The sequence below is a fragment of the Rhinolophus sinicus genome, chromosome 2 (genome assembly GCF_057876585.1).
Source record: "Rhinolophus sinicus isolate RSI-liver-muscle chromosome 2, RSI-T2T, whole genome shotgun sequence".
Lineage (NCBI taxonomy): Eukaryota > Metazoa > Chordata > Mammalia > Chiroptera > Rhinolophidae > Rhinolophus > Rhinolophus sinicus.
In genome coordinates, this window is record NC_142502.1 from 184,847,278 (window position 1) to 184,990,826 (window position 143,549).

A 143,549-nucleotide genomic window follows, 5' to 3' on the forward strand; every position below is an offset into this window, starting at 1 on the left:
TGCCATGTGTGTACACATCCGTGCACAGAACATTTCTGCAAGTACTGACAAACAGCAGGAGAATGATGCCCAAGGAGGAGGGTGCAGACCGACTTCATGTGCGCTTGAAGGCATTACTGACTTAACGGAATTTAAAAACACGCCTCCAGGTGAGGAAAGGTTCAGAGGTTAAGTCCTGATGTCAGATGACTCCCGTGTCCCCTTGGTGCTTTTCCTAGCTCACGAACGTGCTGCTAAACCTGTGCCAGTGGGCTAGGTCAGGGACCTGGGTGGGATTGGCCAAGACCTGCTCATGAGCTGTATAGGGCCCCTGGGCTGGCTCATGCCACCCAGCTCATGAGGCTCCCACTGGAACCAAGGGCAAGAACATTCATGCACTCTGGAATTGTGGCAGGTCAACCCCTAGCTCCCCAAAAGGTGGGGCTTTCTGCCCTGTCAGGAGTCACCTGGGGTCAGGGGCAGACCCTGAGTGCTGGGGCTCCCAGCTATCTGCACTGCCCCTCGTGGACTAGTCTGCACCAAGGGGTGGGCCAGAGGCTACAGACAGACCACCGTCCATGCCTTTGGCCGCACTCTCCCCTCCTGGCTAACCATCCTTTGTGCCACCTTGCAGTTGGGACCCACTGGCCTACCCAGGCCTCACTCAGCTTGCTTTATAGTCATGCGCTCCCATGCCCCTCACAATGACATGCATTTGTCACTGCATTTCTATGCAAATCCCCTATGATGGTGACCTTGCATTTCTATGCAAATTCCGTCCTTATTAAGTGTTCTTAGGTTATTCCCTTGCTGGTTGGCTGGTCACCTCATAGGGACCAGCAAGGGGCCTTTCCTGGCTGTAATCCCATACTTTCTTCAGTGTGGGCCGTCCAGTACTTGGAGCCATCTCGGCCCTGCTGGAGGACTGACTACCCCTGGAGGTGACATCAGCATTTTTAAATCAAAGGTCTCAAGGAGCTTTGACACCTGGGGGTGATCGGCAGAGTTCAAGGAAGGGCCCTGCCCTCTGTTTCACCCAGTTTGACGAATCAGGTTTCAAGGTCAGATGTCATTTGAAGCAGGTCTTTGCTGAGTTCTCCCAGCTTCTTTTTTAAGAAATGGATAAAGCCCAGACAGGCTAAGTGACTCGTGCAAGGTGAGCCAGCCAGTTAGGAGGACCTTAGAATGAATAGGCCTCCAGCTTCCCTGGCTGGCCTCTGCTCCTGGCCACTTAACAAAGGAAAAGAAGCCTGACAAGAATGAGCCTCCTTCTCTGTCCCCCCAAGGGCGGGGACACAGCTCCTGGTCTTTGCTCTCTCCCAGCCTCACTCCCTGCCCTGGGAGGCAACAGAGGGTGTCCCCGAGCACCTGAGGCTCCGAGCCCTGCAGAGGTTGGCACTGTGAGCTGCAGTCATGCACGAGTCATGACCTGACCCGGGTGAACCCCGACCTGCTAGGGTCTGGGGCCCCCACCCCTTCGTTCTCCTCAAAGTGCCTATCCTGCAGGGTTGTTGAGGCAGAATTGGGGAAGCTCAGAATTGCGTGCACTGAGTAAAAACACCTGGAGATCCTTGCTGCTATTTTGGGGAGTAGGCGGATTCAACCCATCCTTATTGTTGACTCTAGAATGAGGAGGGTCAGGTCATGACAGGACATGCTCTGCCTCTGGTCACAGGGGCTACTGATGTAGAGCTTTCGTATATGGGTGACTTTCCTCAGGCTGTGGTCTTGGCGAGGGCTGAGCCGGAGCGCTGAGGGCCAGGCTGGGCTGAGGATAAGATTTTGAGCATGAGGGGTAGTTCCACCAGGAGGGCCATGGGCTCTTGCCTGGGGAGGGGCCTGTGAGGCAGCCTGCCCCCTCCAGCTTCTGAGCTGCCCCAGGGCCTGAGCAAGCTCAGCTTCATGGCTTGACAGGTAGGGTTGCCAGATACAGCAAATCAAAATATAAAATATTGGGGCGGCCGGTTAGCTCAGTTGGTTAGAGCCCTATCATGCGGGGACTCTAGTCCCGCTCCCCGCACAAGAACGCAGGATATGGTGAGGCCAAAAAGGAACATGAACGGAGCCATGGATGGGGGGTTCATACCACTATTTCTCGCCGGCGGCTGATCGAGACACAGGAAGCAGGAGCCACACAACCCGCAATCTGCCGTCCGCTTCTCTGCCAACCAACCAACCAACAAACCCACCCCACTTACTAGCTGCAATCCGTCCTTGCTAGCTTAGCCACGGCAGTTATATCAGTGGCCAATGGCTAACTGGTTACAGCTGATGGCCAACTAGTCACAGCTGATGGCCATCTACTACCTGAGCCAGCACCTTTCTACATGAGGCCGAGAGCCTAGCAACTGCTCTCTGGGACTCTGTCCCCACAAGCCCAGTGTTCTTAACAAGGTTGCAGGTTCGATCCCTACATGGGCCATTGTGAGCAGCGCCCTCCACGACTAGATTGAAACAACTACTTGACTTGGAGCTGATGGGTCCTGGAAAAACACACATAAATAAAAGATTTTTTTAAAAATAAAATATTGCATGAGACATATGAATACTAAAAGATTATTTGTTGTTTATCTGAAATTCGTACTTAACTGGGCACCCTATGGACAGGGTAGCAGGTAACCAAGGTAACCGAGTTACCAGGAGCCCAGCTTCAGCTTCTGTGTGCTTGTGGCTCAAAGAAAATCAGGTGCTCCTGCGGCCTCGGTCTCTTCATCTGTCGAGTGGGACAGGGACAGAAGACTCCTAATGTATAAAACAAGCCCACGCTGCTCCAAAACCAGGCTCTGGGAGGCCTGGAGGATCCGCACAACTGAGCCCGGGATGGCCTTCCCCGCCACAGCCACCAAGGGGCAGCAGCACCTAGAGCTTGAGGCTTCTCTGTGGGTCAGGTGCCATGACCAAGTTGTCAATCACTTAATCCCTCAGCAAACGCTGACAGAGCCAATTGTGACCGAAGGCTTGTGGGGTTAGGCGTGTGGCCAGGCTCAGAGGGAGATCCAGGGCCAGCCACATCGAGGTATCCAGGGCTCTGAGAAAGGGGCTCCAGGCAGCCTTGTCCAAAACCAGGTTGCTCCCACCAAAGCTCTTTCTGAGCCCCTCCTGGTGAAGCTCACCTCCCAGCCCAGCCCTGGCCCTCCGGCCTCATTCCCAGTGAACAGCTGGTGGGTCCCAGCAGCCTGTGTTCTTGCTGCCCCCTGCCTGTTGGGAGTGGGTAGCGCACTGCCTAGCCACCTCCTAAGGTACCCACACCACACCTGGCACCCACCCGCCACCACTTCAGCCCAGGACGCTGCTTACAGCCTGCCCCCTACCCCCGGGCTATTTGGGCAGACTTGGCCTCCCCACTGAAGCGCGAGTGCTGTGGGAAGCAGAGGGTGCTCCCCGTCTATCCTCCACCCACTAAGCCAGCCTTGAGGCCAGGGCTCAGGTCCCACTTATCTCCGAATATCAAGACCAGTGTTGCCCCATCTTTGCTCAGACCTCGGGTCTGTGCTCTTCGCACCTCAGGGCTCCCCGAGGGTACCTGGTATCTAGAGAAGCCCGGGGCCACTCGCAGCCCTCGTTCTGAGCCAGAGTCAGGAGGGCAGACCCTAGCCCATAGGGGGGCTTTGCACTCCCCTAAAGCCCCACACCCCCTGCTGCCAGCTGACAGCACCTGCTCTCTAGGCCCCATATTACCCATGGGATAAGGAGAGCCTAGTCCAGAGTCACTTGGCCAAACTGGGACTTGTGTGTCCAGGGCCCATGCAGGAGCAGTTCCAGACAGCAGGCGTGGCCACACGCTGACGCGTTCATTCGTTCACTCACTCGTTGCCCAGCTCCTCATTCTAAGCCAGGCCTGGCCCTGGCTCTGGGGGTGAAGGAGACCAGAAGTGAACGGACGAGGTCAATATGAGGGGAAACTCCATGAGTGAGGGGCGCATGGGGAGTGTAGGGAAGAGTGGGGACAGCTTTTGAAGGACGGGACATTTACAGTCTTAGGAATGGCCTGGTGTAGGGGTGAGATGAAGTTCAAGGAGGCCGCTGTCAACCCGTTAGGCCAGGAGCAGGGTGGGTGCTGCACAGCAGGAGCAGAGCTGGCCCGGCTGACAGCCAGGGCCAGGCCAGCGCCAGGGCGGGCTTGGGTTCCCCCACCTGCCCACCTGGACTGAGCTACCAGGGCTGCCACTCAACACAGCCTCACACATGTCTCCAGGAGCTGCCAACCTGTCAACAGAGGCACAAGCTAGATGCTCCAGACCCTCGATACTGAGCTGTACACAGGACGTGCCTGGGTCTCCATCTGCGACCCTTCACACGGGACACACTCCAAACTGGACCCATCCCACAGAGCCACGTGTGCAGATCAGCCAGTCATATCACCTGTCCGTCCTCAAACATACAGACACAGAGACCACACACACACACACACACACACACACACACACACACACACTCACACACACATATACACACCAGTAAAGGGGTGGTGTCTGGGGCCAGATGATCTGGCTAGTTCTGATTTTGCCACTGATGTCCTGGGACCCGAGTTAGCCCTGAGGGGTCTGGCCGGTTGCTAGTGGAGTCTGGGAGTTGGCGATGGGTCTGTGGAGCAGGCCCCTCCCCTTCCCTGGCCTGTTTCCTTGTCACCTGCAGGTGGAGCAGCCGCACCGTGATGGCCCTTGTAAACTGTAAAGTGCGGTAAGAGCAAGACAGTGATGCTGGGGAATGTGTGTGCTCGCGTTGTGGGCACAGCCAGCTCACAGGCAGGAGAAAATGGCCTCCTCTGGACCTGGCCAGGATGGGATCAAACGTACCCTTTCAGGATGCAGGAGGGCAGCTGGCAGGCCCTGGAGAGGGCCCCCTTCAGGTCTTGGCCTCAGGGAGGCCCACCCCCAGCTCATTCCCAGAAGCTGCCAGAAAGAGCCCATAGGCAATGGAGGGGAAAGCCCCGTTCTTTGCCTTTCCTCCCCTGGCCACACACTCACGCCATGGCTCCTCTGGCCCCTGGCAGTGCCCAGCTTGGCCACACCCCAGGCTCATCCTCCAGAAGGTTTGCTCCATAAACACCCCTCGCTGCAGGCCAAGGCTCACAAGCTCCCTCACCTGTGTCTCCAATATCCAATATCCCCTGTAGACAGAGCCCGTTGCTTCTGCTTCTCTGGAGAACCCTACCACAGTGGTCATTCTCCTCTGTGCCCGCTAGACAATGTCCCCCGTTTGTAGCACTGCAACCTCCCCAGCAAGCGCTACTGATTTAACCTTTGCCAGTTCCAGTTCCATTTTTGTAAAATTCCAGCCCCTCCGTGGGAAGGGAGATTCCTTCAGGCTAGGCAGAATGGTCAAAGGTGCCATCTTGCCTCTTTGTAGCAAGTTGGATCCACCCCCAGGCCACCTGGCCTCACCCTCCCACCCCACCCGATGGCTCTGCCCGTGGCTGTGGGCACCTCCAGAGCTTCACCATGAACCAGCCCCTGGTGGTGCCACTGGCTTGGAAAACAGTTGCAGATGGGCTCATTGCTTCTATTCAGAGGCATGTCTTAAAAGATATTGATTACTAAAATCAACAAAATAGCCACAGTCCCTGACAGCCTGCCATGAGTCAGGCTCCAAGCTACAAGCTCTGCACACTTAACTTGATCACCTGCCTCCCCTCATTGCATCCCTTCTACACGTGAGGCTCAGAGAGGTCCCCTGACAGGTGGGCAGGTGTGACAGACACTGTTGGCACCCACCTTGGAAACAGAACCGCACTTTTGTTCACCCTTCCTGGTGCCATGCCCTTTGGGGGAGGCGGGCCTCCTCAGCCAAGGGCGCATCTTGACTGGCCAGTCACGACCACCTCATGGTCCTGGCCAAGGCCTGGCCTGGGTATTGGCCAATGAGAAGTCAGGCTCATGGGGAGGGAGAATTCTAGAAAGTTTTCCTTCTCAAAGAGCAGAAGACAGGGTGGCTTCTCTTCCTGCCTATGGAATGCTCCCTGTCAGCTGTACCACCCAGAACGGCAACAGCCCTGTGGGGACCCTGAGAAGACAACTGGAGGACAAAAGCTGGCTGTGAGGCTGGATGGGGGCGGGGTGGGGGGGAGCGGTGGAAGGAACCTGGGGGTTCCTCAATGGTTCTCTCAGCTGCTGAACCAGCCCCGTCTACAGCGTGCTGCCTCTGGACTTCAGGGCCGGTGAGACAAGCATCCCCATGGCTGGAGCACCTTTTGCTGGGTTTTCTGCTGCTGGGAAAACCAGAAGTATCTCAATGGCCACAGGCTGAGAAACCATGTCTGCCCCCAGGGTCCATGCTGACATCCCTGGTCCCCACTCTGTCCTCACTGGGTATGTGCTGACATGCTGCCTTGCTGATTAGACCACAGGGTGGAGGGAGGGAGGGAGGGAGGGAGGGAGGGAGGGAGGGAGGGAGGGAGGGAAGGAGGGAGGAAGGGAGGGAGGGAGGGAGGTAAGGAGGGAGGAAGTGTCACAGTCAAACCTGCCAAGAACAGCCATCTTTTACTTCCACACATATTTCCTGGCATTAGGCTGACATTGAAGTACGGGCTGCACAAGATTTATAGACACAGTGAAAACTACAGGGACACAGGAGGGGCTGAGTTTACAAACAGCATCTCCACCCGCTGAATGCACCTTCACCGAGAGCGCTGAGGGCCACAGGAAGCAGAATGGGGCTCTCACAGGCCAACACAAAACTCAGAGAATTCTGTTTATTTGATCATTTTAATACAGGAAATGCCAGACCAATCAACAGGAGGACAAACCTTACACAGACACCTGCGGTCACCATGTGGATGGGAGGGTCTCCACGGCAATGGGCACGCATGCATTTCCTTTTGAAACGGGCAAATTGAGTGCATAAATACCACAAAATAACCAGGCTCGGAAGGGTCACAGGCCACAAGGGAACCACGCTTCAGAGGCAATCGAGGCATTAAATACGGAACCTACACGTGACATTTCACTTCACCATACGCATAATTTATACATTAAAAGAAAGGCGACCACAGTATATATACGTGCGAGCGGCTTTGGTCAGAGAACATGAACGAGCTAGGTGGTGCCATGCACGGGGAGGGCTTGCCGTCTACTCTCCCTCCATCTTGTTCCCACCTTACCCGCAGTCACCTGCAATCACAAAATAAATTAGCTGGCCTTAGCGCCATCTTAGGAAGTCCCACCAGTGTCCTCGGTGGTGTCCTCTGGGCTCCCTGTGGGCAGGGACGTGCCCTGGAAGCGAGAACACTGAGCCCTGCGTGTAAACATCCCCAGGAGTCACCCTGGATGGGACTGGGGCGGGGGTGGGAGAAGGCAGGTGGAGGAGGGAGGTGCAGCCACAGGGCCAGGCAGGTGCCACGCGTCACCTGGCCTGGCCCGGGAGAGCAGGAATGATTGAAGAGGCATCCACTTTTGCAAGCAAAGCTTAAACGGCGAGACAAGCCTGTGTTTCTCTGTAACTGTCCAGACGCCGGATCCTTAGAACTGGCTTGCGCTGCTGGGGTCACACTGTAACAATCGGACGATGGAGGGGTCGCTCTTGGCACCTTTAATGAATTCTTCCAGGGACAGTTTGCCTGTGGGAGGGAGGATGGGAGATGGGAGTTAGTCAGTGCTCGCCGTTCTTCACCTTCACCTTCGCAGAGCACGGGGACAGCACCCACGTCAGGGCCGCCCGCTCTGGCTCTAGCCTTAAGCTTTCCTGAGGCTGGACACTGTCCAGGCGCCACTCTCTTCGAGGGTATTTCTGGAAAACCCCATTTTGCTTTCACTGCTCACTGCAGAGCACCAGGCAACTCAAGGACACACCCAGTACGATGGTAGCCACTGGGGTAATTTAAATCCTTTTAGAAATTACCCCATGCATTACTAAAGAAAGGTGTGCCTTTCCAGAAAGAGCATGGCCTCTGCCTCTAATCCATAACTGATCCAGGGCTGAAGGAGCCCAGGGTCCTCAGGGTCACTGCCCGGGGTGTGATTCCTTGTCGGTCCAGCTCAGCTGTACACTGGAGGCAGCATGAGCCTGCTGCTCAGGCTGGGAGAATCGCTTTCTGCTTCTGTAGCATCTGCCTCTTGGGGTAGGTGGAGGTCTAGAGAAAGAGTGTCCAGGCTGAGGGTCCAGCTGGTACATCCCTCATCCTGGGTGCCTCTCTCCTGCCCCACAGACTGTTACTTCTAGGATCCGGAGAGAGAAAAGAGGTTTTTAAACTAAAGTGCTGTAGAAACATGAGTTCCAGAGGAACTGATGCTAGTGACAAACACATGCTCTCCCCCGGGGTCCCTCTCCCAGGGCATAGCTCTGGGACAAGACCTAGGTTTGAAGCAGACTCTGTATTCGGGTGGCTTGTGCCCTGGAGCCTGCTTCTCGCCTCTGCTGAGGGGTTCTGCAGCTGTGAAGGGGAGTAGTGACGTTCACCCGGGGGACAGATGTAAAGGGAACCCAGGAGCTCGGGGTCCATGCCCAGCACATTGGAGGAGGAGCGGGCATGAAGCATGGGAAGGGCTCTGGGTCTGCCACCATGGGCCAGTTGCTGACCTTCCCACGTCTCAGCACTTCATGTGCAGAGCGGGACCATAGGAATATCCGTCTCAAAGGGCCACAGGGTACATTAACGGGGAAGATGCCTGTGAGGGCTTCAGTCCAGGCCTGGCCTGGAGGACACACTCAGTTAGGAAGCTGTTGTCAGGAAAGCAGGAGCAGGCAGCAGATGACGGATACGGCTGATTATTAGGGGCCTCCCGCCTGCCCACGCAGAGAGGAACACCCCTTCCTGTGTGTCCCCAGCCGGGGGGCAGGCAGGCTGGCCCCACAAAGACTAAGCAACAATGCCCAGGCTAAGGGGAAGATAGGGGAGGGGACAGCCACCCGCCCCAGGGGAAAGGGTCTCCAGATCCAGCACTGATGCAGAGTGGTGCTTGGACTTTGCTTTTCTCCACGCCTCGGTGGAACTTTTACAGGCCACTCCTCAACCCCTCAGCGGGAATGATTCTGAAGGCATCGCCCCTTCCTCCAGGGCCCGGACAGAGCCATGAGGACAGAGCCAGGATGCAGGCTCAGGGCTCCCTGACTGAATCCTGGCTCTTCCGTCAGCACAGACATACCGGCTGGGCGAGCCAGGGGTGGGCGGGCGGGCTAGGGAAGGCCTGAAAGCTGCGGAGGGTCAGGCAAGTGTCCCAAACACATCTCTGCTCCTAGTAGTGTCCCACAGATGCACGTGAACCCAGCACCTTACCATCATTGTTGGTGTCCATCTGCCTGAAGATCTTGTCTGTCCGTTTCTCTGGAGTGGACTCGTCCTCGGGCATCTTCATCACAGAGGACACCATTTTGTAAATAGCCTGCAAAGGGGCACATGGAAGTGTGTGCTCAGAGATTCTGGAACATTCCGGGGTGACTGGGGCAGGTGTGAGCTTCCACCCAGCCTACATCACAGTACAGAGAGGTCGGGATGCTCACCGGCCTTCAGGTCCCCTCCCCGGCCACAAGAATGTCCCCTGCCACTCCCAGTGACGTGGGTAAATATCACAGATGGCAGTTGGGCAAAGGAAGCCAGACACATTTCTGTGAAGTTAAAAGGCAGGCAAAACGACTCCACTATGACGGTTGGAAGACGGGGGGGTGCCGTCTGGGGAGGGGAGGTGGCAAGTGCTGGGCTGGTCACGCTTCAGGCCACTTGCTGCTGGTCTAGGAGCTCATGGGGTTGACACCCTTTGCTCAGACTTAGCCCTGACACTCCTTACAGGTAGAGAACACCTCTTCTGAGGAATTCTAGACCTGAACCCCCCCAGGCTCCAGGAGTGGGGGCACTGGGGGGGCTCCAGGGAGCAGTAGCTCAATGGTCCGCTGCTCCCCATCATATACCGAGGCACCTGGGAAAGTGAACACAATTCGGTTTCTTTCTGGAAAACAGCCTCACCCGCCAGAGCTGTTGATAGGTGTGCAGGTGAAGAGAGAGGTCTCATAAAGTGGTGTTCTTCCTGTGCCAGAGCTCATTCTGTGATCACTAATGTTCCCGTTTTACTTTATAATCGCACGTGCCTGGGGACATTACAAGCTGTTTGTTGCATTCTCAAACATGGGGACTCACAAAGGTCTTGGCAGGTGCCTTCAGCAAGTGTCAAGGGTAATTTTCTCGATTACTGTAATTTTCAGCTCTGTTATTTCTTAGGAAATCGCCTCTGAGCCTCAGATTTTGTGAAACGCAGAGAATAACCCCCACACAGGGTTGTGGAACCCAAATCTGATCAAAGTGCTTAGGCCAGACCTGATGTAGAGCAAGCAGCTCTTGTCATCACTACTGGCAAGGACCCGCCCCATCAGGTGACAACGTGCACGGGAGAGGGACAGGCAGCGACCTGGCCAAGAATGAGCGAACGCCGAGGTGAACACAGACAGCACAGTCTGGGAGTGGGCCTGGCGCGCGGTGGGACCCGCGGGCCCCTAGCTCCCCTCCTGGGAGCCATTCGTACCTGCACGATCTCCAGCATCTCGCTGCGGCTGATGTAGCCGTTGCCGTCCAGGTCGTACATGCTGAAGGCCCACTTGAGCTTCTGCTCCAGCTTGCCCCGGGAGGTGACGCTCAGCGCGATGATGAACTCCCGGAAGTCGATGGTGCCGTCGCCGTTGGTGTCGAAGGTGCGGAAGACGTGCTCGGCGAACTTGGAGGCGTCGCCGTAGGGGAAGAAGTTGGCGTAGATCTTCTTGAACTCGTCCACCGTCAGGTGGCCGGTGGGGCAGTCCTTGAGGAAGCCCTTGTACCACTCCTGCAGCTCGTGGTCCGTGAACTCGGTGTTCTCACGCAGGTCCTGCAGCACCTCGGGCCGCAGCTTGCTGTTCTGCTTGCCCATGGTGGCCGCTGGCTACCCCTGCAAGACAGGGGGTCAGCTGGGGACATCGGGCAGGGGGCAGGGTCTGGCTCCCCATCACCTACAGACACGGGGTGGGCTGAAAACTGTCCCTGGGGTATCGTGCGCCCAGGGCAGGAGGCCGCATCGGCCCATCACCAAGCACAGCTGTGTGAGCCCATCCAGGACCCCCTGCGGGAAGGAGGGCGGAGACGCTGGACCTGCGCACTACAGGACACAGTCGGACTTCGAGAATGTGGAAATGTGAGAAAAAATGCACCTTAAAATCAATGGGATGAGGTGTATCAGGTGACCACTGGAAGTTGTACAAGATTTAAGGATTAACCCCTCACTCTCATCACCCTCGTCAGCCCCAGGCAGAGTTGCAGCCCAGAACTTGTGTCCTGGGCAGTTCTCTCTTTTGGGCACCTCGTCTGTTTTTATCCCTCAGACAGGGGTAAAAACATCAGGCCCCTGTTGGGGTGCGGTTCCCATCAGCCTGGATATGACTGGTCCTGGGAAGAGATCACTACTACACATTAATACACCTTTTATCCGACTTTCTGTCTCTAACAGTAACAGTAAATGTGGTTTAATCATTCTGGAAGCATATAAAAGACTAGACAATAAAAAAATGTTTCCTGCCCTAGTCCCAGAGGTAACCACTTTGAACTGCTTCTACACTTATGAATTCTAAGTACCAGATCCATTCCGAGAGGTAGTGAGTGTAGCTCACCGATTCTCCCTGGCACTTGCTCTTTCTTCTTTGCCCCCTCCCAGGGTTTATTACTTTTATACGTACACATCATTGTTTTTACTTATCTTTATAACTTTAAATTACACTTAAAGTTCCTTTCCTAACCTCTGGGTAGGGCAGTTGGCAATACCTTCCAAAGTTACAAACACATGCACTTTGGCCCAGCAAGCACACTCCAACGACCACTTCTGAAGACCCTCCCACCTGTGCAAATAACCTGATGCACGGCCACTTTCTGTGTCATCCATAATTATAGACCACCCCGGCGCCCACCATTATGTACTGATATGAAATCATCTTCAAGATGTATTTTTAAGTGAAAAGAGAAATGTGCAGAATAGCATAGTTTGTAACCATTAGCAAAAAAAAAAGAAAAGAGAGAGAAAACAACATATATGTGCATGTTTGTGTATCTGGAAGAACTTATTAGGAAATGATAACATTGGCTAGAGAAAGAGATGGGTGATGGATAAGGGTCAAAAGGGGATTTTTTTACTGTAAATCCTTTTGCAATTTAAAAATGTTGAACTCTGTGTATGTATTATCTATTCAAAAAATAAATACACAAAAATAAAAATAACCAAACCTCTATTTCTTGATCAACTTGAGATGGAATCTCTCGATTCCCTCTGTGTAAGAGCAAGCTATTCTGCTCTCCCCCTTCACCCCTCCGCTTTCCTTCCACATCAGCTTCTGCCATTGGGAACCGTGGCTTTTACATTGTCAGGGTTTACAATCTCAACTTTCTGCTTTACTTATAGGTTGATCCTGAAAAGTGGATACCAGCAAATAAATCTCCACGTAACTTGGCTGTCCGTTTCCTCGTGAGGGATCAGTGAGTGAAGGAGCCAGCACTTGAACCAGGTCTGTCTGGCCTGGTCCCTCGTGTTGCTGCAGGCAGCCAGGGAGACGCTGGTCCAGAGCAGGGCAACGTGGTTCCGAACAGTGCCTTCAGTGGACCACCTTTGACAGTCAATGGAACATCCTTGCCTTTAATTAGCATTCCTGCACTTTTCATCATGGATACAAGCTACTTTCTGTGCAGTTCTGGCCTCGGAGAGCTCAGGATCGGTCCTCTTAGAATCCACTTGCCTCACTGAAAACCAAACTGCCACTCAGAATGACGGTATCAATTTGCTTCAGAGCACTAGCGGGTGCTCTGCTCCCCACAAGCCCAAGCCTAGAAGCGCAGGCCGACCTCGACACGGCATGACCTCAGGGCCAGGTGCTAGCTGGGTGCTTGGTGGGAGCTCAGCACATTCCAGTCTATGGCTTCGAAGTGCCTGGGGATGTAGGTCCTGGTTCTCAGGGCTCCGGGCTGCTTATGGCACAGGTCCACACGCATGGGCATAAAAAGTGACACGAAGCGTGGGCTCCAAAGAGGAATCATTCATTCCCATGCGGGCCTAGGCAGTTTGCCCTGGAAGGCAGCATGTGGGATCAAAAGTGAATGAGAAGGACTTCAAAGTCCTCGGGAGGTTCAACCCCCATAGGCCACCTCTAAGGATCACATGCCAGATTCCAGGAACTGGGAAGGTAGGAGTCACACTGGCCAGGCTGGCAGGACGCAACGTCACCTCCATCTTAGAAACAAAGAACTCTGGCTTCTGTGGGGCACCTGCTTGTCTGCACAGGTGGGCTGTGACCTTTCCCACGCCTTGCCAGGCCCAGGTCCATGGGCAGCCTGAAGGCCACCAAAGTGCTCCCAGCCTGTGTCCATCTCTGCTCCCTCTCCATTACTTGTTCACCAGGACAGTTGCACAAGATGGCCTCCCCGCTGTGACTTCCATGGAGCCACGAAGTGGAGCCCCTGAATGTCAAGTACAGCCCCACACACACTCCCAGTCACACACTGGGCCAGCCTATGTGTACCCGCCAAAGGCTCGGATGAAATCGTTAAGAACCTCCTTTCAGCTCTCTCCTGGGGGCTCTCGGCCCGAAGCAGGCAGCCTCACCAGGGATGGCGACAGTGGGGTGCTGCATGTGTGGTGACCCCTGTTATTAATTAAGCCAATGAACCGACCTTATTGACCATTGGCTGGCTAGAGAGACGGCTGACTAAAAGCAAACCATTGTGCAAAGACAAAGCCACCACTCCTATTTCCCAACAGAAATGGCCCCCTGGCCCTGGCCATTAGGCAAACACCGCAGCCTGCATTTACCAGAAAACCTTACTTTCATCTCCAGTGAAAGATGGGTGTGCCGGGGGAGGGCGATGCATCAGGGTCAGAGCCATCTCTTACTTGGCTTAAAAGTTTCACCACCAAGCAGGGCTTGGATCAGACAAGTAACAGCCTTCTGAGAGCGTCAAGGACGACACTAATTCACAGTAATGGGAAAAGGGGGAAGGAGTTCATGTAGCGCTTACATCTATTTCTCTGATTCTCAGTTATGCTGTTGTTCTGAACATGCTAAATTGTAAAAAAAAAGAAAAAGAAAAAGTAAACACATGTAGTTGGGGAGCCCTATGGAAATATTTAACCCAAAGTCGGCACTGCTTGCAAATTAAGCCTTTTTAATGGCACAGTTTTATCAGCAGCTCAGGGAGGCCCCAAGTGCTCGAATGTCCCTTTATAACAGCTCAACGCTGGCGGATGGCGTGGGTCCACGTTTCATCCCATTGCTCTAAAACACTCTCATCGAGTCAGAGCTCTAAAGCTCGCTGGGCCAACCAGACTTAGAAGTACTTGGAGGAAAGATGACGGGAGAGGTGGGGGGAACTAGTTCCTTACCAAATGCCAAAGCTCAGGATGAGGCCAGAGGGGTGTCTGCCGTGAATATGAATTTCAAGGGACCAGAGGGCTCATTTGAGATGAGCACTGTTCTGTCTGGGGTAGAACAGGGCAGTGAGGGCAGAGGGGTGGTTGGTGCTGTTTCTCAAGCAGTACCAGACCCTCTACCTTCTCCTGGTGACCTTCTGGGGGCTGAACCCTGTCCTAGGGAGAGAAGGGGCTGGCTGCATTTGTGTCCTGCTTTCTTCTAAGTAAGCAGGTAAGAGGCAAGCCTCCTGCAGCCTTAGCTTTTAGTGCAGCTGCTCCAAGCAGGAACCAGTCGGGTCCCAGAATGGGGTCTGTGACAGCGGCCAGAACCCAGCGCGCTGGGCGGACGCTAGAGGGAGCTGTGGGGCAGGCTCCCCAGGTCCTGAGCTGGAGACCCCGCCTCCCAGCTACTGACCCCATCCATCCCTGCCACGCCTCTTCCACCCTGAGGATGCCTCGTTTCTCCACCTATAAGCTAGATGTGTCCAATAGAGTCATATAGCTATTGAGCACTTAAAATGTGGCTGGTCTTAATTCAGATACGTGCCCTAAAAGTAAAATACACATTGGATTTTGACGGCTTAATGTGGGAAAAAGAATGTAAAATACCTCAATATTTTTTCTATCCTGATTACATGTGAAATGATAAATTACACCACGTGAGATATAGTGGGTTAAATTAAGCATGTTAGGCACATTAATCTCATCTCTTTGTTTTTACTTTTTAAAAATGTGGTTACTAGAAACGTTAAAACTGCACATGTCTGTGGCATTGTATTTCTAGTGGCTGCTTGGCCCTGGTACATCCCTGGGACACTGGATATGGGGCCACCAAACAGGAGCCTTCAAGTTCATTAGCACCCCGTTTACAGGCCCAGTGCTAACTGTAACCCAGCTGGGAGAGGTGTCCTTTGTTTATCTCACTCATTGGTGTTCTTGAGTGAAAAAGAATGGTGTTTAAGCTTCTATTTTCAGCAGCTTCAAGAACTTTGCCAGAGACCAGCTGCTATGAAGACTTAGGTCTGGTCCCCAGTAAAGTGTAGGCTGAGGGTGAGGGGCTGCAGAAAGGGGGGTGTTCCGCCCCCCCACCCCCTTCCTGAAGGAGAACAGACAAAGCCCCTGAGTGAGCTCCGGAGGGAGGAGGTTAGAACACCTCCAGAGCTGACAGTTAGTGGGTGTGCCTAGATCTAAATTCAGCCGCTGACTTCCAGGAGCTCATTTCCATAGGGCTTCCTGAAAACCTGTTGCATCACAGGTTTACTATCTGGATGGGCTCCAGACCTGTGGTTGAGAAATTCAACAGAAAACCCACCTGACTTCTGTGCCCATCCCCAGCAGCTAAAAATCCCCACGACTCCCCAAAGCTTAAAAAACAAAAAAATAAAAGGAGAGAGGGAGGAAGGGATGCAGGCCAAGCAATGCACAGAAATTCCTTCCCCATCTTCAGCCATCCTCCATTTCCACTCTCCCGAGGTTGAAGTACCCTAAATGAGGCTGTGGGAAAGGAAGAGGTAGAGAAAAGGAAAGAAGAATCCCCAGAAGAATGTTCTTTCCCTTGCAGAAATGGCTAATGCAACAGGGAGAGGATTTGTGGGTGACTCTTCCCACACACCTTGTGCCTCTCAAAACAGTGGTTCATCCATGTGGCTACTGGCCTCAGCCACCCAGCAAACTCCTACTCATCCAGCAAAACCCAATTCAAATGTCACCTCCTCAGCAATTCCCAGCCCCTCTACAAGGGCTCTTCCCTTTGCATTCCAAATTTCTTTTTACCTATTTCTATTAGGACCCCAACTTTTGTTACATCATTTACTTGTGTTTTCACCTCATTCAAAGGTGAGCTCCTTGAGGAAAGAAAGTACCTCATCCGTAAGAGAACCTGCCAGTAGGAGACTCTGCTAAGCATATTCTAGCCTCAAGACTTTTGCACTTGCAGCTCTCTCCACCTGGCCTGCTCTTCCTTCACCTGAGGGTCTCCCTCCACATTCAGGTCTTGGCGAGTCTTGTTGGGGACACCTCCTCTGAGGAAGCATCCCCAATAGCACCTGCCCTCACGCCCCAGTTCCTTACTGTAGGGAAGATGTTGAAGAAAATTTGCCTTCATTGGTTGATATGAGCTTTTGTCTATTAGCTTTTATCTGTTCCTGCATGTGAGGTGATTTCTGTACTGTGATCAAGGATTGAGTAAATTCCCCCTTTGGTCTCATTCTCCCGAGCAGGGGAGACATGAGATAAGGTTTTCTGTTTGGTCTCATTCTCTTGAGTAGGGGAGATGTGAGATGACATTTGTTGTTCTGTCCGTGTTGTGACGTGATGGTTAGCTTAGGGTTAAAGAAATTCTTGATCAGGGGTTGAGAGAGTTCCCTCTTTGTTCTGTCTGTTTCACCCACATCAGCAGATGAAGTGAAGAAGCAGCTAAGTTATATCAGGACGACGTGACAGGCACGTTGCCAGGCTTTGGAAGACCTTGGGCTGATGGTCCCGAGCAAGAACAGTAGATACTGCTTATCTGGATGAATTGGCCCTTTGGCCGGATGGGCAGCATTCATATCAGTAACTGCCGGACCCTCCCGGAACTGGCCATTCCCGGAGGGGGAGGCAGGAACAGGAAACTTGGCTCTAAGGTACATCTGAGAAAGTATATAAGACAGACGTCAGTCAGCAGTGTTATTAATCATTATTATTTCATCATGTGGTCATTTTGTCATTGGTGATTTCTCATCATTCTAACATTTTGAAGACTCCCAGCAACAAGCAGCTTACACCAGGGGATGTCCTGACTTGCAGCCGCGAACCTGGTGAGGGCTGGCCGGTTCCCGGCCTCTCCAGTGTTGTTCCCCACGGTTAGCCTTCTTGAGAATTTATTAGCATCTAGAAAACTTTGTATGTAGCTTTCAGCTTACAACATCAGAAGACGCCTTGACTTCTAACAACAACAACAACAACAGCGCCAACAGCGGCAACATTCTTGGGAACTAGCAAGCCGCTGTGTGGGAGACGCCTGAGTTTCTCTCAGCTGCAGACCTGGCAAGGTTTTGATTTATGACTTTTCCAGTGCTGTTCTCCCCTAGTTTGGTGAGCTTTTGACATCTACTGTAATAGTTACTATCCTATAGAGCTTATTACTGCTTTTAGATACTCCTTACTGATGTTATTTGTGTGTTTAGCCAAGTGATTTTTGATTAATAATAAACACATGTTGGGATCTCTTAAACTTATAAGTATGTGTACTCCTTTGACATGACATTGGTATCAATGTATATAGTTTAGTCTTAACCACCTTTACTTTCCGTCATTAGCACATTCTATTAATTGCCTTTGTCTTTTACTATTGCATATTGCTAAATGAATTCATTAGCCCCGTTCTAGAGTATGTTTCTCCGCCTTCTTTCCCCACTCGTCATTACATACTCTGCCCCCTTCATAGCATTTCCTACCACTTGGCACCGTGCTGACGTATTTGTTGACTGTCTACCTCCTTTTGTTCACCACTGTACCCCGCAGTGTCCCGCCACCCCCAGGAGACAAGGGGGTGATGTGACCCAAGGCTCACTCATGAGGGCCAGGGAGTCAGAGAGGGGCTGGCGTGTCCCCTGTGTGATGGTTGAAAGGTCTGACAGGTGAGGTCTGAGCTGGGCTTAGAGGCTCCGGAGTTCTCCCGGAGGCCAGGAAAAAACCCAGCCAGGCCACACAGGCTGGGATATTAGCATCCAGCGTGGTTATGAAGAATGCCAAGAATCTAGGGCTGATTGCAGGAGAACGTGAACGAAAAACAGGATCGGACTGGATGCCTTCCCGGCTTCCCCAGCAAATGCCCACGCCCCATGAAAACACTCAAAATGAACTGACCGGTCAAGACACAGGGACTCTAGCACTGTTTGATCATACAATGAAACTCCAAAGTTGAAACAAACTGAACCCCCCAGCATATCCTTCTTAGGGACCAGGGCCAACCGCTTTTGAAAGAAATCCCAGAGGCCACAGTGGGCTGGACACTGCAGACAGAAGGCAGGAGCTGGCCTGAGATTTCAGACAGCCCTCCCCAGCCGCTCCATAGAGCTGACCCTCATGTGCTCAGCCCTAGAGGGACAGAGTCGGTGGATGGGTCCCCAACCAGGCTCAGCTGTGCTTATGAGGAATGCAGACTTGGGATGCAGCCCCTGCACATCTTGGAGTCAATTCCTCCTGGCTGCTTGTGGCCGGCTGCAGAATGACTCAAGTCTTAGTGAGGACTGTGGGGGAAAGACCCGCCCAGCGGGCGGCAGAGTGATACTCACTCCTCTCTGAGGCTCCTGCCCGGATGTCAGCCAGTCCTTCCTGAGGACATAAGGGAACCTGAGACCACAGGCCGGGGCCCAACACACCCTGGAGGAGACACGGTGGACGGGCAGCTGTGGGGGGCGCTGGGCAGGGCCCTGGAGTCAGGCACTTCCTAGTCTCAATGCTCCACACCAAGACACTCTTTGTTCCTCTACGACTATAAAATGCGGCCAGAATGCCAGCTTTGGTGTTTGGGATGGTGGCTGTGGGCATAAGGGATTCATCTTGGGAACCAGGCGTGCAGTCAACGGCCCAGCCCAGGGCTCCTCCCAGCACCCTCTCCTACCCCTGGCCTTATGGTCTTGTCTGTCTTTTAACTTCTCTGGGCCTCAGTTTCCTTGATGATAACATGGGAATAATGGTCCCTACCCGCTAATTTTGCAGTGTAGCCATAAAGGGAAAAGGAGACTGTGAAAGGACTTTGACTAATTTAATGCATCAAATACACAGCTTTTATCCCAGCTTTTATGATAAAAGGGACGTGGAGCATGCTTAATGAACTTAATCACAGTATCAAACAGAGCCAGGCAAGGAGGCTGGAGGCTGCAGCCCGAGTGAGGGCGGTTTCCTGCTCTTTCTTCTCGCCCAGCACAGCGGTATGAAAACCTGGTCCTCACACCTGGTGGGCAGAGAGCCGGGATCCCACAGGCCCGCGCTGCTCTTCAAAGAGGAAATGAGGGGAAGGAGGGGAGAACCCAGTACTGAGCTCAGTGGGTCCTGTTCCTCACTTGTTGGCCAAGGGACACCATGGACCGCTGCCCTAGGGGAAGGAGGGACAGGACCCCACAGGGAGACAAAGGGCTCGTCTCTAATAGCAAGACGTCTCCTGGGGAGTCTGTGGCGTGGCTTCTAACCGGTTCGGGTCCATTGAAATGGGCATGTAGAGTCCTGTGTGTGCAGGGGCCAGTTCCCTGAAGGAGGGGAACTGCACATACTGAAGGAGAGGTCTGGGCTTGTCCAGAGCAACCACCAACGTTCCAAGGAGGCTGGGTGGGTCGAGCCCATGCAGGACAGGGCAGCTCCCAGTGGGCCTGTGACACACGTGCACACACACAGACACCGCACATACCACACCACACGCACCACACACACACCATGACCGCTTCCTCTGCACTGGTGTGGGATGGATTGTCGGAAAGCCTCAACCCTGTGTCTGGCTCCCAGTGGGAGAGACCCCAGGTCTGGCCAGGGGTGCTCTCAGGGTGAAGGCCTTGCCACCACATCAGCATGTGAAACGACTCAGATTTCACTCCTGGGAATTTTCTATTCTTAGAGAAACTAGCGTGGGCCATGTTTACCATTCATTCATTCCTATCACAGCTGTTTTATACACTTATTAAACTTGCACAGATATTTTACGCACTAGGACCTAAAGATGTGAAAGGGCAACGCTGTGGGCCTGACATGAAGGAAGGATGTCGGAGCCCGAGCTCTGCTGGAGTAGGGGTGGGGGCGGTGGGGTCACGCACAGCATGGCTGGGACGGCTGGCACAGGGGACACAGGGTGGGCAGGGCCAGCCTCTGGACTTTAACCTGGGGACGCAGGGAGCCCCAACAGCATCTCAGCTTCAATGACTCGCAGGCCCAAGTTTCTGGGGAGGCCACCAGCAGCCGGTGCCTCGTGCCTGCGACACAGCTCTAGGCCTGTTACCTCCCCGGGTCCCTTTGAGCAAGGACGGGACTAACAGTGTAGCAGTGTGGACCGTCGTCACAGGTCAGTAACAGATAGAGTAGCAAATGCACGAAGGAGGGGCAGCCAAGGGGAAGAGGAAAAATGCCATCAAACCCTGGGAATTCCAAATTGTACACCTGAAATCTATGTAGCTTTACTAACAATTGTCACCCCAATAAATTTTAATTAAAAAAACAAACAAACCAAAAAAAAAAAACTCTAGGAATTCGGATAATTACCTGAAGGGCAGTTCAAATTTGTCAAGTCTTCGTCAAAAAGTGCCGCGAGGCCTTTTGAGCCACTCTGTTGCTTGCCCCGCTCCTATCTCTTTGGAGTGTACTTTCTCTTCCAATAAGCTGCTCTTTCACCACTGTAAAAAAAAAAAAAAAAAAATAGTGCCTCTAAATTGTTTTGCAGGTACAGGGGAAGGACTGGCCCACAGAGCGCTGGGAGGTAGATGAAGGGGTGTTTGCAGAGGCTGTTATTAGCACATCTGTCATTCCACCTTCAGAACGGAGTCGGAGGTCTGGGCCATTCTGGGCCAGTCACGTGGCTCACAGCTTTGCTTTCCGTCTCTGTAAGCTATGACTTTGGCATGTTCAAGCCCTACAATCTGTCTTTGAGGTTGCCCCAGTGGAGGCTTCCACAGTCAGAGTTCGCTTACTTAACTGGAATATATGTCTCTCCCCTTAGGTTCCCGGGAGGCAGATTCACTCACTTAGCTCTTTCCCCAAGAGACAGTTAGAAAGCTAAACTTTTGCCAGGTTCCTGCTTGAGTGATGACTAAATTTTCAATTCGTGGGCCCCAAGTGAACCATTGCCAAACTCTGATTTCATGTGCCCCAAATGAATGAGGTTGGCCACATTCTAAGATGTCTTGGATGGAAACTGTCTGTAAGAAATGTCACGATAGGCTTTAGGCTTAAGAGGTGTTTTCAGACACGCATTGCCCGCTAGGTTCTGTGTCGCAGACAGTCGGCTCCGTCCGCAGGGCAAGGTCCAGTCCGTGAGCGGCTACTGCCCCCGGCGGAGCTCCTGGAGGGAGGGCTGGTGCCAAATGCCTGTCTGGTGTCTGATGGCTCAGCACACCAATCCAAACAGGTTTTTGTTTTTTTACACTTGGATGAAAACTTCCAGTGAATCACTTCATATGCTATTTGATTCATGTTTAATGTCTTTGGGAAGAAATAAAAACAGTAAGTCATCCTCAATAAAAAGTGGCATCAGCTGGGCTATAATGCCAGGCACACGAATGGTCACATGCCAACTACCCCTTGGGGGCCTCAGCAGCTACAGCCTTCAGTTGTCGTTAGAGTGTGTTTATAATCAGGAGTGAAGACAGCTCGTAAAAGCTGCCTTTTGTCATTTTTTAAACATCACAACACCAGAAGCCATAGATTCTGCAGGGAGAGTTGGGGCCAATACACAAACTCACACACAGAAAGTGTCAATCAGCATTAACTGAGCACGTACTGAGTGAAAATCACAGTGCTGCATGTTGGGAACACACGAAAGTGTAAGATGCCCATCTCCTACCCCCCACTTGCTCATCTCCTCCAGTGACACTGATCTTCTGGCTGCTCCTTACCACCTCAGGCACACTCTGCTACCGGCCCTTTGCACTGGCTGCTCCTCAGATACAAAATTGCTTCCTTGAAGCGCTTACAGTCTAGTTCGGAAGGCAAGGCATGAACTGCCTCTTGTCTACACCGAGTTAGTTCCTGCACCAAGCCAGGCATGGTGCTTGGATACTGGGTGGCAGAAGAGGGAACACAGGAGGGTAGCATTCTAAGACAAGCTGACAGACTCCAACTTTCAGGCTGGGGCCCAGGGTCCTTCCTGACCCTTTCCCCCAAGGACATAGAGCTGAGTTCCATGAACCCAGGGCTCGGTTGGGAACAATCCCATAACCAAGTAGACCAGAGCCTGAAACACAGAAAGGACATGATAATTGACGACAGGAAGGACGCCCCGGAAGGAGAAAGAGAAGGCCTGGCTGATGGGGCACTCCCTCCAGACAACCCCCAGCTCTTCCAAGGCTTCGCAGGGGACCTGTGGCCCCTGGAGCACTGTCCAGTGTGCCCTTGAGAACCTACCTTCCTTGCTGCCCCACTCACATCTCCAAATTTTCCATCAGAGACTTCGTGACCCAGGTAGCGTCTAACTTCGGAAAAAGAGCCAGTTTTCTGGAGACCCTCTGAGGTCCTACAGCCCACAGAGCAAACATTTATTCATTGAGCATCTTCCCAGTTGAGTACTTTTGAGCTAAAAATTTGCACATGAGGCCTGACAAGTGCAAGAATATTCAAGGGGTCAACAGGACAGAAAATGTGGAATCTGGGCTGTCCCGGAAATCTGGGCTGTGTGCCTGGGACGGTGCTGGCTGCTTTGGGAAATGAGAAGGGTCAGTGTGGGTTTAGTGAGGGGCCGGCGACATGGAGGACGAGAGCCCGAGTGGGCTCAGACCTGGCCCGGGAGCCCTGACACAGGCAGGCGCCAACAAGCAGCAAGACCTCGGGGACATGGCTGGATCATTCCTTCCTTCATTGTGGAGCTTCCCTCTGTCCCCACTGGGCACTGAGCAAAGACTGACTGACAGTGAAGGCACCCCCTTTACCTCTGCTTTTCATCTCCCCAGCCAGGTGGTGAGCCCAGGCTGGGTCTTGCTCACATGAGACCCACACAGCACCTCACGCACAAACGTCCCCAGAGCAGAAGCTCAGGGATGCCCGAGGGCAGTCCTGCAGAAGGGCCAGGACAATAATTTCCGTCCCCACTGATTCTACAGTGGATGGGATGCCAAGTCAAGTCGTGTGTGCCTACTGTGTGTGGGTGTGTGTACGCACATGCGCGTGCTTGCATGCGTGTTTGCCCTCAATGCGTGCCATGCAGATCTGCCCTGTGGTTGAGGGAAGCCCACAGGAAGTGATATTGCAAAGTGACCCCAAGTCACTCTAAAAATAACCCTCAACTTACAATATAGGAAAGGATTTCCCCTTTCCTCGTGCCCTGCCTCAAACCACAGCAGTTTCCACTTAGCAGACTACTTCCAGAAGGCCAGGTAGAGGGCTCTCTGAGGGGCTCATCTAGGATCTGCAGACTAGTCAACACTTTGGGGGGCCGCCAGCCTGATATCCAGAGGGGAGGTTAGCTGAGGTCATACTCTCCTGGCCCCTTCTCCTGCAGAACCCCAAATCCCCATGCCCCTGTTAATCTAACATCTTCCAGAAGAGTTGCGGTTAAACAAATCTCTATGAGCAACCATTATCTTTGAAATGTGGAAGGAAGGGTCACTGTTTAAAGGACCTGGTAGGTCCATTGTGTAGTGCGATCTGGGCTGCACTGAGCTGCTGCTTATCACCTGTTTTCCTCGTTGGGTTAGTGTTTTGAGTGTCCTGCCCCTCAGATATGATCCAACTGTTGGGCCCATTTCCTATCCCCCGCTTGCTCGTCCCCTCCAGTGACACTGATCTTCTGGCTGCTCCTTACTACCTCAGGCACACTCTGCCACCGGCCCTTTGCACTGGCTGCTCCTCAGATATAAAATTGCTTCTTTGACTCCTTAAGGTTTTTGCTCAGGGAACTTCTCAGTGAGGCCTTCCCTGAGTACTCTATACAACACTGAAGCCCCAACACATATTCTTTATACCCCTTTCCTACTTCATTTTCTCTACATATTTTATTGAGTTCATTGTCTCTCTTTCCCCAACTAGAATGCAAGGTTCCCGGGACCAGGCTTTATTCTGGCTTATTCTCCACTGGAAGCCGGAGCCTGGAAGCTTCCCGGCACAGAGTGTGTACTCAGTAAACATTTGTTGAGTCAATGAATGCATGATTGCTGGGAGGAAGCTGGGACCATAGCCTGAGCACACAGGTGCCTCCTCTGCAGTGCCTGGGGTCAAGGTGGGCAGAAATGGAGGATGCGAGAACACACCCTGCTGTCCATCACCAAGCAGGGAGGGGCAGCGAGCGAGCAGGGGTCCTACCATTTACCATCACCTGACCCAGGACATCCATGGCCAAGGAAGTTCATATGCTAGAAGTACCATCTGCTTCCCAGAGTTCCTCATTTCTTGGGGGTGGGGGTGGGGGTGGGGGTGGGGAGGGGTTACTGAGTGTTTGCTCTGTGTGTACTGAAATACCCAGGGGGCCTCAGGATGGGAAGAGACACCACAGACCACCTCTTCTGCCCATTTTGGACCCCTCCACCTACTCCAGCATCCTGACACCTGGCTACCAGCCTCAGCAGGACCCCACCTGGCCAGGTGCCTCTCCTGTGCACCTGTGTCAGCCCATGTGCCAGCATCTGGGCCATGGGCATGCAGGTGATGTCCAGGTAACACAGAGCCCGGTTTTCTCCCTCCCCTTTCTCAGCTCCAGCAGGGCTGGTGGAAGGAGATCAGATTACAGTTGACCCTTGAACAACATGGGTTTGAACGGTACGGGTCCACTTACACGCATATTTTTTTTCCAATAAACACACAGTTGGCTCAACGTATCCCTGGGTTTCACATTCCTGTTTTCAACCAACTGTGGATTGAAAACAGTGTTTGTTTTTTTATTAGTTTCAGGCGTACAGCATAGTTTGCTCTGCGGTTGGGAATCGTGGATGCGGAGAGCCGATTGTACGCATCAATCCACACCATTTTATGTAAGGGACTTGAGCATCTGCAGATTTGGCTATCCACAGGGCGGAGGGAGGAGGAGGGTCCTGGAAGCAATCCCCTGTGGATACTGAGGGATGACTGTAGTTAAGTTTTGGGAGAGTCAAAAGTTATACATCAATTTTTGACTGTGCAGTGGGTTGGTGTCCCTAACACCAAGTTGGTCAAGGGTCAACTGTAGTGAAAGCCGCACCTTCCACATGACGTGGGTCTGTTTCCTTTGGGGAGAAAAGCCAGGAGACCTAACACTAAGCTGTCCCGGAGGCAGAGGCCCCCACCTGGATCTCTGGTCCCAACCTGGCCAGCACTTTCACAAAGATGAGCAGGAGACAGAGAAGGAGGGACCTGTGGTGGGAGAAACACCCCTCCCTCAGGAAGACCGAGGCAGAAGGCACAGCCCCACCATCCAAGCAAGAGAGACAGGAAAGTACCACCCCGGGGAGGTGGCTTCCTGGGGGACAGTCTACAGGGAGGAGAGCACTGGGCCCTGGAAGTGCCATCTGTGCCATCTGTGAGGGTGTGACAGCAACTACACCCAGGGTCTGCTGGGCGCCTGTCCACTGACCTGTGGAGCCTCACATCTGTTGGGGGTCCTTAACTGGAACTGGCAACTGGCATCTGTCCTCCCCCTCGTTGTCCCCAGACACACCAGCTGTCATGCCGGTCACCCGGCAACCTGGGAGATTAAGGTGGTGACACCTCAACAGGTTCTGGAGCCAAATCTCAGCCTCATGGCTGAGCGCTAAAAGGTGATTCCTTCTGGGTGGGAAAATGAGAATTAGAAAGAGGTGTCCTCTGCTTCTGAGGTCTAGAAAATTCCAGATCTTCTGTGAGGGCTCCTGGGCTGGGCTGAGACCCCAAGGGCCCTTCCTCCAAGCCCTGCATTGGCTGCCTCCTCCCCAGCTCACATCCCTGGCCTCAGATACAGCCACAGTACTGAGGGCGGGCAGGGCAGGTGACCAAAAATGGTCATTGTAACGATTACTGGATGACTGGGAGGAGAAAGAGAAGGTGTGGGCCCCGCCCCCCATCCTCTGCCCCAGGCACCACAATGGAAACCTTATTCTCAGCTCTAATCTTACATCCACCCTGGAGAGGGAGGCGTGATTAAACCTCTTCTGGATGAGAGCTGGGGGAGGGTGTTAAGTGGCCCAGTGAGATCAGAATGCACAAATCCAAGGTCAGAGGCCTTTCTCCCACCCATGACCTAGCTCCTCCCTTGGGAAGGGAACTGAACTCAGCTCAAGAAGAGACACCATGGCGGCTGGATTCTCCGCCCGCACGGTCTTGTTCATACAGCCAGCAGCGGTGAGGGTCACAAAGGAGCCCTACAGAGTGCCTCTAAAGGACAGAGGACAGGCTGTCAGCTCAGCCCCAGGGTGAGGAGGGCTTTGAGGAAGGATGACACCCCGAGCTCAGTCATACGGGACAGACGAGAGTGGGCCGGTCTAATGAAGGGAACGGGGCCCAGGCAGAAGGCCCAGCTGAGCAAAGGCCCGGGCGCTAGATGACACAGTCAGGCATTACTACACTTTGCTTTCACTGGAGCCTCCCTTGAACCCAAAGCAGGCAGTGGCTTGAGATGGGGCCAGGAGACTGGTGGATTCAAGCAGACCACGGGCTTGGAGGTCATGCTAATTACTTTGGACTTGAATAGCCTGGCAGCAGGGCTCCAGGTTTGGGGCCCAGGCCTAGTTAGGGCCTTGCCATAATGGAGGGTGATGGGGCTACAGGTGAGAAAGAGGTTCCTTGGGTCAGTCTTTTGGGCAGACAGGAAAGTCAGCACACTAGTGGGGCTGGAGAAAAAACTGGGGGTCTGGGGTGTTTGAACCCATGCTTTCAGAGCTAGGGAGGAGAGGCAAGGGGAGGGACAGGCTGGGGAGGGAGGCTTAGCCCTGGGACCCTGGCACCTCTAGAAGAATGGGGGATCTTGGTGGAGGGGACACAGGAGTAGGATACAGGACACCAGAGGTTTTTCTTAGAGGTCGGAGGCGCACCTACTTCCCACCTGTAACCAGGTTCCAACAGGAGCCACTACAGGGCACTTCATCCCTGCAGGTCCTGGTTTGGGGATGAAGGGGAGTTTATTCACCCAGAAGGGGACCCCCAAGAATCCCGTGGGAGGGGCCCAGGGTCACAGGGATGAGGGCTGGGGACACTGGGACCTCCAACCACACTCACTCCCCACAGCAACTCTTTCTCTTTTAGGGGGGTGGTGAGGGGCCTGGGAGATGGGAGCTTTCAGGGACGGGAGCGGGGCTGGGAGGGGAATGATGAGAAACAGAAAGCGTCCCCTCTGCCCTCCTCCCGTGGCGTCCTTCTCAAAGTGCACCCTTTATACTTCTGATGTCCTATTCTCCTCACTGGACACATCCGAAAACCAAAGCACCCAAGGTCGAATGATTCACCTAGACAGGGCTGACCAATGAGAGAACTGAGGTTACTCTGGTGCCTGGGTGGGTCTTTTCATCCACCAGCTCAGTTTCCTGACCCATCCCATGGGGTACTGGGCAGACTGTCTCCCTACTCTCAGTCTTCCCCGCTCTTTCCACTGAGCTGGGTCAAGTCTCCACAAGCTGGCATTGGGGCAGAACCCCATAGAGTTGTAGAGACCCCCTGCCCCCAGACCCATCTGGCTTCCCGGAGTAACTTACCTAAGACCAAGTGGAGGCGGAGACAGAACAGGGATGAGGACTTCCAGGGGCGGGTTGCCGTCCTTGTCTGGGCCACTAGACCACGCCCTGGAAGAGAGGACCAATAGTCACACGGGGTGTGAACACCCAGCCCCAGGGCCTGCTGCCTTTCTCTCCAGTTGCTTCCATGTACCTGTGTGTGTCGGGGGGGGGACCACAGCTTATGTGAGTCCCACGCTAAGCACAGAAAACCCTGGCTCCTGGCCTTGGTCCAGCAGGTCAGGGCAGGGGCCATGACATGTGCACCCCCTGCACCAGGAGGGAGGGAAGGCCACCAGTACTGACGGGAGAAGCCCCCCAGTGAGATGCTGGCCACCCCTCGGGTGAGGTGTGACCTGTGGTCTCTGTGGTCTGCAACCTGGGTTTAAGTGCTGGCAGCATCACTGAGTCACTGCGGCCTGTCACACCACTGCCTGTGGCCTTCCTAACTCTCCAACCCATAGGGTCACTGTAAGGGCCACATGGGGGCTTCACAACAAGACCTGGCACAGGGCAGGCCTTCAGGAGTGTCCACAGCCAAGCTCCGGCCCCTGCATGACCAGACAGTCACAAGGCATCATAAGCAACATGATCAGTGACCAGCTCAGTGACAGGTGAAAGCATCTGCAGCCACATGGACACCTTCTCTCACAGCCCATCCGTCTCACCGAGACAACATCACTCTTACTAGGAAAGCACTGGGTAGTGGGCAGAGCAGAGAAACTCTGGTCCCAGGTGTGCCTCTGCTCTCCACCATTCAGTTTCCCCATCTGTGACAAAGGGGTGAGCTGAATCCCCTGGGAGGCTGGGCCAGCTCTGACACCAGGAGAGCCCATCATTCTTGAGGGCTTGAAGGCTCTGTCTTGCAAGCTGCCTGGGAACAGTCCATTAACTCGAATTGCAAATTTCCTCCTGGCTCTATCTCTAAGCCACAGGGGCTCCAGGGCCACCAGCTTTCCTGTGACAGATAAAGATTATAGTCATTGCTGGAGACGGAATCAAGTAGCAGAAGTCATTATGCAGAAATAATTATGTTGAGCTATGTCTGGTTGCTCCTGATTTCTGTCTAGCAATTGTCATACAAATAGTCACGCCTCTTCTCCAGGAGAGAAGCTGCGGAGGCCTGGGTGATTCAAACAGACCTGCTGAGCACAATTCTATGGCTCCAAATCCTCCAGCCAGGTGGGGCATCGGCATCCTGGGGTAAGGCCCTCTGTGACATCCCTTCCCTGAGCCCTTGGGAAGGAGGAGATGTAGAAGACAAAGCCCCTGGGAGGGGGCACACTCCCAAACTCACCCACATGCGCCCACGGGACCCACCTTCAAAGTCCAATTCATGTCACTTTCTCCGTGGGGCGCTTCCTGACACCCCGACCTCCCAGCCCTTTGTTCATGTTAGCCCTAAGGCACCTCCCTCCCTTAGGTTTGGGGTCTCTGGGGAGTGACTTGGGCAGTGACCAGCTCTGATTCATTCTGGTACTTCTGCTCCTAGCACAGAGCAGGGCCTCGGGAGAGCAGCGAGGGCGAGAGAAGAAAGGGCTGTACGGTCGGACTCCTCAGGCTCAAATTCTGGCTCTACTATTTCCGAGCTGTGTGACCCTGGACCATTATTTCACTTCCTAGTATGTAAAATGGAGGTAATAACCCTATCTAGTTCATCAAGTTCTTGTAAAGATTAAATGAGCTAATGCCTAAAAAAGATGCTTGGCACATAGGAAGAACTCAGTATATGTCAGCAGTGACTGAAAGAGCAAAGACAGGCCTTGAAAACACGCTTGTAAGAATGTAAGCCAACTAGAAAAATACAAACTACTGAAACTAACTCAAGAAGAAATAGACAATCTGAAATAAAGGAATACAGTTGACGCTTAAACAACACAGGTGTTAGGGATACTGACCCCATGCACTCGAAAACCTGTGTATAACTTTGACTCCCCCAAAACTTAACTACTGACAGCCCACTGTTGACCAGAAGCCTTACCAATAACAAAAATAGCTGATTAACATGTATTTTGCATGTTATACATATTGTATATTGCATTCTTACAATAAAGTAAGCTAGAGAAGAGAAAATGTTATTAAGAAAATCATAAGGAAGAGAAAATACATTTCCATACTGTACCATAAGTTTATATCGTCTGTTTACAGGATCAGTAAGATTGCAGGATACAAGATCAGTATAGAAAACTCAATTGTATTTCTATACACTTGCAATGAAATTAAGAAAATAATTCCATTAGCAATCGAATCAAATAATAAAATACTTAGGAATAAATTTAACAAAAGAAGTATAACACTTACACTCTCTGAAAACTACAAAACACTGTTGAAAAAATTTTTTTAAGATCTAATTAATTTGGAAAATATCCCATGTTCATGGATCAGAAGACTTACCATTGTTAGGATGGCAATATTCCCCAAACTATAGATTCCCTAATCTATAGATTCAATGCATTTCCCAGCTTACTCCTTTGTAGAAATTGACAAGCTGATTTTAAGATTCATAGGGAACGGCGGAGGGCCCAGAACAGCCAGAACAATCTAGAAAAAGAACAAAGTAGGATTCACACCTCTCAATTTCAAAACTTACTACAAGCGATATTAATCAAGACAGGGTGATACAAGCAAAAGAATAGATATATAGATCAGTGAAATAGAATTGAGAATCCAGAAATAAACCCACACATCTATGGTCAACTGATTTTCAACAAGTGTGCCAAAACCATCCAACGGGGAAAGAATATTTTCTCAACAAATGCTGTTGGGTCAACTGGATAACTACATGCAAAAGAATGAAGCTGGACCCTCACCTCACAACATATACAAAAATTAACTCAAAATGGATCAGAGACCTAAATGTAAGAGCTAAAACTGTAAGACTCTCAGAAGAAAACATAGAGGTAAACCTTTTTTTTTTTTTTAAGGAGGGCGCAGCTCACAGTGGCCCATGCAGGGAGGGATTGAACCGGCAACCTTGGTGCTACCAGCACCATGCTCTAACCAACTGAGCTAACAGCCACCCCTAGAGGTAAATCTTCAAGATCTTGGAGTTGGCAAAAGATTCTTAGGTATTACGCCAAAAGCCAAACGACCAAAGAAAAGATAGATAAATGGGACTTTATTGACATTTAAAACATGTACTTCAAAGGACACAATCAAGAATATGAAAACACAACCCACAAAGTGAGTAAAAATATTTGCAAATCACGTATCTGATAAGGGACTTGTATCTAGACTACATAAAGGACACTCACAACTCAATAGAAAGACAAATAACGCAACTAAAAATGGGCAAAGGACTTGAATAGACATTTTTCCAAAGAAGATATGCAAAAGGCCAACAAATACATGAAAAGATGTTCAACATCATTAGTTACTAGAGAAATGCAAATGAAAAGCACAATGAGACACCACTGCACACCTACTAAGATTTCTAGAAAAAGTCAGATTAATGCAAGTGTCGGTGAGGATTTGGAGAAATTGGACCCCTCATATACTGCTGTTGGGAATGTAAGTGATGTGACCACTTTGGAAAACAGTCCTCAAAAGACCAAACATACAGTTATCGTATCACCCAGAAACGCAAGAGAAATGAAAAAATATGTCCACACAAAAACCGTACACAATGTTCATAGCAACTTTATTCACAAAAACCAAGAGGTGGAAACAACCCAAATGTCCATCAACAGGTGAATGGATACACAAAATGTGACGTAGTCATACAATGGAATATTATTCAGCCACAGGAAGAAATGAAGCAGTGACACAGGCTACAACAGAGAGGAGCCTTGAACACATTACGCTAAGAGAAGAAGCCAAACACAAAAGGACAAGCACTGCATGGTTCCATTACATAAAATGTCCAGAATAGGAAATCTAAAAGACAGAAAGCAGATTAGTGGTTTCTTAGGGCTGGGGGGAGAGGGAGAGGGGACTCGGAGGTGACAGCTAAAGGGCATGGGGTTTCCTTTGGGGATAATAGAAATAGTCTAAAATCGACTGTAGTGATGGGTGCACTTATGTGTGATGCACTGAAAACCATTGCGTGGTATGCTTTGAGTGAATTGTATGGTATGTGAATTACGTCTCATTAACGTTGTGTTTTTAAAAAAGGAGTCTCAGCCAATGTCCTTACACTTCTTGACAGAAGGGCAAAGAGCCGGTCACAGGAGCAGAGAGGCAAACCGCAGGGTTCCCCAGTGCTGTCACCAGGGGCATACGGGCCTCAGCTCTCAACACCCCAGCTGACCACGAGAACCTGGCAGCCTCCAATCCAGGGGCATGGCTGAGTGCCTGACCTGAGTGGAAGGTGCAGGGACACTGGCCCCACTTTTGAGGAGCCCACAGCCCAGTGGGGTACTCTCCGGTGTGTGCCAGATGTCAGGGGTGGGCAGTCAGACACAAGCTGTAGGTGTCTCTCTGCATTCAAGGGGGTGATCCAATCTACCGGGGCGGGGGACAGTCCCTCAGGATATATGCTCAGTCTGGTCCGTAAGGACATTCCGTTGAACTCACAGCTCAGTTCCTGAAATGGCCCAGACAGCCAGGTTACCACCTAAATAGTTACCGTTCTAGTGCCATATCTGGGGTCAGTTCCTCCTGTAGAGGCCCAGGCCGGGAGAGGCTCATTGTCCCTCATCTTTGCTGGCCAGCCCTTGAGAAAGGCAGCTGGAAAAGCGTCTTCTCGGCTGGACACGTGGCGCCCACACGGACTATCCTGCCTGCTCACACCAGGGCAGATGTGTGCTCGAGAGATGACCAATTCTTTTAATATATCCTGAAACCCAACTTAATTAGGAAGCAAAGTGCCTGAGGGCAAAAATATAGTGGGGTCTGGAGTCAAAGACAGATGGTTTGGGGATTCTGACTACTTCTGAGGTGACTGTGGTTTTAGGATGACTCATCCACTATGGTCCCCACATAACGAGGACAGTTGCTTGCAGAATACTTTCACACACAGATGTTTTGCACAACAACTACTCTTCGTAGTGGCACTTTCTACCCAATTCAAGAACTGAGTTAGAGGGGGCTATGTGTCAGCAGGAGTGGGGCCCAATCTGGGAACAGCCACAAGACACACTGTGGACGCCAAGAAATGTAGCTGAGACCACCGGGCTGCAAGCTTCCCAAAAGGGGGCAGGTCTGGAAAGTACACCCAGGGCAACAGCGAACCAACCGGAGCCCTGCGTGGCCATGACCATCACCCTCGGTCACCTGGAGCATTGGGCGCTGGCCGCCACATTTCTGACTTCCAGGCAGTGGGCGCGTCTTACTGTAACTCCCACGTCCACTCCCATTATTAGCGTATTTGAGCTCTCGTCACAAAACCAAGGAACCTACCACCTCCAACCACTTTGAGAAACTGTTTAGCGTATTTACTAAAGATGACTACCCCTCCTGCCATGAAACTGGAATTCGACTCCTTGCTCTGTCCCCAACAGAAAAATGTTTCCTTTCCACGAAAGACACGTGCACGAGTGCTCATGGCTGCATGGTTGGTAGTAGCCCCACTGGGAACTATCCCAGTGTCCATCTGCAACAGATGGAGAGACTGCAGTGTGTCCATACAATGAAGACCACAGAGAAATCAGAATGAACCTCTACTACACGCAACATGCGTGACTGTCCAAACATAATGCTGAGTGAAGCGGCCGGACCCAAAAGGTTATATACTGTGTAGTTCCATTTATGAAAACAGGCAAAATGAAGGCGGTGATTTGAAGCAAGACAGTGGCTACCCTTGGTGGGGGGTAATGACTTAGCAGGGGTCATGGGAGGGCTCCTGGGTGCTGGGTACACAGGTCTGCTCACTTTGTGAGAATGTAACAAGTTGTACACTTATAACCTGTGCACTTTAATGCATGCAAGTTAGACTTCATAAAAAGTTAAAGGAAGAAAGCAAAGCACTCACTGCAGTTCCTGTATCCATCCCCTGCCCCGGCTGTGCCCCACCCAGGCTGAGGACGGGTGGCAAGGCGTTCACATTTTATTTTAAGCACAATTGTTGTAGAAGAACATTGAAAACCAGACAGGGCTACGCGATCCAGACTCCCCTGGAATGCAGCCTGCACATCAACAGGCCGGAAGCCGGCGTCCAGGGCCTGGGGGAGTAAGGCAAGTTCCCTCCGAAGCCACTGGCTCAGTCGCTGACAAAGCGCGCAGAGCTGGGCTGCCTATCTGTGATGCAGGAATAAGTCATCTGAAAAACACAAATAAATTATTCATTCCCCACAAATGAGCAGCCTCTGGATTCCTGCACCAGCCAGCGCATCACAAACACCCAAAGCCTCAGTGAATCCCATTAGCAGCACGGAACAGAGGTCAGACACCGGATTTCGCTGTCACCCCGTGATCTGCCCACACTGTTTTCCATCCTGTGTTGCGAGTGAAATCAATGTAGCATCAAGTGGAAAATCACAGCCAGCCCGGCCAGCCCGGGAAACACAGGGCTCCAGCACACGACGCATGTGCCCACAAGGACGCGGTTCCCAGGAGCTGCCTTTCACCCACAGCCTCCCGAGTGCCCCCTCTGGGGTCTGGGTCATGTTCCCAGTCAGGGACACAAGCCTGGAGTCCACCAATTGCCAGAACGCAGATTCCTGGGCCCAGATGACCTCCGGAGCTCAGAGCAGTGCATTTTGGAAAAGCGCCTGGAGCTAAGGCCACCAGGAGGAAAGGCTCAGGTCCCAGGGTCACCCCCCCCCCATCAATCACAGCACAGCTGGCCTGGCACCTCAGGCAGCCCGAGGTCAGGGTCTTGGCCTCTGGGGCCCCAGGTGCTCCAGGGGCTTTTTGGGAGAATGACAGGAAAAGAACGTTTGCAAAGCAACTTGCACACACGAGCTCAGCAGGGCTGCTCGAGCAGGGTTTTGCATAGTCTCTCAGAGTCTCCACTTAGCTCGTACATGTCTTTGATGCCAGTCTGTTCTGCTCACTTCACAACTGAGAAGAAAAGCCGGGGAGGTTTTTCAAAGAGTGCCAAGCGCTAGCCCACCAACAGGCTACTTCCTCTCCTGAGAACCTCGGTCCCTTCAGATCCCAGCGCACACCCTCCCTCGGGGATGGCCCCAAACTCCCAGCCCCTCACTTTTACAGCACTGCATGGCTGCCCTTCATCGCACTGTGCTGGGACTCCTGATTTGTGCCTCGCGCCCCACAAGGGGAGTGACAGCAGAGGGGACGGGTCTTACCCAGGGCCCAGCTGACCACTTGGCACAGAGCAGCACGGTCAGCGAGGGGGAGGAAACGCTGAGCAGGTGAGTCAATGCAAACCATGCTGCTGGTGTTTAACTGAGACAGCTTCCTTCTTGCAGAGTCGTCCCATGTGACACGAGGGGGCGGGCTTTGTCCTCCATCCCTGTCCTTCCAGTAGGGGTCTTCTGCCAGAACAACACTTGCAGGCTTCCAGCCTCTCGCATGCTCCTTTCTGACCCAACTGAAGAAGGAAATGACCTTCCAGCCTGGCTGCCCGCTCTCTCCTCTGCCCCCTGAGAGTGGAGCTCGGCAGTTGCTCAGCTGTCTGGCTCTGATTGTGAGCAAGTAGCAGGAAGCTGATTCTGGCCATAGGGCGGGCCTGCCCATCCAGAACTACCAGCAAAAAGGCACACGCTTGCGCACACGTGTGTGTATATGTGTGTGTATGCACATGTACACACACATAACTTAGTGGTTCTCCATGGGGGGTGCTTTGCTCCCCTGGAACGTTTGGCCGTGTCTGGAGACATTCTGGTTTATCACAACTAGGGTCGAGGGGTCATCTCTTGGCATCTAATGGGTGGGGGCTGAGGAGGCTGCTAAGGAAGCATCCACAGTGCACGGATCGCCCTCCCACCCCAACAAAGAATGCAGCCCCTAACTTCAACAGTGCCGAGGGTGAGCGACCCTCACGTAAACCCTTTCTTGCCCTGTGTCATCTCTTAAGTTTACCTCTCAGCTGGTGACAGAAGCTAGTGGCAAGGGGAGGGCTGATGGAAGCTCACCCCATTCTCAAGTAAAGGGTCCCAGTCCTGAGAGGGTACAGTGCTTCCCGCTCACCTGGTGCTCTGGAACGTCTTACACAGGACGCCCCACACGCCACAGGCTTTGCTTAAACAAGGAGGGACTCTAGGCAACTGAGTTTCAAGTGTTCAGGAAGAGTGTCCAGGGCTCTGCGGTATGGCCAGCGGAAAAAGGCGGCTGGTGTTTTGTGGAGACCACAGGTGGTGGGGGCAGGGGGACAGTGTTTTAGGAAGCCCAGCCCTCAGGGTAGCAATTTGCAGGTGGCCTTTTACTTATGAGCCCTGTTTTCTTTAAGATCACACAGGACAAGGTCTTTTCTGCAGGCCGAAGTCTCAGATGTTCTATTGGTTTTGGTGGCACAGGGAACCTCGGCAGAAGTTTATACAGAGGATGGTAGGACACCCCAAGTTGTTCAGAGGAAAGCCAGGCTGACAAATACAGTCCCTTAGTCCAAAAGATCAGAGTCCACACCCGATGCCAGACCATGAGGGGGCTGGAACGATCCACCAGTGTCCATTACAGTCTAGAGAGAGCGTCACGTCACTTTGTCACTTAATCCTCCCTACGTGGAAACCCAGGTCCAGAAAGGTAGGAGATTTAAGGAAGTTACCAGATGGGAAAGGAGATTGGAGGTCACTGGGCAAGACTTCTGCTGGGGCTCAGCTGACTCGTGCCTGGCTTGTAGTTCAAAGCACATTAAATCCTTAAGGAATCCTTTAAGAGTCCTTAGGCAGCTCCTTGCTTCAGTCCAGGGCTTACCTGGTATGGCACAGTACCTCCCAGGTGGGACCCACCTCAGGGGCACCTGGACAGTTCAGACGGAGGGCAGCAGGCCTCCAGTTCTGCTCACTTGCCCCCACAAGGTCTTGGGGGCTGCCTCTGTCCTGCACACGCACTGACCCAGTTGACCCAGGCCAACCAAGATGCCCAGTGGTTCCCACATTCGACCCTTCTCGTCGGGGGAAAGGGCTGGTCTTTGAGCTAAAATGGAAGTCTCATTTATGCAGCCTTTTCTTATTCAAAATGCATTTATGTGCCAGGCATAGTCCTATGTGTTATAGATGTAATAGTGAACACAAACAACTCCTGTTTTCAAGGATCTCACATAAGAGCCCCAGGAGATGACAGGGCAAAGTGACACAGGATGTTGGGGGGGTGGGCAGTTAGCACTAAGAGGCCTACAGTCCTACCCAAGGATCTGGGAAGGCTTCTAGGAGGAGGTAACATCTAAACAGAGACCTGAAGGATGAACAAGAGCCATGTAAAGAGAAAGAGAGAGAGGAAAAACAAAAACAAAAAAATGTGGAGAGGTTAAGTGTAGGAAGCAGCCTTGCCAGGGACTTCCCAAGAAGCAACCTCACCCAGCCAAGAGCAGGCACTCCAGTGAGGCACCACAGAGGCGGGTGGGCAGCTGCGGTCAGCACCCCCAGCTCCTACATGAAAGGTACCTAATCAGTTCACAGCCGGGGCCTTCGACCAGCTGCCTTCAAGCTTGTCCCAGCAGAGCTGGTCTGGATGGAAAAAGCCCAGGGGCCCGTCATATTAACATGCAAACAGCAAACACCCATCCACCCCCACCCTGCCCACAGCTGTACCCCTGCGTGAACACTCTCTGATTCTCATGGCCGGTGTGCCCACTAAGAGGGCAGGCTGAAACTGGGGCTTTTCCGCCGACCTGCCCACACCCCTCTCGTCATCCCCCAACCAGACCTCGTGCACGTCCTGACTGAGAGCTGGATTTTTTTTTTTAATCGCAAATTTACCATGGAAAAGGGAAAAGCAGCCCCAGAGTTGCACAACCAGCTCTCATACACCTCTTCAGAGCTGTAGGCACTTGTGCAATTAAAACTGTGCAGGGATTTCCAAGGTGATGACAATTCCTGTCTGGACCTCCAGGTGGACGGGGGCAGGGAGTCCACCTTCCCTTACAGGAGGCACACCTGGGCCCAAAGGACCCGCAGCCAGGTCCCACCAATTGCAGCTCAGGGGCTGCAGTAGAGTCTGCGTGGACCAAGTGCAGAAGAGCTGCTGGTCCGCGTGTGTGCACCAGCCTCCATCTTTGGTTTTCTTCTGCAACCTGTACGCTCATAAATGAACAACTGTACTTAAAGTGCAGCACCTGCCTTCAACCCTGTTAGATTTCATCTTATTTTCAGTTCATCACTTCAACCTACCAGAGGTTCTGGAATTTAAGAGCTCTCCAGTTTTTTTATCTTCAGTCAACCTGACATACATGCCACTCATATAAACTGGTTGACAAAAATGCTGTCACGGTCAGGGCAAAGCCACATGACACCTATGGAGATGCCCAGGGGCAGCCGTCATTCCATTACTCATGCCTTTGGGGTCGGGTCATCCGACGGGCTCTGCTGCCACCCATCTAACACTGCTCAGCTCCCGTCGCCAGAGGCTCTGGTCTGCTCTGCTGAACTTTCTGCTGAACTTGAAGGGCTAGCTCCACAGCTCTCCGCCAACAGCCCAGCACGCCAAGAAAGGAGGCCCGGCGTGTGTGCCCTGGCGTATGGCCACCCATCACCACCTCCCCTTCAAAGTAACGCCCACAAGTCACACCACGGTCATCTTCATGCTTTTTCTGAGAAACGCACAGTGAAGGACGTTTTACAAACAGAAAGAGGGAGGCAGGGTTTTGGGGAAATGACTTCAAATCCAGTCTCTGGAGTGATGCATTTGCTCAGGTGGGCAATCGCAGCCTCGAACATGCTCCCAGCAGATGGAAGCAGAGTGGTTGGGTGGGCGGCCACTTCTGCCCTGATATCCCTGCAAGGTTGCTAGGGGCATAAGGATCCCCTCCCATGGACAGAGAAGGCTGGATTGAATCACGTCCAAGTCCAAAGCCTTCAGTGACTTGCCATTAAAAGATAAGTTTACAGGCCGGCTTGGTGGCTCAGGCGGTTAGAGCTCTACGCTCCTAACTCCGAAGGCTGCCGGTTCGAGTCCCACATGGCCCAGTGGGCTCTCAACCACAAGGTTGCCGGTTCAACTCCTCAAGTCCCGCAAGGGATGGTGGGCAGTGCCCCCTGCAACTAAGATTGAACACGGCACCTTGAGCTGAGCTGCCGCTGAGCTCCTGGATGGCTCAGTTGGTTGGAGAGCGTCCTCTCAACAACAAAGTTTGCCAGTTCGATTCCTCGAGTCCCGCAAGGGATGGTGGGCTGCACCCCCTGCAACTAGCAATGGCAACTGGACCTGGAGCTGAGCTGCACCCTCCACAACTAAGACTAAAAGGACAACAACTTGAAGCTGAACGGCACCCTCCACAACTAAGATTGAAAGGACAACCTGACTTGGAAAAACGTCCAGGAAATACAAACTGTTCCCCAATAAAGTCCTGTTCCCCTTCCCCAGTAAAATCTTTAAAAAAAAGTTAAGTTTACAAACCCCTTCTTTAATGGAAAATGGGATATGATACTAAAAGGAAAAGTGGGATGTGAAATGAATATGCTGGCAGTGACTACACGCCTCCACATCTGTTCACATCTCTGTAAAGAAATCCTGGTGGGAAGAAAGGGCCCCAGATGTCAGCTGTGATTTCCCTGAACCGTAGGACTATGGATTATACTTGCTGTCTTCTCTTCTGTATTTTTCACCTTTTTGACAATGAGCATTTAACATACAAAACCAGACCAAAACTATTTTGAAGGTCATGCTTCTTCACAGGTGCTCATTGGACAGCAATCTCACCCAGCCCCTCACCACAGTGCCTTCTAGAAAGACCAAGCGCCCAACAGCAGGGTGTTCATTAAATAAACTATAGCTCACGCCCAGGAATGAAGCACTGCCAAAGCCAAACAACACCAGGCCACCAAGGGTGACTTTAATAAAATGGGAAAAAACGTATTCAATAAGTTATTATGTTAAACTGGTTACATCGCAGTACGGAAAAGATATCGTCTCATTATGGTAAACAAATAAAATACGTATTTTGTGATGTTCATGAGACTAGAAAGCTCAGACGGTGTGATGTGGGGATGCCCTGCCTGGCTAGGTGACTATTTCCTCAGTCAGATTTTGAGGCTTTCCCAAATTGTTCTCTCTGCTGTTCCTTGAGCCTGCCAGGCCCAGCTCCACCTTAGGTCATGCACTGGCTCTGCCTGGACCGCTGTCCCCGGCAACGGACCCCATGCTTTGCTCAGATATCACCATCTTAATACAGTCTGCCGCCACCGACTCATCTAAAACTGTAAGACACTCCCTCTCACATCCCGCTCGAGTTCTGCCATGGCGTGTAGCTCCTAACACGTGCTATAATTCGCTGGCATATCACGTTTCTTATTGGTCCCCCCACTAAATGTGAGTTCCTTGAGACAGGAGGTTTGTTATTTTACTTTTCAGGCGGATCCCCAGAGCCTAAAACAGTGCCCGGCACATAGCAGACACTCAATAAACACCTGTTGAATGATGATTTGACATGTACAACTTTGGTAATAAGGAAAAATTCAACAGCAAAACATTTAAATATTGTTTTTTTCTTCATCCAGATTGGGCATATTTCTCTTTGATGTTAGACCTGGGTATTTTCATATGCTTTGTCTGCCATTAAGAAGTCAAGTTCTTGGGGTGGCCGGATGGCTTAGAGCACGAGCTCTGAACAACAGGGTTTCCAGTTCGATTCCCACATGGACCAGTGAGCTGTACCTTCCACAACTAGACTGAAGACAACGAGCTGCCGCTGAGCTTCCGGAGGGGCAGCCGGATGGCTCAGCTGGTTAGAGCATCAGCTCTTAACAACAAGGTTGCCAGTGCAATTCCCACATGGGAGGCTGGGCTGCGCCCCCTGCAACTAAAGATTGAAAACGGTGACTGGACTTGGAGCTGAGCTGCGCCCTCCACAACTAGATTGAAGGGCAACAACGTGGGGCTGATGGGCCCTGGAGAAACACACTGTTCCCCAATATTCCCCAAGAAAATTTGAAAAAAAAATAAAGAAAAATGAGTCGTCCTTGAAGGTATAATTTATATACAATAAAATTCACTCATTTTAGGTATACAGTTCAGTGGCTTTTGACAAATATCTACTGTTGCATAACCACCTACATAACATTTTCAGCACAAGAATGGGATTTTTGAAAAATGTATGTTAGTAAGTGGTCATGGCTAATATACTTCTCTTCACCTACTCTCTTGGTTATTTTATTAATTGATAGTTTTTCAATTGATTTTTTCCTGATACAAAAAAAAAGGGGCAAACACAGAGATGTTCACCATCCACAGGCCTCAGTTTGTAGCTAGAATCATCCAAATTATCAAAATGACGTAGGCTGAATAAAAGGTAACAAAAGAGCTCAAAAAAAAAAAAAAAAAAAAAAAGGGCAGAAATGGAGCCAACACTTACTGGGTATCAACCATGGGTAAGGCGCTGTCTTAGAGATTCTGGGTTTTTTATTTCTCCTCCAACTCTTGGAGGGAGGAACTGACCCCCTCACACTGTCCCCACTGTACATGTGAGCAAACTACAATCTGGAAGTGAACTAAGTTGCCCAAAGTCACACAGCTGCTAAAAGGAAGATCTGGGGCTTAAACCCAGGTCAATTCTGACTTCAGAATTCACGTTCATCCCAAAGGATAACAACAGAGCGAATGTGATACCCACGAATAATGACATAGTTGGTGTAATTTGGGTCCTTACTTCCGAGTCTTGCCTGACAGCTTTGTCTTGAGTTTCCCAATGAAATCGGAGTGTTCACATTCCCTCTGCCCACTTTGCTTTTGTATTTTCTTTTTCACCTCGATGAGAAAAGCCCCCGAGACCCCCTCAGTCCCAGGCCGAGAAGCAGAGTATCCAGGCAGGAAAGGTTCCTTGTCAATACAGTCCTGCCTGGTGAATTCTACAGAAGAACAAAGAGTCACTAAATCAAAACGGTTTTCCAACAGTAGAGAAGGAAGAATGCCATCTATGAAGGCACATCTCCAGGACTATGTACCTGTTCAGGGGCGCCCTGGGGTAGGAGACACACAAACGTCACCTCCTGTGCTGGGATTATGGGTAGGAGTTCTCTCCTCTCTCCCCACCTCTTTGTTCTTTTTTGGTTTTCTAACTTTTCTTCCCAAAAGATGCTGACCAGGGAAGAGACCCCAGATTTCCCTCTGGGCTCAGGTCATCCGCTCTTCAGCAACCAGCCCATGGACTTCTTCCATTACACTGACACCTGCTTCTTCCTCCCGGGCCTCCTCCATCCTTCCATTCAGTATTTTCAGGCATCTATCTATCTGTGTGGTAAAGAAGGCCAACCAAGTCCCCGTCCCATGGACGTCCATCCTCCACCAGAGAGGAAGACACAGGCCATCAACCAATCACACGCAAATAAACAAAGGAATTGCAGACTATGGTCCATGCCCGGGAGGATGGGGTTAGGACACCACCCCGATCCCATGGAGGAGAAATGTCTACCACCTCCTCTCTCTGCCCAAAGCCTCCCACACTCACACCCAGCTCTGTTCCCGGCCCTTCTCAGACCCACACAGTCAAGGGCATTCTCTCCCTTTCCACCCAGCACCGCCTTGCCCCAACACCCACTCCTGCCTCTACTTGAACGCTTGTCCCGTGCTTTGTCTTTGAATTAGACACCTGTGTCTCTCCCTGCACATTCTTAGAGGGCAGCCCTGGTTAAAAGTCGCGCCTCCCCCACACCAGGCTGGCAGGCAGCGGTCACCATAACTTGCTCAGTTCAAACCGTGCCTCCTGTCCAGATTGTCAGCTCCCGCAGGGCAAGACAGGGCTCTCTATCTCTGCATCCTGTGCTGCATGGAACTGTGAAGAGAAACAGCTCCTTACTGCAGCCTTAAAGACCGCAAGAACGACCGGTGTGGGGTCACGATTTGGCACGTAATGTAGGTGCCAATATTGCAATGGAAACAAGACCAGAAGGAAATACGAGTGAAGCGCTTGCGTTGGGAGGCCACAGTCGGAGATCTCTTGTTTCGCCCTGTATTTTGCCGGCTTTCTGATATAATGTTATATAATTCTTCTAATTAAATTAAGTGTTTTAACGGTGCGTTGTCCCCTGGGCTCTGGCATTCTGCCCCACTGCCCGAAGGACATGGCCCAGCAGCTCGGGGAGAAGATCCAGGTCATCCTGAAAGAAGGAAGGAGGCCGTGCACCCCTGGGGAAAGGGCAGGCTAGCTACCTCAGCCCTGTCGCCCTGAGCTCCTGGGGCAGCCAGTCAGGAGACTCAAGGGCTTGACAACCTATCCAGGCTGAACTTTCCTGGAGGCCCAAGGAGAAACCACAGTTCTCAAGGCTAAATTGCGTTAGAAAGTCAACTCTGCAGGAGCCCAGGTGAGGCGGGGGTGGGGTAGGTGGACGAGGAGTTCCCACGGGCCCTCTGGTTCGAAGGTTCCACCCAGATAAGCTCCCTGGGGACAAAATGGGGAGGTCCCAAGTGTAGGGTGTGGGCCTCCCATGGAGTGAGGATGCCACAAATCTGGAGGGTGGTCCTGCTGGGCCAGGCCAGGGCTCCCAGCTTGCCCAGGGGCCTAGACATGCCCAGGTGGGAGGCCTTCCTGCTTCCAGAAGGACAGAGGGCCAGGTGGGAGGAGAGTCCACTTCTCAAGGCCGGTGGGGGGATCTCAGCGAGAAAGGGGACTCAGGTCCTAGGGTGTCCAGCTGTGGTCCCCAGCAGGGGAAGGAGCCTGTCCCCGAGTGGCACGGGCTCCACCCAGAAACAAGCTGAGCTCTGGAACTCAGCCTTGAGCCCAGAACATGGGGCAGTGAAGACTGAGGGGCTCCCAGCACCCCCATAATAAAGGAACTTTTGTCCTTGGCTTGGACAGCTGAAGCACAGAAACCCCACCAAGCCCCGGGGTTTGGGTCTGATAGTATCTGCACTGAGCTCTGCTGCAGCACCCAGTCTCCGGTTTCTAGGAACATTCCTGCCACTCGTCACTTCAGATCACTTTAAATTTTAATTTTTCTATTATCAAGTCAGATGCTAATGATGATACTTGAAGACCTCCACCTGCCTCATGTCTTATTCATGGTGAACGGAGGAGAAGCTGCTGGGAGGCCCGCCTGGCTCTGCTCCTTCCAGGACAAGCCCCTTCGTCCGGCCTCAGTTTTCTCGCCTGTCATTCCAGGCAGGATATTTTGCCCACTCACCTTCCATGGCCCAGCCTGGCCCACAGGCCATTCTCCTTCCCTGAGCATCCCTGGCATGTAGGCCTTCTGTCCTCACCAGCCTGGGGTGAGGTTGTCATGTGAGCTGCCTGATGTCACATCTGTTCAAGACCATCTCACTTACTTGAAGAGTAAGGACCACCTGAGGGAGAGTGAGGCAGCACTCCCTTTCTGGGGTTCCCTCCCCCACAGTGCTGACCCACTCACTGGGGAATGCACTCAAAGGATGGGGGTGGGAGATGGGTCCCCCCACGCACCTTAGGGTGAAACACCAGGGTCTGGCGAAGGGGACCTCCCAGGAAGGGCCAGGTCAGGGCAAGGGTATCACCTGTCTGCTCGGCTGGTTTCTAGGAGATGGACAGAGAAACCTCAGAGGGAAAACAAGGACTTTGGAATGAAGAGGAAAGGACTATCCTGGGAGACAAAGGCTAGTGTCGACCAGCCATGGGACAAAGGATGCAGTCTCCATGGCCCCTCTCCCTGCTGACCCCTCTCCACCAAACCAGGAAGCCCGGGCTGCGGCTGAGCACGGCAGGTGGGGCTGGTGCCCAGGGACTGGCTCCCCACACAGGCCATCAGCCTAGAGACTGCCTTGTCCCGTGCATGCACCCCAGTGAACTACCTGGGGCCTCACAGCCCAGGTGAAACTTAAAGGACGCAAAGAGCCACCAACTGAACAAGGTGAACAGTTTGCTAAGAAAAGCTGTTTCCAGGGAAGAGCTGTACAACGGGTCAGACATGGGGCAAGTGTGGACATCAGTGTTGCCTATGTGCCCAGCTCCAGCGGCCAACGGATATTCAGACTGGCTTTCCCTTCTAACCCTGCATCCAGCCGGACTCACCAACCCAACTGCAAAGAGCAGGGCCACACACACCACACACCACTGCCTAACCCCCCTCACCCATCCCCACGCCAGCCCTGTGCCCCTGTTCTGCCTGTAGGCTCAGAACTGCATCCCACAGGCACCTGTTCTGCCTCGGATCCCACAGGCAAAGGGGGCGGTCCTCAACAGTGCAAGTCGCGACGGTCCAGATGGGCCTCCCGGTCTTGCAGATGAGGAAACTGAGGCAGGCCAGAAGCTAGCGGCAAGGTGGGAACGGGAACCCAAGTCCTCCCACCACAGGGCCTCTGCCTGTGGGTCCCTCAAGACCCATGTTCCATCCCCCCCCCCAACCTCCCAATCCCACCACTCCAGGACTGCCTGGAACTAGATTGGAAGAAAATAAAACTTGAGGCATTTCTGGAATGGAAAAGTAGTCAGTACTGAGGGGAAGGGGACATCCAGGAGTGACAGCAGAAAGTGGCCCCTAGATTTACTGAGCTGTCTCCACTGGAACCCTACAAAGGCAAGCGCTTAGTTTCCACCTGGGCAGAATGCCGAATACAGTGCCTGAGCCCCCACCACCCCCGGGGCCTAACCCAGTAGCTTGTTGAAGATAAGTGGACCGAGCGCCTGCACATCGAGATAAGGGCTATATATAGAAGGAGAAAGTTGGTTTTTCCACAATGTTAAGAAGCACACTTCAAGGAGTGAAAAGGTTTCAAGGACACACTGGGGTGGTCTAATGAGGCCACAGCCTTTTCCTTTTCCAAAATCCTAAGTTGAACTTCTTAAAGGATAACTAATTCTGGTCCAGTTGAATTAGTGCTTCCTCTAGCTCACTTTCAGCTTTTCCTAGTGGATCCAAATACCACATATTCATTATTATTTGATTAACAGGGAATCAGTGACCGTGTCCCACAGGAGTGGCTTAACCACCACCTCCTCCAAGAAGGCCCAGGATCCCCCTCCCCCAGGGCTACCACTACCCCAGCTGGCTGAGCCCTATTAGAGCCGCCTCGGGAACCCCTCCCTCTGCCCTGTGAGCCTGGGGGCAGGGTGAGTCCTGCCTTTCTTGAATTTGCTCTGGGCGCCACTCCGGTGCTTGCGCTTGCGAAGAAAGAAAGAAACGGAACTGAACTATGAAGCAACCAGGAGGCCTATAAGCACATGTACCTATAACTGCTTATTAAAACCACCACAAACAAAAGCACATTTTATCAACGAACTACCTGACCTCAGTGTTGGCTCGATTCTCATTTCTTAGGCAGAAGCACAGTTATCCTCACTGGGAGACAAAAAACGGAGGCCCTGCCACGGGCCTGGCAGGCTTGGCCCTACACCTACGATCACTGCAGAGCAAGAGGCTGGATGACTTCCTCACACCGACAGGAAGGGGGGTGCATGCAGAGAAGGGCCACACCAAGGGCTGAAAGCTGTCCTCTGCACAAGAGACTCACTCTCTCCTCTGCGGGTGCTCAGGGAAACCACTTCTTTCTGGAAGTAGCAGGAGTAGGAGGCACATCGGGGTTTAAACCCACTTCCTGACTCGTTGCTGGGAAGGGAAGCACAGCTCCCAGTTTGCATCCTGGGCTGGCTCCACACAGAACCAAAGGGTGCACAGGGAAAGTGGCTACACTTACCCGGCCCCAGCCTCCTGGCCCCATAACTGCTATGGACTCAGAAGGCAGGAGGGCAGTGCCCCGTAGGCCCAAGAAGGGCCTCCTGAGACCTCTGAGATTCTCCTGATACCAAGAGGCAGAGAAAATTTCCCAAGGGGTGGAGGAAACAGCAGCAGGCCACGATGGCTGCTGGGGCCCGGGCGAAGCGTGAGCCCTGAGGAAACAACCCCTACCGGGCAAGATGGGGCATGGAAATCACGCACAGGCATTAGGTGACTTCCAGAGCTGAATGAGGGAAGAGCCTTCTGCGGCAGCCACCACCCCACAGCGGGCAGCGGCACCTTAGGGCCAGTGGGCCGGCCAGGCATGCCGAGCAGCCCTGCCACGTGGCACAGATCTGGACCCTGCTGGGCGTGGCTCCAGTGCTCAGGCGTCCCAGTCCAGGGAAAAGCCGTGGGCCGCCGCCAGCTCAGCAGACGTGCTCTGGGGAGAACCCAGTCATTAGACATTCCTCTGCTGCCTCTCCCCACTCAGGAGGAGGTAGATATTGGCTAAGAAAACAAAGCCAGTTGTGGCAATGACTTCCAAACAGATATGATCAAATTATCTATTCCTGAATTCTGCAAGTACTGAAACGCTATAATTCGATTTCTGAAATGTCATTTGGAGCTGCTGGTGCAGGCGGCAGAGGCGCTCAGTAAACAGATCACCATTCAAGTCCAAATACACACCTGCTGACCTTGAGCCCGTGCCCGGGCGCTGTGCTGGAGGCGGCTACGGTGGACACCATCGCTAGGCAGGGCCCGAGGACGGCAGTCCAGCGGGAGGCAACAAAGACCTGACCCGAGTAGACACTGACCAGAACTCGGGAGGTGCGCTGCTACAGAAATGTCGACTACACACTGAGCTCAAGGAAAGAGTGCTCACTGCACACAACTGAGGGGGTGAGAAGGCTCCCAGGGGAGGCCACAAGCGGTCACCAAAGCTCAGGGCAAACGGCAGAGGGCTGCCTGGGCCCTAGTGACACTGCACTGACGCCCTTCTCTCCTGCAGTGGCAGAAATGGGATCCTGTATGTGCAGATAAGCGCCCAGGTCTGGTATGTCACTGGTCGGGCTGCCAACTGGCAGAACGTTACAAGAGAACATCGTGAAGGCCTCAGCCTCCTGCATCCCCACGGTTCACCTTTCCTTCCTGAAGGAATGAAAGATCATCTAAAGAAGGAAATAGAGGGACGGGTGGGCTGTCTCTCTGCAGTAGCAAACCCCTGAGAACCCCAGCCTGACTGCTCTGGGGAGCAGGACCCAGAGGCATCCCACAGGTGAGGTCCCCACCTGCGAGCCTGAAGTGCCCGCCCACACACCTGCCACAGGCTCCTCCCCCCGCCGGGGTCCTCCCAATCCTTGGCTGCCACCTCCCTCCAATTCCACACTGGAGCTTTGATGCTGTGCCTGCTCTTCTCCGCCATGATGCCAGCATACAGCAAGTGCTCAATAAAGACTCGTTGGTTAAGCAACCCCAACTCAATGACAGTAGCGTCAAGCTGAGCCGGCACTGAGGCCCTGCTCTACCACTTACTAGCTGTGTGACCTTGAGCACATTACTTACCCTCTCTGAGCCTGTTTCCTCATTATCAAAGAGCGATAATGACCCAGTTCATACGTTATTGTGAGAATTTAACTATTGTATATGAAAGCATTTGGCAAGCTCTTGAAAGCTATAGAAGAGTTAATAATGTTATTATCAAAATGTAACAGTCACCGTAAGGGAAACACTAGCCTTCTGATGTAACAGAATAATAGTTGCAACGTAACAAGGGCTTTTAGAATAATGTTAAGCATGATGTACATAGCGGAGGAAATCAGTTCAGGTCACTGGTGACTAGATACATTATAAAATCCGCAAACATAACTGGTTTCACAGCACCAACAGGAGAAAGGCCCAAGAGCCGGACAGCTGGGACTGGTCACGATCCTTGTTGGGAGTTCTCCCTTCCAGTAATTTGAAGACAATTAGGGTGACATTCAAATTTCAGAGATGCAACAGTGCCTGGGGTGGCCACACACACTGGGTTTTCCAGGGTAGTCCCACCCGTCCTGATTTGGTATAGAAATTGAGTCCCCAGCCAACATGAAGCAGGACCCACGTTCGGGCATCTTGTTTCCACATATCCTCAGTGCCTAGCAAACGCAGGGCACACAGCAAGATCCAGGAGAGATCTGCTAACAGGATGCTGATGGATAAGGAAAAGCAATTAAGAAAGTTCAAAGGTATGGGGAGTGCGGGAGAGGAAAGGACAGAGGGGGAGAGGAGGGGAGGGAAGGGAGAGGAAGGAAGGGAGGGGAGTGGAGGAGGGGAAAGGACCCCAGTGAACCTTCTGGAATGTGCACAGGGCTGGGCCCTTGTCCTAGGAAGATGGCTGGTTTCCTCTCACAAGGGATTTGTTTTCCAAAGGAAAGTTTGATAAGATTCCACATTATTTTTGGTTTTGTTTCCATTTTTCAGTCTTTCATAGCCGACCACTCGTGAACTTTGTGAAAGCAGTCTCTCATGAAAGAGCAGTCAGATCATGTCCCAAGCTCCCTGCTCACCTTCCTGGAAACTTCTCAGGGTCTTAGACTAGGCTTCCTGTGCCTGGAATCCCGTCCCCAGGCAGCACAGCCCCTCCAGGGACGCCTCCCTGACACCCTATACCTCCTGGCGAGGTTATCAGGGGCCCCCCCTCCAGCCCGGCTTCCTCCATTAACACGCTCCTTCAGGCTCTGACTGCCCTCTCAGGACTAGGAGCCTTTGCTTGTGCCCAACACCCCAACACAACATCTGGTGGAATGTCAGGTCAAGAACGAATGAACAGACGAATAAGCGAATGGTGGTGCTGCTTGCACACTAAAGCTGGGAATGCTGGACTCGGGGACGGGGGCACCTCACTCCATGGAGAGGAGCTGCCCTGACAGGGTGAAGGTGTGACTGAAGTCAGGGTCCCGGGAGGAAGGGAGCTGAGGGCTGTGGTTTGTGTGGGTTTGGAGGGTGAGGCCACTAGCCACCCAGCGGGCCTGGGAGGTCAGGGCATGTTCATGGCTTAGGGACGTGGCTGCCTTCCCTCTGGGGCCCAGAGCTCTAGCTGGGATGCCCCACTTGGGGACAGGCCCAGACAGACGTGGCCCCACTTGCCGTGCCCTGGACTCTCCCAGGGGCCTCAGAGGGCACAGCTACTTCTTCCCAGGGATAGAAGCCCTGGCACGTGGACCCGGGAGGGCACGGCTGGCGCCCCTCAGGCTTTCCCTGTCCTGGCAATCGCCACACGCTTCTGCCTAAAAATCTTGCTGCTATTTCACAACAGGAAGACAGTTTTGTTCTTATTACTGCTGGAGATGGGAGCGCATGGGAGAAGAAAACATGATTTCTTGATTTTCTTCTCTAAATGGCAGGTGGAGAAACAACAAAAGTAAATGACATTGTTCTGCAAGCACCTGACTGGGAGGGAAGGGTGTGATGTTTACAAGTGCACCCTGGTTCTATGCAGGTCCCAGTGGAAGGTGAGCTCATAAAGATGCAAGAGGCATTGCCGCTCTTTCCAATACACTCCTTGGCGGAAACACGTCACAAGCAATGGCGTGAAACCAATCAGGGCAGAATTCTGCCCGTGCTGAGCCCCACAAGGGTCCGCTCCCCCCCCCAATCCATCTGGGGTCGCTTCTTGGCACTCGTCACTGCCTCCCGTGGCATCAGCACCAGAGAAGGTCCCGCATCGCACAGCTCACGCCATAGATGAAGAGAAGGAAACACTACAAAATAATAAGGAAACTGCATGGAGGAGAAGGAACAAAACCTAAGACAGTTTGTACATGGACCTGGGCTAGGCCCAGGAGGTGTGCATTTCGTCATGTGGCCTCACGGCCCAGGCTCTCCCCACTCACCCCTCTCCCCCTGCCGCCAGCCTCAAGTGTACCCAGCACACCTGCTCCATCGCACTCGGGCCACCCGAGGACGCAGTTCCTGGGTGGATGGTGTGAGCACCCGTAGGGCAGGAGACGCCTATCTCACAGGTAGAGCATCACTGTTTTACACAGCGAGGGTTTGCAGGATGGGTGGACAGTGCAGATGCAAACCCCGAGCATGGTCAGGCGGGAAGAGTGTGCAGGAAGAAGACCACAGAAGTACAGGGCAGGTGGGAGGGCTGAGACCCCACGGGAGACACTTAGAGAACAAAGGTGAAGGTTCCTTGCTACGTCCGCCCCTCGCTTTGTGCCAATGCTAGGGTCCTCTTTTCTGCTGGCCAAACCCCAGGGTGGTTGGCATACATGGCACAGACTTGCTATGAGACCAGTCAGACCTGGGGCCCCATCTGACTTTTTCACTTTGGACCAGTTACTTAGCCTTTCTGAGTGGCTGCAGGACAAAGGGGACAGTGTGTGTAATACCCCCGTATGGGCACCTGGCACAGAGCAGGTACTCTGCCCCCCACTGTCCTGGAGCACAGCAACCCTACCTCAAGCTCTTCCTCAGGCTGTCATTTGAGGCCTAGTTCAAAGCCACCCCCAGACTCCACAGGCTAGAAGGGCGTCTCCCACCATGGGCCTACGAGCTATGCGTCCCTAGGCAAGTTACCTAACCTTGCTGACCCCACAGGTTTGAAGGGGTCTCCCACCATGGACTTAAAAGCTGTGCATCCTTAGGCAAGTTTCCTAACTTTGCTGGGTGTCAATTTACATATAAAACAACGACAATAATAATACCGGTCTCACAGGGTTGTTGGTGGAATCAGAAGAGCAAATGAATGAGTGAAAGAATGAACAAACCAACAAGGAAGTAAAATGGCCTGGCACAGAGTGAGCACGTCAGGAGTGTCAGCAACTATTGGTCTGAACCTGTCACCAGCCGCGTGTGCGTACATCGAGTGGGAGCGTGATGCGCGTGTTTTCCCACAGCACCTATCACAGGGTTTGAAGCAGGATAAACACTTAGTAATGGGGGGAGGGAGAAAGGGGGAGAGCTCCCCCCACACACGACTTCACAAACTCTGCCAGACGGTAGAACGCAGACTTCCGCCAGCCCAAGGAGCCGAACGCAAAGCTGAGGTCCCAAGGAGAGAAAAACGCCAGGTATGCAAGTGACGCAGCGGCACTGGGTGTCTCTTTCTCCTCCCTCTTTCTGTCTCTCCCCACCAACATTGCCTCCATCTCTCTGCTTGTCCCCGCATCTCTCTCTTCACCCCCTAACCCCCAACCCCCATTCGGAGAGCAGGGCAGGACCTCAGGCTATGGCATCACGCTTTGCACAGAGTGTCTCCAGGCAGGTTCTCTTGCCAGTTATCAACAAGTATGTTTCGCCAAAAGGCCCACAAATCAGTACCATCCCACTCCTGCAATTCCTGAGGTAAATTACTGTTTTATGACTAATGTTCCCGGGGAAGAGAACGCAGTCTCCAAGACTGAGCCCAAAGCCTCAGCCAGGGGCTTCTGTTTCCAAATATGAGAAAACAGGCACTGATTCCTGACTCCCTCGTAGCAATGCCCTGTGGGCCCCCTACACGAAGCCAAAAGAAATCTTAATAAGGTTACTTTCCACTATTTAGAAAAAATGTGTATGTCTATGTGGAGTTTAAACTTCCAAAGCCTTTGCTAAACTAGCTTCTCAATCTCCTTGAGCCCTGGGCAGTAAGCAGATATCTAAGGAAATCATATGTAGAGACTGGTTTTCCCAGCCATTCCCAGGGTGTCACCGTTTAAACTAACAAAGTCACAGTCTCCAGGGAAAGGTGTCATGACTAAACACTGTTTGCTCCTCACTTACTTTTTAATGGTCAGTTCATTGTATGCCTGTCATGGCAAACTCTTACACACCCTTCAAAGCCCAATCCAAATGTCCTCTGTCTGCCTCCGCCTCCCACCCCAGGAAGGTCCCCCCCATTGTTCCCTCGGGCCTTCAGAAGGCTGGGTGCACATGCCCGCTTTGCTCCTGAACTTTCTTCTGACCTTCTGCTCGTCTGTGAGCCCCCAGAGCTCAAGGACATTGTTGTCTCATCTTCGTCCCCTCAACACCTAACACAGTGCCTGGTACATGGAAAAGGCTCAGTGGGCTCGTCAACTGAAGGACCTATGAGGAGGTGACCATAGTTCATAACACAAAGGTGGCACCACAAGTTCTCATGGGACTGCATATTTAGGACCAGACGCTCTTAGAAAACCTGGGGGCACTTTTACAATAAGCCCCCATCCACAGTCTCCATGCCTGGAGCTTATGCAGAACCCGGAAAGAAGCATAAAGGAGTTCTGAGTAGTTAGAACCTCTGTGCCTGCCTTGACAACGTGGGACAATGGAAAGAATGTGAGATTTGTAGCCAAGAGACCTGGCTGAGTCCCACGCCTGGGCCTCTGGCTGTGCAATCAGCCCTGGGAGCCTCGTTCATTCCTCCGTACCAGAGGACAACGATGCCTCCAGGACACCTTGGCAAGTGACCTTGTGAGGTGGCGGACCGGACTCTGGCCTTCACTTGATGAGCTCAGCCTTGGTTTCAGCCCAGGACTTCTGAGAAGAGATCGGAGGTTCTGTGCGAGTGAGCAGTGGAGCGAAGTGGCCACTTACAGTGAAGGGGAGGCTTCCAAGAGGCCCTGTAACTGCCTGACAGGTAGTGGCACTCGGAAAACATTTGTAGAGTGAAAAAAGAGGGAGTGCGTAAGCACGAGGCTGAACGGCTGTACACAGGGACGAGACAGCAGACTTCAGCTGGGCCTGAAAGGGCTGAAAACAAAGATGTGTGAGTGGAAGCTTCAGGGAGAGCCAGCGGAGGAACGATTAAGCAATAGAATTGCACAATGTTGGAACGCGCTGCCCCTGGGGGGATGAGCACCCCATCACTGGGGGAATGCAAGCCCAGAGCAGATGAGCGATAGCTTCACAAAACCATAGCAAAGAGGACCCAAACATCAGGTGGGGGATGCTTGGAATAAAAACTGCCTCAAAAAGTCCCTTTCCACATGGGTTTCAGTATCGACATTCCAGATCAAGAGTCAACAATCTTTTATAAACGGCCAGAAAGAAAATTACTAGGGCTTTGCAGGTTATAGGGTTTCTGTCCCACAACCTTTCAACTCTGCTTGCCAAGCAAGAGCAGCGAAAGACACTGGTGTCAAGGATGAATGAACGTGGCTATTCAATAAAACTTTATTTGCAGAAACAAGCAGGGGGCTAGATTTGGCCCATGGGCCTCTGGGTCTAATGGATTGAAGCTGTAGGCAGTTGCTAGTGTTGGCTCCATCGTCCACTGAATGTCTACTGGGTAGTGAACCCCATGTCTCTGCCTTCAGTCCCAATTTAATCCATGCCAGGCTTAACCACCCCCTGCCCCCAGTTTCTTTAAACTTCTACCATTCATTTTACTATTCTTGCTGCATTTTCATATGTTTGAAATGCTCTACAATAAAAAGTTAAAAAAGAGAAACCTACCCAGAATCTGGATCTACCTGTAAAGCTGCTCATTTCAATCTGCCTTCTCTAAACCACTATAAGGCAGGTGGCCCTGAACCAGCATCTCCAGTACAGGGGGGACTGGACCCAGAAAAGAGAAGAATAACGGCAAAGTAAGGGTTTCTCTGCAATTAAAGGTGTTCATTCAGAGGAGTGTCTTTTCTTCCAAGATTACACGTTTCCCTGTAATTGTTGCTATGAAAATGTCCCTTCTATTATAAAAGAACAGTAGATGAGAATGTTTTATGTCCTTATTTGACATAATTTAAAGTTAGCAACCCTATATTGGCACTAATTATTTTTCTTTTTAAAAAATTTTAACCAGTTCACAGAACCCTGAAGTCTGGAAGCCAGTGCCTCCTCCTTGGGTCCTAAGAACTAACTTTCCCTCAAGCTGCTCCAATCTCCCCTGTGAAGTGCCTGTATGACATGCCCAGGCCCTCTGCCAGCCCTGAGGGTGAAGGTGAGGTGGCCAGTCTCAGAAGGCCAGGGGACCTCCTTGCCATGGGACCCACCCTGACTTCACAGTCCTGCACGCAACACACTTGCACAGGCCTTTGTCAGTTTTCAAACAAAGCACTGAGGCCAGCATGGCAGAAATACTCCCCATTTGACAGATGAGGAAACTGAGGTGCAGAAAGTCAAGTGACCTTTCCAACGGCAATGCAGAGAACCACATGCATCACATACAGCCCTGAGCAGTGGGGATACCTCTGCCCTTAACCTGGTCAGCCCAATATCCAACCACCTGTTCTCCACAGAACTGAAAAGCATAAGTTTCAGGAAGAGTCCTCGTTTTCAGTGACCAGTTCAAATAAAAAAATATTAAGTGCCTAACCAAGACAGAATTTTTTTTTTAACGTGATTAATGGTTCCTGCTTTTAAAGAGCTTACTGGTTGGTCAAGAAGACTAGAAGATTCTTTTCAGTCTGCTACAGAGAGTGCAGAGGGCTGGGATGTTCCACATCTGGGCAGGAGGTCTGGGCGGAGCCTCCTGCTGGGAACACATGCTGTGAGCTCCTTCCCCACCTGTCAGGGACACTGGACCTGGGTGACACGCGCCATTGAGACCAATCCCAGATGTCCCCAGAGGGCTACGGAGGAAGGGACAGGCCTGGGTCTCGCCCCAGCACACATGACCTCTGCTAGTGGAACCCGCTGATGGGGGATGAAGTCAGTTGCTTCCAGCATAATTAATTTAGATCCAGACACAAATCTACTGGGAAATCAGCCCATTGAGAAAGAGAAAGAGAAAGGGATCCAAGACGACGGGAATGGAAGTTTTGGCGATGCGTGGATGGAGATCAAGGAATATTCTACATCCTATGGAGGGGCTGAAAGGCACTGAAAGGAAAAAGGGAGGGTCCCACACACCTCCAGGGGAACACTGCAGAAGAAGTACCCTCTGCTAGAAATTTGAGATGGGGAAAGGGGAGGGCACCCGGGAGGGGGGTGAGGATAGGCAGCAAAACAAAACTCCTGATGTTTTATTTCTAAAATAACACATTTATTGAGATATAATTCACATACCAAGCAACTCACAAATTTAAGATGTGTAACTCAACAGTCGCATAGCGTTGTATAACCACCACCACAAATAATTTTAGAACATTTTAATCTCCCCCAAAAGAAATTCCAAATCTATTCCTAGTCACTCCCCGTTTTCTCCCAAGCCCTGGGCTCCAGACTTAGGCAACCACGAATCTATTTTCTGTCTCTATAGATTTGCCATTCTGAACATTTCCTATAAAATGAAATCCCATAATAGGTGGTCTTTCGGGACTCATTTCATTCACTGAGTATAATGTTTTCAAGCTTCATCTGTCTTGTAGCATGTGTCCGTACTTCATTCCTTTTAACTGCCAAATATCCCCACGGTATGTATATACCACACTTGCTATCAACTCACTCGTTGATGGACATTTGGATTGTTTCCACATTTATGTGACTTTTCATTTCTGTTGGGTATACACCTGGGAACTGTTGTGTCATACGGTAACTGTTTAACCTCGTAAGGAACTACCAGACTGTTTTCCAAAGCAGCTACATCATTTCCGTTCTTAACAGCAGTGTGAGGGTTCGTTTTCTCCAAATCCTCACCAACACTTGTATTTATCTGACGTCTTGATTCTCAAAATCTTAGTGTGTGTGAAGCAGTATCTCATTGTGGCTTTGATTTGCATTTCCCTGATGACATTGAGCATCTTTTCATGTGTTTGTTGGCCCCTCAAATATTTTCCCTGGAGAAATGTCTATTCAAGGCCTTTGCCCTTTTTTGAATTGGATTGTCTTTTATTATTGACTTGTAAGAGTTCTTCATGTAGAACAAGTCTAGAACATATATGATTTGCAAATATTTTCCATTTTGTGGATTATCTTTTCACTTTCTTGTAGTGTCCGTTGAAACATAAAAGATTTTAATTTTGATGATGTCCAATTTATTTTTTTTCCTTTGGTCACTTATACTTTTGATATTATATTTCAGAAACAATTGCCTAACTCAAACGCAAAAAGATTTACACCTATTTTTCTTCTAAGAATTTTATAGTTTTAGCTCTTACATTTAGGTCTTTGATCTATTTTGAGTTAATATTTATAAAAGGTGTGAGGCAGAGGTCCAACGTCATTCTTTTGCATGTGGCTAGTCAGTTGTACTAGCAACATTTGCTGAAAAAAATTATTCTTGCTCTATTGAATTATTTGCTACCTTTGAAAATCAACTGACTGTAAATGTGAGGGATTATTTCTGGACGTCCAGTTCTATCCCATTGATCTGTATGTGGATCCTTAGTCCAGTATGACACAGTCTCGATGACTGTTGCTCTGTAATAAGTTTTGAAATCAGGAAGTGTGAGCCCTCTTACTCAGTTCTTCTTTTTCAAGACTGTTATGGCTATTCTGGGTCCCTTGAGTTTCATACGAATTTTGAAATCAGCTTGTCAATTTCTGCAAAGAATGCAGTTGAAATTTTCATAGGGTGTTGGATTGAATCTGTAGATTAATTTGGGATCGATGCCATCTTAACAATATTAGCCTTTCCAATACATGAACCTTTCCAATTCATGAACATCGGATGCCTTTCCATGGACTTGGGTCTTTAATTTCTTTCAAAATATTTTGTGGTTTTCAGAGTATAAATCTTGCACTTCTTTTTTTTTTTTTTTAATTTACTCCTAAGCATTCTATTCTTTCTGATGCTATTGTAAGTGGAATTATTTTCTTAATTTAACTTTCAGATTGCTCACTGCAAGTGTATAAAAATGCAATTATTTTTCTATGTTGGTCTTATATTCCACAACCTTGCTGAACTTGTTTATAAGCTCTGCTAGGTTTTTTTTAGTGGATTCCTTAGGATTTTTCTATATACAAAATCATCTCATCGACAGTTTACTTCTTACCTCCCAGATGCCTTCTGTTTTTTTCTTGCCTGACTGCTGTGGCTAGAACCTCCAGTACAATATTGAACAGAAGCGGCAATGGTGGATGTCTTTGTCTCATTCCTGATGTTCAAGAGAAAGCTTTCAGTCTTTCACCACGAAGTATGATGTTAGCTATTGCATGTTTACATTTTAAAACTTCAGCCTTGAACTGGTACCATTATGAGACTTCTCCACGTAGAAAGGGATATCACACAAAATGTTCTGTATATAAAAATGAACACAGATAGACAAAAGACCAGAAAAAAACAACAGAGTTTTTTAACTGCCTGCCCTGAACCACCCCTGGACCGTGGGACGCACTCAGCCACCTCTGTGAGGCCTGCGGGACCCTCGGGGGTGGGAGGGGTTCTCTGAGCTCACCAAGACTCTGCTGTTTTTCCTCAAACCTGCTTATACCAGTTGTACTTATGTAAGTACATAGCTGAATTAAATTTTATATAAACCACTGGAATAGGAGTTAAAAAGGAATTGCTTTCATCAAACGAGAGTTGAATGTTTGAGGAAGATAACTATAAAATTAGGCATGGACAAAATAGTTGTGTAATATTAGGAGTGTATGAAAATCTATGCATATTGGGAACTCAGCTCCTACTTCACTTGATAGAAACAGAAACTGAGAATCACAGACAATGCATTAAAGAATAACACAAAAAAGATAATGTGAATATCATCCAGTGCACCCATAATCCAAGAAAGTCATTGGCCCTAAATCAGGAGACGGGGGAATAAATGCATGTTTTATGTTAAAATGAAATGCTCTGTATTAAAATAAAGTGCTCAAGGTATGTCTGTACCATTTTCATGATCCCCTCTTTAATAACCTTTTTCAATTAAGCAACTTACTACTTAAGGGCTGATGGTACTAGGCGAGTGCTTTTTCTGGAAACAAATATAACAGTGGTTACCTGGGAAGGTGTGACAAGATATCATTATTTTCCTAGCTCCTTTTACCATTTAGTATTTTCAAGACATTCTAATGAGTATGTACTGCTTTTACAGTAGAGAAAAACAGTGATAAAATGTCTTTTTTAAGACTCAGATTCCATCTCTTCCTGCTAACACTAGGAAGAAATTCAGAAACGTGGCACTGCGTTGGTCAGCATTGTTCCTGGAACCCAGAAAGTACCCCAATACTACCAAGGTAAATAAGCAAGAAATATGGAGCAACATGAAAAGGAGCAACATGAAACAACTAATCAGGACGCCCTGACTTGAGTGTATTGCTACTTTCACTGAAAGTTAATAAACACTGAAATAGATTCCTTAACTTGGTTGAAACTAACATATACCCCTTCACTGAGCTCTTTGGTTCAGCTGCTGACAGGCATGCTGGCTTTTGGAAATAAGGCAAGGCTGCTGGACCAAACAGGTTTGAGTAACATCACACCAGCAGAGCTGGATTTCCTGGGAGAAGGCCAGAATTCAGAGTATTCTTAAAGAAACACAAGGTTTCTGCTTTGCCGTACGCAAACTAAGAGGGATAAGCGATCCGTTTCCCTCCATGGCCGATCTTGCTTCTAGTGTGACCCCTGCACTATGCGAGGTTCGTAACAGGCAGCTAATAATGAATGGAAGATGCGCTTGAGTGGCTTATCGGGACGCTCGGCCTTCTCTTGGAGACTAGGGTTTCTGAAACGGCAGAGCCGCTGAAACACGTACTAGGTCCTCCTGTTGTACCCCCTCCCACACTGTCATAATTATGTTTTCTTATGTTTGAAATACAGTTTGCTAAGCCAGGCCCCTGCCTGAATCAATGAGGACACAGAAATTAAGGGATGGGGGAGCTGAAATCGTGTGCTCTGTGCCAGGCACACAGTTGGATCCCATGGACGTGAAGGAGGCCTCGGGAATTCCCAGACCCCTCCAGACATGAGTAAACACCACAGCGCCGTGGAAAGAGGAGATAATCAAGGTGCGTTCAAACCTGTAGGGGATGCAGGGTGGCAGAAGGACCCAGAGTGCATGACCTAGGCTCGAAGGCAGGGCAAGGTGTGGCTATCCTGGAAAACCCCAGGGTAGCAGGCGGCACTTCCAAACGAGGGGTGGTAGGTGTGGCCGTTTGACACCTCTTTTCCTCCCTACTGGGGCCCTGTTCACCACACAGTGGAGTTCTTCTACTTTAGGAGGAAAGAGCTTTATCAGGCATTGGGAGGCACAGTTTATATCTAACATGAGATCACTGTAATCCAACACCCCACCAGCTCGGGAGGAAGCTTTCCCTGGATGACCATCTCCACCCCACCCCTAACGTGCTGGGCCTGGCACCGAGTTGGGGCTCAGGGGGCTAGGCTAGCACTTGAAAGACCAAACCAAGGAACGTGTGAGCAAGGTTTCGTAAAGATGGGGGCCCAGCGCGGGGACTCCAGAGCCCAGGTGGTCAGACCTATTCCCCCTCCTTGAGGTTGGCCAGCAGGTCAGACTGAACTCTCGTAAACAGTTTCCACCCCCAGCCAGCACCTGGGGCAAACGTTCTAGAGACTTCCGAAAGTGAATTCCAGTAATGCAATACTCCAGCTTATCTATGAGCACTCTGTTCCTTTGAGGGTGAAAACAGTGTGCGCCACTCCACACGCAGACAAAAAAATCCCTTAGAAACCAGTCTGGGCGGGTGGGGGTGGGTGGGTGGAGAGGGGTGTTGTGTGGCGAGGGAGAGAGGAAAAAATGTTTAAAATGGAATGTTGTCTCAATGGTCCTGACCCTAATTGGAGGGAGAGAGAGGTGGAGGGAGGGGGAGAGCCAGCATCTGTGCACATGTCAGGGGATTTGGGGGCTACACCAGACATGGGGAACAAAAGGGGAGTAATACACTGTCGCGTGCTCATTTTTATGCTAACGTGTTGAAAATACAGCACATTTAGTTCTGCTTGATGGTGAGGGCACTGAGCACTCCCGTCTCCGGCCTGTGAGTCTGCGGTTCTCAGCTCATTCATTGCCCATCCCCATGGGGGGACATCCCAACCGACCATTTCCACCAACGGGCTCCTGACTTAAGAGACCAACACCCGGAAGGGTATCTGGAGGTTTGTTTTATTTAACTGTCTCTAGAAGACAGAAGTGTCTCCTGATTCAAAGAGGAAAACAGCCACAAGGGGTGGAGTTGGGGTGGGGGCCAGGGATAAAGCTAGTATTTGGGGGGGGAGCACCTCCTCCCAGGCTCCAAAGGCGGGTCCTAACAAGGCATGCGGCTCTCGGGTCCTGACCAGTCGGGTCTGTCCCTTTCCACTTCTGGCGATCCCAGGACGAGGATCTCTCCACCACGTCCCAGAGCTTCCTGGCCTGGCTTCTGCTGGGCCTGACCACCTCATCTGTAGCACAGCTGAGGGAACTCAGCAGGGGAGGCTAGCCCTGTCCCTTCATGTCCCCTGCACTTCCTCTGGGAGAAAAGCACCAATGGAACCACCGTGCTGCCCTGCCCAGAAGCTGTGGGCCACTTCTCTGACCATGCGAGGTCTCAGGGCCCCAAGGCATCACACACGTTTGCACACAGTCACCAGATACACACAGCCCCTCCGGAGGGCACACGCAGACATGCCCACAGACTTACACTCCCACTGTCCACATTCACTACTGGTGGTTTGGGTATACAGGCCATGTGTGTGCCCAGTGTTCCCAAACGTGGCCAAATGTTCTCCGTGGTTACCCCGTTGGGGGAGGTGGTATTACAGATTATTCATTTGTTGTCTAATTTCTTCATATTTTCTAAATATGCTACAGTGAACATGCATGTATCACCCCTATTTTCAGAAAAAGTTCAAGTACACAATTTTTAAATCTAAGACAAGTAGTAAGTAGCATCACAGAGAGACACACTCATATATTAACCTCATTTGATTCACATAACAGCACTGAGCAGTAGCATCGCCACATCACAAAGGAAGAAAGCCCCATAAGTGCCCCAAACTGAGAGCACAGGTACTTGCACTCCCGGGAGGAGGGAGAGAGCAAGAGAGAGAAGGGGCGGGAGCGTGTAGGGAGGAGAGGGATGAGGGGGAGCCATGTGTGTGGTGTGTGAGAAGCCCGTCTTACTCATTTGATTATAAAATATTTCTGAGCCACCAGATGGTACAATAGCGGCTGCAGATGCCCTGATAGTGTTTCTTAATTTCTTTGCACAGGGCTCCATTTCAGGGCCCTGAAGAGTGACATCCAAGAAGCTATTCCAAAAAGACAATAACTGTACAATTTAAGGAACACCGTTCGAGGCATCGCTTAACAGATGTGCATTCATTCGTGCTTCCTGGATGAATGGGCCTTCGGCTATTCCTAAGGCACCTGGGGGCACCGGGCACGAGCCTCCCAGGGCCCCTTCCTGGAGCAGCTGCCTGCCCAGGGACCTGGGCTCTGCTACATAATTAATCCTTGGCTTGGAAGAGCAACATTCCCTTCATAGCAGAGAGAGAGAGAGAGAGAGAGAGAGAGAGAGAGAGAGAGAGAACGAGAACATCAAAGACTCTATCTTCCAGGTCCTCCAAGATCAAGATCAAAGCCGCAGGGTTGATGAGTTCCCGCAGCACTCAGTCTTCTGCATGGTTTGTTCCGTCTTTTTGGTTTTTGTTTACTGTTTAATAAGAGACCCTTCATGCATGGTCATCAACAGCTCACTAACCTTGCTAAAAAGCAACAACAGGGCTCTGGGCAGATGCACCACCCAGCCCTCTGCCCCCTGCACTCTGCTGGGTCTGCACCTCTAAGACCTGGTGCCCCATCGTTCACCATCACCCGTGGGTGTTCCTGGATGTACAGGTTGGAGGAGGCTTGCGCTGGAATCACTTGCTGAGGAGGAGCGGGGGCCACGTTCAGTCCAGCACTGGCAACGTGGAGACTGCAGAGGGACCCTCTTTCTTCTCTGGTCACTACTCTCTTCTCTGACCCCACCCCAACCTCTCAACAGGAGGACAGCAGATGTTATATGCCATCAGTGGCCAACCTAAACCCCCTGCAAGAATGTGTTTTGTTTCTGGCCTTCAAGCCTTAGTATTAGTTGGCGTCAGCCGGATCCCTCTGACCTGGCAGTGGCCACGCTCAACCCAAGGTCTACAGTCAAAGGCAGTTGCAGTTTGCAAACCATTCAGCAGAGATCCTAACTCAAGCCACTCCTCATTCTGAAAAGGCTACAGACAGAGAAACCTCCCCAGTCAGAAGCAAAAGAAAGGACAACCCTGGGCGCAGCAAGAGTACCTTATGTGGAGGTATACAGGCAGGTGCTGGGCTGGCTCACCGTGCAAACACCTGGAGGAGATACAGAGCCATCAGTCCTTCACACACTGGTGCAAATTACCACCATGCTGCACTCATTTGCCCCCAAAAAGAGCCACTACTCCTAGGTTGGACCTAATGAGTGTGGTGTGTTTCAGGGGGTAGAACAGGCCACACTGTGGGGTGCTGGAATGGGTGCCTTAGTGGAGAGCAGTCCTTGGCAGGATTGGCACGTGAGGGGAGGGGGTGCAAAGAGGAATGAAGAGGAGCACCCTAAACCCCGACCCCAGTTAACTCCTCCCTCCTGTCCCACGCAGGACCCTGATGGGGAACTGGCTGTCTTAAGGCCCGTGTTTCTGCTTTGTGGCTCACCCACTCCCTGGCTTAAGCATTAGCCTGCCCGTAAGTGGGACGGGGGGCATGGTGTGTGGGAGAGACATAAAGGGCCATCTACATGCTACAGCCTTGGATTCAGGCCATGGGACACAGACTGAGAGAATCCTCAAAGGTCTGGCCGGAACGTCCTGGCCAGCCTCTGGAGTGTGGCTGCCCAGCCTGGGAACAGATTGTGCTTCTCCTTGCCCGGTGACAAAACAAAACTCAACTAGAGAATGAGAGCCACAGAAAGGATCTTAACACGTGGCCTGAACACATCTGGTTCTTTACAGCCCAGACGCCTTAGCACATGTTTTTCCCTATGCCTGGAATGCACTCACCTCAATTTCTTGCCATGCCAAAAGTCTAGTGTCCTTAAAATGCCCAGGCAAGTGTACCGCCCAGGCTGGGGTAATTAGTCCCTCCTGGAGCTCTCTGGGTGCTTGTCCCGTGGGCGCTATTATTTATGTCTGCCCACCACGCCCCCCCACCAAGCCCCCCCATCAAGCTGGGGACCAGTGACTTCAGCTCTTCATCACCAGATCCCAGGACCCAGAGCTGTCTGGCCTCGCACACAGGAGGCAGGGCCACGGCATTCCAGGGGCACTCAGAACGCAGTGAGCCCCCTGGAGTTGGACAGCACATGGCCCCCACCCCCAAGCTCATTCCATGACGAGTTAATGATTACTCACCAGCAATGAAAATTCTGTCTTAACTCTTACAAACCCCCATCTAAAGGAAGCAGCACAATTTTGAACTAAAGGACCCCCTCAAACTTCAAACTTCCGGATCTTTCCAAAATACTTGAGTCTTCCCCAGGGCAACCCCTGGTGTTGCCTGTAAGGCAGTCCCATCTCTCAGGAAGGGCTGGGTCCGCGCCAGCCTCTGCTCTATCTGCCTCTCCCACCTTCCTCGAGCAGTCTTACAACACAGCCTCAGCAGCCATGAATCACTTCCCTATTTTATAAACGCCAACAGCTCCCACTTAGGTTTTCGAAGTCTTTTGGCAGCTTCCATGCATCTAGGACAGAGTTTCTGCTTAAAGACCCCAGTCACAGCAGAGAAAGCCCGAAAGCACCTGTACACCTGTAGTTAAGTCTGCCACAATTTCCATTCTAAATCTAGACCCTTGGGGTAGGTAACCTAGGCCTTAAGAAAAATTTCCCTGGACAGACAATTTAAAGCATAACTCCGCTGAAAATTGGCCTCTAGGTCCATTATATGGAGCTTAGCTTAGTGGACCGTCAAATGAAATTTATTCAGAATTTATTACATATCCAATACAGTACCTAGAATTTCTAACAGATGTTTGGGGGAGAGGGGAGATGATTTAGCCCAGAGAAAAGGAGTGTGTGGGTTAATTTAATGAAATTGTCAGGCTTGCAAAAGCTCTTTCTTACCCAGAGGAAAGTGAACAGGACAGGGACGTAGGTACATGTAGAAGGGAGGCCAAGGGGCTCTGGGCATTGCTGGCTGGGGAGGCAGGACCCTGCAGACAGCGGGTCCTTCTCGAGTGTCCTTCAAGATCAGACTAAGTGCCAAAGGAGACTCCCCGGCATCTGAAGTGAGAGCATTGAAGCAAAGCTTTGGCAGCAACAAGCTTGGTGTCGGAGCCCAGCTCTGCCATTTACAGACTGTGTGGCCCGCAAATTCAGTCCCCTCTGAAACTGCATGTCTGTGGGACAAATGGGGTGCCAATGCCCCGGGGGCGTTCCTGTACCCACTTACAGGTGGCCCCTCAAAGTCACCTCCTCCACTATTGCAAGTGACATTGTGTGTTATCCAACATTAAAGGCACACTAATAGAATGTTTCTCTGCCAAACCCTGGAAAACCTTATCCTTATCAAGATTGGGGTGCAGCTTTTAGCAACTGTCCTGATGATACAATAGGTGTCAGAGCCTTTGGTGGTCAGAGCAGCCTGCAGACCCACTGAGGAGCTCCGCTAATCCCTACAGGAAGCAGTAACATCTTCCTGTTCAAGCGAGGAGACTGGGCTCAGAGGTGAAAGCACTTCTCCAAAGCCACAGAGCTGGACAGAGGGGGACATTTCACAGTCAGGTCTATGTCTTACTTCTGCTGTCGAGGGGAGTCAGGTGGCAGGGGAGAGAGCAGTGCAGGCACGTACACACATGTACACACACGCACACACAAATGTGCACACGTGTACACACACGTGCACACGCATACACACATGTACACATGTACACATACGTGCATACACACATACACACACGTACACACACGTACACACATGTGCACACACGTACACACACACATACACCTGCATTTGAGTCCCCAATCTTTGAAAGGTCCCAATATGAGCAACAGAGTGATGTCACACGCCCACAGGTTTTACCGGGTCAACATAATGAAGGGAAACAATTTCATCCCAACATCACGGATTATCCAAGAACGCCCTGCGTTTAGGAACAGAAGGAAAAGGTCTTCCCGCTTCAATCCCCAGCCTTTATTCTCCCACCTGTGAGGCCTGCATCTCTTGGGGCAGGGAAAGAAGGGAGCACACCAGCCATGGTGGGGTGACGCAGAAGCGCCAGGCTCTCTATGGCTCTGGTTTTCAGTAACCCCAAAGGGCCCACAGGCCTGGGGACCTGTTTCGCCACTCTGGTTGCTAAGCGCCCCCCTCGTAAGAGGGTAAATAGCTATCTACGAGTCTTGCCCTATAACCTTACACGCTCCATAGCTTTATTTCCCCTTCTGAAAACACAGGTAATAGCACCTACCTTATAGTGTTGTTGATTTTTAAACTTTTCATTATAAAAATAACCTTCCAACATATACAAAACAGAGAGACCAGTATGATGAATGATGGGTGCCCATCACCCAGCTTCAGATGCCCCACTCATGACATCTTGTTCCCTTTGGGCCGTACTCACTGCCCCCCGCCCCGGGGTCTCCCTGAAGACACATCCTTAGTCTATCGCAAGCTATTTCAGTGTGCCATAGGGTTGCTTTGAGAACTAAAGAGACGGTGCAAGTAAAGCAGTTAGATACCAGCAGCTGGCATGCAGTAAGTACTCAGCAAACATTAGCCTGTCTCCTTGCTGTTATTAAGTAACACAGGCAACATGACCACGTTAGCACCACTGCCACACTGAGCTGGATGCAGAGAAGACGGCCAAACAATCACAGCCACCACTCCGTGAGTGCATGCTAGTACCAAGCAATACAAACATCACTTTACTGAGTCTGCACTCCAACCCTACAAAGTGGGAATCTGCCCCACTTAACAGATAGAAAGACTGAGGCTCAAAAAGATTAAGCAATCTATTTTTAAAAACACACAGCTAATATCCAGACCCGTCTCCTGATTCCAAAATTGACACTGTTCCCTTCTGTTGCCTCCCAATAATTTGTCAAAATACTGTCCACTAATACTTCCTTTGTTTTGTTTTTAAAGTATACAATTCAGGGATTTCTAGAATATTCACCAGGTTGTACAACCATCACCCCTATCTAATTCAGAATGTTTTCATTACCCCCACACCCTTTAGCAGTCACTCCCCATTCCTCCTCACCTCCATCCCTGGCAACCACTGGTCTGCTTTCTCTGTAGATTTGCCTATTCTGGCCATTTCATATAAACAAATCACAATACGTGGCCTTTTGTGACTGGCTTCTTTCCCTCAGCATAATGTCTTCAAGATTTATCCATGTGGTAGCCTGTGTCAGTACTTCATACCTTTTTATGAATGAATAATATTCCACTGCATGGATGTACCACATTTTGTTTATCCATTTATCAGTTGATGGACACTTGAGTTGTTTCCACTTTTGCCTATTATGCATAATGCTGCCATGAACATTTGTGAGGACATGTTTTCTGTTCTTTTGGGGTATATACCTGGCAATGGACTTGCTGGGTCGTATTGTAATTCTATGTTTAAGTGTTTAAGGAATTGCCAGATTGTTTTTCCACAGTGGCTGCACCATTTTATATTCCCCCAACAATGCATGAGAGTTGTAATTTCTCCACCTTTCACTAACATCTTGGTCCACCTTTTTGATTCTAGCCATCCGGGGCAGGAGAGGTATCCACTCACAGTATACGCATGTACAGTTCCCACCACACTTCTGTGAAATCTCACCAGCTGCTCACAGCATCCACATAAAGTAGGCAAGGAACAATTTTACTTTTCACAGGTGAGTAAACTGCAGGCTCAGAGAAAATGAATGCCCTGACTCAAAGATGACAGCACGTCACTTCAATCGCAAAGAAATAAAAAGCACATGGGACAATTCCTAGCTCCGATTCTCCTCTGGTCTAGAGGCCGACCACACACTTGAAGTCCCATGAGGGACTGAAGAAGGAATCCTGTGCTTTAACGTGACCCACGGTGAGGTCCACATAGATTTTAGACCTTAAACGGACATCACTCAAACCAGTCTCCTTGGGCTAAAATGCAACCCTGAGACTATTTCTTAAGAAACAGTCACCCTCCTCAATAGACAATCACATCTCTTCAGTTCTGCTGACTAACAGGATTAACAATGTTCCCTTCACTTTTCCTAAAAATAGTAAATCCCCTCCCTCAGTCCAAAGATGATCAGCGAGACCTTAATACAGATTAAGCCACTGCGGCTGTGGCCGGCCCATCCTCGGACGGGGACTTCCTGAACCCAGGGCCTGGTGCCTCCCAGAGGACTGCACACCCAGCACTTGGCACAACTGGAAATGCTGCACGAGAGAGGTTTCAGTCCAGCTTCCAGAGGCCAGAAGGGCCCGAAGGCCCAGGAGCCAGAGCCTCTCCTCATTCCCAGATGTGCAGCCCTGAGCAAACTTCTCAACCTCTCTGAGCCTCAGGTATCTCATCTGTAAAACAGTGACCAAACACCTGCAACATCAAACCCGACAAGGCAGCTGTGAGAAGCAAATAGAGTATAAAAGCAATTTGAAAAGATCAAGCTAGACAAGTCGTTACAGTCATGGGGGGTTGGTGCCGGGAAGTATTCCCATATAAAGTATTTTTTCCTTCAGAAATGGTCATCGGGACTAATAATTTCTTATAATTTCGCAGCAGACATGCGTAACAGTTAAAACCTCGCTATCATAACAAACACCAAAAGCTTGACAAATGTGCATATTCCTAACCTAGCAGCAATTCTGCTTCTAAGAATTTATCCCAAGGTAAAAATCATACAAACTGGGGGAGCGGGGAGTATAGAATGTTCATCACAGCATGTGGCAAACTGTATTGCTCAAAATACTGTCCGTCCCCATGGGGGGGGTTACACTTCCCACCTGACTAACGTCAGCCTGGCCATGTGGTTTGCTTTAGCCAATGAAATGTAAGGAGAATTGACAGTGATGCACGTCAGTTTCCACTTCTGAGCAGAAGCGTGAAGAAACATCATTCTGTGCCACCATCTTTTTTCTCTCTGCCAAGAGACAGTCAGTCTCTCACATAGGGCCACTGTCAGCCTGGGTCCCAGAAAAACAAGGGCACAGAGCAGGGCCACAGCCAACAGTTGATGGTTGTGTAACTTGAGAGAGAAAGAAACCTATGTTGTTGAAAACTGTGAAGATTTGGGGGGGATCATTTGTTACCAGACATAACTTAGCTGACGTATACATAGCCATGCTCCTACTCATGCAAAACTGCAAACAACCTACAGGGCCAGCTAAATAAATGATATGTATAATTACATATAAATAATATAATACTATATATTATATAATATACATTAATATATACATATATGTATCATTACAACAGAATGTCAGTAAAATTATGTACACATTGGCATAGAAAAACAGTCTCAATCTGCTGTTAACTTTAAAAAACAAACTGTAAAATACTACTGCTGACAAAGGATTCGTCTCCAGAATATTAAAAAAAAAAACTATAAATAAAAAAATCTATAGATAATATCCAAAAAGAAATTGGGCAAAGGAAACAAACTTGCAATTCATAGTGGAGGAAACCACAAAAGACAATGAAGACATTGAAAAGATGTTCAACCTCGCTAGAATTCGGGAGAGTACAAATTAAAACAACCCTGAGACACTATTTTACACTCACCAGCTAAATGGGTTATAATGGTAACATCTGACAGTACAAGTGCGGAGAGGTGTGGAAGGGGAAAGTACTGTCCTTATCTTTGTAGAGGGAAGAATCAACAGCCACAAAACCTTGGCGATCAATTTCGTAACCAACAGTAACGGCATACATGAGCCTGCTAGATGTTCTAGATACCTGTGGGAACTCCCAATGGGTGCGTGTATTGCTTATCTATTGTAGTGTAACAAATTATCCCCCAAAACTTAGCAGTGTAAAACAACATACATTATTATCTCACAGGTTCTTTCGGTCAGGAATCTGGGTACAGCGCAGTTAGGTGCCTCTGATTCAAGGTCTCTCATGAGATTCCTGTTGGGCTGCTGTCCAGGGCTGCGGTCTCATGTGAAGGCTCGGCTGGGGTAGGGGTGTGGAGCTCTGCTTCCAAGCTCACTCACGGGGTTGTTGGCAGCCTTCCCACAGGGCTGCCTCACCACATGGCAGCTGGCTTCCTCCAGGACAAGTGACCCAAGAGAGAGCAAGAGAGAACACCCAGGATGGAAGCTACAGTCTTCTCATAATTTAATGTTAGAAATGATATCCCATCCTTCTGCTGTTTTCTATTGGTTAGAAGCAAGTCAATAATCCCAGTCCACACCCAAGGGAGGGCATTAGCCAAGGGTGCAGACACCAGGATGCAGGGATCACGGGCACCATCTCCGAGGCTGCCTTCCAGGTGCCCAAGGAGAATCCAGTGTTCAGGACAGCATTCTTGTAATGCTGAGAAAATGGAAATGACTCAGGAAACGGGGAAACGGTGGCTTATTGAGACAATGGAACTCTATACAGCACTTAACAAAAGAGAGAAAAAAAGAGGACCACAAACCACATCTATGCATCAACATGATTAAGCTCAAAAACAATGTTGAACAAGCTGTCAAACTACAAAATGATGTGAATAGTAAGTATAATTACAATTTGTGAGTCCTTCTAACACATAAAACCTCATGTTTCGTTTCAGGCTAGCACACGTGTGGTAAGAACACAAAACATGCATGGACGTAATCCCTACTCCCTCGGTAGAGGGGCTCCCTGGGGAAGGGGAGAGCAGAGAGAAGGAGAGGTCGGGCTTTGCCTGGGTCTGTCATGTTTACAGGTCTTTATAGGACAAGCAATCAAAATAAAATGAAAATATGATCGTATTTTTGCTAAACATACACATTTCTATTACCTGTGTCTATGGGACATCTACAAAGTCTGGATATAGAGGACATTCTTTCATTCCTTTGCAGAATGAAGGTATTCTTGATGGCGTTGTGTTTATCTGCCTATGTTTGCAGACTTCATGGATACCTTTGTGTAGAGAGAAATGAGTCTCAAGGGGTACACAACAGAATGTGGGGGGCGGGGTGGTTTTGGGGTGGTTTTTTCTTCTATGCGTTTCTGTGTTTTCTAATCTTACCAAAATGACGCAGAATTTTTGCGTCAAAAAAATAAATAATTTCTTCAAAAATTAAGTCAAGTTCCAAAGCAAAATGGGCACGATTGAGTACATTAGCTTCGCGAGTGCAAAGGAATTCCAGTTTACAGGAGGAGGTTTGGGGTGGAGGGTAGAAAACACCTGCCTCCTTGAGATGACAAGATGTAGGGCCTCGGGGGGCTCATCCTGGGCGGTGCCCCTGTGCGTGGCCATCAGTGGGGGGGGGGGCGGGGGGCTGCCTGGGAGGCTGCAGCTAGCCCCCCTCCCTGGAGTGAATGGCTTCCCGCTGCCTGAACTGAAGGCAGGAGGCTACTGAGACCAACATGCTGGCCCCCTGACCTCCAGCACTGGCCAAATTTCCCCCAGAGGGTCCACAGTGAGCAGGAGTCAGAAGCAGAACCACCAAACCAGTCCCCGAGCACAGGCACAAGTGTCTACAATGAATTGCGACCCCGATTTATGCTCCTCCCTACAGCGCAAGTGTCTATGGTGAAAACACTGCTTTATGGTAGGGAACGAATGAACTTCAAAAAGAGAAGTATCTTTGTCCACATCCACAACGCCCAAAAAGCTAACTCAAGTCCAAGCCCAGCCTGGCCCCGCCCATACAGGGACCTCCACACCCAACACGCCAGTTACCGCTCGCTCGGTCCTCCTTCCTCCCTCCTTCCCCCTCCTCACCAAGAGACCTTGACCTTGACCTCCCTCCTGGCTGCAGCTGGCCCAGCCCAGTCAGTTTAGTGAGATTCCCCGACCCTGGATATCTGATCACCTGGATACCTCATCCCCCACCTTTGATGCAGATTCCTAGACCTGTGTCTAACAACAGTCCTGTTAGGAGGTTTAGCAACACCACCCCCAACCCTCATTTCCCACCCACTGACCCCTCGTCCTGCTCCTTGGTTGTGAATTCCCACTTAGCCATGTCCTGTTATAAGTGTTGACCCCTCCTGGAGTCATTCTGAATAAAGTCTCCCCAGTGGTGAGCAAGTGTCAGGATAATGGTTCCTTCACATTCCGCAGCCTGGCTAGGGAGTACGGGGGCCACCACTGCACCTCTGCCCCCACCACGCCCACCCCGGCAGATGCTGCCCAAAGAAGGCTGGAGGGACCACACAGGGACCTCAGGGTGGTGGGGGTGGGGCAGTGGCTGGAGGGGAGGAGGGCACTGCAGAGAAAACAGAAACCTATCAGGCAGATGGGACCTCAATATGCATTTAAACAAAGGTCAGACAACATGATGAACTTCACGCTCCTGTCATGAAGCCTTAAGTGGAAGGAGATGGTAAATTCTCAGGAGATCAGAAAAGAAGAAGGAAGAAGAAAGCAGTGAGATGACGACGCTGGCCCCAGCCCCCAGCGCGGCCTCTGTAACTCTGTGACCTCCAGCAAGTCACTTCCCCTGGAGCCGCCCTCGCCATCCTCCTCAGAAGCAGGAAGGGAGGAGATATGAGATAAGGAGCCACCACACAACAAGGGATTCTGCTCACTCCCAGGGCCACCATCCTGCTCCCATGTCCACCTGGGTGAGAGGGGCCCACAGGGTGGGATGCACTCCAGGCTTCACGCTAATCGCATGACAAGAAAACCCCCCGTGCCACAGCCTGTCTCCATGCACCTTGGGGGCAAATCAACACTCAGAACTGAACTTGGAGTTCAACAGGCTTAAAAACAAACAAACAAACAAAAAAAACAACGAAATAAAAATTAACCACTTATTTGTATATTTTTATTTGGAAATGTTTATATCAGTACAGTGGAACTAAATTTTAAGAGACACTGGATGTCATTACTTTGGATATCATTAGTTTATTACAAAAGAGACATGGAATTATTTACATGATGAGATTTCAGAACTTAAGTGCAATGGGCAGCTTCACGTGATGCTATGTCAATAGTGATTTATTTCAGTCACATACTTTCCAAGAATGTCACCATCTCTAAATAAGAAATAATCCTTGTCATCTATAACGACTTTGGTGCCTCCATATTCTGGAAGAAGAACTTTATCTCCATCCAACTTTCACGCTAACTGGTTGAATCTCTCCGCCCTTTCCTTTAGAGCCGGATCCAACAGCTACTACTGTTGCTTGCAATACTTTTCCTTGAGATTCTTCTGGAAGCATAATGCCTCCCTTGGTTACAGTTTCCGCAGCACTCCTTTCAACGAATACTCGGTCAAAGAGGGGGAGAAACTTTCTAAATGCCTATCCTGCCATGACACTGGCAGCAGCAGTTTGTACTCTGTTCTTGTGCCGCGGCCGCAAGGAGAGACCTGCAGTCCGGTCTTCTGGACACGTGAACTTTCGCTCAACAGGCTTTTTTATTCGGACTTAAAACACTTTTTAGAAAGCTCATTATATCTCACTGGCAGGCTGCAATTTATCTCAGAGTTAGTCAACAGTCAACAGGGCTAGTGTCTCTGCGCGCCCCCCCCCATGCTGACTGCTGATGGAACCCCACAGAGCCTCAGCCTCCAGCACCTGCCGTCCATCACCAGCTTCGGAGGGGACCCCCACACGTCACCTTGCTCCCCAAAGCTGTGGTCATCTCCCTAAAGCTTAGTCCCCAGGCGTATATCCACCAGGTTACTGGGAGGGGACAGAAGCTGCCCAAGGCTCGGCCAGTGGCCTGGAGCAAGTCCAGAAGCTGCCCGCCTGCCACCTCACTCTGCAAAGTGACCAGCGGGGAACACTGTGGACACTCAAAGCAAGACAGCCCCACCTACCAAGCTGCCCTCCCTCTCAGCCATGTTCACCTGTGTTTTCTGGGTGGCCAGGAAAGCTCTTAGGGACAGCTGGGACAGGCACACCTGACTTAATGACCTGTAGTAAATACATCTACAGTTGTAAAGGGATTTGTTTTACAAGCCAAAGAAGGTTAGTGCTGGAAGGGTCTTAGAGGTTGTCTAGGTTAGTGTTTTCAGACATCATGGCTAAAGATTTTAAAATGAAACCTTACCTAGACCCTCAATAAAAAGTGCAGCCGCAGGGGTATGGCAGGGCGGGCAGAGCTGCCCACCCCCACCCGGTCCCCCAGCTGCTCCCCTGCAGAGCAGTTAATGAGGACAGCTTAGCCCGACCTTGGACCCGTCTGGAGTGGAGCATGCACTGCTGGCGGCCCAGGTGTGCAGCGGGTTACAGCGCAGTCAGGAGTCCAAGGGTGTGAAATGACAACAGGTGTCAGAGCTGAGATGACAACATGTGTCACAGGGCTACCTCCTGAGATGACAACAGGTGTCACTGGTGAAATGACAACAGGTGACAAAGGCCTCCCTAGTGAAATGAAAATAGGTAACATGGAGCTCTCTTATGAAATGACAAGTGACATGGTGCTCCCTCAGGAGAGGACAACAGGTGACACACGTCTCCCTTGTCAAGCCCTGCCAGAACGGTGGCAAGCTCAGCCAGGAGCCACCATGGTGTGGCTGGTGTGGTCGAGCAATCGATGGCAGCTTATTTATTTCCAAGTCCACAGAAGAACAGAAACACCACATCAGAAGGGAGGAAAGAGCAGCTGGAGATAATAGAGCCTTGAACAAAGGAGGAGACAGAAAATGGTACAAAACATGTGAACTCACAAAAGTCTGGGCACGTTCAGTGAAGAGCAAATGGTCTCAGCTCCCACGCATAGCCTGGCCTGAGGAATACCCCTAAAAAGGCGGGATATCCCTCTCAGCTTTGCCACTGGCAATGAAATAGCCTTGAAAATGTGACTGGGAGTTCGTTTCCTACCCGCAAAAATCAGTTCTTGCATCCTCTCGGTCAACAAAGATTTCCCAAGGGTCTCCTGGGTTCAGAAATGGTGCTCAGTGACACCAAGGACATGACGGAGGGTCCAGCCCTGTGCTTGAAAACTCAGGCGGGAGGAAACGCGGGAGGTGGGCCGGGGCAGGGTCCTCGGGGGCAGGAAGGGCACATGCAGAGCCGAGGAGGCAGGAGGGACGGACTCTCGAAGGCTGGGGCCAGGGGTACCTGGCGTGGCAGGAGAGGTGGGCAGGAGCGCGGACAGTCCCCCGAATGTGAGCTGCTCTCTGCAGACTAGGGGCAAATCCCAGAAGCGTGTAGGGCAGTGTGGCCATGTGTCTTAGAGAAGCCACTCCTACAGCTGGGAGGAGAAGAGATGGGAGGCATGAGATGGAAATGGAACCGACCAGGGAAGTGACGGTCCATGGGACAGGGGTGAAGAATGGATGGAGATAAGAGACGGCAGACGAGAGGGGCGTGCAGGGGAGTGCGCTGCGGACGCGGATCAACCAGGCCGAGCAGTGGTTCTCAAACTGCACTCTGTGTGCTTGGAGTCCTAGTTAGAATGCCAATTCCCAGGCGCCAGTCCAGCAGCTTCTGACTCCAAAAGCTGAGTGTGTGGTTAGGGTCCACACTTGGAGAAACGCAGCACAGAGAGCGACTGCTGTGCACATTGAGTTAATGTCTAGCGAGCAGCTAGACCCGACCGATAAGCGGCACAAAGCAAAGTTCCTTTTCGTTTCCCAAAGCCAGTGCTGGCTACCATCTCTTGAGCGTGCTAAGCACTTAAATACATCACTATTTAAATGAACCCCTTACAACCTCATTATCCTTCCCATGGGCTATGGGCTGAGTTGTGTCTCCCCAAATTCACAGGTTGACATCCTATCCCCTAGGACCTCAGAATGTGACTTGCAGCCTCCAGAACTGTGAGAGTATAAATTTCTGTTGTTTAAGCCGCCCAGTCAGAGGAAAAACTGAGAGTGGTGTGGTTAGGTAACTTACCGGCAAGAGGCAGGCAGGGATAGCATGTGACCCAAGTCCCCCAGCCCCCTTGCAAGCCCGTGCTCCAACCACTCTCCTTAAAGGACTAAAAAAGAATATTCATATGGAAGCATTCTGCAAATGGTAAACAGCCACACAAAAGTTCTGGATTTAATCTATTTGCTCCCCATCAGAAGTATCTGGACTGAGCCCAGCAAGCAGGCCTCACTGACGTCCATTCCCTGGTACCCACACGAGTCCCATCACCCACCCGCCACTCGGCAAAAGAAAACACCTCTAGCTGGCCACAGACACTGCACAAAGTCAAGTCTTCTGTTTAAAAGGAAAAAAAAATCAAAGGATCCAGATTTCAATAACAGGAAGTGTTTGGAGGGTTGAAGACCACGCGTGCAGGGGAAGGAGAGCATCAGCTCCTTCTGCGAAGCCGTTCTTGGCGCCTCTGCTCAGTGTAGCCACAGCCTGCGCCTACCCCTCCCCCCCAAACACACACACCAGACACAGCTTGCAGCTGCCACTTCAGTTTAGAAAAAATGTGGCAAATCTGAGGCTGAGTTGATGGGACCAGCATCGCTCCAAATGCACTTTGTTAGGGGGATCGGTAACTGGGAGTTCCTGCAGATGGGAATCTGGCGTGGGCAGGGGCGGGACCAATGGCCAGGAGGGTGGGAAGGGGGCATATGCTGGAGGGAAAGCATGAAGTGATGAGGAAGAGACGGGATGAAAGCGTTGCAGGGCTGCATCTGTTCCGGAGGTCCATGGGAGAATCGGATGCTGCGCCTTCTCCAGCTTATACCAGGCGCCCGTATCTCTTGGCTCGTGCTCCCTTCCTCCACCTGCAAAGCCAGCAGCAGGCATGCACCTCTCTGCCCATTGTTAAGTCACAAGTCATCGGACCGACTGCAGCTGGGGAAGGCTCCTCTGTTAAGGAGGCATTTCATACAATGGCATTGGGTCCACCCAGATAATCCAGGATACTCTCCTCATGTCAAAATCCTCAGTCTCACTCACCTCACACAGCCCTCTACCTTGCAATGTCACATCATCGCAGGACCCAGGGATAAGGACATGGACCCCTCTTGGGGGTCTGCCACGTGACTGTCACCGATGGAGACACCTCCCACAAAGCTGGAGCAGTGGTTTCAAACTCCTGGGTGCATAACGCTGCCCCCACCCCCCGACTGCACCCCACCACCCCGTAACTCACAGGCCTTCTGAGGCTCACGCTAATGTCCCTGATGCAGGAGAGGTGGGTGGGGCCAGGAAGTTGCATTTAACAATCTTCCCAACAATCCCTCATAAACCCAAAGGTCTGGGGCATAAAGTGTGCAGGTTGGGGAGTAACCCAGGTCTTGGTGAGCAAATCCTACCGAGCACCTGGCTCCATGCTGGGCACTGTCAGGCTGGAGCCAGACACAGGTCGCCACTGCAGAGAGAAGTCACTGAGCCACCCCTCACGGCACGCCGGGCTGGGCTGCTCCAGACCTCCATGACCAGCTCGGGGACAGAGATGGCCTCCACTTCAGTCTTTTTACACTTACTAAATCTAACAGGCCATTACGAATGAAGCTTCTGATACGTCCATCAGGAAATGAAAAGTTATGGGTCTGGTGTTAACCATAAATCACCCACTTGTGATATAAAGATAGTAAGTCATTAGCGTTAACGCCATCTGCAGCGCGTGCTACCGAGAACGCAGTCCTGTACAGTTCGGCTCTGAATAACGCCGTTCTCCACCAGAATAAGACAAGGCTCTTGGCCAAAATTAAGTCCTGGCTGAAGGGGACATTACTTACACCCACAGATAATTCTGGTAACATGGTTCTTGCCCAGTCTTAAAATAAAGATAAATCAGAAAGAAAAAAAAAATGAGCCCTGATGTTAATAAAATCATGAGCACGAATATAGCATTTTAATATACACAAGCAAATATAATTCTTGTGACAATACAATCAACACGTGAGGAAACTGAGGCTCTAAGCTGTTAAGTGACTTGCTTGGGCTCCCAGGGCCACGAGCCATTGTGTGGGACTCAAAAAAGAAACCAGGACGGTCTCTCCCGTAGCTCACCTACAGCAGATACCTGGGGAGCTGCTGTGCATATGCTGGGGTAACAGAACTACTACCCATGAAATACACATTTTGAAATTCTGTCTAACATGATCTAGAACAATGCAAAGTATTTCTCCAACTCTTAGCCATGGCTGTAAATCACAGAGGACAAGCTGAATTGCAGGTTGGCTCAGGGGACAGGAGCCTTCCACGCGCTGGACAGGGCACTGGGGCCACAGGTAGGATGCACCCCACTCATGCCCTAGGCATGCTCATCTCCTAGGGGAACGCTGCAGCACAGAGCCTCTGGCACCATCTCCCTCTAAGATAATGGGGTCCACAGGTGAAAGTAAAGGTCGGCCCCATGTGATCTGGCCACCAGGACAAAGAGCTCGGCAAAGAAGGGCTCCCAGAGGAGCTGACGCCTGGGGCGACGCTGCAGGGACAGCAAACACAAAGAATTGGAGGCTGGAAGGATGAGCTTGGCGGATGGCGACAGTCCAACCAGCTGGAAGGCGGGATGAATACGGGGCAAGAGGTCACGGTGGCCGAGGCCCAGGCTAGGAGGCTGGAGCATCTGTCAGCCAGCACCAGCCAATTGCAGAGTGCATGGGGAGCGGAAGGGGGCAAGTGCACTATAAAAAACCAGAATATGTGTCAAGTGACATTGCCCCAATTCTCCCCAAAGGGAGAAAGCACACGTCTCATATATGTATCAGAGCTGCAGCTGGGAGGGCAGTGAGTCCCTCAGGTAGGCTCAACAGGCTTCAAGCCGGCCTGTCACACATTCTCCCCTTTGACTGTCACCCTGACCCAGTGATGCAGGAGCGGTGGGTGGGGCAGGTGGCCTTACCTCACTTCATAGGTGAGGACACAGAGCTTCGGGGCACCAAGAGGGAAGGCCAGCACACACCTGAGTTGCTAATTCCCAGCCCAAGTGTCAGCCAACACATCTGAGCCAATCCCCCACCCCAAGAGCGGCTGGTCAAGGATTTGAAAGCAGGACACACCATCTGTTTTAAGAGCCCGAGGATGACAAAGATGACATGCCAGCCTTCTTCAACACACACTGAAACCACCTTCCCACCTCCCCAGCACTGTGCTCGGGCTGACTCGTGGCCCCTCGGCTAGTGGTCCCGTGAGGCAGGGAGACCCCCTCCACACTTACTTTGAGAAGCATCCCCAAGAGAATATGGCTGAGTAACTTAACCTTTACATCCCACCAAGCAAGGCTGGAAATGAACTGTCCTCCAGGTCAGGATGTATTCAGTGAGCCCCCAGCAGGTTGTTACCGAGACAGAGGACAAATGATGGCCCATGGCAAACGTCCAGCCTTCAGTCTCAGGGTGCTCTGTGTTCTCCAGGGCTTCACGGTTGGGTGAGTGCTCAGAGTGCTATGCAGCAGGTTATAGGTCAGTGTAGCAATCTATTTCCTGCAGTTTTAAAAATCCCACCAGCTGCATCTTTCCCAACAACCACCCCCCACAGAGTGGAAAAAGCCCAGCCGGATCTCATTCAATAAGAACCTGGACCACAGTCCCACATAGACACTAATTAGCCCCAATTTGGCAGAAGAGTAGGACCATGGGGCAGAGACAGTGACTCAGCAAGGTGGCACTTGCAATTCCAGCTCTCACACCCTAAAACCTCGTATTATGCTAGGAACCTTTTCTGCAGGGACACCCCAGAAGAAACAGCATGGCAGCCCTGGGCCCGGTGTTTGGAAGGGAGGCCTGGTCAGCTGGACGCTGGTGAGGAGGGTGGCAGGGATCCACTCTGAGGAAGTGGGTACAGGGAAAGGCCCAGAAGCATGGGACCCCGGGGCCCCAGGGGAGACAGCCATCCCAGCCCAGCCCTCGGAAGCCGGCAGCAATCCTGGCACTGCCCAAGACCGTAGACAAGGTCATCTCTGATCCCAATGTCCTCAGCTGTGAAGCAATTATGGCCCCCCAAAAAACCCTGAGAAATGTGATTATGGCAGCTAACAGGTTAAAAGCACTTAAGAGTTCAACCCAACAACACCCCCTTCACACAGACACACATACACACCAGAACAAACAACCTGGGCTGGTTATTCATTGGCCATTAGCCGAGTTGATAAAGAACTCCATTTTCACCAAAGGTCAGTTAAGACAGGTAAGGCAAGACCAGGAGCGGTTTCTTTACCTTCACTCTCACTTTCCCAAAATGCAATCTGAGAAGCAGCAGGCATATCAGCAATCCCAAAACTTAATTTCAGCAATTTCTGAGAAGAGCTGAATGGCTATGTCACACTCACAGCTATAGAGTGACTGTCTCTAAAGCGAGGAAACTGAGGCTGAGGGGCGGTGACTTTCTTCCCAAGGTTACAAAACAGGTAGCCTGGCTAAACCCAGAACTTACTCCAGAGAGTTCTACCCCTGCCAGGAGAAATGCAGTCACTGCCTGAGCCAGGCCACGGAGGAACGTCTGAATAACAGACCACTCGCAGATAGTACTGTCGTCATGGCAACCAAAGTCTTAACAACTTTAGCATTTCCACAACCTTTGATTGATCCAGTCTCAAAATTAACATCACAATGAAACAGTATTTGCATTTAATTTATTTTAATTGTCTTTTACACAACTAAATGTCTTGGTTTCACCCTTCAGAACAACAGGGCGAGTGAATTCTAAAGAGTGGGTCTCTTAGAACAAGATGAAAGCTAATAATGTAAAATTTTCCTGTTTGGAAGAATTCTCCACTGACATTCTGGAAGTACATTTTGCTTATTTCTCCCTTTTTTCCTGAGATGACAGCAGGACATTTTGCATGTTGAAATTCATCTATTGGACTTTGTTCTCATATCACATTTTTAAAATTGAAGATTAGAATGCGTTTGGTGCATTAGTTCAAGGTGTGTAAAGGAGCGACAATGGAAGTGTCTGTGAGTTCCAGGAGGTCAGAGGTTTTGTGTCTCGGGTTTTCTTTTCCACTGATGCAAACCCGTGCCTAGAAAAAACCCTGGCGTGTAGAAGGCACTCAATAACTATTTGCTGAGGGAACGAATACGGGCTAATCCTCATACCTGAGATAAAACGTGTGCAGCACTGCGAGCAGTGCCAGTTCCTTGAGCTTCTACTATTTTCATTGTAAGTGAGGCGCAGTTCGTGCCTAGAAAAGCTGGTGCATGCACTTCTGGGCCAGTAAGGATAAGGGGTGCAGGTGGGAGGGGAGTTACCGCACCTGGGGGCCAACACCTGTCACCCACCACCCTCAACAATTCCACTGAGCATCCACTTACCACAAGGGGCCCACTCAGCCTGATGCAAAGCCCGCTCAGAATAGAGGAATGAACAGGAATGTGCGTGGTCTCTGTCAACTGGGAAGAAAGAGGCGTTTTTAAAATTGCCATTCTACCCGAGAGGTGATCTAACACTGACGGCTGAGCGCAGGTGCACAGGGCACACACAGGGAAAAGGGATCAACTGGCAAGAGCAGTCCTGCTCGCTTCTTGAAGGAAGTATGGGTGCTCGCCAGGTGTGTGTGTGTGTGTGGGGGGGGGGGGGGTTCAGGGATTCCCAGCAAAAGGAATAGCATGTGCAAAGGCCCAGACGAGTGAAAGTGTGACAAGGAACTGCCAATCAAGAGTTCAAGATGTCGCCATGGGGTGATGAGTTAGAAGAGAGGTGTGGCAGGGTCACAGGAAGGGCTTTTCAGGCCATGTTTGTGTTGGGACTTTGCTCTTGAAAGCAAGGGTGTCAGAGCCTGGAACACTGAGAAGGCTCACTGCTGGGGCTGTGTGGGGGATGGGCCTGGGGCAGGGGCAGGGAGCCTGGACACTTACAACAATGCAGGCAGCTGATGGTGAGTGAGGCACAGGTCGGTGATGCTGGAGAGTCTGGGATCAGGTCTGGGGATCTGAACCTTGATGACTCACTTAAGAGACCACCTTGATAGGATATGGAGGGAAAGGAAAGCTGACAAGGAGCTAGAATGTCTGCCATGCTCGCCTGTGTATCTGAGCAGGCGATGGTCCATCTGGGGGGTTTGTGAACATATAGTATATTTGGTTTGAATACTCCATCAAACAACAAAAAAATCAACAAGCAGTGGCTTAGACAGGAAAGGGTGTTGTGTTCAGGGGTTAGGCAGTGGTTCAAGAATGCCACCAGAAACCTAGAGTCTTTCTCTGCTCTACCGTCCTTACCACGTGAATTTCAGCCTCGTGGTCACAGGCTGGCTGCCCTACTTCCAGAAACTATATCTGCGTTCCATGCAGGAAGATGAATGGGCCAAAGCTTTCTGTCTTGGGACTTCGGCTTTTTATTCGGGAAGGGAGCTGGGATAGGAGACCATGCCAGCAGCCTTGATCTGACATCTCATTGGCTAAAACTCACCGGGTTCTCCTGGCTGGAAGGTGAAGCCTTTGGTTGTCCAGCCTCTGAGTAGATGGGCCCTCGACTTGCTGTTCCCTTTGCCTGCCACCATCCTGCCCAGTTTCCACATGGCTGGCTCCCTCACTTCTTTCCAATCTTGGCTCAACTGTCACCTACTCATGAGGTCTTCTCTGAGCATCGTATTTCAAATTTCATTTCTCACCCACCCCCTATCTAACACTCCCACCCCTTTACTGATTCATTTTTTCCAGTCTTATCACCTTCTAAGTATTAATACATTATACTACATAATCGACTGATCTAGTTTACTGTCTATTGCTCCCAGCTAGAAACATAAGCCCTGTGAGGGCAGGATTTCTGCCTGGATCCTTCTCCTAGCACAAAGTGCTGGCACACAGTGGTAGCTGTGAGAATGAATGAATGAATGAATGAATGAATGAATGAATGAATGAATGAATGGCGAGCTCTGCCAAGGGGCTACTAATGGGATAGCACCTTTCCCTACCTGGGGATTCTCTTTGCAGGCCCCTTCTCTGCTTAAACGAGGTCTATTCAATACATGGTCAACGCCCTTAGAAGCCCCCAGTTGGGAGGAAAAATGAGATCCAGCCACATTTGGGAGGCAATAGGCCAGGACCAGAGCCTTAAAGATGGCTGGGCCGTGGGAGCTCGAGCCGCAGTTTGCCAGGAAAGGCAGGGTGTCTGAGCCGGCCCAGGAGGCTTCCTGGAGGAGGTGACCCCTGAGCAAGACAGGGAGCTATGAGGGCGATTTGGGAGGGTGTGCGGAGCCAGACAGTATCCCAGGTAGGAGGGTTAGTGTGAAGCATATGTGCCTCTCCTCAAACGATGGTGCTGAGAATCAAGATGAATTCTCTTTCCCACATAACCCAAGACTCAAGGCCTGTGATGAGGAGCTCCCTGCAGCCCAGAACCTGCTCCCTCAGCAAGACACAAGTCAGATGCGAACAAGTCCCTGAGAGTTTTACGCCACAAGTCCCCACCCCACCCCACCCCTCGGCCCCTCTGGTCCCCGACAAACGTGGCCACACCACTGGCTACAACTCAGGAGCAGGTTTAAGGGGAGCTGCTTGCTAAATACATGCTCTGATTTGAGCCAAGCCGACTGTATTTGAACAAGTGTTTTCAATCTGACCAGGAAGTTCCGAGGCCGTCCACACACAAACAGCCAGTCACTTCCCTACCTGGCAGACAGAAGGATGGGGCAGGTCCAGTGCTCCAAGGGGACAGGTGAGCAAATACAGAAGTCAACCCATTTCCTTTACGGGGCCCGGACAATCCATTCTCCTGGCCTCTTCTTTGGGCTGACATGTTGCAGGAGGAAAATGAAAACCACAGATTGACCCCAGACCGAGAAAAAGGAAAGGGAAAAAGACTGGGCACTCAATTTCCACAAGGAGAGCCATGAAGACCCAGCAAGGAAACCTGCTGTTTCAGACATCATGTGTCGGGGCGGCAGGAGGTGGATATAAAAAGATTGATGATGATGGTGATGGTGATGGTCCTCCCACTTATACAGAGCACTTTAGAGTTTACAAGAGGTCTCATGGCTGTTTTTACTGCAATCCTGGGAGGCAGGTTTTATAATCCGCATTTGAGGGAGGAGGAAGCAGATGCCCCAGGACAGTGTGGCAGCAGACGCCAGGGACATATATGGAAAAGGCGACGGCAGGTGCTATTTAAGCCTCAGGAAGGGGAAAAGGCTGGGTACAGAGTCCCACAGAGGTGCCTTTTTCCTTCAAGAAGAACACTCTGTTCGCTATTCATTAGGTGGTAAGGAAGTCAGTCCAGCACCAAGAACAGACATGTCTAGTCTGAACTCCAAACTGGAGTTCAACAAGGCAGGATGTCTCTAAGCCCAGGGCACTTGGGGCCTGAGGCTTGTTTTGGGGTTCAGATCGCAGCATCCTCTGTGGTTAGAAGACCAAACTCACCCATCAGATCATGGCGCACAGAGTCTAGAGCCTGCCACTTTCCCAATGTCGCTGACAACCAGTACAGCCACCAACTCTGTTGTTCCACACCCACAGGCAGCCTCTTCAGGCTGTGACAAGGGCAGTCGAGGTCCCCACCAGTTAACAAGCTTATGCAAAACGGGCTGTCCAGCAATGGGGCTACTTACTATAAACCCACAGAAAACAGGAAAAAAAGGGGACGTGCCTTTCGCTGATGAGCTGACTGCAAAGTAGCACAGGGTAGGAGAGAGAGACAGGGATGCCCACCACGGGCCCCCAGCTACGGGTGCTGTGGACACTCTGTTTCTGTGGGTCTAAGGACGCTGAAGAACTGGAGGAAAGGAGAAAGGATATTGTCCAGTGTTGGACAAGACCCAGAAGTGCAAAGAGCTTTCCACACAGTTAGCCATCGAGTGATTGCCTCTGAACTATTAGATGGGGAAGGACCCAAGAATAGGCATGAACAGGATTTTTTTAGTGTATAAAATTATGGGAAACAGACTGATAAAGCATTGCTCTATGTACTGGAAAATGTCTATGAATAAGAAGAGATCAAACGCAACAGTTGCTGTAGCATCTCTCTAACAACGCCCGGGACCCACTCACCCCACTGGACACACTGTGGCTGATCGCGTAAGCTGGGAGCAGATCAGCCCACAGCCCCTCCCTGGGTCCCACTGTCTTGGGTCACAACCATAATATAAGCTCCACAAGGGGAGGGACCCCAGTAATCTTGTTCACTGTGTACCCACATAATTGCTGAGTTAGACAGTAAAATCATCATACACACTAAAGAGAGCAGGCCTAGCTTTATTAAAAGATTTTGTTCTGGTTGTTGTATTGGATAGGTGTTCCTTCGATGCATTTAAGCGTTCTGGCAGAAAAGGTAGGGTTACACTGCGTTAATAATTAAGCAAACAGAATGGAGGGCAAAATTCCGTCCGAAATCACTATGTAAGTCAACTAAAACATATGACCTTTGTTTAGAAAAATTTCATTCACATACATAATTTCAGAAATATCACACAAAGTGAAGCTTATTCCTTTCCCAGAACAACTGGGATACCCAGGAACCCACAGGGACACACCCAGTCTCCATGGTAACCTACCTGTCTCCAGTCATGGCACCTCTTTCCTGTCTTTATGCGGAATACTGCAATAAACTGAGGACTCGGCTTTCAAAAATAGCAATTTCTGAACATTGGCGCCATACTAATTTTTTTTTTAATATGGTTTCCTTATGGTGAAGAGCCTGAAATAATTTACCAGATGTGTATGGAATTTTGCTGACAATTATATTTTCTCAAGATCATAAATATGAACAGCAAACTATAAAGATGTGATTTTTTTAAAAATTCCTAAACCAAGAAACTATAAGCAGCCACTGAGATAGCAGCAAAAGGCAACCTGTGATTTTTCACATTTTATAGCAATATTGTTTGCCTGGAGAGATAGCCCAGTCCCCCAAATATCTCTCTCCTTCATTTACACTGAAATCAATCTTTCATATTAGCCAGTTTCTCTGATGGCTGACCTAATTTTCACAACTTTCTGCTGCTGACTTAATATCCTGAACTTAGATTAAACCTCTGAAAAATGATGGGAATAATAGCCTAACAAGCTTTTGGAGGGATGCCACTAAAAGTCAGGAATGGCTCTAACAAGGGCTCAGATGGCCCTGCTTACCAGCCAGTAAATAAAGTCAGTCAACTCAACATCTGCCCAAGGTAACCCCAGGTCAGCCCAAGGTCAGCCCAAGGTCAACCCCGCTGAAGACCGGCAATCTTACTCCAGGGGAACATAAAGGAAGGGCAGAGATGGGGAATAGAAAAAGTTATTTTCAAAGAGAAAGCTGAAAAACATCAGCCTGATATACAAACAATAAGGAGATTGTTCCTGGAAGAGAGCCACTGTGTGAACACTTGGTGATTAGAAAAGGGAAGGAAAAGCAAAGAAAGATGGGGGGTGGGCAGGTGGTACAAGGAGATCAAACCACCTCATTAAAATACCCAAGGTTAACACAGCAAGAGCTGCAAAGGCTCCTTCCAGATCAAGAAACAAAGTGAATGCCCAAGTTCAAGCAAACAAAAAAGAAGAAACACATTCTAGGTCGTACACTAACTCTACCCTCTGCCATGTTGAAATGGTGAATTTCTTGGAAGACACAGAACATTTTCCTTTATATCCCAGTTAACAGAGTTACTCAGTATGGAATTTAGATGAAACTAATGAATTCTAAAGCTGCATTATGATAAATTTCCATTCAACGAAATCATCACAAGTATGGAATTTGTGGGTTCCAGCCAGTCTGACTATAAAAAGAGTTTGCCCAGCAAATAAAGAGGATAAACAAGGTTATCAGAGGAATGCGCTCTTGGAGTCCTTTTAAAATCTTTTTCCCCCAATAGCAAAAGTAATACATGGTCATTGGTGAAATTTTAGAATTGAAAGAAACACGAAAAAGCAGGAAAGAGAAACCACTCATGATCCCATCAGACTCAACCATTTTTAGCAGTTTGGTGTATTTCCTTCCCATCTATTTTCTCTAATTTTTCTCCCAAACAGAATTGAAATGAAACTGTCAGTATAGTTCTATATCTTGCTCCCAGACCCACATTTAGGAGAAATGTTTAAATTGCTTATTTTCAACCCCTTTAGCAAATACCCATTAGCTTATTACCACAAATGTACTTATTTCAAAGAATTCTCAGTAATTCATTAAAAAGACCAATTTGAGGTGAAATCTGGTTTAAGAGTATGCATGAATACATATACTTTTGTCTGAAAATAATACAATTACTTGTCTTCTACAGTACTCCCTAATTCTTTTCTCTAATTCACAAGTAATCAAAACAAGAAGTCCAGTCCACCAGTTTCTTAGGTCATCAGTGGTAAGACCTCCTAGAAAGAACAGAATTGTACCATTACAAGGAGGTGGGCAACATCCTGGGCACTGCTTTCTCTTGCTGATGTCCTCGTGCAGGAACGGTAAACAGCTTCTGCATAAGGCACTGAGAGCCTAAGAAGTTAGCCCCACTGCCAGCCTCCCACAGCAAATATCCCACCGAAATCACTCAACTCCATTGTACCACGAGCCCGCCTGGTCTCAGATTCCTTAACGTATAGCACCATTCCCAGCACAGGAAGTTATAAGAAAGTGTTGCATGGACAGATAGGCAGACAAAACAGAGCGTTTACCTCCCTAACATCACCTCCTAACTCTGGCCCTACCCCTTCCTTCTAATCTGAGCTCCACAAATGTGTTCCTCAATATTATCAGTTTCTTCTGAATTCTGATGCCAGCCCTTAAGATGTCTACTAAAGCCTGGCCAAAGTGTCTGTGTTTTCTAAGAGCTTCTTTTTTTTTTTTTTTTTTTTTTTTTTTGCTGTTTAGCTATGAAAATTCTCTCTCTGCTTTAGGTTAGATTTGCCTTACAACTCAAGTGTACATTTTTAAACATTTGTCCTGAATTGTAGAACTGACAGAATTTAGAGGTTTTCTAGCCCTGAGATCTATTTGGCAAATGAGGAAACTGAGATACGGAGATAAAAAAAGTCCACATCCCATTAAAGCCATATATTAATAATGGATGGGGGTCACTCCACCAACCCATAAAGCCTTGAGATGGCTTCCAGACCTCTGCCCTGCCCTCCTCTGCTCTGCCATGAATGCGTAAAACACTCACCAATCAGCAAGAGCCCACAGAACAGCACTAGTGCACCCACCTGCCCAACACACATTCGGGCCTGCAAAGCAAGCCCCTTCAGCATAGATGTCACAGCTCAGCAGACAAAGTCCTCCTTCCTCTGTCCTTTTGTTCTATTCAGGCCCTCCAAGGATTGGATGATGCCCGCCCCCATTGGTGAAAGTGGTCTTCTTTACTCAGTCTACTGATTCAATGCTCATTTCTTCTCAAGATACCATCACAGACATACCCATAAATCATGTTTTACCAGCTATCTGGGCATCCCTCAGCCTACTCAAGTTCACACACAGAATTAACCACCAAAACTAGGATTTTCCAAGAATCTTCCAGATCATTCTCATGAGGCCACTTTCAGGGTAACATTCCATCATCTACCCATTTGGGATCCCTATGCTTACATCATCCTGTCCTAATTCCCTTCATTACCCCCCTAATATTATTAGGTTGGTGCAAAAGTAATTGCGGTTTAAAAAGGTTAAAAATAATTGCAAAAACCGTAAGTACTTTTGCACCAACCTAATAGTACCCCCGACCCCACCTCTGGCAAAAAGAAAAAACAGTTAATTCAGCAGAAATGGGCTACATGATACAATGGCCCAAAGGTTGGGAAACAATGCTGAGACCTGATGATGATGATGATGATGGTAATGGTGATGGTGGTGATGATACTCGACAGTGATGATGGAGATGAGAGTTGACAGTGGTAATGATTGTTACAGTGATGGTGATGGTGGTGATGATGATAATGGTGGTTGGTGATGAAAGTGACGGTGATGATGGTAATGGTGATGATGGTGATGACAGTGACAGTGATGATGGAGATGATGGTAATGGTGATGGTGGTGATGATACTCGACAGTGATGATGGAGATGAGAGTTGACAGTGATGGTGATGATGACGGTGATTGTGATGGTGCCAATGGTGATAGTGACAGTGACGGCGATGATATAGTGATGGTGATGGTGATGATGGTAATGGTGATGGTAATAGTGATGACAGTAATAGTGATGATGATGGTGATGATGAAGATGAGGGCGACGATGTGGTTGTACTGGGGAACCAGCAACTGGCCCCGGGCAAAACACAGGGGGAAGGAGCTATGGGCTGCAATGAGAACTTCGCACTGCTTGGGGGCCCCTGGCGGAGAGAATCTGGAATTCCTTACCTGTGCTCCATCTCCTCTCCTCCCACTCCTCCTCGCTTTCACCAACAATGGTGAAAATAACTCCCAAAAGCATAAGCATTCACCTTACAGCTAGCTCTGAGAACAATCAGCCTGGCCGTATTGCTTTTAGGTCAGGTGAGATCATATCAGTAAGAACATATGCCAATAAAAGCAGCAATTCTTTATCCTATCTTCAGAGAGAAAGAAGGAAAAGCACTCCCCAGAGAATAGAATGGATCGTATATGCCAAAGGTCCAGCATGAAGGAAAGCTGGGCCTTAGCATCTGCTTGAGGCCTTTTCCTACCTTACTGACTGGGAAGAAGGAAGACACCAAAGAAGCCAGAGCAGCCTTCACATCTTGTCTCCCACCCTGGAAGCTGAGCCACACTGTCCAGGCTGCATCACCAAGTATGCGATTGGCACCGCATGACTGAGGGATTTTTAATAAAGCCTCATTCCTGCCACTGCCACGCCATGCTTTGGCGACGGGAGGAGGGGGGAGAGAGAGAGAGAGAGAGAGAGAGAGAGAGAGAGAGAGAGAGAGAGAGAGAGAGAGAGAGAGAGAGAGAGACCAGCTCTGTCTGCCCATGGCTCTGCCTCGGCCCCACGTCAGGGCAGGCTTTTCTGGGCATCCCACACTCACTCTGCCAGGAGTGATTCTCCAGCCACACACACAAACACAGAAAATTGTACAACGTTGGAAAGGATTTTTTTAAACCTAGAGAATTGATTTTGAGAGGTTCTCACTTCCCTCCAAAAATGGATTACAGAACAGCAACGAGAAAGGATGGGAGTGACAGGGAAGAGCAAGGAACTGGCATCAATTCCATTTTATGGAAACGTCTATTAAATACACAGGAAGGAAGCAGAGACCTGAACATTGTGCTGGAGGGTGGGGGACAGAAACACTGTGATCCACACACATACACACCGCTGCACAGTATCGTAATTCTGCCAATGTTCCCAGGAGTCCTGTCAACCCACTGGCACACTAACACGCACGCACACATCCGAACTTAATACATGCTTTCCAAGCATTCAAAGAGGGAAGGGACCAACAGGTGCAGGCCTCCTGACGTCTGAGGAAGAAACTGCAGATCTCTTTGTGCACACCCCAAAGTTCAGGGTCATCGTCAAGCACCCTGAGAGATGCTTCTCAGACGACATGAGGTGGGACAATCCAAAATGGCAGCTCCCCAAACTCCAAATCATGACCCTCACCGCCAGCTCCCTTCCGGGAATCTTCACACACACATTCACAGGTTCTCACATCAGATGACTTGTACCACAGTCTGGGTCAAAATATGCCTAACAAACCTGAATTTGAAAATAAATACTTAGTAGAAGAGGGGGGACTACCCCCCAAGAACATTTAAATAGCAACTGCAGCCAGCACCATTTACTGCACACATGTGAGTAGCCAGACTCAACTGGACACTGCCTTCAGGTCTCAGATGACTGTCTGAGGTGGGCCTAGAACTCTCTTTGCATCTGAGTAAACTCAGGCTCAGAAAGCATCACTCATCCAATAAACAACAGAGCAGAGCAGAGATAGACTCGAACCCAGGTCTGCCTGACCCCATCCCTGGTCTTTACCCTGGGATATTTCGCAAAGCAGGGCTGAACAATCCTGATCATTCAGGAAGAAGCAAGACACTCTTACTGTCCATCGAGAAAGGTCTCTGCATCAGTGGGATTAAGACCATTTGTAACCTGGTGGTCGACACACCAGACAGAACCAGATTTACAATTTCTGTGTCTCGGGTTGCATACCTGTAAAATGGGGTCTCCTCCTCTGCTACTTTCTTCAAAGAACAAAAATGATGCAAGAAGAGGAATTCTTCTGAAATACACAAGGCCTGGAAGTGCACTCACACCCTCCTTCCCCAAGGCCCTTCTTCTGTCTGTTTACCAGACCTTGCCACACATTCACCCACTTACATTGAGCCACTTCTACCTGGTCAGTTGTGAGCCAAGTACTGGGGTAAATGAAGATGTCATGTGCCACTCGTGCCCTAACAGGAGTTTACACTGCTTGGGAGGCAATGACGGGAAAACGTGAACATCGGCCCAGGAAAAGCCCCAGAAGGAAATAACCTTGCTATCAGATAAGAGCCAAGGGAAACTGACCTAGTTTATTTCTTGGTTCTTCTACTTTCTGCCATGGCTTTGGGCTACTTCCTTTGCTCTGGGCATCCTTGATTTTTTTCATTTAAAAATATATTTAATCCCATTTGTCTCACATGTCCTTTCTGTAACAAGACAATGTATGTAGCGGGGCCCCACCCACATCACCATTATATACTCTACACTTTAAATTCCAACCCTGCGACACAGTCAGGAGTTCACAAAAGAACCGTGAGGAAAACAACTTGAGTGGGTCCAGCCAGCAGGCCTGGGTGTATCGCAGTGCCCAGCACAGCACCAGGGGAGGGATGAGGGGCCAGCTCGCTGCTGCGGCAAAGAGCTCTCCATCCCACAAGCAGACAAGCACCCAGCTACTTCATCTGCGCTGAGGGAGCAATCAATTCTAACTGGAAGACTCACGGAAGAGGCCCTTGAGCCAAATCTATAAAAGGAGAGGTAGGAAGAAAGGCAAATCTAGAGAGACAGAAAGCCAAGTTGTGGTTGCCTGGGGCCGGGGGTGAGAATAGGCAGTGACAGCAAATGAGCACAAGGGAGCTTCCAGGGGAGACGGAGATGTTCCCGAGCTGGATTGTGACAATGGCTGCATACCTCTGTACCTTTACTGAAGAGCACTGAATTGTACACTTAAAATGGGGACATTTTACGATAAATAAATTATATCTCAATAAAGCTGTTGGTTAAGAAGAGTTTTTAAAGGATGAGTAGGAGTTTAGCCAATAAAGAAGTCCAGTGGGAGAGAGGAAAGGCAGGCCCTGGAATAAGCCTGCCTTGCAGTCCCACCTCCAGCCATTGTCCCCTTTCCCTCCCAGATACCTGCCCCCATTCTGGGTGTCAGTTTAGACAATGTTTTCCTCAGAGCCGCCCCCTTTGCAGCACCTGTCACGCTCCACGGGCCCGTTTGATGCTCTCCTCATCCCCAATCCAAGATCAATGTCACCTGAGGCAGGGCTGAGGCCTGTGTTCAATTTCCCGAGCCCAGCTTGGAACAAGGCACACAGTAGGTATTCAGAGGAACACTCACCGAGGAAGAGAATGAACCTGGGAGGTGACCAGGTGGTAGTGAGATGACGAAATCTGCCTTAAACATTGACCTAGGATAGCATGACTGCAGTGAAGGAGCCCGAAGCACAGCTCCGGGCTGAGGGATGAGGAAGCTTTGCTCCTGGGAAGAAGAGGCATGGGGGATGGGGAGGAGGGGCCAGGGCAACAGAGGACCGACTGATCAGATGGACGGAAGAGGAGGGGAAGAGCACAAAACCACTCCTGAGATTTCCAGCTGTAACAAACAAGAAGATGGGCGTCATCCGCCAGAAGAGGTAGAAGATGGGTTTCAGCGTTGGGGGTGCGGGGTTCTGGGCTCTGCTTTAATGTGTCCTGGGGGAGAGCACTGGGTCTGAACGTCGGGAGAGCCAATACTCCTAGTACAGTGACTGACTAGGGGGGCAAAGGAAGAGTTTGGTTAGAGCAACAGAGTATGGAGACAATTAGGGAAGACTTCCCTGAGGGGAACCATGCACTTCCAAAGCCTTCTTACTGTCTTCAGGATCATGGCAGCTTTATCGGTGGAGTAAGCATTGAACAATCCTGAACGTTTCTTAGGCAAAGTTCAGAGACCCGTGGTCCTCAGACTTCTCATCTGATGAGGGACAAGGGGCTGATGCCAGCACCCCTACCCCAGTCTCCTGGCTTCCTGCCACCCTGGGTTGCACCCTGAGTGCTAAAAAGAAACATACGCAGAAAACACAGCCATGGATTAGCAAGCCTAGGGAGTGCACTGGGCTTATAAAGATACATGAAAAGTACCCAAAAATGCATCTTTGCTGTCCTGACGCAGGCAGGAGAGGGCTGTAACAAGAAGAGAGCCAGAGTTCTTTTTGAAGGTGTCTTTAGTTAGTCATGCCTCATAAATGCAAAGATATGAATGAAGCTTTGCCTCTGAAATTCAATTATACTTCAAATGACATGGCCAAGGTAGAGCTCTCTTAAAGGATTCACTGTGCTTTTCAGATAACTTAAAACAATTCCTTAGACTTGGACGTTGCTCATCAATGCCTAAGAAATGTTCCACGGTTCAAACTGTATCGATCACCTGAAGTTACACTGAAACCCACACCAGTAGATTCCAACCTTTGTGTGTGTGTGTGGTGGAAAGTGATTTGAAGGAAACATTTTCCTCCATGGGGCAAGAGAGCCCCTCTTAGCCCGCTCTGCTATCTCCATATACAATTACCCTCTGTCATCCCCTAATTAGAAATTCAACCCAAAGGGCCGAATGAGATGCACAGGTGCACAGCCTTATGTGTGGGCTAAAGAAACCCAATGAGATGGTGGGAGAATGGTGAGTCCCCAACCTGAGAACAATTAAAGTCTACAGTACCCTCCTTCCCCAAGCACAATGATATCAGGTACTATAAACTAGCAAAAGACACATAATCCCCCATCAAGAATAGGCTGGCAACTCATAAATTGGAAGCATTATCCCACAACAAACAAGCATGATTTAGGGCTGGTTGGAATGCTAAATTCTAATACAAGTCTGATCCCAATCTAGATAACATTTCAGCTGCCAAGTAGCCTACTCTTTGGTGCCAAATAAACTCTGGGGCTCCCTACCCTGTTTCCCCGAAAATAAGACCTAGCTGGACAATCAGCTCTAATGCATGTTTTGGAGCAAAGATTAATGTAAGACCTGGTATTATATTATATTATATTATATTATATTATATTATATTACATTACATTATATAAGACCCGGTCTTATAGTAAAATAAGACCGGGTCTTATATTAATTTTTGCTCCAAAAGACGCATTAGAGCCGATTGTCCAGCTAGGTCTTATTTTCGGGGAAACACGGTATCCTGGATTATCCCTGGTTCATAAGTTGGTGCTTATGAACGTGGCACTTTACCACTTATGACTAGAAACACAAGGTCTTAGAGTCAGTGTGGGAAAAGGGCCATAGACGTGATGGAGAGATAGACTGTCCCATGCATAAACACTGCAGGTGGATTTTACGTGAATGGCAACACTTGGGAGTACGGTGTGAGGCCCTGTAGGGGTGGGTGCAGCCCTGGAAGACAGCACTACTGCTTTCCCAGGATGAAACTCCACAGCAGCTCCAGTTGGAAATAGAGCTGGGTACCATTCCACTCCTGTCCATGTGCTCCTTACTCCACAGGCCTGTGGCCAGAAGGGGGCATTAAGATGAGTTCGGAAGGAATCTGTCCAAAATCTTCTATTTCTCTTGGAGTCGCTCTTCTACCAGAGCTTGTTGGAAATGACTGGGTCATTGGCGAAGTTTGGGCGAATCTCTGGTTTTCTGGGGTTTTGACTTATTCTTGTTTTTCTATAAGTCAAATGACCTTCGGAGCATCTGATTCCCAATGCCAAGTCTCCCAAATTATCACACATTAACATCTATTCTCCACTTTACAAAAGGCATAAAAGTGGAGCCCAAAGGGAGCAGGCAAGGCTAGATCAGGTACCAGCAGCAAGTGAGAGGCAGAGCCCCGGGGCCTTCTCTCTGGCATATTATCCAATAAAACCTCAGGAGCTCAGTAATTACAGGCACTTTCAAAAGTGAAACAGAAATAGATCTAGGGCCAAAACACTGGTTTGCTTGAGACAAAGAGCTGGTTTCAACCAGGGGGAGAAACAGTTTTTGATCTGTCTTCTGAGAAAGCCAGACTAATTTTTTTAAAACATTATTATTGAATCTGATTATGGGGAAGAGGAGGATGAAAATCAAAAGCCCTTTCTCCTCTAGTGTATAAAATCATTTTATGGAACAGGCTGCATTCTAAATGTGCCCCTGACACCAAATCAGGATGAAAACTTAGCTTATTTGGTTCCGCCGGCCTGCCATCACTGCCGAGATCTCAGGGCTTACATACTGCCATCACTAAACCTGAGGACCCCAACCAGAGGCTTCTTCTCCTGCGTCCTAAAAGCCTGCAGAGTATTCCAGCTTTCCTGAGAACACCAGCAGGAGCACCTGACACTTGGAAACGAAGCCCAGACCCAGAGGCCGCCAGGCCCACAGACCCCATGCCCCTGCCCATTCTATGCCAGCTCCATTTTGGGAGCCTCCTGCACGGTGAGGTCAGCTGCTCTCTTGGTGAAAGGTTATCTGTTGTTCAGACTGGGAAGGGTCCTGGGAGGAAGAAACCACAGAAATGGAAGGAAGGATTCCCTGAGTCTGACAGAAGGCGGCAGGGCAGCGGGGCCAGCTCACCCTGCTGGGTCCGAGGAAGTGTTATGGTGCTGTTGGCAGGACTCTCCCTGAGAGTGCATCATGGTTGGAGCTGTGTGCACATTCACTGCAGGTCAATGTTACCAGTAGCAGGTTTCAAAACTAAGTATTTTTAAAATTAAAGTGTGGGACTATGAGGCAGGGTCCCAGCAGACCCTCTTCCTCCTGCGTGAGGCCGATCAAAGGGAGCGGAGTGGGAGGGGTGGGGGTGGGGTCGGAGGGCGTCCAATGCGGAGGCCCAAGGCAGGACTAGCGGTCCTGGCAAACATCCTCCTCTAGGGGGAACCGGTATCTGCGGGGAGCAAAGGGGGTGGCCTTCACTGTGACCAGGCCCAGCCGGGACGCCCTGGGAGCCCGAGATCTGTCCCTGCGGGGAGCGTCACTTTCACACCGTGGCTCTCAAATTCCACAAGCTGCACGCCCCGGGGACTAGGCACTTGTTGAACAAAAGGGCTCCCGACCCCCGCAGCCGCTGCCTTGGCCAGGAGAGGGGTCCCGCTCGGGCGCAGGAGCCTTTGCAGCTAGAGAAGGGCCCGCGCCGGGTGCTGCGCTCTCCTGCACACCCGAGGCGCCGTCGCCCGGGACGTGCGGTGAGGAGGCGGCGCCCAGCAGCTGAAACTTTCTCGAATCTCGGTGCTTCGCGGGTAAGTTAGGACCCGGAGAGAAGCACAAAACACGCGCGGTGGGGGCGTGGGGGCAGGATGTAAGAGCCCCACCCACGATAAAGAAAAAAAAGATTAAAAAAAGAGGGAGACTCTGATCCAATTAACGTAGCACCTATTGTGTCAGGCACTTGGTCAAGAGCAATCATTTTAGCTGTCACGACAGACCCCGAGGGAGCAACTGTCCCTATTTGATAGATACAAATCGCGACCCGGGAAGGTGGTGTATCTGGTCCAGTGCGGGTCACAGCGATGCCAGGGCTCCTAACTCGGGAAAAGGGCTCTATCCGTCACCCCTCCGCCCCGGAAGGAAGGAGCGGATGGCCGTCGTGCGGATCCTCTCCCCCAGCCAAAGTGAAAAGGCGATCCACGTGGGCCGCGCGGACCTGCCCCCGGGCGGGACTAGCCTGAGGTGCCCCCGGAGCCCGCGCTAGCCCCCGGGGATCCCAGCTGTCCCTCCAGGGCTCCGGAGCTCCGCACTGCTCCAGCCCCCCGGGAGCCCGGCTTCCGCGCGGGGCTGGACCGCCCACGCCCACCCCGCTCCTCCCGCCCCAGGCACAGCCGCTCACACTCGACACCCGCCCGGCCGTAGTCCCCACCAGCAACTGAGCCTCAACACACAATTCCACAAACGCAGCCCAAAAGGTGCACACACAGATCCCCAAGAGGACACGCCATTCCAGGGGCACACCACCGCCCTCAGTCACCCACAACTCCACCGCACAGAGAAACAAACATAGGCACCCCCACCCAACACACACGCGCACACACACACGCAGAGAGCCGGATCGCAGCGGACGCCGCGCACTCCCCGCAGACCTGCAGCCCGCCCCTTCCCTACCTGCTCCCGCGCAAGACGCGGTCAGCCGGCTTCCCGAGCCCAAGTTCGGTGCTGCCGCGCTGGGGCAGGCGCGGGCCGCTGCCCCGGACAAGCACGCCGAGACCGGGAAGTGTGGCTAGGAGCGCGGGCCTCCTTGCGTCCGCAGCCTCCGCGCCGGCCCTGCGCTCATCGCCGCCGAGAAAGACAAAAGGAAGCCAGCAGCGAGGGAGAGAGCGAGGTGGAGGTGCCCGCCCGTCCGCCGGTCCGCCGCCTGCAGCCGACGCGACCAGCCTGCCAGCCTCGGGAAGGAAGGAACGCGAGGGCGGGGCCCGGAGGCGGGAGCCGGGGGCGGGGCGCGTGGCTGGGGGCGGGCACTCAAGTTTCCTACGGACTGCCCCCTGCTCAACCACGCCCCCATATTGGCCACTCCTCGTCTCTGGCCACGCCTCCTGCTGGCCCGTCCCACGCTGGCCCTACCTAGCTCTTCTTTAGCGCACCCCGGGCGAAGCCGCGGCTCTGACCCGGTCCCAACCCGCGGGAATTTTGGGTGAGGGGAGGAGCCGAGCACCGGTTCCGCCTCCCAAACCCTTGGCCTCTGGCCTGCGGGTGTGGGAGAGGTTGGGAGGCGGCGCCCGGGAGGGATCGGCTCGGTGCCCGTTTCCCCGCCTCCCGAGTCCTCGGCAGGAAATGGGGCCCGGGTTGCCCAGAAGGGGAAGAGCCTGAGTCGCCCTAGTCCGCTTGCTATGCCCCTCTGTGTCACCATCAACGCCCGTCCGGTGAGCAGATACCACCAACCTTCCCTCGCCTTCTTCAGAGAAGGAGCCGGGGGCCGGGAGAAGGGAGACCTGCCTTGGGCTCTGGTTGACCTCGCTAATTCCAGGCGGTTTGGGCAGGCCCCTTAGACTCTCTGACCTCCGTTCCCCCATCTATAAAATGGACGGGAGGAGCTGGCTTCTTCCGGCCCTTCCCTCCCAGATGTGCTGTGAGTCTTCAGTCTCTGCTGAGATAGGGGCTTGGTTGAAATCACTGAGATAATCCCAGGGACACGTGGCCTCCTGGGAGAGGCAGACCGTGTTTCCTGCAGACTTCCTCTATTCCCTGACGATGGCACCTGCGCGAGAGGGCAAGAATCAGGGACTCCTCGCCCAGCAGCTCCTGAAAATCCAGGCCTTAGAAAATAAAATATATACCACTACCACCACCACCCACCCCAAACATCCCTGAAGAAAGGTAACCACAGAAACAGCCAAAAATGAGGAGCTGGGCGTTAGTGTTAGACTGAGACAAACTGTCTTTCTAGCGTCTCTAGGGAAAAACTCAAATCCTCCTCCACAAAAACACGGTGAGTGAACTCCCACTACACAGGAGGCTGCAGATAAAAACCGGTGGTGGGCGGCTTTGAGGGGGAATTGGCTGGGGGCTGGCAGGCAAGGTGGTCTGAGCCCAAACGCCTCTCTCTTCAGGCAGAGGGTTAAACCAAACCTAGAGGGAATTGGTCTCCTAGCCAGCCCTGCTGTGAGGATTACATGAAATAATGACCATGGGCACCAGCAACACTGACCTTGGTGATGCCCTATGGAGCCAGCTCTGGTACCTGGGGTACTATCTTTCCTTCCCAGCGGAGACCAGTGGCCAAGGTCATTGCTTAGGCTTTCTGTAGCATATCGACGCAGAGGATAGGGTTCCAGGTGAGGAGCCTTCATCAGGTACCCAGACCAGGGCCATCAGCCAGGTGGTTAGCAGGGGTAGTTTATATTCTGCTGTGGTCACCCATCTGATGACCTTCAGTGCAGGTTGGAGGGTGTGGGGAAGACTCCACACAGGTGTTCAGGAACCCCAGCATCTTCCATCTAGAGATTCCACCACCCTCCTTCAGGGCTTCCAAGCCTCCACTGGCCCCTCAACTTCCAGCCCACAGCAAGAGGCAAGCGCTAGCTGGGGTCTCCTAGGCATTAGAAGACAAGCCTGGAAGGGGGTGCACATCACTTCTGCCTGAATTCACTGACCAGAATTAATCACCCAGTCCCTGGTGGCTAGGGCTCTGGGAATTGCAGTCTTCCTGTGTGACCAGGAGAAAACAGTCGCTTTGCTGAGCACATTGCGATGTCTCTGCCACAGAAACAGGGCACACTTCTCCCACACTCAGTCACAGGGCAGCAGATGTCCACACAAAGCACGATAATTACCGTCCTCGAGGCCTGAGCTATATGACCCCCTGCAAACCCAGCTCATGGGGAGAGGGACAGGAAAGACTCACAGAGCAGGTGACAGTTTTGCTGAGCCTTAAAAGATGAGGAGAGAGCATAGTAGACACAGGCGAGAGGCAGTGTGGATGGTAAGAAAGCTCAGGGAGACCACAAAAACAGACGGAGCATGTTCCTGGACCCTGCCTCTCACACTGATCTCCGTGCCCGGGCTGCTGGGCTGTTCTCTCACCTGGCCTGACTCTCCCTCTCTCCCCACCAATCTGGAACCTACCTATCCCTCGACTCAGTTCAGCTGTCACCTGGCCCTCCAGCCTCTCCGCTCACATGTATTATACTTCTCTCTTCTCTGAACTTCTGAAGAAAGTGTGTGTCTCCCTCAGATGAGACACAACCTGCTCTCTTCCTTTTTGTGTCTACTGCACCTTCAGAACAAGGACTGTAAACCCCTTATGAAGCTTAGTGGAGGGAGAGCATATAGTGGTGACTCAGTAAGTTCGGTGGCATTTAATAAGCCAGAGAAAGTAAGAAAGCAAATTCAGGGTAAGGTGTTATATTAGTTTCCTGGGGCTGCTGTAACATAGCACTACGAGCTGGGCAGCTTGAACGACAGACATTTATTGTCTCAGAGTTCTGGAGGCTGGAAGCCCAAGATCAAGGTGTCAGCAGAGTTGGTTCCTTCTGAGGCTGTGAGGGAGAATCTGCTCCAGGCCTCTCCCCAGCTTCTGTAGCCATGAGTATTTCTTGGCTTGTAGATGGCTGTTTCCTCCCTATGTCTTCCCATTGTCTTCCCTCTGTGTGTGTCTCTGTGTCCAAATTTCCCCTTTTTATAAGGACACCAGTTATATTGGATTAGAGCCCACCCTAATGACCTCTTCCTAACTTGGTCATCTGCAAAGACCCTATTTCCAAACAAGGTCACATTCACAGGTACCAGGGGTTAGGCCTTCAACATCTTTATGGGGGAACAATTCATCACATAACAGATGCCATGCTATATATACAATTTGTCTTCCACACGATGGCTGTAAACACCTAAAGGCAGGAATGACTCTGATTATTAATATCTGACTTAGTTTTATGATATTGTTTTTGAAGCACTTTGCCATATACTACCTCCAACATTCTTGAAATTATTTCCACCTTTTACAAATGAGGACTCCTATGCTTAGAGAAATGAAATGCCCAGGGTCACATATGAGAATCAGTGACAGCCAGATCTAAACGCCAGACTTGATATCACTGTGCTGGGCCCATACAGGCTTTGGAAAAAAATACTATTTAAAAAAATCATTTGCCGTACTTTGATGAACTTAATTGTGTATCCTACCAGGGAGGATCTTTCAAATAAACGTGCTTCTAGCTCATAAAGCCTTGCCCCCAAATGTTTGAGGAAGTGGAGGCCTGCTGGTTTCCAGATCCTCTTTTGATTCTGTCACTATTCCATTTGTAATTACAGAGGGGAGAAGTGTGGCTGCCGGGAATATGGTGGGCGATGCTCCCATAGGGTGGGGTGGCACCTCTGACTGCCTGCCTTTCCCCTGACCTCAGAAGCTCAAAGCTGAGGAAACAGCCAGAGAACACGCTAGCAGCACCGGTGGCAAGAATCTCTGGATCCTGCCTTGCGTCAGTCGATGGGTCAGAGGTGGGGAAATTGGATCATTAGACCATCCTGCTTATCCCTGAGGTCCAACAGTGTTTGTGATGGCCCCTGAAGCAGATGTTGTGGTTCATGGGTCACTCAGGAAGTGTGACTCAGAGGCACATTCTGATGAATGCCCTTCCTGGTTCGTCCCTGAAAGCTCCAGGGGTCAAGATAAACTAGACTGTCCCATCTCCTAGAGCAAATAGACTGACTTGTGTCCCCACTCCAAATTCATCCATTGACGCTCTAACCCCCATTGTACCTGTATTTGGAGATGGGACCTTTAGGAGGAGATTAACATTGAATGAGTTCATAAGGGTGGGGTCCTAACCCAATAAGATCAGTGGCCTTACAAGAAGAGGAAGAGATAATGAGATTGCTCCCTCTCTCCACAAAGGCCATGTGAGGACACAGCGAGAAGGCAGCCATCTGCAAGCCCGGAAGAGAGTCCTCACCAGATTCCAAGTCAGTCGGCACCTAATCTTGGACTTCCAGATGCCAGAGCTGTGAGAAATAAACGTCTGATGGTTCAGTCAGCCCCCTAGTCTAAGGTATCTTGTTGTGGCAGCCCAAGCTAAGACATGCCCTGTGTGTCTTCTCATCTTCTAGTTCCCACCCCATCTGCCCTGCTGCCCGTCTCTAATCTCAAGGCCTGGGATCCTAGGACCCTGTCCTCAGGACCAGGGTCTTTTAGGACCTTATTTTGTTCCTTGAGCAGTACCTTGCCCTCTTGCCCCTGCTCCTAACCCTGTCCCCAACCCTGGCTTCTAGGGAACAGGGTGAGGGTGTGGAAGGGAGCCTCGGGAGGGCTCAGGAGCTGGGCTCGTCTCTCATCTCCAGGGGAAAGTGACAGGAGTCCAGGAGGCAAGTCCAGCTCCTGTGGTCACTTGCATCAGAAACTTGGGAGGCCCCCTTAAACTCGTTTAACCTCTTGAACTACCTCATGGGGTGATTGAGAGGCTTAAATGAGCAACATTAGACATTCTCAAATGCTCCCTCTTCTTTCCTCTCCTTTAGCAAGCCTAGAACATTCTCTTCAGCAACGCCTTAATCGAGCCTTAATCCAGGCTTCGGATTTCCTATTTTATGAAATGTGGATATTAATGTCTCCCTTAGACTAAAAGAGGCCATGTGCGTAAAGGGCTGATGGCATGACAGATACTCAGTAAATGATAAGGACGTTACCTTCGGCATCACCAAAGGCTGGCTGATCACTGCAGATGTATAAAGAGAACCATCCTGGTGGATCTCAGCCAGCAGACCTGGGTTCTGGTCCCAGCTCTGCCAGGTTTTAGCTGTGTCCCCTGAACAAGACACCAAACTCTCTGAGCTTGTTTCCTCCTGAGCGCTCTGCACTCAGGTGCCTGGGGGCCTTGGGGGTCAGATGTGCCAATGTACGCTATTGACATGCGTACGGGGACTGCAAGTGTTAAAGGAGCCTCTCCACAAGGAGTGGGTGGGGTGGGTTGGAGTAGACCCCTAGGGCAGATGTACTTTGCTGGTTTGCACAGCTGGATGGATGAGGGCCTACAGGATCCGTGTATAACACGCTTGCCCAGTGCAGGAGGGGGCACCTGGTCAGCAGCTTGCCAGCCCCCCGTATGTACGCCCCCAGCCCAGGGCTCTGCACACCAGGCCTGATATCGTTTCCATGTCACCGAACCATGAGGGGAGCAGCCCAGAGGCTGTTTGGTTGCATTTCGCTTATTCTAAATCACAAAACCCAAAGCCAACACAAACAGCCGCTTTGACTGCTGTTTCAAACCAGCTTGAACCGGAAAAGGCTGCTTGCCTTTCCAGCTCTGCTCCTGATGTCTTCTCTTCTGGGAAACAGAGCTCCTGATGCTTGAGAAATCAGTACATGCCCTGAGCAGGATTATAGGTGTCTGCCTAAAACAGTCCCACGACTAACATGGGACGGATATAACCACCACCACAACCACCACCCAGCCCTGTGTGTCTCTCATTTCATCTTCTAGACAGCACTGTCCAAAGTCCAACAGAAAGAAAATGTGACCCACATATAAAGGCACATTTTTTTTAAGTAGAAAGACACAGGTGAAATTCATGGTACATTTTACTTAATCCAACATATAGAAAATATTATAACTTCAATGTGTAATCAATCTAAAAATTATGAATGAGATATTTTGCATTTTTTTTATACTGAGTCTTTTTGAAATCAAGGTGTATTCTATACTTATAACACATAGATGCAATTCAAGTGCTTAATAGTCTTGTGTGGCCTGTCGCTATTTTACAGATGAGGCAGATACAGGCCGGGGACTCCCAAGCTTTAGTGTAGGTCAGAATCCCGTGAAGGGCTTGCAAAACACAGATTGCTAGGCCCCAGCCCCCAGAGTTTCCCATTCACAGAGTCCTGGGCATTGCTTGAGAATTTGCATTTCTAACAGGTTCCCAGGTGATACTGATTCTGCAGGTCAGGAAACCACACTGTGACAACCTCTGGCCTAGACCGTCCTCTGAGGCAAGCAAGAAATGTGCTTTCTCATTTACACCTGGGAAAATCACATCGTTACTGCAAAGCTACAGCAATCAAGGCAGTGTGGTACTGGCATCTGGACAGATATAGAGATGAATGGAATAAAACTGAAAGTCCAGAAATAAACACCCACATGTATGGTCAATTGGTTTTGACAAGGGTGCTACGACAATGTAATGAAAGAAAGAATAGTCTTTCAATGAGTGCCTTTCCCAGGGAAGGCACTGGATCAAATGTTGAGATAGGTTTAGAAGGATCTAACGTCCAATGTAAAAATTGTTTTGTTTTCTTAGTAGATTCCTGGTTTCCTGGGGCTGGAGGCAGTGATTCGAGTGATATAAGAGGCAGGGGTCTTCTACAGGGTACAGGGTTTCTTTTGGGGGGAGATAAAAATGTTCTAAAATTGGTCATGATGATGGTTACACAACTCTATGAATATCCTAAATAGACCATTGAATTGTACACTTTAAATGGGTGAATTGCATAGCATGTGAATTATATCTCAATAAATCTGTTAACAAAAAAGAAAAAAGACTTCATTTTCCTGTATCCTCTTGTGGGGTCCACTGACTAGCATTCCCGCCTCCGGGACTTTGCACATGCTGTGCCCTCTGGCGGCGGCACTCTTCCTCCCCTGCTTCACCTGGAAACCTATTTAGCCTTTAGATGCTCCTCAGAAGCCCCAAGATACACTGGGGCCTCAGGAAAAGTGTGTGCCCCACTTACCAAAACACCTTCTGTAGCTGAACCAAGTGGAAAAAGTTCATAGAAGCTCTACCAATCAAAAGCCTTGGCCATCTAGAAAGCCCTGAGTTGCCCTTTCTGTTCACAGACCATTGTAGACCTTCTGTGGCGCTGTCAAACCTATCCAGGGGGCTCGAAGGCTACACGGCTGTGACCTCAGGCTGATTAGACACGCTTGTTCCCATTGCACAATAATGCAGGGTGGTACAATAAACAACGGGCGGTCTCTATTTAGAATTGTGATATTTTGTTCATCACGGATCTTTGCACATTAATTTGGAGTTTTAAATAAGTTACATTAAAATAGGCCTTGTCTTGCTGACTGAGTTTTTGGAGCCTCTTTCTGTGTTGAGGGGGAGGCGAGAGCCTCACTTGGCTCACCCTGACCCTGGCCCTGGCCCCCCTGGAACCTTCCCTCTGTACTTGCTCGTGCTTCTCTAGAAGCCTGATCCCACCGATTTGTCACAGGCTCAATGATTGCCTGTCTCCGCCACCTAAATGTGAGCTTCCTGGGGGCATGGATTTGTCCTGTGTATTTATGTCTATACCCAAAGCCTGGACAGGCTGTGACAGAAGCAAGCTGTCACTAACACTGCCTGCGTTAATGAACTGGGGACCCATTATTACTAACTGCTGCTGCCTTCTGCACTAAAAGGACAGCCCAAAGAACCGCGTCCTCCTGTTTGACCCTCCCCCTCCTGGAGAGTAAGCCAAAGTGACTTAAGTTGACTTTTTCTCCCAGGGAGAGCCAGTTGGGACCTGCGGGGCTCAGTGGGCATGGATGTATGTCAGGGCTAGTCTGGGCAGCCTGGACAGCCTCAGGTCCTGACTCAGGGAAACGATGGCCCTTTGTATGCCCACATCCCACTGCCAACAAAACCCCCAGCTTTGGGATATGATCCCAGATGGCTGGGCTCTAGAAGCTCCCAGGCACATGTTCTAGAAGCTCACAGGAGGTTTAGGGGGTCAGAGTCTGAAATATCCCCCGTGTCAGCTACAGGTAGACAGAGGCGACAGCGTCCTGGGCCACACTGTGAGCCTACGGCAGCTCTGGAGAGAACCAGGGTCTCCCAACCCCTCCAAACCCACTGCGGTCCCACTCACACCATGCTGCCCCCACTTCTTTTGCTTGGCCCTGCAGCCCCACGGGGCAGAAGCTCTTGCATCACTGTCTTCAGGAAAAGGAACCTGAAAGCATTTTGCAGGCAGTAAAGCACCTTGCATTGCTTCTCTTCTCAGGGCTGCAGACTGCAAGTGAGCTGGGTGAGCTGCAGAAGCCCTGGGCCTTGCTCTGGGAGGAGGTGATCTGCTGGTTTAGGCTCAGGGGCTCCTGCTTCTACCATCTACCCAGGAGGCCCTGGCTGTCCTATTTGCCAGAAAAGGTATCAGCTCAAAGGGAGCAGGTCGCTGTGCCCACGGACCCTCTGTAGCCCCAAGCTTGGCTGCCCTGGCTGAGAGCAGAGGCAAGTGAGGGTCAGGGCCTGCTCTCTCCCTTCCTTGACAGACCTGCTCTCCAGAAGGGACTCCCCATCAGAGCTTCACATTCAGGAGAGAATGTACGGGGTAGGAACCTTCCCACAGGATTTGCATCCAAGACCTTCCGTCTCTGATCTCAGTAAAGACATTAAGACACTGCAGGCCTTTCAAGCATCCTCCCGTGACTGTACTTGAGCCAGGACCCATTTGCCAGCCCAGTCAGCCCCGCCAGCGCCACCAGCCCCACCAGCCCTGCCAGCCCCACCAGCCTTCCTGCCCAAGAGCTTGCCCAATATCTGATCAAAGTGGATCTGCGGAGAACTCAGGGCCCACCACACATGGGCAAGCCCTTAACAGCTGGAAAGACGGCCTCCCCTCTCCGCTGCCTCCCCTACCGGCCACCATGGAATTCCTGCTGAGTCCACACAAGCCAGCCTTTCCCACGTTCCTCCAAGCTGGGAAGACCCTTCCCACATTTCTCCACTCATAGAGCACATTTCACCCTTCAGAAGCCATCTCACAGCTCGAATACAGCTTCACCTAAGCACCTCTCTTGCAGCCAGCATGAGCTCCCCCCATCCTTGGACCTCCACCTCCTGTATTCCTTTGTCACAGCACTATGGCCCAGCTTTGCAATGACTGGTTACCTGCGTGCACCCCAGCCTCATTCTGAGAACATCCTGGGGGTGAGGGGGCTCCGTCATAGCCATGGGGTAGGTAGCCCCAGCCCAGTAAACATTCAGTGGGAGATGAGGGACCAGGCCTCACCAGGCCCTGCAGCAGTCAGTGGGTTGGCTTGTACACCACTGGACAGGACGCATGGGAGCCGTGGGGAGCAGTCACTGCAGCCGGAGCAGCCACCGTCCTCCTGCCCCACACCAGCCAGGGGCCAGAGTGACTCAGCACTGGAGACAGCTTGAGAGCTGTTGAGAATACTGCCACTTCCGCCAGCCAGCCAGCCAGCCAGCAGGGAGCTTTTGTGCCTTTTAGGGTCTGGGGACTGTGTTTCTGAGATGCCATCCCTGAACCAGGGGTCAGCCCTTTGGACTTGAACTTGCAATAAGCCATTTGCAGCTTTGTAGCCTTGGGTGCGTTGCACAACCGCTCCGAGTCAGGGTTTCCTCATCTCTGAGATGTAAGAATTGCAACTCGGTATTGCTCCTGAAGCTGATTCAAGAATTAATAAAGTGGCCTCCTTCCCTGAACGCCTTGTCCCTTGTCTGCAGATGCCGTGCTGCCACGCCCCTGCTGAGTTGCTTTTGCTGTCCCCTCCCCAGGCAACCCTTCCGGCTCCACTCCAGGAGAACCCTCCTCCTGCTCCAATGTCTGGAGGGGCGGCTGCATCCACAGGAGGGGACTTGCTCCCCAGTACTTTCCGCCTGTCTCTGTGATGGCACTTAGGGTACCGCCTGATGGCTCTGTGTGCCTGTGTCCCTGTGAAGGGCCCAGGGGAGGAGATGGGCGAGTTTCCTTCTGCCAGTGAAGGAAAAGCAATGGGCTGCGGGCACTGACCAGAGTTCAACCATGAGTACAAGTTCCTGCCTCTGCTGTGTCCCCTGAGGCAGGTCTCTCTTCCTGAGCAAAGCTCCAGCTTCAGAGGCTGGTTTAGCTGTCAGGGCTTCACTCACAGGGCTGTTGAGGGGGGATGAACAGTCCGCCAGTGGGAAGTGCTCTCTAAGATGGAATCTTGGGAAAGACAGGTCATGAAGATCACAGCAATCCGCCTCCTGGGGTACAGGCTGGCTCGGGGTCTGTGGTCACATTTTCCAAACCAAAAATCAGGACCCCTGGGGCTGACGGTGGGAAGGACACTGTCCTGGAGCATCTGGGCCTGAGGCTGGTGTGGGTGTGTCTGCCAGGCACTCAGGACACAGGCAGGGAGGGGAGCTCAGATCTCAGGGGGTGGGGAGGCTGTGCAGCCCTAATGGAGCCTGCAGACCCCTTCATGCACTGAATGCCAGGTCCCCTCAGACCTGCACTTGGTTTTGGCTGACTGTGCAGGGTCTATTAGCACCTCCCAGAGGATACAGCGCGCCAGACTCTGACAAAGCAAACCTGTTACAGACCTCAGCTTCCTGCACCCTCACGGCAGAGTCCTGGAGCATGGGTGTTGGGGTCTCCATTTGCTCCCCTCCATGTCTCAGAGCTCCAGACGTGCGGGAGTTCAGGGTCTCCCTGATGGAGAAGCATAGGTGACATCTTATGTCCAAGGTCTCCCTGCTGCCTGGAATGCTGAAGCACTCCCCGTTCTGTGCCTCACATCCCTTGTGGTGGAACAGAACCTGGGAAGCCCTCCTCACTCATGCTGGGTCAGCCGGGGTGCTGGCACCTTCCAGCCGGCACTACCTCTGCTCTGTGACGCAGGTCTTTGCTCAGAGTCCACCCAAGTAGAGCTGAGGGTAGGTCTTATTCCCCTCTGTGTCCCTGAGGGGAATTGTTAGGGCCCAGACAATAAATGTCTGAATGACGTGGGACAGGGAAAAATTCCATAGCCTGGTTTAATATGGAAACTACCGTTTTCCCCTCTCTTCGTTTTCTCTGCTGTATAAGAAGGATGCATCCCATTCCAGGGTTAGACGCCCCTCCCGGGAGAAAATGCAAATATTTTCCCTTCCATCCAGAAAAGGTCTGGAGGTTAAGCTAGCCTGGTCTTTGCAGAAAGGGAACGTAGACCCTTGGGGAATAACGCAGAACAAGAAAAAAGCACTTTGGGTGGAGGGAGAAAGAGGATGAGGGTGAACGCTCTCCAGGCTGGAAGCTGGTACTGCTAGAGAGGTTCCACTCCGGAAGGGGGGCGCGGGGGACGAACTGCTTGGGAGAGGCTGTGAGTGGGCCTTGAGAAGGACCACTCGGGCAAAACTGGATCATCCAGCAGCTGGCCACCAAGTCACCCCGGATGAACAGCTCCTGCCTACAGGAAGGCACATGTGGACACCTCCCCACACTCATCCCTGCGGGGGCCACGGTGACCAGGGCTCTTCATCCCCTCCTTGGGACGCTTCCACACACTGTGGGCTTTGGGTCAGGTACCCAAGCAGGGACTATGCAGGAAGCAGAAGTGAATTCGACTCTGTCGCTCGTGGTTTTGGGAACAAACCTGTTGGTTAGTGTGTTAGTTGGCTAGCTTCCCATGTCCAGGTAAAACGCCTGTGTTCCACCTTCTCACAGAGGACTCTGCACCCCTCGTGTATTGGTTTTCCCCAGATCAAACAATTCTACAACTGGGTGCCCTACAATTCAACTCAGCTCTGACACCACCTCCCTGGACATAGTATCAGGTCCCATAGGTTAAGGCCGCCGTCCCACCCGCCTTCCCACCCCCTTCAGACGCCAATTGTAAAAAGTCTAGGTTGTCACCTGTACTTCTGATTCACTGGCTATAGATCAAAGCACCCCAAGACCCCCTTCTTGGGTTCGATTAATTTGCCAGAGCGGCTCACAAAACTCAGGAAAAGTTTTCTTACTAGATTGCCAGTTCATTATAAAAGGATACAGCTCAGAGATGGAAGAGATGCAAAGGGCAGTGTACATGGGAGGGGGTGCAGGGCTCCCATGCCCTCTCCAGGTACACCCCCACACACCCCCAACCCCCCAGCCCAGCACCTTCACATGTTCACCTACCCAAAGCTCTCCGAACTCTGTCCTTTTGGGACTTTTATGGAGGCTTCATTACATAGGCACAGTTGATTAAATCTCTGGCCATTGGTGATTGAACTTAATCTCCAGCCCCTTTCCCCTCCCCAAGGTCAGGGGGAGTGGGACTGAATGTTCCAAACCTCTAATCATGTGTTAGGTTTTCCTGGCAACCAGCCCCCTGCCTTAGGGGGCTTACCAAGAGTCACCTCATTAACATAAACTCAGATGTGGTTTCAAGGGGCTTGTTATGAATAACAAAATATACCTTTATCTCTCTTATCACTTAGGAAATTCCAAGGGTTTTAATAGCTCTGTGCCAGGAAGCAGGGGTGGGGGAAATAAGACCAACTATATATTTCTTATTAAAAGTCACGATATCTCAGGTTGCCATAACAAAATACCACAGACTGGGTGACTTAAACACCAGCCATGTAATTCTCCCAGTCTGGGGGCTGGAACTCTGAGATCAGGGTGCTGGTAGATTCGGTTCGGATGAGGAAACTCCCCTGGCTTGCAGAAAGCTGCCTTCCTGCTGTGTCCTCACCTGGGAGAAGCAGACAGACAGACAGGCAGCTCTCTTGTGTCTTTTCATATAAGGACACTAGTCCTATCAGATTAGGGTCCCAACCTTATGACCTCATTTAACCCGAATTACCCCCGTATAGGCCTCATGTCCAAATAGTGACCCTGGAAGTTAGGCTTCAACATGTGAGTCTGGGGGGGGGGGGGGGGGGGGGACACAAGCATTCAGTCTACAGCGTCTGGGTCCTGTGAGGTTCCCTGCCACCTGCGCTTCTCTCTCTTGCCCAACGCCTAACGGTGCCGGGTCTATTCTCACCTTAGGGCTTCACTGAAGCGCCATTCTGCAGAACCGGTCGTCTTGCCTCCCGAGGGACCAGAGGGGGAGCCCTGGGTCAGGGGAGCTCCCTGTGGGGTGACCTGGACCAACAGGAACTGGAAGACAGGGCGTGTGCAGGGAGGGGTGCCTGTGGAGTAGCCTGCTGTGCGTCCTGATGCCCCCTGGGGAAGTAGCACAGTCACAGTAATATGTGAAGCACACAATTCTGCTTTCCTGGCTTTGCTGCGGGTGTTTCCTCACCCTCACAGCCCTGGGCTTTCACTTCCCAAATAATGAGGCAGCTCTTTAGTCTGCCTGGTGCCTGATCTAGGGGCCTGGAGCTAAGACCAAGCTGCTCTGTTCCTGAGGTCCTGTGGCGGGAGGGAACTCAGGAGGCAGTGGTGGTAGCGCTCTGTCCACGTGTATGAGAGACACGTGTTAAATGCCCCAGGACGGCACAATGAGGAAGTCACCACCTTTCCCACAGAACAACCTCTTGTGAGTTTGAGATGAGACCCTGCGGTCTGTCTCCAAAGTAGCCAGCTCGGGCTGCTGTAACAAGATGCCACTGACCGGGTGGCTAGTTCCTCACAGTTCTGGAGGCTAGGAAGCCCAAGATTGTGGTGTGGGCAGATTTGGCTCTGGTGAGGGCCCTTTTCCTGGCTTCTAGATGGCCATCTTCTCACCATATCCTGACATGGGAGAGAGAGCGCTGGTCTTCCTCTGTTACAAGGGCACTAACCTCCTTTACGAGGGCTCCACCCTCATGATCCAATCAACTCCCAAAGGCCCCACCTCCAAATCTACCCCATTGGGGGTTAAGGCTTCAACATATGAATCTGGGGGCAGGATGAACACAAACTTTCAGTCCATAATCGGCTTACACCACACCTAATCATAACTGACATCCACCCTCTACTATGCACCATCTGAAAAAACAATAACAAATTCTTCCCAGAAGTCCATGCTCCTTTCCATTTACTGCCCTATCTTTCTCTTCTATTTCTTTCTCAAATGCCTCATAATTTGGAAGGACTTATGGTCTCCACTCGCACATCTTCCATTTTCTCCTGGTCCAAGCTGGCGATGACCACCACCAGAGGCCTCATGACTGAAGCTGGGCATCATCTGTGCCACCTTCTCTCTCACTTCCTCCATCCAATCCACCACCAAGTCCCCATGGTCCAGCTTCCAGAATATTCCTTGCATCTGTCTGCTTCTCTCTATATCTGTGACCACTGCCAACATCTCACACTCAGCCTTCAGGAAAAGCTTCTGGTTCTGGTGTCCAATCTTTTCTCATCACCCTGCAGAGCAAATCAGCTCTTAGATCGTGAATAGATCAGGTCTCTCCCCTGATTAAAACCCCTAAAAGCCTCCATTGCTGTCAGCAATACGGCGCAGCCCACAAGGTGTTGCCTCAATGCCTGCCGTGACCTCACCAGCCTCGTCTCCCGGTCCCTTCCCTCACTACAAGGCAGATACAGCTTTGGCCTCTTCCTGTTCTGCCAATGCCTCACACTCAGCTTCAGGCTGTCCACCTACACAGTGGTCTCACTGAAATGCTCTGGGCCCCTACTCTCCTGCTGCCTCGCTCCTGTTCTTTCTTCAGGTCCTGACTTAGATGTCACTTGACGGGCAGCCTGCCTGGAACCTCACGCCAGTGGTTAAGATCTTGCTTTCCCATGTTAATAGCATCCCATGCAATTGTCATCAATTAACCAGGGGTGTGATTATGTGATTAACAGCCACCTCTCCACCAGGTGTGAGCTACCTGGGGTGGTGACAATGCCTAGAACAATGGTGCTTAGTGTTGAATGTGTGAAATGCAAGAAAACGGTCTTCAATATGGGGAAGTTGAGGGTAGTTGAGGGTCAGAGAGAGGGGACGAGGTCAGCCTGAGGTCCCACAGCTGGTGCCCAGCAGTGCAGGGATTGGGATCGAGGTGCCTTGGCCCCGAGGTGGCCACTCCTTGGGACATGAGAGCAGAAAGAGAGAGGAGAGGGTGGATGTGGGATCTAAAGGACTCTGTCCCTGATTGGAGGTGAGGCAGCAGAGGAGAGAAGAGGCGAGAAGGCCAGGCTCCTGGCTCAGGAATTGGGTGGACGGTGGCACCATCTGCTGGGAGAGGACACTGGCGGGGTGAGCGTTGGGTAAGGGAGAGAAAGTCATGGCACGAGCTGTGGACATCTGTGACACCCAATAGGGGCTGGGTATACAGGGATTGGTCTGCTGGAGGGAAGGTTCAGGGTGGCAGCCAGGAGAAGGTGGTTGAGCCAAGGTGACATCACGGAAGACGCTGGAAAAGCAGACTGAGCCTTGAGGCCGTGAAACCAGCAGCAGCCACCTTCCCGGGGGCTGGTGGAGCTGCCAGACCTTTTCTGAACCCTTCTATAGTTCGTGAAAACTTAAAGCAAGAAACATGCAGTTCTCTTCAAGAAACCAGCTGAGCCAAAGGCCAGGCAGGGACAACAGGACCAGCAGAAAACAGCCCTCTGTGGGAACTGTCTTATTTCTGGTAAACTCTACCTTTAAGCCACTTCAGATTAGGTCCAAGGACTCATTACGGGCCCTTTCTATGAATGCTATCTAATGGGACATTTAAAATATAATTCAAATGTTTTAAGGTTTGGTTGACATACAGTCTCTTAGGTCATTGCACAAAGGGACACCCACTTGTGTGTACAGAATCCCATAGAAGCAGTCCTTTCTCAAGCTTTCCGGACTGGTGTTGGTTTATTTAATCAAAACATTGGATAAAGTGGAAAATTATTTTTAAAGATTAAAACGTACCCTAAGCGTTTGATTTTTAACTTAAAATATACAAAAGCACACTCACCAGTCAGCTCCGATGCCCAGGACACCTCTGGGCGTGGGTCACGTGGTTGGCATCTGCGCTGACTTTGTTGCGTCAGCAACACCCACCATCGTCGTTAAGACTCCTACCTCCTACTTCTTTACAAATCTAAAGAGAGCTCAGAAACATTTGTGAGACAACCCGAGTGCAGGCTCCAGTGATGTTTCTCATCATATTTTCTATGATTATTTTACAGCGGCCCTCCCAGGTGTGCTAGTTATCTACTGCTGTGTAACAAATTACCTCAGTGCTTAGTGCCTCGCAGCAACGAGAACCGGTCCCTCTCTCGCACAGGCAGGGGCTGTGCTCAGGAATTCGGGACCGTGCACGGTTTCTCAGGGTTTCTCAGGAGGCTGCAGCCGGATGGCATCCGGGCTGCGCTTGCCCCCAGCATGGCCAGGGACTGCGGAATCTGCTTCCACGTCTGCCCACTCATGTGGCTGGTGCCCACCATGGGGAGCCTCAGCTTCTCTCCGCATGGATACCACCCTCCCAAAAAAGAAGCTTGAGTGTCCTCATGGTATGACAGCTTCCCCCAGAGCAAGCTGCCCAGGAGAACCAGGCATAAGTTGCAACGCCCCTTCTGACTTCAGCTCAGAAGACACCCAGTGCCACTTACACCCTGTTCTCCCTCAGTCTCACAGACCAGTCTTGATTCAGTGTGGGAAAGGACTACAGAAAGGTGTGAAAACCAAGAGGTGACAGTCACCGGGGGCCATCATCATGGAGACTGGCTATTGCACCAAGCGTCACTCAACAGCAACTCACTTTTAATGAGTCTTTTCCAAAACATTTAATTGTTACAGAAAAACTATCTCTTTGAATTCATTTTATCATTTTATGTCCATCTCATTACACAGTGTCATTATAAGAACAAGCACAACTAACACAAATGGACTTGGGAACACAACCGTCTGCCAGGTGAACAGGTACAACCAGCTGCAGCAGCGCGAGGATGCAGACACACCAGGGAGATGGCTGCTGCCAGGAGCAGGGGCACCCCGTGGGCATCGTCAGGGGCTGTGGGGCGTCAGTTAAACGGAGGCTAAGCTACCGTTAGGTGCCCCTGGAGCCCTCGAGAGGGTTGAAGAGTCTGGGTACCCAGGCCCACCCCCTTTCCTGGGTGAACCTAGGAGCTGTACAAAGTACGTGTGTTCAGGCCAAGAAAAGTTTGGTGCACTCCAATAAGCATTTCCTGAACACCCAGAGATCCAGGCACCCAGGTATAGAGAGGAATTCTTCTCCAGCAATGTCAGAGAATTAGAGCTACGTAACAAAGTACCACAGCTGGGGGAGGGGGGCTTAAACACCAGGCATTTATTCTCTCACAGTTCTGGAGGCCAGAGGCCCAAGGTCAAGGTATCGGTTTCTCCTGAGGCCTCTGGCCTTCGCCAGCGGACTGCCATCTTCTCACTGAGTCCTCACATGGTCTTCTCTCTGTCTGCGTCCTTTGTCTCCTAATCTCCTCTTCTTCTGAGGACACCAGTCATGCTGGGTTAAGACCCGTTCATCTGACCTCGTTTTACCCTAATTACGTCTTTAAGGCCCTGTATCCAAATACAGTCACATTCTGAAGTACTGAGGGTTAGGACTTCCCTGCGTGAATTTGGAGGGAACACAAGTCAACCCTAGTGGGGAGTAATGGGCCTCCTCTCCAAACTGGGGGATCTGGTGGGCTTCCAGAGCAGGCACTGCCCCAGCCGAGTAGTTACGAATGAATAGGAATTCCTGGCAAAGAGAAGGTGGGTGGGGAGATGTGCTCCCCATGAGCTGTAGGAAGGGAACTGGGGACCACACCATTCAGTGTGTGGAATTTGGGGTCAACCAAGAGAAGCCCTTCTTATTTTAGAATGTGTCCCTGGGTCCCCTCTGCCCAGCCCTGCCTTCTTTCTTTTCCGGGCCTCAGCTCCCACCTCTAGGAAAAGAAGTGTTGGGCGGTCCCGCCCTCAGAATCCAACACCTCTAACTAAGGCATGAACCAATGTTGGCACAGCTAACTGGGAGGGAGTGACGGGTGTGTAATTTGGCCTTGAGCGTGGAAAGTTCAATCAGCTGGAAAGAGTAAAAGGAAGTTGGAAAAAAATTTAACCCAGCCCCAACCACAGAAACGATAAAGAGAAGGTGAGGTCACGGGGCCTTTTGGAAAATATGAATCGACCAGACAGGCTGAGGAAAAAGAGAAAAGCAAGGCTGGTGAACCTCTGTCCTGCCTGTGTGTACAGCCAGAGAGGTGTATGTGGGGGCAGATATGGGGTCTGGTCCTGGGTGACAGTGTCCCCTTTTAAAAGAACCTTTACATCGAGACAGCTTGTCAGCTTTGCTAAGGGTGTTTGACTCCAATTCCTGGCAAGGAAAAGCGGGTTATGAAGTAATTCTTCTCATGATCTAAGCCTCGCAACGGAAGTGCCCACAGGAAGCAGAGGGAGTGTGCGCGCGCACACACACACACACAGACACAGACACACACACACACACACACACACCCCAAATAGGGGTTCAGACTCCTACAGACCTGGTCAGCTGCTCGCTGTGCCTCAGTTCCCTCACCTCTAAGGTGGGCTGGAGGCAGACTTTGACCTCACATCGGACCCTGGGCTCCATGCCTGACTCCCGGGTCAGGTGGAGACTGCTTCAGGGGACAGGAGTTCCGGGCAGAATGCTGACCTCAGAGGGCAGCCAGGATATGGGCCAGGTAAGGGCTGACGCTGCTGGCTAAGGCAACACCTGAGTCGGAAAATGGATTGGGCTCTGGTCCTAAAACGATCCATCCCTCAAAAGGACACGGTCTCCTAAGTTGGATGTGGCCCTGCGTAATGTGGGGGGACAGCCCAGTGTTAGAACATACTGCTCCTCTGTATGATTTGATTCGTCCTTTAAACATTTCCCTTTGGGGGATGTTTCATAATTTACACATTACATTAGAGCAGGAACACTTGTGTGTGATATGTAAATAAATAAATACGCGTGCGGTGGAGTGGTATTGGGGAGCATGGTCACAGCACCGAGAGCCCACCCCTGACTGGCATTCAGGGCTCTGAGGAAGCAGCGCCCTTCTTCCTACCCTCTGCAGGGCCTGGGAACGAGCCCGCTCCCTGCGCAGCAGCTGATGAAAGAGCTGTTGGGAGGCGTCTGTGTCTGCCTTTTCCCGAGGTCAGAGAGGAGCTGATACGTCTTGGTGTAAGCAGAGGCACAGAGTGCCCACACACACACACACACACACACACACACACACACGCACGCACACACGTCCCACTCAGCCTGAGATGCCAGGTTTGCAAGATCCGGGTCAGGATGTCTTGGGCAGGCTTGGCTGATAAGGTTCCTGTGCTGACCTGAGGAGTGTGATTGGCTCAGACGGGGCTGGCTGGCACGGCTGGCGGCGTGAGGCAGCTAACACCCTCGGCCCCTTTGCCAGGTGGAGCCCGGCAGCCCTTATGGGCTCAGTCCCTGGGTACTTTCCTCCTGGAGAAGCACCTAGAAACCTGAGCGATGTATGGAAGACACTGGACTGTGGCGCAGACCCCGACCCTCTGATTTCACAGCTGACAGATTGAAGACCTGGGAGAGGGACGTGCCCAAGGCCCCCTAGCCGGTCAGCCAAAGTTCCACCCACTCTGTGTCCAGACATGTCCTCACCCCTCTGTGCCCATGTGTCCAACCCTGGGTACCCAAGGACCCTGGGGACAGAGAGGGACAAGCAGGGGCTGAGCCCAACTACAGCAGCGCTGACCGGAAGGGGAGGCCCTCACTGCCAGGCCTCACAGGCCTGTCCCTCCCAGCTCCATCGGCTGGGAACATTCGCAGGACTGGGGACCAGACAAGAACACCCCTGGCCTTCCCTCTGTCCTCACTCCCTCTCTACCTTTCAAAGTCAGCAGGTCTGGCTCACCTGGCTTATTCTAGAGCTTGGGATCAGACCAGGTCAGCCCCTGAGCAGCCTCCCGCAGCAGGGTGTGTGTGTGTGTGTGTGTGTGTGTGTGTGTGTGTAAGACCACTCCCTGCCTAGCATTTGGACAGCTTCTATAGTTTTGGCTTCTTGTCGGCCACATGCTCCTGATACTAAGGAAAGCATGAAGGACAACATGAAACGTGACAAAGAAGTCATCATTTGCACAGAGCTTACAGCTTCAAAGGCACACGCAACCTTCTTCCCCACACTCGGCCTTATCTTGGATCCTGTCTGCAGCTCTGGAGTGGGATCACCACTCCCCCGGGGCAGAGGAAGAGGCAAGTGGGTCCCAGGGTGACGTGGGTCTGTGTGGCAGAGCCCCCAAGCCCTCGTGCCGGGTCCAAGTTCAGAGTCGTTTCCAGCGTCCCCATGTTACACCTCAATAGCTTTTATGCCGTGGCCAGGGCTGGCTCTAGACCAGCATTCGCAAACTTTTTGGTCTCAGAACTCCTTTACATGCTTAAAAATTATTAAGGACCCCAAAGATGCCATGTGTGGAGGATATAGTTATTGATATTCACTGTATTGGAAATGAAAACTTTAACTTCAGAAATATTTTTATTAATTTAGTTAAAAATAATCCACCATGTGTTAACATAATAACATTTTAAATGGGAAAAAAACACCTATATTTTCTAAAACAAAACAAATATTGAGTGAGAAGATTGACATACTTTTACACTTTTGCAAATATCTTTAATGTTTAGCTTGCTAGAAGACTCTGCATTTAGTAATAATTAATAGGTTATTAATAATAATGTTATTATTAAACACTTCTACATTTAACTTATTTTAATCTATTAATAATAGATTATTATAAAAAATAGCATATTATTAAATGCTTCTGCATTTAATTAATTACAGTGGGGCACACATTTGGAAAACTCCACTGTGCATTCATGAGAGGATGAGAATAATAAAAGCAAATAATATCTTAGTATTATTATGGAAATAGTTTTGATCTGCAGACCACTTGCAAGGGTCTCGGTACCCTCAGGGGTGCCCTTGGACCACAGTTTGAGAACCACTGTACTACTCTCTCTGAGGTAAAGTTTGCCTCATATTTCATCTTCATTCAACACATCTCTTTCTCAACAGTACTCCCTTGCCCCCCTACACACGATATTTGTGAAATCCTAATGAATCTTGCAGTTGCATTTGGTTTGTTCCCTTCCCCCATGCTCTTTTGCAATTACACGTGCATCTTTTAGTAGGTAGCCTCTTGGAATCAGGGACACCGTATTATAATAATCATTGTCAGGAGACTCTGCAGACTGCTGTCAGCACAAGGGACCGTCCACATTAGCTGGAATGTAAACGGAGCCAAGGCTGGGATGCAGGCTCTGGGTAGGGGTGGAGGTGGAGCCCCGAGGAGGCCCGTGTGCAGGAGGAGCAATCAGCCCCCGCATGGCTCATGTCCTCCCCGGGCAGCCCTCCTGCGGGTCTCCACACTTCCTTCTAGGGCGTGTGTCTCTGCAGGGATAAGCTCTTGCACTACTGGTCTGTGGGTCGGCCTCCACACCCGGCTACCTGGAGGGACGGAGAACATCTTTTCCGTTCTTACATTTCTCACAGCCCAGTCCCCAAGCCCAGGACCTGGCACCGAGCCAGCCGACTCGCAGATGTAGGAGAAAGGAGGGCCTGACAGTCAGGAAGCCTTAGTTCCCAGAGGCCCGTTCCCAGAGCAGATGGAGGGCAGGGGGAGGAGCAGAGCACTCCACGCAGGGCAGCTGCTGTGCAGCAAAGCCAGGGGGAAACTGCACACAGCAGAAGTCCTGCTTTGGCCACTCGTCTGCGGCTCTAAAGATAAGCTGTGCGGTGCCAGCAGGCAGGTGCCGCCTGGAAATCCTCGTGAGGAAAGACAGCTTAGAAGATCGTGGCTCCAGGGACGCACACGGGATGTCCTCTGCCTGGCGATGCGTCTCAGGTCGCACTGCACTAGCAGCCTGTCCCTGCCCTGGACACAGCTCCCTGCCTCCCCTACTGATTGGGACTTTTCTCATGCTTGTTACCCAGGACCTGCACCACCAACCACAGCACTGGTACTTAGTCAGGGTTTGTGGAATTGAACATTTTAAATGCAGCAAGAACCGTGTATTGAAAGAAACTGCAAGGTGACTTAACTGCCAGGTGAACTTTAAATCTGGACTGAGAATAGTGGGGCTCTCGCTGACTCATGTGGGTTTTTCCATATCAGCTTTTCTTGACATGGAGCCCACTGGGTGCTTGTAGCTAAGGCAGCTGGAATACTCAGGAATTCTCAGCAAATCTAGACTGGATGCCTTTAGAGCAGGTGAGCTGGACTCCTCCTCCAGAGTAGATGACCTTGTGGGGAAGGCTCTGGGAGTCCAGGGGGACAGGCCCCTGGACAACCACCGTCCAGAGGCCACACCTATGGCGGGGAGTTTAGGGCAGCCCTTTGGGGGTTTCCTCCTATAGATGCCAGCTGTAAGTTGGAAAATTCTAGAATGTTCAGAGGCCTTCCAAAAAATGTGACAGGCAGGAATACCAGAGACCAGGGCAGCTTTCTGGGTCATTCTAAACTGCTCGGAGCCCAGCAGAGAAAGGGGTCTTCATCCTCATTCCAGGCAAGGCTGGGGGTGTGGAAGGTGAAGGAGGGAGGTGATGTGAAGGGCACAGAAAGGACCCCACACACGTTTTTTTCTGAAATAGTTTCTAAAAGCCTCATATTAATGACTCGCGTTTTTAGGCAAAGCCAAGAAGATCTATTTTACAAAGAACACTGTGAAACCAGGGCTTTTCAAGCTGGCGTGTAAGCACCTTCTCAGGTGGGCTATGGGGTATCAGGGAGCACACTAAGCCACCTGCCAGATGTTTGTCTTCCTGGGGGCATACTTTGCTCACAGACTGGGAAGGAAAGCATGATTTTTATGTTAAAATAAATATTGATGGACATGAATACCAAAAAAAGAGAAAAACATTGTTTGAGAAGGCACTTTGTTAAATCACTAAAAGCTAAGAATTCATCAGTGTCCATTCTTGGTCATGTTTAGAGCTGGCCAGCCACAAGACACTGGGGGCTGGCTCATAGGAACTCAGAGTTGCCCTCATGCTGTAAGAGAGAACCCCAAGCCCCTGGAGATAAGGCAACCTGCCCTGAGTCACCTGGCCCCTTTCCTTGGACTGTTGGGAAAGAGATCAAAGTCGCGGCCTGGCTACCAGGACAGACGCAGCTGGGAGACTCCAGAACAACAGGAGTCCCAGGACAACCTCCCGCAGAAACTCAGGGCAGGTGGGGAGGAGAGCTGATGTCTTAGCCCCTCGGGGAGGAGCCCTGCCTGCGTTTGGACTTGGAGTTGCAAGTGTTAGTGGAGAGTCTCAGGCTGGTGCAGAGGTCCAGGTCAAGTGTGACCTGCCACCCTTTTCCAGCTGGGGAGCTGTCCCTTCCTCCCCGTATTCCATGTGGTCCTGGAGGGCCATCTGGCAGAGTATCTGGCCCTCCCTCTGGCCTTGGGGTGAGTTTGTCACCCAGGCCTGACCCATCACAGTGGCATGGCATGTGTTCATTGGGGCCAATCCTAATTATTATCAATGAGCGATTGGCCCCAACCCTTCACCCCTGCCTATATTCATATGACTTTGCAGTTTCTTTCATCACATTAACCTTTTGGATTTGGCCACGTGTCTCAGTCTGTTTGGGTTGCTATAACAGATGTACCACAGACTAGGTGCTTATAAGTGACAGAAATGTATTTCTCACAGGTCTGGAGGCTGGAAGTCCAAGATCTCAGCACCAGCAGACTCAGCATCTGGTGAGAGCCCACTTCCTGGTTCACACGCAGCATCTTCTCGCTGTGTCTTCACATGGCAGAAGGCGTGAGGGAGCTGTCTGGGGTCTCTCACAAAGGCACTAATCCCATTCGGAAGGGCTCCACCCTCATGACCTAAGCACACCCCAAAACCTCATTTTCTAATACAATCACCTTAGGGTTAAGATTTCAACATGAATTTGGGGTGGGGACACATGCAGACCATGTGACTTGCTTTGGCTCATGGAGTTAGGTGGGAAAATAAGGGTGTCAGTTCTGAGCCTAGGCTTGCGAGACCTTGCATGTGTCCATTCAAGCTCTTGCACCCCACCATCATCATGAGATGAGCTGCCCCCTCAGCCAGGGACCCTGAGAACACACCCAGGAAGTCAGCCTGAGCCTCCTCAGAGGGGAGCTGAATGCAGAGATTGAAGAGATGCCAGCTGAACCCAGCCTGCACCAGCTAACCCCAGCCGACCCTTCAGCCACTGGATTTTGCAGATATTTGCTTAGGAGCAACAGCTAACGGGTACAAACATTCCTCTGTGAGATTTCATACATGCCTGCTGAACGAGAGGGTTCTTTCTCCTGCTGGCTTTGGCTTTGGGTTGGGAGCCACCATTGTGTCCTCCAAGCCCAGAGCATGTCTGAAGCAGGAGAGAGTGCAGCATACACACAAAGAACAGCAGAGACCAGCAGCAGATCTGAGGAATGGAGGAGACAGAGAGTCCAGACAAGACCACTCTAGCCTGGAGCCAGCTTCTGGACACCCAGTCACATGAGCCAAGACAATTCCTACTGGATCCAGGTTTCTTGCGTAAGCAACTGAAAGGCTCCTGGCCCTGAAGACACTTCGCTTCTCTCTCTACGCCAAGCTTCCCAAGGGAGACGACTTAGCTTAATTCACGCGTCCATCTCTAACACAGCCCAGTGTTGCCACAGAGCCTATGCTCAACCAGGGTTTGTAAACTGCCCACAATAAATGTTCCTCTGAAAGAATTGCCCGGTGTTGTCAGAATTAACCGGAAAAGTCACAGGATCATATGATCGATGATTGAAGAGCATTTTTCTAGAAAAATCCAAGGCACAAGAGTTGGGTGGAAGCCTCAGGCCTGGGTCTCCTGGTTCTCATTCCAGTCCGGTTTGCTTTCTACTGTCTTACAGTTTCAGATCAATACACCCAAAGCCTGCATTCCCAGCATAGTACGGGTCATCAAGGCTTCACTACAAAATCAACAAAAATGCCCAAAGCAACTGGGGGAGAGGGGTAGAAAACGGCAAACGAAAGAGAGGAGACTGGAAACAGGGAAACGGGAAAAGCCAGGCGTGGTGTGATTTACTGGCAGAGAAGGCATACACGGGGTTTTGCAGAAATTCACAATTGTTTAAAAGGCGATAATTTGTTTAGCTCTAATTGCAGGTCTCTCCGGCTGATGGGAGCTTTTGCGTTCCTTGAGAAATTTAATAGAGCAATAACAGTTTTAATGACACCCCTCCCAATGCTGCTTACCTCACCTCTGGGTGGCAGATGTCAAGGTGTGCCCTAAAAAATGGGCTTTAATCTTCCTTCTAGAGAGAGGCTGTGCTCTGTAGCTTGGAGGGCTCACTTTTCCTATACATCATCAGAGGGGATGTCCCTGGGTTGGGTAAACCAAGGCAGGGCAAACACTACACACACACACACACACACACACACACACACACACACACACCAGAAAACGGCTCCCTTTTTTAGATAATTTTTCAAGTGGAACCAAGCAGTTCCCCTCATCTCCTTTCTGGGTCTGCTCAGTGTCCCCAGCTCTCCAGGCACTGGGGAGGTTAGTGGGGGGCTCCTCAACACCAATCCCAATGCAATTGGGAGCAATCCTGCCAATTAAGGGAGAAGAAAGCCATCCTGCAGGCAGCAGAGTCGGCTAGGCCAGGACTGGGGTGTGAGGGCAGAGGGATATTTAGAGGCCACTCTGAGCCCCCGCCCCTGCCCTGGGAGGTGACTCTGGGCAGGGCCAGCCAAGCACTCATCAGGATCCAGGGGCTCCCTAACGCCCCCACTGAGCTGGGAGAGGGCCCAGAAAACAGAGGTTTTGGGATCTGTTCAAAATGCAGGGCTGGCCCCTGGGCGGGAAAAGGAAGGCTCCCTTCAGGCCAGGGATGCTCGCCTGAGGGCCGTTAGTCACGCTCCGACCACAGTCAGGCCCATCAAGACCGGAAACGGAGGGGTGCACCCGGCACAGAGATAGGAAAGTGGCCCTGGAGATCTGGGCTCTGCTGGCCACTGTAAGGTGATCCCACCTCTCCTGGGGGTGCTTGCACCCCAGCTGCCCAAAGGACTGAAGACTGCCCTCCCCAAGGCCAGACTGAAGTGCAGCCTGGCACTCACTACCGCTTCCTCCTCCCCGGAACACAGAGCCCATATGCCCACCTGCATCCTGGTCTCAGGTTACAGATAACACAGGGCTTCATGTCTGCTGCTACCTGCAGCCCTGTCCATGCTTTCCTTCCTTTTCTAGATGCCACCTTCTCAGGACCAATGCCCCCCAACAACCTCCCATCTGCTCTCTGTCGCCCTTCCCTGTCCATTGCCTCGCAGTGACTGGCACGGTCTATAGTTACCCTGTTTACTTCTGTCTCCCAACTAGCAGAACACTCAGCACCTACCAGGCCCTCAGTAAACATCTGCTGAGGGGGGAAAAAATGAATGAAACAAATGAGGGAGAAAACAAAGGAAGAAGAGAGACCACCTGTAAAGGCCCCTTCCTGTGCCTGGAAGCTGCAGGGGCTCCTGAACCACCATCTAGTCATGAGTGGGAGAAACGCGCTTGTCCCTCAGGAGCCCGAGCTTGGTCTCAGTGGGGGAGGGGGTGACGCGTGCAGGACCTACCGTTGTTGCTATAACAGAGGTGACCTGCTCTGCGCCCCCTTACTTGATATGGAGATACAGTGACGTTTTCTCACTCAGAGCAAGCGACTTTCAGACAGCCGGGCCTTTTCCTCCCGCTGCCCACAGGCACTGCCCCTCGTCCCCATCCCTTACTAGTTCCTGGGGCTCAGCAACGAGGGTGGGCAGGCAACACCCTGGAGCACCTAACCCTCGCCTGGCCACCTGTGAAGTACACACAGGGCTGCTGTGAGGATTGAATGAGTTCAAACACCAAAAGTGAGAGTGAGTCTTCTAACGGGTAAGGCAGGTCCTGCGGCTCCTTTGCTAAACCCTTCGGTGGCCCCCATCTTGCTCAGAGCCAAACTCCCCGCCGTGGCCCACATGGTCTGATGTGATCCAGCCTCTGCTCACTCTGCCTCAGCCTCTGTTCCTTGACTTCTCCCAGCACGGCCTCCTCAGGACCTTTGCACATGCTGTTCCTTCTGCCTGCGGTGCCTCCCTGACGCGTGCTCACTTCCTGTCTGGCTCTGCTCAGAGAAGACTCCCTCCTGCCCCACCTAGGGTAGCGGCACCGCTCCCCTGCTCCTCATTAGTCTGCTTTATTCTCTCCCTCATCCTTTTGCCACCTGATATATGATATGTTACTCGTCTGCTTATTTCTTGCCCCTTCCTCCAACGTGAGTGCCAAGAGGGCAGGGTTTATGTCTGTTTTGCTCACTGCTAAATCCCTACCTTCTTCCAGAGCAGTGCTGGCATGTAATAGGCGCCCCATCAATATTTATTAATGGAACAAAGAGCATAGTTGAAAGTGTCTACTCAGCAGAGGACTTGGCATATAAAAGTCACTCACTAGATGCCCTGGCTGGGGTCCCACATATGCGGTTGCCAGATTTAGCAAATGAAAATACAAAATATCCATACGATATCTGGGACACACACGCACAAAAAATGGTTTGGTGTTTCTCTGAAATTCACATTTAACTGGGTGTCCTCTATTTTCTCTGGCTGCCCTACCCATGTAGACTCCTGCTCTGTCTGATCTCTGCCTCCTTGCCTTTCCCTTCCTGTCCCCAATCCAGCACTGAGAAGCTCTGAATTTCCCTACCTGGGGCAACCTCGAAACATGAGCAGTACTTGTCGGGCCAACTCTCCTTGGCTTGCAGTTGTCACAGCATCCTGCCCCATTGCCCGGGAGGCTTCTGTCCCACAGCCAGCCCTGTGGCTGTCCCCAATATCGTCACCCTGCTTGAAATGTGAAACTGAAAGATGTGCTCAGTTAGAGGCTGTGAGATCAGTGTCTGATGAAGCTACTGGTAGGAAAATCCTGGAAGTTGGAAGCCTTCCCCTCAACCTCCTCCCCTGGGAAGCAGAACAAGGCGGCTGTGCAGGAGGCCTTTTAGGGGAATGTCCCCAGCACCCCACCTCTTCCTGTTCTTGCCCTCACCAGGAGCTGAGGTCTCCAGACCATCAAGGTGATATGCTTCTCCACTAGGAATGGAGAGCCAGACCTCATGGCCTCCCAGAGTCACCTCCGTGGGGTTTCTTGGTGACTGGGGATGCGACTGCATGTGCCTTGGGGCTCCAGTGCCACCCACCCCCGGCCTCTATAACCAGCCAGGACTGTGTAGGAAGATCAAGGCCCACTTGCATCACACTCACCTGGGGAGCCAGTTAAGCCTGCGGAGGCCTTAGCCCCACACTGACCTTCTGAATCAGAATGCCTGAGGCCAGGCCCAGAATGTCCCAGGTCATTCCATGACCATCTCACACACACTGGAGCTTGAGAACCGTCCGCCACACAGGGGCACAGCTGCCCTACCCACGTAGGGCAGGGCAGGTGAGGTGGCACCAGTGGACAATCTCTAGGACTTGTAGGCCACACCGCCCCCACCCCCAGGCCTGACCGCTCAGCCCCTTCCAGTTCTGCTGCGTCATCCCACGTGTACTGAGCACCCTCTGTGTGTCCTGCCCTCCAGGAGCTCAAACAAATGGAAAATTCCTGGCACCACCGTCTACTCTATTTTTTAAGCCAACAATGTAGGATTCCTGTCTGTTCCTCAGCCCCCATCTAGCAAGTCTCATGGGCCCCACCTCACAGTCTGACCATTTTTCCATCTCTCCCCAAAACAGCCTGTCAATCATCACCGTCTTTTCCCTGGACCACAGCAAAAGTGCACGCTTCTCCACCCCAATCAAGCCTCCCCATAGCAGCCCACACGGTCTTCCAAAAAAACTCTTCCTTAATCACGGTGGACCCAAACCGGAAATGACTCCATGTCATTTAAGATGTTGATGGTTAAACAAACGGCTATGGAACCCACTCAGCAGTGAACAGATAAATTATTGATATACACAGTATTGCTGGAATGCAAGGAAATTATGCTGAGTGAAAAAAGCCAATCTCAAAGGGTCCAGACTGCAGGATCCCAGCTGTGCAGCAATCGTGGGGTGGCATAACCCCAGCGATGGAGAACGGATGCGTGTTTGCTGGGAATTAGGGAGGGGAGGGGAGGGGATGCGTGTAAGGGCTAACGCAAGCGAGCCTCGGATGTACAACTGAGTATCTTGACGAGGGCAGTGGTTATGCAACACTACACATGGGACAAAATTGCACAGACATAGACCCACGCACACACACATGAACAAGAGTGCACGAAAACTGGTACACTGAACAAGCTCTGGGGATTGTACCAATGACACTTTCTTGGTTTTGGTATTATGCTCCAGTTGTGTAAGATGTCAGCATTGGGGGAGGGTGCATGGGACTTCCTAGTACATGGCTTTTCAATAACCACAGTTTTTGCAACTCCCCTCCATCACCTCTCACTTTCCATACATCCCAGCTCTATGGTTCCCTCTGAAAGGGCCCCTCCACGGAAGGGACATTGAGACCTGAGTGATGGGAAGAACCCAGCTGGCAAAGGTCAGAGGAAAGAGCTTTCTGGTCAGAGAGAACAGGTAGCACATAGGCCACAGGGAAGAGTCCACGCTGAGTGTTGGGAGAAGACAGGAGCGGGCAGCACAGGCAGCGGGGGAGGGGCGAGAGCCAGCCCGGCCCACATCTTACAGGACGTTAGGAGAAGTTTGGGTTTTCACTGTGAGCAAAGCCGCTGGAGAGTGGCAAAGGAGAGACGTGATTTAATTTAGGATTCTGAAATAGCACCCTGGCTGCTGTGGGAATAATGGATCACAGTGAAGCATGAATGGAAGCAGGGAGGCCATTTTGGAGAATTTGGCAATAATTCAGGGGAGGGGGACAGGGGTCTGGGTTAGGGAGAAGCAAAGAAGGGAAGGGGGGCCTATTTTGAGTTTTTAGCGGTGGACTTGGCATGACACGGTGATTGTGGTGAAGCTCAGGGGCTGTGAAAGAGGGAGAAATAACGTATGATGACATGTTTCTGTGGCTGGGGCTGCAGGGTCCAGCTCTGCTGCCTTCCTGCTGCCTGTGCGGGCTTGTAAAAGTCATACAACCTCTCTGAACCGAACGGGTACTGCCATGAGTCACGTACGGATAAGGCGCCCGAGGCCAAGGCCACCTCCTCTGAGAAGCCCTCCGGGTCCCTGCTGGAGTGGCCTCCTTCTTCTGGTCATTAGAGCCCTCAGTGCCTCTCCCTTTATGGTTCTTCCTTGCGTCACTTTTTTGGTGAACTTATCTTTCTCCACCAGACTGTGACTTCCTGGCGGGGTCTGTTTTGATTCTGCTCCTCCCTGGTGCCAGCATGGGGTCAGATGTCCCGCAGGGCCTGTATCTACGCTAAGGTATCGACAGATGGGCCAAGCATCTCGCCAGCTTGTCAGGGCTTGTCAGTCCCTCTCCCCAGCTCCCAGCTGGTAGAACAGCTTTGAGTGCCCAAGAGTGGCCAATCTCATGTGTCATCACCAGCGATGACCATCTTCCCCAGGGGAACACACAGGACCAGTGCTTCCTAGAGCCAAAGGGGCAAAGCCCAGGCCCAGAGCCCAGCCCGGCTTTGATCAGCCTTGTCCATGCCTGGGGGGCTGTGCTAGGGCCCAGGGGACACTTCTCACGAGGGCTTTGCCCCAAATCAGGATCACGGGAAAGCCCATCTATTCCTAGAGAGTGAAATACTCTCACCCCAGCAGCCAAGAGCAACCCTCTTGTGTCAACACATGGGGAAGGCAGAGCCCAGAGACCTGCAGAGAAACAGCTGGAACCCCTCCCACCAGACCTGAAAATGACTATGCCTGCATTTTTGGAATATGGGCCACTACATCCCCTTGATTGTTCCATGAAACCATTCTCCCCTTTAGCATTCATTTTTTGTATTTGTGTTATGAAGTAACTGACTATTGCGTAAGTTAGTCGGCACTGGGTTTTGTTACTTGAAGTGAAAATCACTCTGATATGTGTCTAGATTGTACAGACAAGTCACCTGGAGCCAGGGAGGGGGTGGGGTGAAGAGAGCCCACTGCTCTCCTCTGTTCTTCTCCCCTTTTCTCTTCTGCCCTCCACCTCCCTGCCCCTCCCCCAGAATCCAGGCTGCTCTCCCAATGCTGAGTGGGAGCTTGGGGCCAACAGGGATCCTCTCCACTCCGTTCCATTTCCCTCCTGGTCTCTCTGTGTTTAGTTATTGGGAGCAAGGAAAGTTTTCCCTTTTCCATCCTGCTGGCCCCAGCAGGTAGGAGAGGGACGTCACATGGATCTGAGCCTGTGCTAGATGTGGGGAATCTGCCGGGAGGCCATCCTGGGCTGCAGAGGGAGGCATTTAGGGATTACTCAGTGGCTCATTTCACAGATCAGAAAACCGAGGCCCAGAGGGAGCCTGACTCCCAGCCCCACTCCTGGGGCCACATGAACCGGCAGGGGTACTGCTCCCCAAAGTCCTGGATCCACGCAGGGTCCTAGGAAAGGGGCTGGCTCAGGGGAGGTGGAAGACTGAAGTCACAGCCTCAGCTGGAAGGGCGAGGCCTTTTCAGGTAAATAGCCGCTCAGACCAGAAGGCAACGGGATCCGGGATCCGGGAGGGGCTGAGAGGTGGAGTGTGGGAGGAACAGGGGGAGTGCTTCGGGGAGTGCCTCAGGAATGTGGGGGTACAGCTGAACCCAAGAGTGGCTTGAGCCACAACCACAGCCCTGGTTCCCTGCCGTCTGTGAAATGGGGATGGTGACTGTGTGATTGTGAGAGCTGAAAAAGACACATCATGAAAGCCTAGCGCAGTGCCAGTACCCAGAAGGCGCCATAGAGCCACTGTCACTGCGGTGGTTGCCATGGTCTGTGAGCCTGGCATCGCTCAGCCTCCTTCATGCCCCTCACCCACATTCAGCCCCTCCACACCCTCCCATTCCTCCTCCCATGGTCCCCATTCAGTCCCACCTGGGCCATGTGCTGCGACCTCTCTCCACAGGGATTGCCCCACTTTTCTGTTGCTACTCGGTCTGCGGGAGGAGAAACCATTTCCTGCAAACCTTGTTCTCACGTCGCTCCACTGCACTGATCAATATTAATAATGAAAGTAATAAACCAGGTTTATTAGGCGCCTACTATATGCCAGGCACTGTGATAAGACTTGGTAGCCATGAGAAGCTGAGGACATAGCCCTCCATCCCCCACCGGACCCCGTTCCTTTGGGGCAGGGAGGGGTGGCTGGGCCCACACATATCCCCCCCCCCCCCCCCCCCCCCCCCGGCTCTGGTACTACTTTGTGGGTGGCCTCAGCACATCACTGCCATCCGGGCCCAGTTTTCCTGTCTGTAGAGTAAGGGGTGTGGAGCAGTAGAGGCTCCTGGGGGACCTTCCCACCTCACTCCCTCTGATTCTGCTACTAAAATAATGACAGTCGCACGAGTGTTTCACTTGCCTCTTGGAGCCCTCGTTTTCATTGCTTCCATTAATATATACACATATTTTTAACATCCTCCAATGCCCTCAATTTGTTATCTCATTTTCATCCTCATTTCAATCGCCTCCTGAGACTAAGGACCTAATTTTAGTGAAGGTCAAATGCAGTTTCTTGGGGCCACAACCGCCTTCACAGAACAGGGCAGCACAGATACATCTGGCTGTTTCTGCTCCTGGCATGGTGTCAGGGGCTTCTGGGCACGGGGATGGGGGGGGACTTATGCCAGGCAAAGGGTTGCTCAGCCGATGCTACATTGAGTCCTGGCTGGGAACACTGGCCTGGGTGTCCTTCAGAAAGGCCCAGGGCTGCAAGAGGCCTCAGTGGTCCCTGCTTCAACCGTCTCACTGTAGTGGGGGAAACTGAGGCACAGAGAGGAGCTTGTATAACCAGGCCAAGATTCAGCTAAAATCTGACCTGCAATCTCACAACTCAGCGTCAAGAGGCATGAAAAGTGAGTTCACTCCCTGTACACACATTTCAGCATCGAGCAGACCCAATATCCACAGCAAATTAAACACCCCACTTAATAATGGGGAGACGCAGCGGCCCCTTTTGTTTTGTGTGGCCTGTGGCTCCAGCTGGGCCGGGTGTGGCTCTGGACAGGGATCAATGGTGGCATATTCAGCAGCACAGGCCTGGGTCCAACCTTCACTGGTAACGCAAATTTAAGTATAATATTTCTTAGAAACACAAGGTAGTCAAAAGTGTCCTTGAGTGACCTGATTTACAAGATCCCTGTGCCCAAAGGTGAGGCCACCTGAGTGGACGCAAAGACACCTGGACGGAGTGTTAGGGGGCTGGTCGTGGGGACGTTTTGAGGGCACTGGTTTCATCAAGTGGCCAACTGGTTTGAATGTGGACTTGATCACCTACAATCTAGCCCCTCCATCCAGTCCCCTTTGTGAGCCCCACCCCTGGGGTGGCTGTGAGGACTAACAACTCACAGCAAAGTTCCAGACTCCCTCACTCTCGTGCCAGCCATTCCAGGACTCTTAGTGCCCATGGGCAGCCTGCTGGGACCTGCAGACCAGAGCTCCTGCCTGTCATTCCCTCCTCTCTGCCAGGGGCTATGGTTCATGCCCCACCATGACCATGAGTAGACAGTGTTTGCAAATAATGCTTAATCTTCAAGGTCAGGACTCTGGAAAATGGAAACTGCATCCATCAGCCTGGGGTTTTAATTACTGGATGCATTTAAAGGGCAGGAGGCAGCCATTCCTGGTAAATACTCTGGGCTCAGGGATCTTGGGGGACAGGACACTCCTGGGCACGGCTTTGAAGAGAGAACTTAGAGACCTAGAGGAACAGAGGGCAGGGCAGAAGGGCCCAGCTGTCCCAGGAAGGAACTGGCATCCACCAGCCCCTCTGTGTGCCTCCCACTGGGCTTTCCTCAGACACAGCCTCATCGGAAGCTCATCAGAACCAGGGGCTGAGAGGGGGAGGGCCTGGCCTGAGGACAGCTCCTTTACTGCTCCCCCCAGAGCTGATCCTGTCACTCGGACACAGCAGGGGGCTTGGTGCTCGGGGTAGCTCAGGGGGCAGGGACACAGAAGCGGAAGATGAGCTCTGAGGGAAGTCTGCAGCTGCAGCACTTCAGCTTATCTCCCCCCCCCCCCGCCCCCACCCCCACAGCTCCACACCTCTCTATCCAGGCTTATGCCCCCCTCCCCACCTCTCAGCCCCTGCTCCCTCCCCCAGGATGTGCTGACCCCCATGTGCTTGATCAGTTCAGTCTTCCTGCAACCTCTGCTCAGCCCTCTACTTCCCTGACCTAGATTTTGTGTGTACATGTATATAGGTGAATGTGTGTGCACATGGGTGATGTGTGCACATGGATGAATGTGTGCACATGGGTGATGTGTGTGCACATGGGTGAATGTGTGCACATGGATGAATGTGTGCACATGGGTGATGTGTGTGCACATGGGTGAATGTGTGCACATGGGTGATGTGTGTGCACATGGGTGAATGTGTGCACTTGGGTGAATGTGTGCACATGGATGATGTGTGTGCACTTGGGTGATGTGTGCACATGGGTGAATGTGTGTGTGCACTTGGGTGAATGTGTGCACATGGGTGAACATGTGTGCACTTGGGTGATGTGTGCACATGGGTGAACATGTGTGCACTTGGGTGATGTGTGCACATGGGTGAATGTGTGCACATGGGTGAGGTGTGCACATGGGTGAATGTGTGTGCACATGGGTGAATGTGTGTGCACTTGGGTGAATGTGTGTACATGGATGAATGTGTGCACATGGGTGATGTGTGTGCACATGGGTGAATGTGTGCACATGGGTGAATGTGTGCATATGGGTGATGTGTGCACATGGGTGATGTGTGCACATTGGTGATGTGTGCACTTGGGTGCTGTGTGTGCACATGGGTGAGGTGTGCACATGGGTGAATGTGTGTGCACTTGGGTGAATGTGTGCCCATGGGTGATGTGTGCACATGGGTGAATGTGTGCACATGGGTGAATGTGTGTACATGGGTGAATGTGTGCATATGGGTGATGTGTGCACATGGGTGATGTGTGCACATTGGTGATGTGTGCACTTGGGTGCTGTGTGTGCACATGGGTGAGGTGTGCACATGGGTGAATGTGTGTGCACATGGGTGAATGTGTGCACATGGGTGAATGTGTGTGCACATGGGTGAATGTGTGTGCACTTGGGTGAATGTGTGCCCATGGGTGATGTGTGCACATGGGTGAATGTGTGCACATGGGTGAATGTGTGTGCACTTGGGTGAATGTGTGCACATGGGTGAATGTGTGCACATGGGTGAACGTGTGTGCACTTGGGTGAATGTGTGCACATGGGTGAATGTGTGCACATGGGTGAACGTGTGTGCACTTGGGTGAATGTGTGCACATGGGTGAATGTGTGTGTGCACTTGGGTGAATGTGTGCACATGGGTGAACGTGTGTGCACTTGGGTGATGTGTGCACATGGGTGAATGTGTGTGTGCACTTGGGTGAATGTGTGCACATGATGAATGTGTGCACATTGGTGATGTGTGCACATGGGTGAATGTGTGTGCACATGGGTGAATGTGTGTGCACTTGGGTGAATGTGTGCCCATGGGTGATGTGTGCACATGGGTGAATGTGTGCACATGGGTGAATGTGTGCATATGGGTGATGTGTGCACATGGGTGATGTGTGCACATTGGTGATGTGTGCACTTGGGTGCTGTGTGTGCACATGGGTGAGGTGTGCACATGGGTGAATGTGTGTGCACTTGGGTGAATGTGTGCACATGGGTGATGTGTGTGCACTTGGGTGATGTGTGCACATGGGTGAATGTGTGTGTGCACTTGGGTGAATGTGTGCACATGGGTGAATCTGTGCACATGGGTGATGTGTGTGCACATGGGTGAATGTGTGCACATGGGTGAATGTGTGCACATGGGTGATGTGTGTGCACATGGGTGAATGTGTGCACATGGGTGAATGTGTGCACATGGGTGATGTGTGTGCACATGGGTGAATGTGTGCACATGGGTGAATGTGTGCATATGGGTGATGTGTGCACATGGGTGATGTGTGCACATTGGTGATGTGTGCACTTGGGTGCTGTGTGTGCACATGGGTGAGGTGTGCACATGGGTGAATGTGTGTGCACATGGGTGAATGTGTGTGCACTTGGGTGAATGTGTGCCCATGGGTGATGTGTGCACATGGGTGAATGTGTGCACATGGGTGAATGTGTGCACATGGGTGAATGTGTGCATATGGGTGATGTGTGCACATGGGTGATGTGTGCACATTGGTGATGTGTGCACTTGGGTGCTGTGTGTGCACTTGGGTGATGTGTGCACATGGGTGAATGTGTGTGTGCACTTGGGTGAATGTGTGCACATGGGTGAACGTGTGTGCACTTGGGTGATGTGTGCACATGGGTGAACGTGTGTGCACTTGGGTGATGTGTGCACATGGGTGAATGTGTGCACATGGGTGAGGTGTGCACATGGGTGAATGTGTGTGCACATGGGTGAATGTGTGTGCACTTGGGTGAATGTGTGTACATGGATGAATGTGTGCACATGGGTGATGTGTGTGCACATGGGTGAATGTGTGCACATGGGTGAATGTGTGCATATGGGTGATGTGTGCACATGGGTGATGTGTGCACATTGGTGATGTGTGCACTTGGGTGCTGTATGTGCACATGGGTGAGGTGTGCACATGGGTGAATGTGTGTGCACATGGGTAATGTGTGTGCACTTGGGTGAATGTGTGCCCATGGGTGATGTGTGCACATGGGTGATGTGTGCACTTGGGTGCTGTGTGTGCACATGGGTGAGGTGTGCACATGGGTGAATGTGTGTGCACATGGGTGAATGTGTGTGCACTTGGGTGAATGTGTGCACATGGGTGAATGTGTGCACATGGGTGAACGTGTGTGCACTTGGGTGATGTGTGCACATGGGTGAATGTGTGTGTGCACTTGGGTGAGTGTGTGCACATGGGTGAACGTGTGTGCACTTGGGTGATGTGTGCACATGGGTGAATGTGTGCATATGGGTGATGTGTGCACATGGGTGATGTGTGCACATTGGTGATGTGTGCACTTGGGTGCTGTGTGTGCACATGGGTGAGGTGTGCACATGGGTGAATGTGTGCGCACATGGGTGAATGTGTGTGCACTTGGATGAATGTGTGCACATGGGTGAATGTGTGCACATGGGTGAACGTGTGTGCACTTGGGTGAATGTGTGCACATGGGTGAACGTGTGTGCACTTGGGTGATGTGTGCACATGGGTGAATGTGTGTGTGCACTTGGGTGAATGTGTGCACATGGGTGAACATGTGTGCACTTGGGTGATGTGTGCACATGGGTGAATGTGTGTGCACTTGGGTGAATGTGTGCACATGGGTGAACATGTGTGCACTTGGGTGATGTGTGCACATGGGTGAATGTGTGCACATTGGTGATGTGTGCACTTGGGTGCTGTGTGTGCACATGGGTGAGGTGTGCACATGGGTGAATGTGTGCGCACATGGGTGAATGTGTGTGCACTTGGGTGAATGTGTGCACATGGGTGAATGTGTGCACATGGGTGAACGTGTGTGCACTTGGGTGAATGTGTGCACATGGGTGAACGTGTGTGCACTTGGGTGATGTGTGCACATGGGTGAATGTGTGTGTGCATTGGGTGAATGTGTGCACATGGGTGAACATGTGTGCACTTGGTTGATGTGTGCACATGGGTGAATGTGTGTGTGCACTTGGGTGAATGTGTGCACATGGGTGAATGTGTGCACATTGGTGATGTGTGCACTTGGGTGCTGTGTGTGCACATGGGTGAGGTGTGCACATGGGTGAATGTGTGTGCACATGGGTGAATGTGTGTGCACTTGGGTGAATGTGTGCACATGGGTGAATGTGTGCACATGGGTGAACGTGTGTGCACTTGGGTGATGTGTGCACATGGGTGAATGTGTGTGTGCACTTGGGTGAATGTGTGCACATGGGTGAACGTGTGTGCACTTGGGTGATGTGTGCACATGGGTGAATGTGTGCATATGGGTGATGTGTGCACATGGGTGATGTGTGCACATTGGTGATGTGTGCACTTGGGTGCTGTGTGTGCACATGGGTGAGGTGTGCACATGGGTGAATGTGTGTGCACATGGGTGAATGTGTGTGCACTTGGGTGAATGTGTGCACATGGGTGAATGTGTGCACATGGGTGAACGTGTGTGCACTTGGGTGATGTGTGCACATGGGTGAATGTGTGTGCACTTGGGTGAATGTGTGCACATGGGTGAACGTGTGTGCACTTGGGTGATGTGTGCACATGGGTGAATGTGTGTGTGCACTTGGGTGATGTGTGCACATGGGTGAATGTGTGTGTGCACTTGGGTGATGTGTGCACATGGGTGAATGTGTGTGTACATGGGTGAATGTGTAGAGATGTGTGTGTGTGCTATGCATGTGTGATAGCATTAGTCACCATTCTAGCTCCTTCTGGCCAGGCCCCTCCTGGGTGTGCACACACATGGGCAGATGGACTTCCCAGGGAGGGGTGACCGCCAGCATTACTTGGCACAAAGACACCGAGGCTCCGGGAAGCTGGGAACCTACTGCAGACCCCCAGGCCTCGCCCCCTGGGTACTTCTTGCCACGGGGTATAGGTCAGGTGGGTGTCAGTGAGTCTGGCCGTGTATGTGTGCACCAATCTCAGCCTGGGCCTGCCCGGGTCCCTGCAGGTGTCTGCCTCGCTGTGAAACCTGGCTTTCGTGTGTGTCACAGGGTCCCCAAGGGGGCTACTCCTCAAGGCTGGGCTCTCTGCCTCCTCAAGAAATTGAGGATCCTCTGGGCAGGGCATGCTGCTGCTCATCCCCACACTTCCTGTGACTGCACGCGGGAGGCCCTCCACAGTTCAGGGGGAATCTAAGCAAGCGGTGCCTGCCCACTGCCAGCCTGGGCGTCAGGCCCACCTCTGATTCTCCCCTCTGTGTTGGGGCCCCTTGCTGCTCCAGCACGAGCAGGGTGAGGAAAACAGGAGGAGGCTCTAAATGGCTCCCAAAGACAGCCAGGCACTGGGGCATTTCCCTTCTGGGGGAGCCACTACCATCGCCATCACACCCAGGGCACATTTGGAGGGGTCAGTGTGAACCCCTGTCCCCAGGGACCATCTCACATGGACCCACATCATTATGGGTAGGAGGACATGATGGAAAATTCTGCCTGTGACTTTGCTTCGCTGAGTAATGTCCTCCCAGCATTCCAGCCACTTCCCACAGCTCAGCTGCCTAATTGCTCCGAGCCAGTGAAAGCCTTTTAGAGCTTCTGGGACCTTTCCTTTGCTATTTTTTTTCCCCTTCCATTTGAAAAAGAATTAAGTAGGTGTGGAAAACACAGCCTGAGTACCTTGGGGTGGGGGTGGGTGCAAGCCCAACTGAAAACATGGTACCCCCACCCCCACCCAGTGTGGCTGGTCTCTGAAGGGGCCCCCCAGAAGCCACACCCTGCTGCCTGGGTCACCTGAAGACCACACAGCTGGGCTGTGGAGGAAGGGGGAATTTATGTGCCTTTATGGGAACTGACCAAAAAAAGCAACAGCTCATCTTGGGGACCAAAAAGTCTCGTCAGGCAGCTCTGCTGTCCAGTCAATTGTCCCAGTGGAAGGCTGTAGAAAGAACTCGCTCCAAAGCCTGGGTGGGGGCTCCCTGCCATAGAAGCCAGCGCTCCGTCCTGCCTCCTATTTGTCTAGCACACCAGGCCCTTTGACCTTCCTCTGCAAGCTGGGGGACGGAACAAGGATGGTACTATGCCCCTGAGGAAGCCAAGACACTCAGGCTTCTCCAGGGTTCAGGACCGATGAGGGAGCCTTAGGAAAAGTAACGCCAACAACGCAGTCCATGGTGGGAGGACACCAGGGTGGACACAGCTGTCAACACAGACCAGAGCACGTCGCCATTACTGATCCAGCCACAGACGTACATGAGAAATAGGGAGACCTGTCTAAGACGGTGGAACTTCTGGATGGCTCTGCCACCAATTCTGGGAGATGCTGAGCAAGTCACCACCTGCCTGAGCCTCAGAGAGCGGGGGTGGAAGCAGATGACCTCAAACCTCTAGGATGCCACAGCTGTCGTCCACTCTATGCTCATGCAGAGGCAGGAGGAAGCTGCTCTCGTTTCTGGCGTTCATGTGTGGCTACCAAATGGCAGCCTCAGAGCACGCAGGTGAGAAGCAGCCAATGAGCGAGGGGTGGTGACCATGCTTTGCCAACTTTACCTGCTGCCCAGAAGGACAGAGTGCCTTGTGGCTGCTTTGGTTCAGAGGCTGCTCTAAGGGAACCATCTTCCTGCTGAAGACTGGCCTCCTGCCTCTCCCAGACCTTCAGCTGTGGAAGAGGGAGCCACAGGACCCTAGAGACCATCTCGACCTCATGCACCCTTCCTATAGGAAGGCCCAGAAAAGGGGGTGCCTTCCCGAAGGTCAGCGGCGAGGTATGTGAGAGTTGAGTGTCAGACAGGTTGGTTTTCTCCATCCCAAGGTTCTGCTTAGGGCCCCTCATCATGTGCTGAGACACAGGTTCAGTCATGGAGGAGCCTGGCCCAGTGGACAGTCAGTGGGGTGGCCCATGTTCATGGACGAAGAGGAAGCTTAACAACGTCAAGTTCAAGTGCTCAGCACAGCGGGGCAGAGGAGGGTCTGCCCAGCTCTGCCCGACACCAGATGAGTGACCTCGGGCAAGGAAACAATCTTCCCTGAAAAATGGGAAGAGAACAAAATCTACCCCTTCAGGGTGAACAGGCAGCATGGCAGCCGGGCTCAGGGCCGGCCACATGGAAGGAGTGCAGTAGACATTCTTATGTGTCACAGGGCCAAGGAGGGCAGCAAGCTGGCTCCCACACATTCCCTCTGGCTAACTCTTCTTCAAACAGGTGGCAAGACAGGGGAGTTGGGGTGGGGTCACAGGGCTGACAGCTCCTCCAGCTGCTGACAGACAGACAGGGGTGGCCCATGACAGAGCCCCTTCAGCTGCAGCCCACACATCCCAGCTCCTCCGAGCATGGTGACCAGGAAGGCGTGGGGAGATGGCCTGGGTGTTTTCACAACTCTATTCACAAAGCCAACAGGGATAGGACCCTCCAATCCCCTACGCCCATCACCACTGACACTGCCAACTTTAGAAACGAGAAAGGTGAAGAGGCCAGGGTGCATCCGCTTTTACATCAAACGTGGTCCCCAGTGCCCTGGCCACTCCTCTCCCTCTGCGGGTACATCTTCTCCAATCAGACCATTCAGCTGCACAGGCCCGGGCCGCTGGCAACGTTATCTACAAAGAGAATTGTCTATGTATTTGGGGAATAAAACTAGAAAGCACTTGATTTGATAAATGTCACCCACTGGAGGCATTTTCAGAAATGTATGCAGCAGCAGCAGCCGCCAACAACAAACGATGTCAGAGAAAGCGGCATCGCGCTGCCCTGTAAGTAATGACTTTGTACTTTTCCAGGACACTCCTGGGGATCTGTCTCAGAGCCACACCTGACTCACTGGCACCCATGGCAGCCTGTTCCCTGAGCTCAGCCAGGAGCCACGTGAAGTCCACAGGCCCCTTCCCATGTCTGTGGACACTGTTCTCTGGATTCGGGACCCACCTTCCACGACAGACAGGGCCCCAGGCTCCATTACACCCACAGCAGGCTTGGCTGCAACTGGAGAGGGCCCCCTCCTTTTTTCCCCAGCACCCCCTGGATCTAGAACATTATCTGAGGGGCCATTGGTGCAATAGGACCATGGGTTAGTTGGATGTGGCTGGACAGGAAGAAGGGGAGTGGTGCCTGGTGATGTCTGATTGGCTTGATTGGGGGTCGTGGAGCTCTGCATTTGGATGAAGATGGGTCCCCGGTATTGAGGGGTGGGGGGTGGATGAAGATGGGTCCCCGGTAGTGAGGGGTGGGGGTGGATGAAGATGGGTCCCCGGTAGTGAGGGGTGGGGGGGTGGATGAAGATGGGTCCCCGGTAGTGAGGGGTGGGGGTGGATGAAGATGGGTCCCCAGTAGTGAGGGGTGGGGGTGGATGAAGATGGGTCCCCGGTAGTGAGGGGTGGGGGTGGATGAAGATGGGTCCCCGGTAGTGAGGGGTGGGGGTGGATGAAGATGGGTCCCCGGTAGTTAGGCGTGGGGGCAGGTCGGGACCACGTGGACCATATCACTATATTTAGACAGAGCTGTCCCTGAAGAATGCCTAGGGTGGGGCATCTGCTGGGGTGCCTGCAGTGGACCTCTGGGTATCTGTGCGGAGCAGGTGGCCAGAGCTGCAGGGGGCCCTGGGAGGATGGAGGAGGAGAGGATGGTGGGCAGGGAATTGCTCATCTGGTGCTGGAAGAGGCCAGACTGACAACAATCTGCCTGAAGCAGAGGGCAGGGGGCAGCTGACATCTGGGCCCTCTTCCCCTTTCCACCCCCCAGTACTACGTGGTGGGCTGATCCCCCCTTTAGGCTGAATGCCTTCAAATCAGCTGGGATGTAGTAGAAACCATCAAGGCCGTCTTTTTAGATCATGTAATTTAGAATCCAAACATGGTGCTTTTGAGTGAAAGAGGGTCTCTTAATTGTCATCCTGGTGACACATATGCCAGAACGTCCAAGATGCTGGGTGTGTGCCTGCCCTGTTCTAGAAGACCTGGTTTAGCATGGGCTCCGCACTTTCCCACCATGTGCCCTGAACACAGCACTCAATCTGTCTAACCCTCAATCTTCTCATGTGTGAAATGGGTACAGTACGATATAATTCAGAGAGAGAACTGATGGGGGTTTACTTTGTGAACATCACAGCACTAATCAGAGTCACGGTCGCTGCCATGTCCTCTGACCAAGTGCACTCAGATGGAAAAGACAGGAAGGTAGTTACAGGGTGATTTTCCTACCCTTGCGTTTCTGAGGACAGTGAGCCTATAAGGAGCCCCTTGGAAAATTCTAACTGGTGGCCCATGTTTCTGATTAAAAACGTCTCATGTTTCTGATTAAAAACAACCCTCCTACCATCACCTCCCAGGACAATTCCTACAGTCCTACTGGGTGGAAACTCGGTCCCACAGAGATCACAGGTTTTCCCACAGTTCCACAGCCCAACTCCAGACCCCAAGAGCCGCTTCAGCACTTATCCTTCCAACCTGCACACACACACACACACACACACACACACACACACACGCATGCACCCCGCCCAAGACACTGGGAATTACCAAGCAATTCCTACAAGCCAGGTACTGGCTAAATGCCACAGGAATTGTCCCATTTGACCCTCACCCAAAGAGGAGATATCATGTTCTCCATGAGAGGGAAAGAATCAAAGGCCCCCAAGGTTGAATCCCCAGCTCCAAGGTCAAGTGAGATTAGAAACCTCTTCGGCCTGACTCTACAGCCCACAGCCTCCCCCAGGACGTTCCCAGGAAAGTAGACACGGTCTGGCCTTCCCGCCCAGCTGACAGGAAGCAACCGAGGGACGCCCACATGGATTTGTGTTTCCTGAGCGTTTGAGAAATGAAGTCTGCAGGCCCCGCTGGCAAGTCTGACAACCCACCCTTCCCAGGGAGACCTTGGGTGACCTGGCTCCTGCCTGGAAGGACGCGGTTCAATCAGATATGTCACCGGAAAGACGTCTCGCCTCCTGGCACAGCTTCGGCCTTGACCCTCCTATAGTAAGAGGCCCCACTCCCACCCCTATCTCTGCTTTTCCAAGTGGCCCCTGAGCTCAGCACCATTAGGGGAGGATCCCACAGCTGGGAGCAGGGGCTCCCACACATGCCAGGCCGGGGGTATCAGCTCCAATGAGAAGCTTTGGTTCCTAGTCACCCTTCCACATCCTCGTGTTCTTGCTGAGAGCCCAGCTTCTCCTCAAGGCCTGTGAGTGTTCAGCAACCCTCCCCCAACTCACACACACACACACAGTCTCCTTTATCCTGCCCCACTTTTCCCCACAGCACTGATCACCTTCTTTCATTCCACACAGCTTACTCATTTATCATGTCCCTTGTAAGGTCTGTGCCCCACTCCCCGCGTGAGCTCCTAAAGGACAGGGAACCAGCTTGGCATTTTACAGGAACCTGAAGCCACTTGTTGAGGCCTCTGCAGAGCTCTGGCCAACAGCACCCCATGAGCACCCCAAAGCTCTCAGGCGCTCACAGGCCATGACTCTACCCCGCACAGTGAGCCTCCCCTCCACTTCCCTCCACACACCTTGACCCTGAAGCTCCCGTTGCTCTGGCAGCTTCCTGGGCTGAGTGAGATCATATTTGTTTAGCATCTCAGTTACCCTCCTCGGACCTCCTTTCAAGGAAGGCATCGTGACCCCTCCTGGACAGATGAAGACAGACCCAGACTCCACCCCACTCTCGAGGTTCCTAACTCCTGCAGCGTCTCTCCAAGCGGCACCCTCACAGCTCTGGCGGCCACTCACCACCCCTCAGCAGCCCTCTGCATTGGGGTGCCCTGACTTGTAAAGTGCTTCCTTCCTTGGCTTGAGCAAAGCCCGGCTTCCTGTGCCCTTCCAGCGTTCCCCTCTAGAACCGCATGGCACACAGACACAGATGCTCCTTCAGAGACTGAAGACGGCTCTCATGGGCTCCTCAAACTTTGCTTCTCTGCCTAACACTGTCCCAGTGCCTTCAGCGGGTTCCCTTGTGACCTGGTTTTCCATCTGGCCAGCCTGCGGGACAGGAGTAAGAGGGTGTTTCAGGTCTGGGTTTCTAGGAAAAGGCCTGGAGACTTTGGTAAAACTGCCTCATAACGATAGTGGCAGAGTCTCAATTGCTGCGACCAAATGAATGGTACTCAAAACTTAAATATCTACCCCCAAACTGCAGTATTTGGGAGAGAGAGGTTTTCTTTTGAGCGGGTGCTGAGTTGAAAGGGTACGGCCCCCTGTCTTCTCATCTGTGAGGAGGGCTGGTCACCGAGCTGCCCCCCGGTGTGCTGTGTGGCTACATGAGCCCATGGGCCTGAATAAACTCCTCAGCAAAGGGCCCAGGTTGCAGCCATAGCTCCTGCATGGTGGTCCTAAGCTGGGTCCCATGGAGACAGTGGGAAGAGCCCCACCTGGGAGCCAAAGGGCTCTGGGCCACCACCTCCCGGCCATGGGACCTCAGATGTGTCACTCAACCTCTCTGAGCCGGTTTGCGCATCTATAAAATGAAGATATTATCCCTGCCTGTACGCACCTCAGGTGATGAGGTGAGGACAGCTTAGCTCATTCTTAATACAGCAAGCGTTGACCTCACCTCATGGCACAGCTGCTCTCTGTGGGACCCCAGGACACTGACCCCCCACCCCCGTGCTCCCAGATCCCAGAGACAGTGCAGTTGGGGATGGAGGGCACAGGGAGGGGCCCCCCAGGCTGGAGCCAGTGGGCGCTGTCTGCTCTCAGGGACGCTGCGGGGCTCCCACTGGAAGATCATTGCTTTCCCATTAGGCTCCCATCAGCAGTGCAAGTAATTTCGGGTTTGGCTGAGAAGAATGCATTCAATCAGCCATCTGTTATTTTCAGTAATGACTGCAAGATGCCCTGAAGCCCTTATTTTCTTAAACTCTGGAGCTGCTGCCTGCGTCCTGTGAGCTCCCATTCCAGGGGTCACAGCTCAGGCCTCTCCTGTCAGGACGGAGGCTGGCTGTCACCTATGACCTCCCTCTGAGGAAAGGCCATTAATCTGGACGATGAGGATGAAGACGGCGACGACCCAATCAAGGTGCACAACCCTTTACAGTTTACGCAGCATGTTGCCAACTGATATCTCATTTCATCTTCACAGCCATCCAGGCGGCTCAAGGATTATCCTTATTTTCCAGGTGAGGCTCAGAGAGGGTCAAGAAATGCACCGCCCAATTGGTCACCAGTACAGATGGCGCTCCACTCTGATGGGACTGACTCTAGAGCAGAGCTCAATCCACCACAGTGGGGTTCAGGAATTTTCTGGCTCGCCAGCTCTTCTTTTTGTCCTCTATAAAGTGGTGTGACAAAACCTCCCCTGCCCGCCTCTCAGGCACGAGGAGAGGGACGGGAGGTGTGGTGGATGGGACAGGAGGGTGCAAACGGTGAAGGGCCACGAGTATCAGAGCAAGGCTTAGGGTTGGCATGGTTACTCATGCCCGTTGGCTTACTCCACCTCCGCCTCAGGACGGACTTGGAGGCTGGGAGTCATCCTCTGAACACAGGGAAAGGTGGCTGGAGGCCCAGGATCCCAACAGTGATGGGTCACTTCACACTAGTTTATGATGAAAAAGAGCGTCTCCTTCTGAGATGCAATCAAGGGGCCGCGCAGAGTTAATGGTGGCGACCCTGATTGAGGCTCTCTGGGAAGAGGCTGCATGAAGCATGTTTACAAGCACACTCTGGCCGAGGGTCTGCTGCCGCTGGGCCTGGCCTGCGCCACCTTCGAGGGCTGGGGGTCAGCTGAGCTGATGACCACAGTTGCATAGACCTCGGGACCTGGAGTCGTTGCAAGTTCCTTCAGCTTCCAGGAATTGGGCTGAGTATGACCAAGCACATGTACCCAACTCACACGCAGGGTCGGGGTGAGCAGCAGAGAGTTTTCAAGGCTCCTGAATCAAGGGCCATGGGAAAGGCGCTGCCTATCTTGATCCACCAGAACCGTCTTTTATGGGGACCCATCCCTCACCCTCTCCTTACAGTCTGCTCAGAGTGGCCCCTGTGCCCCTCGTCCTGTGTGTTCCAGGCCTGGCCAAGTCGAGCCCCCTTTCCCTGCATCAGGATGGGAAGGACTCAGGCTGGACAGCTGCGCCCTCAGCTGGGGCTACTGGGGACGAGGCCCGTCTCTCCCTGGGGTTGCAGAGGTGGTGAGTGAAGGGCTGGAGATGCTGGTGGACACACGTGCCATCAAGAAAAATGAAAGCAACGGCCAGAGAGCAGCTGATGGAGAGAGACCACGTTACGGCGTCCCTCACCCGAGCCCTCGCTCCAGCTGTATCTGAGTCCGACATCCCTCCTGGATTTCTAAGCATCATGAGCCGCTAAATTCCCTTTTCTGCTTAAACTATGTGGAGCTGGGTTCCAGTCGTTAGCAACCAAAGCGTTCCGACTAAAAATACACGAGGTATTTTAACATCTTTAAACCTGTGCTAAATTATGTATCACTTTTTAAAATATGATCATTAGTGATTGGTAATAATTTATCTTCAGGTCTTTTAATAAAATGTTCTGCTTCAGAGACAACCCTAATTGAGTGGGAAAGCATTTCATAACAGCGGCCTTCCTCCGACATGCCTGGGGGGAGGCCTAGCTGTAGAGAAGAAGGCTTTGGCCAGCCCCCTGGCATGATCGAAGCATGGGAGTGGGGGCTCTGGGGCCACTTGGGATGATGACTCCAGTCCAGCAGGAGGGGAAGGAGTGGGCACAGTTCTGCATCTCAAGCATTTCCGTGGGTCAGGCACTGACCAGGCTGGCCCCCTACATTCATCCAGTCTTTTCATGCTTAACAGCTAGGCTGCAGGTAGGTGTCACAATCCCTGTCCTGCTGCCAAAAGCCAGAGGCTCAGACCCCGCTGATACCTTTGCTAGTCAGTGGCAAAGTAAGGACTCCATCCCCATCTGTCTGTCCCCTTTCACACCCCC

At 51.4% G+C, this 143,549-nt stretch overlaps 1 protein-coding gene, 1 long non-coding RNA gene and 1 pseudogene across 6 annotated transcripts; 1 reads left to right on the forward strand and 2 right to left on the reverse strand.

The window, feature by feature from the left end:
• Window positions 1–6,656: 6,656 nt before the first annotated feature.
• HPCAL1 (hippocalcin like 1) lies at window positions 6,657–96,397 on the reverse strand. 5 transcript variants are annotated; one of them, XM_074331683.2, is made up of 7 exons: window positions 96,108–96,383; window positions 33,558–33,845; window positions 27,629–27,715; window positions 20,550–20,680; window positions 10,428–10,823; window positions 9,191–9,296; window positions 6,657–7,534 (listed from the first exon to the last, which is right to left on the reverse strand). In XM_074331683.2, the coding sequence occupies exons 5-7, from the start codon at window positions 10,803–10,805 to the stop codon at window positions 7,437–7,439; spliced, it is 582 nt and encodes a 193-aa protein (XP_074187784.1). In that variant the 5' UTR covers window positions 10,806–10,823; window positions 20,550–20,680; window positions 27,629–27,715; window positions 33,558–33,845; window positions 96,108–96,383; the 3' UTR covers window positions 6,657–7,436. The 5 variants fall into 5 exon arrangements, with proteins under 5 accessions (XP_074187784.1, XP_019604227.1, XP_019604159.1 ...); XM_019748668.3 differs by lacking the exon at window positions 33,558–33,845 and adding an exon at window positions 62,307–62,357; XM_019748600.3 differs by lacking the exon at window positions 33,558–33,845 and having other exon boundaries at window positions 96,108–96,397.
• On the reverse strand, window positions 71,250–72,417 carry LOC148758972 (10 kDa heat shock protein, mitochondrial pseudogene; annotated as a pseudogene).
• Window positions 96,398–96,552: 155 nt separating the features above from the next.
• Window positions 96,553–103,748, forward strand: LOC109456495 (uncharacterized). Its single transcript, XR_002138885.3, has 3 exons — window positions 96,553–96,862; window positions 100,333–100,486; window positions 102,350–103,748. It is a non-coding gene; the product is annotated as an uncharacterized LOC109456495 (long non-coding RNA).
• The last annotated feature ends 39,801 nt before the right edge of the window (window positions 103,749–143,549 follow it).

Bases quoted from the DNA above. Each gene is read 5' to 3' on its own strand.
- HPCAL1 (XM_019748600.3), bottom strand. From the start codon at position 10,805: ATGGGCAAGCAGAACAGCAAGCTGCGGCCCGAGGTGCTGCAGGACCTG. The intron at 9,297-10,427 runs GTACGAATGGCT...GCCCCTTTGCAG, and splicing joins AGATGCTGGAGATCGTGCAG to GCTATTTACAAAATGGTGTC. The intron at 7,535-9,190 runs GTAAGGTGCTGG...TCCCTCCCACAG, and splicing joins GATGGACACCAACAATGATG to GCAAACTGTCCCTGGAAGAA.